Raw genomic sequence first — 141473 nt, forward strand, 5'->3', positions numbered from 1 at the left:
AAGAATTAGTAATCACAAAGAAAAAGGGGTGGTAATGCTCGAACACGTTGGCACCTGTCAGCGGTTGAAGTAACCATAAAAAATAAAACCCCAATTAGAGCATTACTCAAATCAAAATAGTTTGCTAAACGGGTTAGATTAACACGATAAAACTTAATTAGGCCCTTGACCTCCGTGGACAAAATTGTAAAATCATTTAGTTGGAGTGATAGTACACGAATGGTATGATGTAGAAATGGAGGGGTAAATATTGTTAGGTAAAAGTTAGCTCCCGCTTTAAATATAATAATCCAGACGCTCAATTGTCTCACCTTCTCCGATCCGATCGATAGTGAAACAGTTCCCAATTCTCCGATTGACAATCACAGGTACTCTTCTATAGGTTTCTCATCTCATCACTTTGTTCTATATAAGAGATTTAGATATATACATGTTTGCTGGATATTAGGGATTTCATATCTGTTTTTATATATTGAAAGATTCGCAGATCGTTCATATGTTTCTGAGTATAATTTTTATGCAACGATCATGATAATATATTGAATTATGGTAAATCAACCATCGTAGATTATCGTTTCAAGATCAAACATATGTTACTCGGCTTTACCTCTATTCGTTTGAAGAAAAAAGATTTAGTAATTTGACATGGCACTATTTGGATTAAATTTCAAAAGTAGTTACTTTGATTTGAAGAGCAAGATTTGATTTGAACTGCGCATAATTCAATATACAAAGACATTAAAATTATTTGCCGAATGATGTCTTTATGAATGTGAGAAATGGTGAGTGCCACTAATGGACAATAGCTCAGATGGTATGATTTATCCTCCCCAAAGGGGAGGTTGAGTGTTTGTTTTAAAAAATTATTACATAGCCTGGGACTACATGGTCTTGGCCAATCACAACCTAACACACAAGCAAAAATCCGAATAAAGCTGGCACATTTACTTGTGTGTCGAGTTGTGATTGGCCGAGACCATGTAGTTTCAGACCTCAACTTAACTTGACGCCTTCCTTCATATCATCTCCAACCAGTGCCATTTTTTAATTCGCAAGAATGCATCCATAGTATGCCATTTATTCATGTCAACATTTTTATTTGAGTAATGCTAATAGAATGGAAGTGCTCATTTCTCAGTCAAGTTTTTCTTGTAATGCATTTTTCTTAGTTTACGCCTTTGTTCTTTGCTAAAATTAGTTAGAGCCTGCTTGAAGTTGTCTCCTCATATATGACTTGAGCTCGTAGGTGTAATGTTCAACATTGTTGTCTGCTTTAGTTTCTAGCATCATTCAAAATATGGTGTATTTTCAGATGGAAATCGTTGATTTTGTTCTATGCATTATGGTTTGGTACTAGTGTGCTATGCAGTTCAAGGTTCTCGTGTGTTTATCACTGGTGTCAGATATGACCAAAAATTGTGCTGGTGATTTCTGCAGAAAATTTTGTCCGTTCAGTGCGAGAATCTGATCACTGAGGTTAAAACTCTTCCGTGGTAAGAGTAGCTTGTGTGGGGACCAACATGGTAAGGAATGAATCTATATGCAAATTTAACTTTTATTCTTGTTTCTGTTTATCTTGTTTGGACTTGATGGGTACTATTTCAAATTGGGTCACAAAAATGTTTCAGTGCGAACATTGGGTATGGACAAGAGTTTGGATGGTTTAGGTAGTTTAACATGGATACTCTACAGGGAAGTAGTCCTTGGGTAGTTAATAGGAAGGTTTATCTGAAAGCAGGTTTAATTATGAAGTTATTTATGTTGTTATGCTAATTTTCTCTTTCATAAAAAAATCTATAATTTTGCCTTGTGGGGGATGACCAGGATAAATACCATGAACCATTCATATTGTACATGTCATGTTTCATGCATATGATTTCCCTATTGTTGCTTGATGAGAATTTTATAGTATTCTCGCTAATCCCTGCATAAGAAAATATTGTGTGCAAATTTCATTACATTTGCTGGGTTGCCATGTGTTTGAGAAGGAGTCTGGGTCTAAAAAGCTGTTTCTCTAAGTTATTTCTTCTATGACTTCGGTGTGGTAGTATTTTAAAATATTCTTTTTAAAAATCATATTGTTTTAGCTTAGAAACTTCCTCTGTTGGTTGGAGATATAGTTGTTGAGAAGTGGTCTTTATAGATAATTAAATTGTGGAGAAGAACTTGTGTTTTCTTATTATTTTTTATATTTATGACTGCCATGAAATTTTAGGTTAACTTCAACAAATAATGCAATTTTGTGGATGAAGGAAACCAAGCTTTACATGTACTTTTGTTATGCAAACTCTACATGTGTTCCACACATAGATTGACAAAAAAGTCAACTTTGTGCAAATTATTTTACAGCCAGAAATCAGTAGAATAGAAGGCTGATGGTGCGTTATCCATTTCCTTTCATTTTCTTTGAAGTCTTATAGTTTATTTTTTATGGGCTTCCAATATATGCACCCTTCGTCTTCCAGAAATATTTCCCATGAGAAAGGAAACGATTTTGGTTGATTTATACTTTTGCTGCAGCGTACATGAGTTTAGAATTGATCTTGATTGTTGAGCAAGCAGAGATGCTACTGACTTGATGCAATATGAACATTGAAAAGTTGAAACGGTGTACTCGCTATTAGTTCAAACAGTGTCCACACAAACACAGAGTCCTTTTTCTTTTTCTATATATATCCTTTCCTATCTGTACTTTTATTTTTGTGTGTGTGTTTTTTTTTTGGTTTCCGGGGAATTGGGGGGGGGGGGGGGGGGGGGGGGGGGGGGGGTTTGGGGGGGAGGGGGGTTGGTTGTCCATTTTTGCATGCTCTGATTTTTTTTAGTGACTCCACCGTAATCAATGCTGCATTGAAACTTACAGATGGTTATCACTGCAGGTTTACCACTCCAGTTTTGTTGATGATGAAGGAATTACCAAAGCGTGTGGCTGCCCTCTTCTTCCTTTAAAAAGCCATATAAAGGGTCCTGCTCCAGTTTCCGATCAAGGTTAGGCTTAAATTGTTTCATCTACTTTTAGCAAACTATTTCAACAATTCTTCTCTTTGATGGTCGACACTTATATAGATTGAATGCAGAAAGAACGGATATTGTTGATGAAGCAATCACATTCTTTCGCGCCAATGTCTTCTTCAGAAACTTTGATATCAAAAGCTCAGCAGATAAACTACTTATCTATCTGACATTCTATATCAATGTGGCTTTGAAGAGGCTCGAGGGCTGCAGAACTTTGGCTGAAGGTACCAAGGCAATTATTAACTTGGGTCTGGAAAAGGTTCCTGTTCCTGGAGAATCAGGTTTTCCCTTTCCAGGCCTCTTTGTGCCTCCTCAATCGCAGAAAGAAGCAGGTAAAGTTCATTCCCATCTTTGTTCTTATTAGTACTATATGTAATTTATGTATTAGTATCCCCTCACATCTTAGATATGCAGAAAAGTGTTATTTTAAGGAAATAATTTTTTTATTTGCGATGTTCATTTCTTGTTCAAGTTAGTAATTTTGTTCTTTGTACTTCACGACTGTCTTGTTGCCATTTTTAAAAGAGAGTATAAGCTATATAATTGATACTCCAACTACTTCAATGATTATGTGAAAATCCATATGTTGCTTCTCCAATTTTTGGTTTAATAGTTTTAAAGCAGCGATAACCCCTGTCAAGAGTTTATCAAGATCACCTTCTTATTGAGGAAATTTATGGTTTTTGCATTTCCCTTCTTTAACATGGAATAAACTGGGTAATGATCCTTTTATGGTTTTTGCCTTTTGAAAGCCCTTAGGCTAAGTCATGTCCATGTCCAGATGTCCTATTCTTTAAACATTGGATCAAAATCTACAACACAAACCCTTACCTATCTTGTTTTCAGTCAGATGATTTTGTTATTCCGGGGTTTGCTAGGCTAGATTCTGTCTTCTTTTTTTTTTTTTCTTCTCCTTAGCATAAAGTAGATGGTTGTGTGGATCGACTATGGCCTTAAATAGAGCGGAATGGAATCATACAATTCATGTAGCCGACCCCAAGTAGTTGGGCAAAGGGCTTGATTGTTGTTGTTTTTGTATAAAGTAGAGGATGCTCTAAGTTGATGCAACATGCTTGCTTGTGCAAGTCGGACAAAGTTATTATTTTGACACATTACATTATTTGGTGGCAACTTTCTGTATGTGCTGGTCTTGTAATGGTTAGGTGTTCAGTTCCTTGGGAAGACAGCCAATGGGTGGGATAGGATAAGGCTAGTCTTGTAGTTGATAGGTGGGAAAAAGGAAAGATTTTCGTGAAGCATACAATTAATAGCTCCCACTGTCACCGTTTGAGTAAATTTTTGGAAAGATTGAGTAATGGTCTTTTCCAACCTCACATGCAAATGTTTTCAGTGTTTATGTATAAGAGAGCAGGTTTTAAGTCCAGAGAGAGAGTGTGCCATACATTCTCCAGTTGTACAGCCACAGCCTAATAAAATCACCAAATTGCATGGAGTTTTGTTTCTTGGGTTTATTACAATAATTATTGACAACAAGAAAGCAGGGTAGTGATGCATAAATTACATCTGGGCGATGACTATTTGATGATTCAGTGGCTTTTGTCATGCTTTCATGTTGGTAAAGCAACATAGGGCGGAATTCTAATATATAAACGATGATAATACGAAGCTGAAAATGTGTTTGGAATAGCACATTGGTTTCACCTCACTAATTGAGGTGGTGCTATTGCGTACCTTCTGTTGATACTGAGCACACTTCATGTATGTTCGTCCCATATTTCCCTTTTTTTTTTTTTTTTCAAAATTATATTTCACAATATTCCTTGATTTTGTAATTATTTAATGCAGAGTTATTAAGGAATTATCTGAAGCAGATACGGGAGGAAACCAGTGGGAGACTACTGAGCGTTGCATACAGACCCAATGGGACTCCAAATAAATGGTGGTTGGCATTTGCTAAGAGAAAATTTATGAACATCATTGTTCCTTAAACTGTTTATTGTTCCTTAAAAGTTAAAACTGTTTATTATAAAAGTCCGTTCAAAGAAAACACCGTTTTAGCAGCCTGATGGATTTGACTGCTAGTAGCTGTAAACATTTTCTGCCTCAAATAATCTGTAAACTGTAATAACATAGCCTGAAGAGTGAATGAGGAAAGCATTATTGCTTGTTTAGAAGGCCAAAGAAGAGAGGACATTTACTTGTTTGTGTTGATATCTGAACACTGGGCACAACTTTGCCACATGTGAAGTATATTATTTTCAGTTGATTGAACTATAATATAGTACACTAGTCCAATTTACCCCGGAAAGTTAAATAATGCAGTTGAGTTTTATACTGGGCTTAAAGATGATGAGGAAGGCACTTCAAAACTTCCTTTGCACTTCAAAAGATTTTGAGTTACACCTCTGCAGTTAGTGCATCAGATGCAATACACTCGGCCAAATCCAGAATTTCTCTCACGTTGTACTCGTAGGGGCAGAGGCAGCGTATGCCCAGGGGTGGCACCCCTTGGCCCCTCCCACTATACATATAGAATTTTTTTTTTTTATATTTTATATGTATTTATATTAAATTTTTTATATAATGGCCTCCTTCAAATTATTTGGTTTTTAAATTATCTCTTATTTTTCTAGTTTTTTTAACAATATACTCTTCAAATTCTTTTTTAAAAAGTTAAACTAAATTTTAATTTTTTCGTTTTTAAGTTGTTGTTTTTCTTATTTTTTTCCTTCTGGTTATTTTTTTTTTCCCTTCTGCTCCTTTAAATATATATTTATTTTTCTTAACACTGTATCCTCCTAAACTAAAATTCTAACTCCGTCCGTTGGCCAAATTTTTTTTTTTTTGTGTGACAGGTTACAGATTATGTTGCTACTCTAATCTTGACATCCGGAGCTAGAACCATATTCATGCTCCAATCAATTAAAATTTTTACGATACAAAACCCGATCGTGATCAGCTGCTTATGCAACCATTTGGGCATCGGCTAGACACTCATGCCTTTTAGCTTCTCCTGAGTCCTGTTAACCAAAAAGGAAAAGGGACCCTGGTTTTTGTTTTTAAAACAGTGTAGTCCCCCCCCTCAATGAGCCATTTTACCTTGTTTAACATTAAAATGATGAAAAATGACTATATATAATATCTTTATTTTTAATGATATCTTTTCCACCTTTCAAAATATATATATTTTTAAATAAAATAAAAAATTTGAGGATCATATCTTACAGAGACAAAAATAAATAAATAAATTAATAAAGGGTGCGAAAGCTAATTTTTACTTGTAATTGAGTCTATAGATTATATTTTAAATTAGTACTTCTCGAGTAATTAATTAATTTGAGTAAGTTAATTTTCACTTGTAATTGAGTTTGTCTAAAGATTATATTTTAAATTAGTACTTTTTGAGTAATTAATTACTCAAATAAATATTGTACTTATAAAATTGGATTGGTATTTACCTATAATTAATATTGTACAAGATTTGAGTAATTAATGTTCATTTTTTCATCACAAATCTACGAGCTTTATTAGCAACGAAATTCTTGATATGGCAATTGGGGACACAAAAGACCCACGGTGTCGTATTGAATTTATAACAATCAACTAGTTGTTCGACCCTCGTTACGTACGAGTCACGAGATTTGTCTTCTGTTACTTTTATCCTCCAGAAAACAAGGCCACATGTCAATTTATCGCCTTCCCGTTTACCAAACACTCTCTCTTTCTTTCGGGCGCACAATCACTACAACGTCGTTTTTGTGTCTTATCTGATAAAAAACCTAATCATTCTTTCTTTTCTTGTTCTTCTTTCTCTATTTGTCTTCTCATTTGAAAAGCTTACCATCAATCACGCTGTCTCGTGAATTCATATACGATTAGGGTTTAAAGATTCTCTCGATTATTGCGTGTCGAATTCGAGAATTGTTTTCAATTCTCGAAAACTTTTCGATCTGTTTATTTTTTTTACGTGCTTTTCATTAGGTTATGTAAGAGAGTTTTAAGCTGATTCTTGTTGGTCGTTTTGACTTGGAGCTGGATTGAGTTAGTTATTTTAACTCATAATTTCCCCAAATTTTAGTTTATGCTGACACAATGAGTGGAAAATGAATATATTTGCAGAATATAGTCTCAATCTTTCTACCGATTCGGTTTTTCTGGACTTCTTCTCATTTTCGTAGAAGTGGGAGTTGTCTGCAGCAGTATTCTGATCAGGTAAACCTCCACCTACTGTTAATTTGTTTATCTTGAATTGCTAAATTGTGGAAATTTGAATTAGTTATAGAAATAGTTGATTTTTATGTGTATGTGTATGTCTGTGTTTTTAATGCATGAATGAAATCAAATGCATTTTTTATTGGAATCACTGTTGACTGGTACTAATCTGAAATATGAGATTGAATTAAAAAAGAAGAGGTAAAGGTATTTTCTTGAGTGTTATGCGATTGACCTATTGATGGAAGAATATTGCAAGAGTGCCACAATACTGGTGCTTTGTTACCGCAGGATGTGTACTATGGTATTTAGTCAAAAAATTGCATGCACATTAAACAATTGTGGTCAAGTTCATATAGGCTTATATGCTTAAAACTTATGATACAGTTTTAAGTAGCCGTGTTTTGAACAAGATGAGTATGCTTGTTGAGATGATTTACTATTGTGAAACAATTACAGGAGACTGATGCCATTTTGGTTTAAGGGGTTGCAACTTGCAAGGACATGGTAAATGCGATAATGGGCATGCTTTGAGTAAGTGAGAAATAACATGAGAGATCTCAATTTTATTGGAAACATGGCCAAGGGTGAAGGAGCAACATTAATGTACATTGGCGGGGCAACACTGTCCAACTTTGCTTCACAGGATGAGACCAGGAATAACAGATACCCCTAGAACTAAAATAGTCAATTTGATGGAATATTAGGTACAATCAGAAAGTTTCTAGATGGTCAGGTAGTTGAAATATCAAGGACATTAAGGGATGGCTATTGGCAACATTAGCTGGGTAACCATTCTGCCTTGCCCGTGTTGGAAGTTGGAACGGGCTTGGAAATGTCACAGTCAGGTTTGGAATGGTTTAGGCTGGCGTACTCCATTACTTAAAGGTTTAGTTTTATACATAATAATAATAAATGTTCACACAAAATTATACCTATTTAAGGAGGTTGATTGGGCTTTTCACACTGTTGTGCCTACCACCATTAGGATGGTAGAGGAGTGCTTACAATTAAGTTCCAGTGGGCTTGTGAAGAAAACTTTCACTCACAGACAGGTGAGGTGTGTGCTTAGCATGTCAAAACAATATTTTTGCCGTCATTGAGGATGCCAAAACTTTACATCGGTTGTGATTGGATGCTCATAGGTTATGTAGTTTATGGTAGAATTCCATCTTAATTATCTAAGCTATAGTCTATTATCATATCAGATACTTTCCATCACATATTGGTGAAAAAAAAGACTAGATAGTTTTCATTGTTTTGTACCTGTTGATGGCTTGATGCAGACTGCATCTGAACTAGCTACTACCAAGAGTTCTTTAATTTTCATTAATACCGAGTTCTATACTATTTGCTGAGCACTGAAAAAGCTGCACTAGATAAGATTATGAGAAGGGTTTCGTGTGAGCTAAATAGTCACACAAATGCTCTTGATGAACTGAATTTAACAATGATGGCTTTTCTATATTATGAGTCTTAAGGAATAAGCTCAGATATATATTTAATTTGGACTTTGCATGTTTAGTTCTTTGCATGTTCAACAGTCGAAAAGGTGGATTTGGCTGGATTCTTTGATTTGCCATTAATTGTGTAATTCCATTTGGTAATATAGAAGTTATTTTGGTCATTAGTTATTTAACTTTTTTACTTTTAGTTTTGTATACTGTTTACTCTGTGTTCCATTAAGGTGCTGTTGAAAAACAATTTTTCTCCATGCATAGGGGTGCTGGTTGAGTGTTTTCAGAATATGCATCATAGTAATCCTTTTTGTTATTTACAGGAAGCATGATGGGCATTAAGGATTGGGTTGTGTCTCAGTTAGTATCCAAGTCATTGGTTGCAGCAAGACCATTGTCAGGCAGTGATAGTTTTTTTGATGAGGTACCTCTGGATGAAGTGTCTGGTGACTCAGGTATCCTTGTCTATTCCCTTACTTGACGATGATGATTCCCTTACTCGATATGATTGCAAGATGATTCTTAGATACAATGATGCATCGTTATTATTTGAAGATGCACCTTTAAAAAGTTCCAATTTTAACTTTTCAATTTAAATGTGCGTGTAAATTTGGTTCTATGAAGCCTCCCTATATCTCACTGTCTCTGTTCTGCCGGCCTTCATCAATTAAATTTGAGGTGCAAAGATGGTGAGAGGACATCCATTCATTGTTTGGATGCAGTTTATTACAGTATATATTTTTTAAGGGATGCCAGGATAGAGGTTGGAGATTTAGTATTTATACATTGTCATATGCGTGTAACATGATATTATGATTGGGAAGGCTTATCACACTGAAATAGGCTAGATAACAGAAAGGAGATGGATTATATTATAGGTTTGACAATTTCTTGGAAAGGACTTGTCTTCTTGTTGGAAGCTATAAGAAAAGAATTTGTTTTGAAAAGTTTAGTTAATTTTCATTTACTGGTGACAAAAAATTAGAATTGGCTTGAAGAATTTTGAACTACCAAATTGATTTGTGGATTTGATTATAAATTTTTAGGGCCTCTGTTAACTGTTGTAACTGAGGTGCTGTGTTTATAACGAGGTTTTCCTTCTCTGTGTAATTGTTTACAACAAAGCTTAATTGATAGTGCTGGTATGTAGACAAATCTTCTTAACACCATATTTTTCTGTTCATACGATTCACTTAAAAAAAAAAAAACTACATTATTAAAGTTCAGTCATATGTCACTATCACAAGGCTATAGGAGTGTGTTCTATTTCCAGCATCATTCACCATGCTTTATTGGTAGTTGTGGTATGACTCTTTTTGGCAACACTATCAATCAATATTAAATATCATATTCTAAATAGGAATTTGTTTGCGGTAGCTGGGGAGCAGGAAGAGTATTCCTTAATGTCATAAAATGTTCTGAATATATATAAAATAAGCTCTTAATACATTGAAGTCTATTAAGTCATGGCATGGACTAGCTCAGTCAAAATCTGCGATTCGGGAGTCACTGAAACATCAAATTACCCAATTATTATGAGTCAAGTTAACCCCACTGAGTCTCTTATTCAGAATATCTTGGTTTCATAGGTTAAGCTTCTCTGTGCATCATGTTTCATAGTGTCTTTTAAAATACTAACAATTGGCATGCGTACTTGAGCCATAGATATATAACTTATAAAATGTTGCGATTCTATTTGTGAGATTGTCAAAACCTTGCTTCAACATTGGAAGTTAACTTTTATTTTGTCACTTAAACTTTTTCTTATTGATACATTTTTGCTATTAAGACCTTATTGCTTTTTATATTTTAGGATCAGAACAAGCTGCCAGTTTGGTTGCACTGCCAGTAGCTGCTGATACATCTCACTTTAGCAATAGTAATCAAGAAAATCAAGATCATTCCTTACAGCAAGTTGCAGCCGGAAGTTCTTATCAATCTTATTGCAGCACTGATCAAAAGAAGCTAGATCCATTGGCAAAGATCGAGGGTCTTCAAATTAAGTTCTTGCGTCTTGTCCGGAAACTTGGCCAGTCGCAAGACAATCTTTTGGTGGCAAAGGTCTTATATAGGATACACCTGGCAACTTTGATACGAGCAGGGGAATCAGAGTTGAGAAAAGCTAATCTGGGAAGTGATAGAGCTAGAGGAATAGCAGCAGAACAAGAGACATCTGGCCTACCTGAATTGGATTTTTCATTTAGAGTACTTGTGCTGGGGAAAACAGGCGTTGGGAAGAGTGCAACCATAAATTCAATATTTGATCAAACTAAGGCCACAACTGATGCATTTCGACCTTCCACTGATCGCATCAGAGAGGTTGCGGGGACTGTTAATGGAATTAGAATAACGTTTATTGATACCCCTGGTTTGTTGCCCATCTCTACAAGCACTGTTAGGAAAAATAGGGAACTTTTGTGCTCTGTGAAGAGATTCATCAGAAAATCCCCTCCAGACATTGTTTTATATTTTGAACGCCTCGACTTGATCAACACGGGCTATAGTGATTTTCCCCTATTGAAGCTTATAACTGATATATTTGGTTCTGCAATTTGGTTTAACACCATCCTTGTCTTGACTCATTGTTCCTCAGCTCTTCCTGAAGGTCCCAATGGGTATCCTGTGAGCTATGAATCTTATCTGACCCAATGTACTGATCTGGTGCAGCACTACATTCACCAGGCAGTTTTCGACACAAAACTGGAAAACCCTGTACTTTTGGTGGAGAATCATCCTCATTGTAGGACTGATTTTTCTGGTGAGAAAATTCTTCCAAATGGACAGGTATGGAAATCTCAGTTCTTGTTATTATGCATATGCACCAAAGTTTTAGGTGATGTTAATATGCTCTTGGACTTTCGAGACAACATTGAACTGGGGCCATTGAGTAGTACTCGGCTGCCTTCTCTGCCCCATCTCCTTTCGTCTTTTCTTCAGCATCGTGCTGTTGTAAGCCCAACTGGAGCAGATGATGAGATTGAGGTGATGTCTCTTTCAGACATGGAGGAAGAAGATGAATATGATCAATTACCTCCAATTCGAATCCTGACAAAACCTCAGTTTGAGAAATTGACCAACTCCCAAAAACAGAATTACCTTGACGAGCTGGATTATAGGGAGACCCTATATTTGAAGAAACAGTTGAAAGAAGAGTTGCGTAAACGAAGAGAGAGAAAGCGTATGAAAGATGGCTGTATGGCCAGTGATGATAATTCTGATAACCAAGAGGGGCCTCCGGAGCCTGTTCTATTACCTGATATGGCGGTTCCTCCAAGTTTTGACTCAGATTGCCCTGTACATAGATATCGTTGTGTTTTATCAAATGACCAGTGGCTTGCAAGGCCCGTTCTTGATCCCCACGGTTGGGATCATGATGTAGGCTTCGATGGAATAAATTTGGAGACTGCTGTGGAAATGAAAAAAGACATCTTTGCATCCGTGACTGGACAGCTGAGCAAGGACAAACAAGATTTCAGTATTCAATCTGAGTGTGCGGCAGCTTTGATTGACCCCAGGGGACCCACTTATAGTGTTGGCCTAAATGTTCAATCTACCGGTAAAGATTTGATCTGTACCATTCACAGCAACACGAAGCTGAGATACTTGAAGCGCAATATCACTGAATGTGGAGTCTCTGTGACATCTTTCGGGAACAAGTACTACGTTGGTGCAAAGCTTGAAGACAGTATTCTAGTTGGGAAGAGACTAAAGTTTGTGATGAATGCTGGTCAAATGGGGGGTCTTGGACAAGTGGCTTATGGTGGGAGTTTGGAGGCGACTTTAGGAGGGAGAGATTACCCTGTGAGGAATGAAAAAGTCAGCTTGGCAATGACGGTTCTGTCCTATAATAAAGAAATGGTATTGGGTGGACATTTTAAGTCTGGCTTCCGGATAAGCCGAGGCACAAGAATGTCGGTTAATGCAAATCTAAATAGCCGGAAGATGGGTCAGGTTTGTGTAAAGGCAAATAGCTCTGAGCACATGCAAATAGCTCTGATTGCAGTTGTCTCGATTTTTAGGGCCCTGCTACGCAGAAAGGCAACTGATGAACGAAGCAGGGAAGTGCTAGAGATTGGATAGTTCATTTTGGTTTTTGGTGAGAGACATATTTAGTTCAGAGCGAAAGCTTTCACGGCAGAGCAATCTTTAGCTGAATCTAACAATTAAACATTTTTCCCCCACCAGTAAAGGGAAATGGTTTTGGGCCCGTCAAGTTATTCTGGATTTACTAGTAGATGCCATTCTCAGAAGTGTTGAAGAGAAAGTTGCAATGTTCATTCTTACCCTTTGTTTTTTTTTTTTTTTTTGTGCTCGTTACGTAGCCTGTGTTGGTACTAGAGACTAGATAGTGACAATAAGGATCCCGGTCTAGTTGGTGGCTTTAGCCACAGAGATATGTGTTGTAATACACTGCGGTAATTAACCGGTAATTGTATAGTAACTAGGAGATGAGCTTTTTCCCCTCGTGATTCTTTATCAAGTGACATTAAGAATATCTGAGATTCCTTTTTGCAGGATTAATATGTTGAGTTTCATCTTCTTGTATTGGATGGTAATTTAATTATATAGATCTTTTTTTATCTATTCGTCTTTTTTCCTTTTTCCTTTTTCCTTTTTCCACTCTAATTTCAATACTGTTCAACTATGGTTTGAATAATTCGGTCAAGATGGAAATGGAAATTTGTGCTTGTTTTCTGGCAAACATCCATGTTCATGGTGCTTTTAGATGTTAACCCCAGAGTAATCGTTAGAGGCTCAAACCCTTTACCAGTCCTTGTTCAGACAGGCTCTGATGCATGTTTCGTGTGCGTTGGTTGTAAAATTCGAGCTTGTAACCTAGGTATATTCCAATTTGTTCCTAAGCATTTGGTGTGTATTTTCCAATTCCAGACGTTGGCTTCTGCGGTCTAGCCACTATGTTATATTGCAGGAGAGACTACCGATCACTAAAACAGATTATGCTGTGTTGGCGTCAATTCTGGGTAATGCTATTTGCTGGTTCTGATCATCATTTCAGTTAGGCTTTTGATTGAAGAGTTGCATAAGATGATGAAACTATGGTTTATGTATCCAATTTTCAGGTAACATATGACTTTTGCATTTATAACTTCGAAATGTGGAACTGAGAGAAATTACTGATGAATATATGCTGTGAGATGTTCTTGTATTCCTATCTGGAGCACCTACTGAAATAGTAGAAAAACAAATATCGACTTCTGAGTTGCTCTAGTGTCATGTTACTTAGAGGGACAATGTCGTCTTCTTTTGCTGCTGCTTCTTGTTCCTTCTTCGTGAATGGCATGTGAGAAAAAGACCAAAGAAAGAACTTATCCAAACGAAAAAAGAAAAAGCAATCTTCAAACAAGTGAATAAATAGCTTATTCCTGTTAATGCATGCTACACAACAGGGTATCAAACTAAAATGAAAAGACGAGAATAGCTTAGTTTAGGATTCTCTACATGACAACCGACTTTTTGAATAATCACACACTCAATTTGCACTTAATTTCCTCTGCTTCCTGTCTTGAGGTAACCCATCCTAATACCCCACAACTGCTCTCCCACTGACTTCATGTCTGGACGATCGGTACGTGTGGGCGCTGCACATTGGATTGCCAAATCAAACATTTTCATTAATATCTGCTCATCTACCACCTCCTGCATTAGAGGATCCTTCATCCCCGTAACGTTTCCTTCATTGTACTGCTTGAAGGCCTACACAATAATTCGAGGTGAGTTAAAAACAGATTAGCAGTTAGCATAAGTTTGGACTCTTGGAATGTAAGGGACTTCGACATCTGAGGTTGCTGAAAACCATTTGCATTACCCCTGCTAATAGGACCTGCAAATGAACGAGCTCTTCTTGGCCCGTGTTCGTTTATAAGATAAAAGACTATGCTTAGCTTAACCTACTATCTCATTTATAAAATAACTGACTTAAGTAATGATAGGCTCGCTCATGTTGGCTCATGTATACAAGCCTAATCATTTTATTTCTTTTTTTTATTTTAAAAAGTTTCATAACCATCTATTGAAATTGAAAGCAATAAAATATACTAGAAGTAACAAAAGTAATAAAATTTAAAATAATATGTTTCATGAGCTAACTAGTGAGCAAGCCAACTCGCAGATACGAGCTATGCTCGATCTCATTTTACTGAAGTCATCACGAGTTCGGGCCAACCCCGTGCTAAGCCCAGATATGGCTTGTTGGCTTATTTGCAGCCCTATCACTGCAGTGAGGTAGCATGCATCTGTTTTTAGGAAGCCAAAGGCGATCAGATCAAAGAACTATGCATTCATGCTACTAAGTTCACAAGTAAGAAGGGAAGAGATGATACCCATCTAAGCGTCACCCTTTCATTGGCAGGTGTAGTCAACTCCACAGGGCGACGGCCTGTTAGAATTTCTAATAGTAAAATCCCAAATGAGTATACATCGCTCTTAGCTGTGAGTTGACGGGTCCTCATATACTCAGGGTCAAGGTAACCAATAGTCCCTTTCACTTTGGTTGAAACATGTGATTTATCCGAGTCCATTGCACCAAGCCTCGCAAATCCAAAATCAGCTACTTTGGCTCTCATGCTCTCAGTCAGAAGAATATTAGATGACTTCACATCTCGGTGGATAATCTGCTTCTCTGTTGTAAAATCAACAAAATAACAGGCAGCAAATGGCTCAAGAAACACACAGCAGAATTTTCAGTAAAATGAGCTATGATACACGATTGCTTTAACTTTTGCTAAATATGAATTGAACATGACCAACATAATTTTAAAGGTAGAGGCTACATATTGAAGAGACTACCACTGGGCACATGCCAAACAAGTATGTCCAGACACGGAATTAGAAGAATGCTTTAAATTTAAATAAGTTCCCTGCGATCATTTTGAAAACAAAGGCCAAATATTCGGGGTAGCAGTAAGCTATGTCAAAAATTATAAAATGAAGATCATACTGAACGCTTTAATGACCTCTGCTTATCATGTAAATTACAAAGATGATTCAATAGGCCTATGATGTGAATTACAAATATGCTTCTGTTGGCCATTTCTTTCCACTTCCTCGAGCTTTATTTCTCTCTTTCCAGTTACTATTTCTTATTTCCTAAGAGTTAGAAAACCAATTTCTAACTTAATATAATGAGATAATATACAGTTGAAAAGATTTTGAGTTCAAAAAGAATTATTCAGTAATTATGACTGTGTTCACTATCATCTAGCCGCAGCGTAACAATCCAACTTGGCCCCTCTTATTTATGCACCAGGCTAATTACTTTACGAAGATAAAGGATTTTGTCTATAATATAATAAAGCTTACAATCCCACTTGCTCTTTTATTTAAATATTATGAACGTCTTGCACTTGCAGCAGTCAATTTTCAGACTCTAAATAAAAAGCCACTAATCCATTACAGCAGCTTTCATGCTCTGTGATACTGAAGAAAGAGAAGGAAATGTTTATGGGCCCTGGACCTGCTTACAGCTGCTATCAAAGTCAACCTGGACCTGCTAACAGATTCTACAGAAGTCAAACTGGTATCTTCAGTTTTTTGCCTCTGAGAAGTTAATTATCTAAATGATTGTGGCACAAAATGGTAGTTTTCATTACCAAGATATCTTATTTTTTTAATTGTTGCCAGGGATTTTTTGGGTAAACCGCTCCCACGCTGCAAACAGTCAAATCTGAACTGAACCTTGTCACTCCTCTTTCTTTCCTCTTTTTTGAGCAGTTCCCCTCACCCCTTCACTTGAAGACAAAGCTAATCCTTAATTCTACTAAGCACTGGAGTATATTTCCACCATTTCCGGAAAGTGTACGAACAGCCGCCCTTTCCACTTTACACAATGCTCGTTTTGTTTCTCAGGAATGAGCGTCCCATCAAAGTGCTCATGGTCTTTTTAGTTGGGAGCGGGGTGGAAAGATTACAACTCCGAGACACCGAACAAATTTCCTAGGTGAAGGGTTTTGAAGCCGAGTTTCCCCTGCGCCTGCAAAATCTATAGAAAGTCCAGAGCAAGCTATCCAAGAATCAATTAAGCCCAATGACCAAACGTATAGACGTGAACCGAACCCCCCTCGTTACCAACAACATCATGCCACTTTAATTTATTTTTTATTTTTTAAATGCAGGTGAAAGTAAGGGATCCATCACTCCTCCCATCTTTTCTGCTGAACTCTCGTACTTTTGAGTAAGAAATTCCTTGAAGGCAGTTAATGGCCATCGGATAGGACATCATGGATCCTGGGGAGATGGAATTCATGAAAATCAGTCACAAGCAGGGAAGTCTGACCAACACCGACTAGCAGAGTAGTAAATAAACAAATAACTCAACTAGACCTATCAAACTCAACTGGCCTTTCCACAAGTGCTTCTTCTGACTTTGCATACCCAAAAAACCTAAGAAAACTGGGACTGGACCTACTACTACTTAAGGAGGTCTGGAACCCTCGATCTATCCAACCCAATGAGAAAAAGGGTGCCGACAACATGGGTTTGGCTCGCCATACCTTCCTCTTGCCAACTAGAGATGGAATTCCAGAACCTAAACAACTCGAAAGATGACTATCTATAGCCGATAGCTGCAACAGGATTTGAATAAGGAATTGATCGTGATTTTGAACACGTTCTTTCCACAACCCCTCTTAATTGAGCCACAAAGTCCAATGCTTGAAGTAGGAATCAATTTGATTCCATCGTACATATTAGAATCAAGTCATACTTAAAATGTCTTTCCTGGCTTATTTATATCTAATTTATTATTTCCTAGCTTGGCTAGGTGGGATAGCCGAACTATTCCCCTTTATTTATGATAATGGGCCAGGCAAAACCAATAAATAAACAAATCAATTCAACGAGCAAAAGGAGAGAGGACTTCGAACCCTTGATAGTTCTCTATTCAAAACTATACTCATTTTCAGGACCGGAGGTCCTTGTAAGGCGAGTGAAAGGAAGTGAATCGATCAGATAAGCTGTACCACAAGCCATATGTTTGGCAACTATTATGCGCAAAAATAATGTTAATCACCCTAAAAGCTTAATCTACTAGAGAATTGGCCCAATAATGTATATCAAGCTCAACACCATCCCAGACATGCAATCCCATCTTCCACATGGCAACTCAAATAGACCAAATCAAGATTAGAACAAGTGCAAACTTAGACAGTGAATCGAGGAACTAAAGCAGAGAGGGATACTTGAACCCAAGACTTCCTAGAACTAAAGTTGTGATACCATGTTAGAGCTTAAATTATTAGAGGATGGACCCAATAATGTATATCAAACTCAATAGGAAAAAAGTTTTACATGACAATCCCATAAACAATAGAAATTTATTTACAATTAGAAAACAAATAATTAACTAAATGAAAAGTGTTGTCACCTGCATAGAGATGGAGATAAGTCAAGGCATGAGCAATATCAATGGAGATTTCAAGTCGCTGATTAAAATCCAAGACTTTACCCCGCAAACCTGCCAGGAGCAGCAGCAAAAACATGAGCACTAGATTTACTGTCTAGATTAGCATATCAGCCAATCCCCAAAGTTTGACACTCTTACCATCCAAATGATCTCTTAGGGTACCATTCGGCATATATTCCGTAATAATTAGGCGTTCATTTCCTTTATCAACATAACCAAGCAGCTTTACTAGATTTCTATGATCAATCCTTGTCAGAAGTTCAACTTCGCTGCTGAATTCAGTTCTTAGAGCTTCGAAGAGTTCCTGTGCAATACTTTCAGGTTAATACAGGAACATCATAAGATATGTTTAAGGAATAGCATCGAAGAAGGATACTCAAGGAAATCTCGACAGGCGGTTTGTTAGAACTTTCAAGAAACTAGTCACATGGAAAGAAAAACCACCTATTTAGTTAAGCCATTCATAGAACTCAAGATAATGATCTTACAGTCAAATTAACATGACAAGGATTTTATACATATTTAAGATGACATGGGAATTAAAATTCCATTTATTACCTACTTTGTGTTAAAGAGCAACTTTGTTTATATCCACACATGATAGTGGACTAGTGTTACAAGGGGGTCTTGTCCCACATCGGATCCAGATGGGGAAGTGATTGGGTATAAATGGTTGGGTGTTAGCACCACCTAATAGCTTAACCTTTTTGGTCGGATCGCGAAGCACCCAGCCTGTTACAGTTGGTATCAGAGCCAAATCCAGTGCCACGCCAAGCGCCCGGCTCAGAAGCATCCGGGTCTACACCCCGTGTAGGCAGGGTGGCCCGACTGCAACAAGGGCGTTGCGAGTTCGGGTGAGGGAGAATGTTACAAGGGGGTCTTGTCCCACATCGGATCCGGATAGGAAAATGATTGAGTATAACCGTATAAGCACCCAGTCCGTTACAACTAGCACAATTTCCACTCGGAAATTGATTTGTATTCCTAAAGAAAATCTTGATGCATTTAGGCTTTTAACTTGACAATTTGTTTATGATTATCAAATATGATCCTTTTATTGACTTCAATTTCCAATTGCTAAGGGTGATTAATAATGAGAAATTGGAAATCCTAAACCAGGAATTTAAAAAATTCTAAAACAAATTGGCATCGTCTCTGGTGTACACATTAATAGGAATACTAATCCATTCTAATACAGAGAAATTCCTGTATATTTGACTGGAGAATGAAGTTCTATCCAACCAAAAAGACCATCCTACGGTTTGCAAAGTCAACTTTTAAAAAATAATAAACATGGATGGTGATCCTTATAGATTGATATTGCAATTCTCTCTCTAGAAATGCTATCTTCTCAAGGTGGCTACATTATTTGATTGTGAGATAAAAATGTGTCATTACTGTGAAGGGGTTATTGTTGTAAGCTGTTGTGTCAAAGAAGGTCAGTCAAATGCACACATGATTCCACAATAAAATATCATTCCCTTCTTTTATGCATCTCACATTCAATTTGTTATCTATCTTCTTCTAATTCTGTATTCCATGCAAACCTTCTTTTTTTTGTTTTGATAAGTATTCCATGCAAACCTTTTAGGCACCTCTATTTTAAAGATGGATGGAACACACTATAGTTGAATCTTATGCCATGTGCAGAAGAACTGAAACAACAATATGACAGTTCCTACTCAAAGAAAAAGAATAATGGCATTGACTTTCATCACAGGATCGGGAATAACATAGCTGAAGCTATAAATTTTAGGTCATGAGAACACACTGTAGCATACCTTCCTTGCTCGTTTTATGGCAACTATCTGGCCATCTTGTAGCTGGGCCTTGTAGACAGTTCCAAAGCCTCCCTCACCAATCTTCATGGTAGGTGAAAAATTCTTCGTGGCTTTAGCAACCTGACTCATATTGAGATGAACTGATCCAACTCTTTTAAGATCTGGGGACATGGAAAATCTAGGAGTAGGCGGAAGTCTTAGTGGACTGCCTTGAATCTTTTCAAAAGCAGAATTCACTTCCACAGAGGAAACTGAACCCACTGCAAGCACAATAGGATCCATTTATCAGTGAGCATTAAGAACTCAATGGGCCAAATTGTATCATATAGGTAAAAGCTAACCAGTAAAATTTAGATGATGGAGAGAAGCTGCAAAATCAGAAATTTTATCCACACTAGGGGAAGATAAGTGAAAACAATTTCCTACTCCTAGGACACTACACAAAAATTCATCTTATAACTGTTAGTAACTGCATAATATTCTAGTTGCATAACCCCATAATACCCCCCCCCCCCCCCCCCAAAAAAAAAATAATAATAATAATAATTTGTTAACAAACTTCTATATCACAAATATTGACAAGCCTCTGTGTCTCAATATAGTAATTCTTCGAAAAACAAAGGATATTTCGACTCACTTGAACTTGGGTTCTTGGAAAGAACATCGTGGCCTGTTTCTTTCCTCCTCTTATGAAAACATGGGCAAAGAAAACTACAACACAGAACAAAAATTCCTGGTACTGCCATGGCCGTCAACTTTTTTGGGGTTAACAGAGATTTGCATCCACTCGGTTGACTTTTCCGATCAAAATTATGGCTTGCAGATTCTTCTCTAACCACCTTTTGCAAAAACTTACTTCCTGCCTTCAGAGACAACTCACCTGCAAAACAAGATTAAAAGTTCTACTTCATAAGGAAATGCATAATTTTTTCCCTGAAGAAAACGAAGTAGAATGACATTTAACACAGAGAACTCAAAAGGCAATATTTTGTACTAATTCCTTTTTTTCTTTTTTTTTTTTCCCCGATTGAATAAGATGAATGAATATTTTGTACCAATTCTTACCTAAAGAATGCTCCAATCCACAGTAACTTCTGACATTTCCAGTGATGAAGCAATGATTTGCATGATAGGATTTTACGGCATTGCAGAACATATCTTTGTCTACTAATTTCCCATTTATGTAAAACAATTCATGACCAGAGTAACCCAAATGGCTGATGTGATCAGTTCCACAGGCCTCTGACTCTATTAACAATCTGGAGGCAAAGATTCTTGGCAATTGCACCACCAACAACAGAGTGAACACAACCACAGCCATTCTCAACAAAACATTGCACCTAAATTCCATCTTTGAGAATTAAACAAAGCATAGCTGGATTCATTAAGTAGCCATCAAGCAAAACCGACTAACATATAAACCAGTCAGCAGACACCTCACATGTCAAGGAATGTGGTGCATGCCCAGTTCAATGAACTAACAAACCAGTTTAACCAGAATGTAAAAAGGGTTGCAAGTTTAGAATCCCCCTATATATCTCCGCAATCACCGCCAAAGTCAACCAAAGTCTTCAAACCCAGTTCACATATATATATATATATAGACCGATAGATATTGGTAAATAGGTTCACCAAATTGAGAAAGGAGAGAAACCCATATATAAAAAGAGCTGAAAATCCAGACAAGAAAGAACAATTCAGGCAATTCACACTACGTGCCCAATTCACCAAATTGAGAAAGGAAAGAAACCCAAATGCAGAGAGTAAGTTGAGAACCCACCTATATATCAGTTTTAAGGAGGAATTCAATTGCCGCAATCACTGCCACCAAAGACAACCAAAGTCTTCAAAGCCCAGTTAGCCAAATTGACAAAGGAGAGAAACCCAGATCAAAATAAGTGTTTGAAGTAGAAAAGCCTTCTGATTTTTTAGTTCCAGGGTTTGAAAGTGATCAAAAGGGGCACCTTCAATTTCCCAAATTCTATCAAAAGTTCTCCAACCTAGTTAAAGACAAAAATACATCAAACCCAATTGCATTAATAACGAGAAATCTAAACTCAAAGAACTAGCGACAAAAACGTAAACTGAAATTCTAAATACCCAATTCACCAAATCCAGAAATCCGACAAACCCCAAATGAGATTACCTAAAACCCTACTCAAGGATGATATAATAATATCAGAGAAACTGATACTTCTTATGCTCAAATTCGAAGTACCATTCCAAAGCTAAACCAGATATTTTCATGCTCAATTCACCAAAACCAGAGAACAAACGCGGATAAGAAACTTGACCAAAACTCAGGAACCAAGTACTATAAAGGTCGATGTCACGGTTTAAATGATGATAGTTTTCTGAGCCAGATTGTATACACACATAAATACTAGTATAAATGGTCTGACACAATAAATATCAATATGATTGTAGTGAGAGAACCAAAACCGGAAATAAAGGCGGCTAAAGTAGGAAGAGATAAGCTGGAACTATAATTTGTTGGATCATTTTGTCAAAGAAGAATCATACCAGAGCAAGAAACAGCGTCCAACGCGAAAGATGGTGGTCTCTGATGCAATGAGTGACCATGTGTATACGTATATAGACTCTCTATACTTTTCAAAGTATATGGATATTGTTGACTGTTGGAGAGACGTCACACATCTACGCTACCTCCAAACACGCCCTTGGACATATTTTGGTGAACCGTTCACACCTGCGTTTGACTGTATGGCCATGAACTGCTGACTCTTCAATGGGACTGTTGCTGTTATTTTTTACAGTATTTTATTTTATTTGAGGGTTGGGATTTTTTATTATTATTTTTTTTTTGGTGGAAATTTTAAGGGTTGGGTTGTTGCTAATTAATAATTTAAAACACGGCTAATTTTTACACTCATTTAGCGATTTTTTTTTTAAAGTATTATTTTACCTTTCATTTTGAATTGAGAAAATATATCAATAAGTCACATACTTTTGTGGTAGTTACTAGCTTTTGCTGTATAAATAATGTTTATAAAATTTAAAAATATTTGATATTGGCACATTTTTACACTACGTCTAACTTGTTTTTTGTTTTTTTTTTTTTTTTATTTATAATAAAAAAATAGTGAAATTGTTCCTCTGATGTAGGGATGCTACGAGAGTGGGGCTAACCCGAGCCCTACCGAAAAAATTTATAAGGCTAAAATTGAATTGAAATCTTAAATTCCAAATTCATTAGTATAGATTTTGAGTAAATGTTGTGGGTAATACAAGTAATTTGAAATATATATTTTTATAATTTTTAGATTTTTATAATACATGTTATATAAAATAAGGTTAAGGTTGAATGATTTATTCTTAAATAACATAATTTTATTGGTAGTTATTAACCAATAACATGTGACATAATTGTAATAGTTAATTGATTTAAATTTATAAACACGATAATAATAACTATAAAGTGTTGAGTCATTTTCAAAATTTAATACAAAGAATAGTGAATGATTCCGAACTTGATTTTGGGAAGATAGGTCTTGGATCACCTAACTCACTGTCCAAGTGTTACCCTACTACTATAAAGTTCTGTGTTTTGTGTTTTGGAGGAAAATTACTTCATATCATATTATATTATATCATATCATATTATTTTATTTAAAAATAAAATAAAATAAAAATGAAGTGCAAGTGTATAAAATAGTGTAAAATAATGTAAATGCGTAATGCTAGTTCTAAAATCATACTACTCATTCATACGTTCAACCACGAATGTACTTAAAAAATCTGACAAATTTAATTGTAAAAGAAATTATTTTGTAAAGCAAAGTAAAAATATTACTTATTAACATAACATATTGCTGATCAAAATCTAAAACGTTGAGAGCATTTTTTTTTCTCAATTAATTAATATTATTATTTTTGCTTACTACAGAATCATTAATGAGCATGAAGGTCAATGATCAAGAGTTGTACATTAAATATTTGCAGAACCTAAAATTGTAAATCTCTTTCTAGAAATAGAAGATAGAGATCTTTGGTGGGTCTCACGTGAATTTTTTTAAGGTGGAAATGGATCTTTCTCAATCGAACTATAGATATTGACCATTCACTTAATTGATGGAACTTGTGGCCACCAACCATTTATATCGCCCAGTTGCCCATAAAAACCGCGCACTGGGCCAAACAAACGTCTATAGTAACTTTGGGCCTAGAAATGGATACAGAATGGCCCAATTGGTGGTCTAAATCAAACCAAATAATTTTTTTGTTGCCTTTTGTTGGGAAATTTTGTTAAATACCCCCAATCAATCACACTCTCCTATTTATTTTGATAATAGGAAATAGAATGTTGTGATTGGCCGGGTATTTAACAATCGTTATCCTGAGGTACAAAATAATTTCTTGACGTTTTAGATAGACTCTCAATCATTTATTTATTTATTTATTTTTGTTACAAGATTATCTCACTTCTTATTTAACTAAGTATTTTTTAACCCGTATGTTACTTTTTTTCTAAACAATTCGGGGCTAATATAAATGTAAAAACCTCATATAATGTCATGGGTTCTTGTCTTATGTCATATCATCTCTGAATAGAAAGGGTTTTAGACATATAAGGTTGGGTGTTAATATTATTTAATAACTTAAGTTTTTTAGTTGGAACGTGAAGTATTCAAATTGTGATATGGTACCTGAGTAGGCCGAAATTGCTGATTCAGTGTCACATCAAGAGGTGTTTGAATTGGGTGAATAGGATGGCAGGTTAGACTAATCGCAACGAGGGCACTGCTAATTTGAATGAATGAGAATGTCACGTATTCTTGGCCAACATCGAATTGAACATATAAAGCTGAGTGCTAGAATTACCTAAAAATTTAAATTTTTTAGATTGGATCGTGAAACACCCGATGACACTAAGCTTAAGAACATATCATGGAGCCTTGTAAACACTCCCAATGTGCAGGTTTATAGTTTTGGTGCACAATGTGCAGTTCGATACGGATTTTTAGGAGCTCCAATTTGGGCTTTGTTTCTGTTCACCGAAACAGTATGAGGAGAAGCACAAGATCCTTATGCACATGTGGTCTCACACTTCTTTTGAGAAAATCAATTTATAACCCATATTGAGAATTAATTTTAAAAAGTATTGGTAAAGGTTAGGGAAATATTTTAACCATGTTTGGTTGTCTTAAAAATAGGAAAATAAATGTAAGAAAAAATATGCAAATTTTATATTAGGGCTAGGTTTGTTTCGACTTAAAGTTTTTTTTTTTTTAAGGTAAAATATTTTATTAAAGTTTTATTTTTTTGACATTTGACAAAGATTTAAATCGAGATTGAAGACAAGTTCACAGGGCGGGGTGTAAAATAACTTGTCCAAAATTGATAGATAAATTATTTTTGTTAAGTTTTAATTTTTTTTTTTCTTCGTAAATATTTTAGGACAATCAAAATTAGAAAATAAAATAATTATTTTAAAAAATATATTTACATCTAAACAAACTGAACCTACATGTTTTTTTAAAAATAAGGATGAAAATGAAAAAGCAACATAGGTAAATGATTAGAGAATTAACAACTATCAAATAAACTATTTGGTAAAAAAATTTGTTTAGGTTATAAAATAAAACATTTCTGTATTTTTTATTTTATCTCCATTAGTTTTTTGACTTTTAATATTATTCTGTCCTCTAATTTCCTTCTCCATGGTATACAAACAATTTTTTTCTCCCAATCACTTTCCCTTCATTATCACAAGAAGTGGATGTTCTAATATTTTTCTTGCTTGGGGAAGGAAGTGGAATTTCCACAAATTCTATCACCCACAACAACAGGTACGGATGGCAATGGGGCGGGGATCTCATTCCCCATCCCCATCCCTGGTCAAATTTTTTACCCCCGTCCCCGCCCCGATACTCGTTTAAATTTCAATTCCCTCCCCCGTCCCCGCCCCACCCCTCCACATTAGCCCTCGTCTCCGCCCAAAATCAACACAACTATAATATTTTTCAACTTAATAATTTAATAAAACTTCAGCACAATTATAACAATTTAAAACATATCATTTCAACCCGATCAAACTTATAGCAAAACCACATATAACATTTTTTGGAATAGTCTGAAAATTTTTAACATGATCAATCAAAACAAATAACATTATTCTAACGATGACTATGCTGCGAGGGAATAGATCTAGGGTTTCAGAAGTGAATATATTACATATATAGTTATATAATTTAGTAATATTTTGTAACATGTAAGGGTAGTTTTGTAAAAATGCATTATAAATGGGGCGGGGGCGCCCTCCCCCGGCATTGCCGAGGTTTCAAATATAATCTCCATTCCCTTCTCACTTACATAAATGAACCCCCAAATCCGCCATAACAGGGGAGGATGGGGGGGGACCCGCCGGGTACGAGTTTTTGCCACCCTTAGCAACAGGCCACACAACATAGATCTGATCATTGAAACGATCGAGCTTATCGAACCATCCATTATGAGATATCCCTAACAAACGGTCACGATGACCGTACCATACATTGATAGGATAGCTTTGATCGCACGCGAACAATTCCGCTTTCCTTGCTGCTGCTAACTTGTGCCCTTTAACTAACGAGAGGAGAGAAATTTGTATAATTTCTATGTGATCCGGTGATTGTATAATTTGTATACAAAACAACAGTTGATTTATCGATCTCTTACAGAGAGATCTATCAAATTCTCAAGCATTTCATTGAAGCAATTGATATTTGGTGTCTTCATTTCAAGAAACTCCATTGATTGATTGATTGTTTGATCTCTCTTAGGGCATCACTGATTTCAAGCCCAAGCTTCGCGTTCAATGTCTTATTTCCTCAACCTCGCTGAAGGCATGAATCACGAATCTTATCTCTCTATCCATACACACACAGTATTATATGTATGTTTTTTAATTTTTATTTTTGCGCATTTCTGTGTTTGATGTATATGACGTCTGATCTGAAGTGGCGTGTGTTAAAAATGTATGCGAATTTTGTATATTTTTTATTTAAATTATATTTTTCGTGTGGAATATCTGATTTGATAGTGTGGTATGAACATTAAAGGATGGATCTTTGTTAGGAACGACATTTGAGGTGTTTAATCTCGATTAACTTTTAAGGTTATAGCTACATTTGAAAATTTTGTGTTTAGCTGATAATCTGGCAACTAGGTAGTTAATTTTATATGAGCAAATAGAGAATCTAAATGTATTAGCTCACGCGCATAGTCGATGGATTTCAGAATCATGGTTTAAAGTATCAGCTAGATCTGGCTCAGCTTTGTTTTTTGGATGTCATGAGAGTTCTGACACTAAACGTGGGTTGAGATTATTGTGATGTCTCCAAGAACAATGAAGAGGAGGAGGAAGATTAATTTTTGGCTTGTTGGATATTGTGCACTGTCTAAGATTGGTTTCATTTGGTTAACTTTTTTGGATGTAGAAAATGGTTTAAAATCCTGGTCATGCTAACATGTGAATGATTGAGAGCAGCAATGTTGCCTAAAGATGGATTGCTTTGAGACATGAAATGGGAAGGGCACGTACTGTGCCACTTATTTTGAGTGAGACTGTGATATCACCGGGCTTATTTCAGTGTACTTAAATGGGATGTTTGATTCATGATGTGTTTGTTAATGCAAAACTTCTCTTAAAAGCTCAACTTTCTTCTTAGCTAGAAAAAAGGATTCAGATTTTGTCTTAATATCGTTATAGTTCCCCCCTCCACAACAAAATTCAAATGAATGAATAAATAAATAAATAATAATAATGAAAAACATAAAAGAGCTGGAAGAGTTTTCATGTACTACTAGTGTCCTGCATTGTAGGAGTTCACTGCTCAATTGACTAAGTAGTTGTAGAATGGTGCACGGGTCAGATTTGTGGTAATCCCAAGTGAAATACATAAATTGTTGGGATTTCTTTTCTTTATTTTGTCTATACCATCCTTATTGCAAATCAGACCTCATCATATTGTAGACAATCTCAATGTAATTTTAAAGCTTGTCAAATTTGTCTAGTATTCTTCAATTAGCGAAAAGAATGTGCGGGCCAGTTTTGTTGATTTGACACTCCAAGCTTGTCTCAATTCCTCCTATTAAAATTTAAACAGAGGCAAACCTTTTTTATTGCTTTCTACTTTTATATACACAGGCAAAACACTGATAAATTTTTATTGATTATTTTTATTTTTATTTTTTATTTATTTTTTTATTTATTTTTTTAATACAAAAAAAAAAAAGTCTATTCAACCTCTATTAGACATATATTACAATAGAATTTCTGTAAATAACCTACCAAAAAAAAAAAAAATTTAGGTTTGTCTTCAGTCTTCCCCTCTTTGCATCCTGCGTTGGCAGGGCATCACTGGGTTCAGACGTTTTCTTTCAGAATTTCTTTTAACTTCTGTTAGATGGTGACGCTCTTTTGGGCCTTATAATTTGTTGATGCCTTGATGGTAACTGCTGGTGACTAACTACACCATATTACTTCTGTTTTGAATTACTTGTATTTGCATATTTAATGTTGTAGTCATACATAATCTCTCTCTCTCTCTCTCTCTCTAAAAGAAGCATTGAGTTAATATATGTGTAAACATTACTTGTTATGATTAATTAATTAATTTGTATATCTATATACATGCATGCTCATACTCATACACATTCAACTATTTTTGTGTACGCATACTCGTTAAGAACTGAATAGTCTGCAACTGTGTTGCAACAGATTTATTTGAAACTGTAGATCGAAGAGCAAAGAGTGTTGTTGGTGACAAGCCGGATGAGGAGACTAATTTTCTGCCAACAGGTACGAATATCAGTTCTTCAAAAGCTTCATTACAGGCAAATCAATCTAAAAGCAATGCTTTGATATCTGGTTACTGCACCATCTTCGACTATCAGCTAGGACAAAAATGTCATAGGCCGGATATACCAATTACTACATCTTAATGTTATATGCAATATGAGAATATAAATGAATATTAATATGATGTATAAGTTCGACAACGAGGTTAAGGTGATTTGTTAGTATTACCCAGCCATAGACAGTTCTTGTCTGCTTTCCTAAAGATACCAATAACTGGCATATATTGTTAATATTTCTTCTTTTTCTTTTGCCTTTCAATTTAAGCTTCTAATGGGCATGGATCTCAAGAAAAGAGGACAAGGCTAAAGACAAAGGTATTTTCGTTGTTTTCTAGCTTATAAATATTTCTTGAATATATTTTTGTCACAGACAATTTGAATTGTGTGGTTTATCTAACAATTAGGTCATTTGTAGACTCAAAAGAGACTTTCCTCCAACGAAACTCCTAAAACAATCAATGCTGCACGGGATGAAACTACCTTTGAGACAACAAAGTTGGGCCTAGTTTCTGATAAAGATATGACTGCTATGTCAATTGAAACTGATGGGGCTTCTCCAAGTAATTATACTTCTCAAAGTAGAAACGAGGAGCCGAACAATCTTCATAAAGATGGGTCCATATTAGGCTCTCCTTTACCTTTAAATTTCTCGAACGACGGGGTGAAGCATGACGATGATCATGCAAAAGTGCCAGCAACTGTTAGTAATGTGGAAGCCATTACTTCATCGTCAAATGGCAAATCAGTTGATAAGCAAGCTTCGGATGTTCACGAGGAGAGTCATTCTTCACCACTTGCCAAAGGTGATAAGGTTGTTGGTGAAGATCCTGCAGTTGATTCTGGCCAAGTTATCAAGTTGGAAGATGCAAGTGCTCCTGTAAAGATTGATGAAGAGAGATCTCAATCTGTAATTGCTGAAACACCTGGTAATGTTGAGTCAGAACTGAAAGATGCTAATCTCATGGCTGAACCTCTTTCCAATCAAAAGAAGCAATATGAACAAAAAACGGATATTTTTCCAGTGAAAGTACAAGATCAGCTTGATGAGGTAACATATCAGTAGGGTAGAACATCTTGACATACTTTGTCACTTCTGATGTTGAGTATTCCTAAATGCTAGGCATATAAGGTTCTTCATTGACTTCCTTTTGTTGTTTTGCAGGCTCAAGGACTCATTAAAGGTGCAATATCTACTGGTCAGTCAAAAGAGGCAAGGTTGGCTCGGGTAAGAAATTAAGAATCTAGTATAATTCGTACCTTTATCATTATTGCTGATGTAAACTACCAGCAGCATAAAAACTCGTCTTTCATTATAGAATAAGTGGCTTGTTGCCTAAATTAAAGTTTAAGCAATGAATCACATGCAAAATGCAATGCAAGTACAAATGGCTGATAGGACTATATTTAATGATTTAATCTAAAACGCATCTATGTTAATAATCTAAATACCTTATTTTATCAGAAAACTTAGAGACACATAGAAACACACAAGCTAGAGAGTTTGTAAGGAAAATCGAGTGTAGATATATTTTTCTTTAGCATTCTTCAATTACATTGCATTAGATTGCTGAGTGTAGTATATGAGTGCTGACATCTAAACTGCTGCGGAATTGCACTAAAGAGTTGAACACAAACAAACAATCAATCAACCAAGATTGAAGTGGACGTGATGTAGGACAAGGGAGAAGTCTTAAATAGTTAAGAACTAAAGAATTCAGAGGCTGAAAGTCCAAAGATCTAGGGCTGAAATTTGGAGGTTCGATTGTAGAAATAGAAAAACAAAGGAGAAGTGGCTGGAAATTCAAATAAACAGATTGGTAGAGAGAGAGGATTGAAAACAACAAAAACCTATTGGAATCACACCAATAGGGCCTAGGCATCACACCTAGAGAAGGCCTAGGCATCACACCTAGAGAAGGCCTCACACCCTCATAATTTGTGAATCACTCACAAAGAAATCTCAAAGATATTTTTTATTCATTCCTTGATTGAGTAATCAGAATTACATATAATCTTACAAAAGTTGACTCTAGCTTAATAAAGTAACGAATAACTTAATTGATGCAATTTAATCTAATTGATGCAATTTCACCATAATTGATGCAATTACCAAAATAATACAATTTGACCAAACCCCCTAATTATGCAAGACTCCAAGTGGACCCCCCGTCGTCTAGCATGTGCCAAATTAAGGTTTGAGCCTTAGAACCCTCCTTGCCACGCCTTTTATATACTTTAAAAGGTTGCTGCCACTGTTCTCTACTTGCTGCCACCTGTTCTCTACCATTTCTCTCCAGCTTGGCAAAACTCGGCTCCGACGAGTTAAAGGGATGAAATTGCTCATAAGGGTGAAAAGAGTAAGAAAATTTCAGCCTTGTATTCAGCATTTTCCATAATTTGCACCAAAAACAACGCATAAACCTCAGAGCTCGAACAGAAACAATAGTGTTGTGCAACCCATGAAGTCGGACAACTTCTTGAAAAAAAGGTTTGGCATTGTGGATAGCATTGTAGGTCTTAGAACATAGAAGGAAATGTGCCTTTTCCGAAAAACAATCCAAAACAATGATTATAGCATCATGTCCTCGACTAGTTCTAGGCAACCCAAGAACAAAATCAGCATCTGACCCATCACCTCTGATACCAACTCCATGGCCAGTACCATGTCAAAAATCAAGGCTATCCTTCGACGAATGTATTCAAGCAAGAACAGAAAGAGCATCCCAGTTGGTTCCATCTAGGTACTGTACTCCCGAATCGAATAGACAAATGCTGTTTGGATCAAGTTCTAAACATATTTTCTCCTCTGGTTTATAATGCATAATTGCTGCATTAGGACCAACTGAGGAAATAGTAGGAAAACTTAACCCTCTAAAATGCTCTTTTGAGGCGCAAGACCCCTTTAGCTTATCACTTACAGGATTAGTTTCTTCTGGCAGTTGGTTTTTCCAGACCTCGTCTACCAAGTTAGTGGATGTTTGAACCAGCTTCTGTTGCTTCTTGGCACAAGCATGCTCCCATTTCTTTGCAGGTCCCACTAATTTACACCAAGTATCTACTCCAATAGCCACATCTTTTGGCCGATTCAGAGTAGAAGTACTATCTATCCAAGCCACTTTGAATGTTTGTGGATGTGGTTGGATCGAAGGCTCGAGGGACTCAACTGTGGCTGTGGACACAACATTCACGCAACTTCCGCCATCAATAATGAGCTTTCGAGCTTTGTTTCAACTTTCCACGACGAACTTGCATCTGAAAATTAGATGTCTGCTGCCCATCCTTGCCAGCAACTTTAGGGTCTTCAAGGATGCGTGTCACAGTGGAGATGGAGTAAACATTCTCTCCAACATCTTTCACATGATCAGTGTTGCAAGTCTCATCATCAAGCAGGTTTTCATGATCCTTACTAGCCATCATACTCTTTCCTTCAGAATGAGCTATGTTATAGAAAGATGCATTTGATCCACCATTTGGCAGCATGGTGGTTGTCGGTGTGCTGCACGTTTCATCACTTGACTTATTTGGAATATCTCTAGCGGCATCATGTCGTTCATGATGATTCACTTCTAATGGATTTCTTGGAAACTCCAACATGGGAGGTAGTGGTGGATCAGCCTTCAAATTACACCTTTGCTGAGAGTTCAAAGGCTGTTGTTGCTCACGATTTCTGCCATCATTAGTACCAAAGGCAGATCCTTCTTCAAGGGCTACCGATTTGTTAAAAGGCCGCGAAATTCGAGCTCCTATCTGATCGCATTGAGCATTCAGAGGATAATTTGAGGAGGAATCAGGTGGTGGTCAATCGTTGTTCCTTGTGCCTTTGCGATGAGGAGACAGTTGATCACCTTTTGTTACATTGCAACACGGCTAGAGCTTGTTGGGATTTGATGCTTGGTTTGTTTGGGGTTCCTTGGGTTATGCCTTGTTCCTCTAGAGGATTGATTGAGGCTTGGAGAGGTTTCTCAGCTGGGGCTCTCATTCGGGATGCTTGGAGGGCTACGCCTCTCTGTATTTGGTGGTGCATTTGGCTTGAGAGGAATAAAAGATATTTTGACAGAAAGGAGAAGCCTATTGCTATGCCTAAGTTCTCCATTATTTCCACTCTTTTTTGTTGGGTTTCGGGGAGAGATTATAGATCGATTGAGGAGATTGTTCTCTTTTTAGCCTCTTTGAAGGCTTGAGTTGTTTTTTGTTTGGCCTTTTTGTATGTTTGGGATCCGCTCCCCTTTTGAGCGGTTTTTATATATTTGACTTACTTATAAAAAAAAAAGAAGTTGTTCCACTATATGTGACAACAACTCAATCTCTTGATTACTATCCAATCTTTTGTTTCTCGATCCTACTTAGGCTCTGATACCAAAAACTGATGTAGGACAAGGGAGAAGCCTTAAATAGTTAAGAACTAAATAATTCAGAGGCTGAAAGTCCAAGAATTAGGGCTGAAGTTTGGAGGTTCGATTGTAGAAATGTAGAATAACAAAGGAGAAGTGGCTGGAAATTCAAATAAACAGATTGGTAGAGAGAAAGGATTGAAAACAACAAAAACCTATTGAAATCACACCAATAGGGCCTAGGCATCACGCCTAGAGAAGGCCTCACACCCTCATAATTTGTGAATCACTCACAAAGAAATCTCAAAGATATTTTTTATAATTCCTTGATTGAGTAATCGTAATTACACAGTATCCTTTGTATAATAAAAGATGACCCTTGGATTACCCTACAAAGGAGGTAATCAAAAGTTGACTCTAGCTTAATAAAGTAACAAATAACTTAATTGATGCAATTTACCAAAACAATGCAATTTCACCAAACCCCCTAATTATGCAAGACTCCAAGTGGACCCCCCATTGTCTAGCATGTGCCAAATTAAGGTTTGAGCCTTAGAACCCTCCTTGCCATGCCTTTTATATACTTTAAAAGGTTGCTGCCACTGTCCTCTACTTGCTGCCACCTGTTCTCTACCAGGATGACTAGTCTGGAGATCAGAATTATTATTGAAGGAGCATATTCATGAGGAGCGAAGTCTGTCGATGGACCAGACTCTGTGCCTGGAAATTTTGTGCTTGAGTTTGGTGGATCAGTCTGCCAATAGTTAACTAGGAGTTCTAGGGGATGCGAACTTTAAACTAATGTGGAAATATCTTTCTAATACTGGATTTTTGACCTGACTGGATTAGGTTCAGTGGTTTTTTCATTTAGTTTTTCACGTAAAAATCTTGGTATCGATTGTGCCAGCTTATTTTTCTTTAATTTCCTTTTGATTGAATGATTGTTATGAATAGCACGATGGATTGATTGGCACTTTATGCTAGTGTTACATTAAATGTACCACCAATGGGTCTGTTCAGCTTCCTCTAGGTCTAGATCTCAACCTTGCTCTAACCCTCTATCAGAGCCTAGAGTTCCGGTCCTGACCCCATCATGTCTTTTGATTCTTTTCCCTCAGAAGTTTTTCCTGCAAATATCTTCCTATTGAAGGATTTTTGGTGTTAGGAAGTTGCAGTTTTTGTTTTTTCAGCATTCCTGACCTTGATAAAAGCCTTGTAAACATCAACTGAATTGTCAGACCCAAGTACTTGTCTTCTTTCTGACCGATCAACAATATTTCAACTAAACTACCACCTACCTTGTTACATTTAGTTACCTAGGCTATAATATGTGTTGCATTGTTAAGGGTACCATGAGGTATGTCAAAATCAATTTCTGGTGTTACATCTAAACTAATAAATAATTTAAATGGAATAGTAATTATATAGCAGTATAAACATTTGTGCTTAATTATGTTATGATTTTCTGTTACCCACTGTGTATTATTCACGTAAAATGTTTTCATGAGAGTTCATATGGATGTCAGGCTCAATGCCACCGGCATGAGCACCTCACTAATTTTAAAGCCCATGGCATTATTTTTTGTCATGAGAATAATCATTTTTAACATTCCTGGTTTCTTTTGTGCGAGTATGTGTGCAAGAATGGTATTGCCAATTTTACCTCGAATGCAGTTTGTGGATTGTATGCGGAATGCAAAGGGGAACAGGGTACACCACGTACCATTAATTTGTTACAACTGGGTGTGGACTTACTAGTGAGATTGTTGGAATGTGATAAGAGTGATTTAGTCATGAGAGCACGTACCATAAATGTGTTACAATTGGGTGTGGACTCATCCAGTGAGATAGTAGGAATGTAATAGAGTGATTTAGTCATGAGAGTGTTTTTGTTCTAACCTAGAGATAAAAAATTAGAATTAGTGCTGAAAATATATTAGCAGAAACATATGAGATTTGGATAAAACTTGTAAAATCACTGAACTAACCTAGAGATAAAAAGTTAGAATTAGTAATGAAAATATAGTAGCCAAAACATATGATATCTGGTCATTTTTTATTATTCTCCCTTTAAAAGAAAAGCAAGGGAGCAAGGGAGAAATAAGAATTTTTTCGGAGCTAAATTTAGTATTTTGGAATGAGTGTTCCATGTTTGGGAATGTGACTTTTAATACAAGGTTTGCTAGGGTATGGTAACCATCGGATTAGCAGACTAATTAATTTGTGCTTGTGTATATGCATAATTCTCTTGTTGCCCCTCCTTGACAAGATTAAGTTTTCTTTTCTTTGTCCTAGTTTCTTTCTCGATAAAAGAGCTTAAACTTCGTTTTTTTTTTTTCTGAAAATATTTGATATAAACTTTTTGCCTGTTCAACAACATAAACAACATAATATTTATTAGTCCGTAGTTCCATGTCATTTAAAAGTCTGAAAGATGAGTTCAGTTTTTTTTTTCCCCCCCTTTGAAATAAGATTCAGTTTTTCTGCGTTTTGGATGCTTTATTGAGCTTTATGTTAATGATATTCAGGTTTGTGCTGGACTTTCATCCCGTCTACAAGAAGTCAAATCTGAAAATGCACAGTTAGAGGAGCTTCTTGTTGCAGAGGTGAGACTAAAAACACTTGTATCAGGTGTACTGATGAAGAAATGTTATTTCACTTGTTAATTTCATATACCAGAAAGAGCGGAGTACATCACTTGAGGCTCGCATAAAGAAGCTGAGGGAAGATTTATCTGCATCCAAAAGTGAAATGGTAAGAGTGGAGTCAAATATGGCTGAGGCTTTGGCTGCAAAAAACTCTGAAATTGAGGCACTCGTCAGTTCTATGGATGCACTGAAGAAACAGGCTGCTTTATCTGAAGGAAGTCTAGCATCAATGCAGGTTTATTAATGCCCTAGTTCAGTCATCAATGCATGTTCTTTCTATTCCTGTAGTGCAGTCTTTCACACCAAGTAACTTTTTCTACATGACCTGTTCACACTGCACTGCCTGCATCATTAATATTATCTGCATTAGTCTGCAACAGATCATGTGTTGGTTTTATTTAGTTTAAGTATGTCACCTTATTGACAACATAATATGTTAAATGACATTCTACTTTTTAGTTTTATCTCGTCTTATACAGTATGCATTCTTTTTCGTTACTGTTAGAGCACTACCCCACTTTCAGATTTCCCTGATTAGGAGAAAATATTTTGACTTCTTGGTGTATTTTCTATGCAAACTTTATCAGGTATTGCACAAATTGCTGGTTTTGATGCCATTTATTTGTTGTAAAGATCTTATTTTGAGAACTTGTTGGATAAAAAATATAGAGGAAAGGCACATGAGGTAAAAACTGTGTTAAGATGAAGACAGGAAAGCTTTAGGACCTGATGATATTCTATTGAGGCTTGGAGGTGTTTAGGTGATGATGACTTGTCTTGGCTCACAAAATTGATCAATATGATCATAGTAACTAAAAGGATGCTTGACAAGTGGTGCAAAATATTTTAGTATATGTATAAAATAATAAATGGAGTATTCAAAGATGGATGTGTGACAAGCATGGTTGCTAGACGTTGATGCACTGTAACAAACATGGGCTTGTGTCAAGCAAATATAACTGAATTGGTCGCTGCGGTTAACATATTATATATATATATATATATATATATATATATATATTCAAATGCTTACATAAGGCAGAAGATGTATTGATACATATCATTTTTTACTACAGAATCCAATGAATATGTATTATTGCATCTTAAATGAACTTTTGTGATTTTTGTTAAAAAAATTAAAGATAATTTAATACAATTAATGATCTATGCATGAATTTTAAGTCAAGGTTGGTATTAGAGTCTTAGTAATCTATGCTTTTTACTAAATTAATGAGTCAAAGGAGTCATCAACACAAAATAAATGAAATTTATAAATAATCAATTAACACTTTCGTGTAGATTTAAGTTTAAAAAAGAAAACCCAAAAAATAAAAATCAATAAATTAGTTGAAAGTTGTGGTTTGGTCCTAGATTTAACGAGAGAGGGCTGTTAGAGGAAGAGAGAGAATGAGAAAAAAAGGGGCTGAATTGAGTGTGCCAGCTTAAAAGGGTTGACTCAGCCATTATAGCGCCAACTCTGCCAAGTCCCTCAAGAGTTGACTTACGTTGCTTTTAGCCTCCAGCTGACTCCTTAGTGATTTTCATGTTAGTTTGTAACGGGATTCACTTTGGCTGTATCCGTTTTGGCTTGGTCGAGTAACCCCGTAACAGCTTATATTTCAAACTGATGGCAAGAAAAAAAGAGAGGATAAGATCAGAAACTTACACACTCGTGACATGTTTGAAGTAATGCTGTTTTGAGATAAAACAAGTGAGAGTTGATTAAGGTGGTTTTGGCCGTGTTCAGCGAGTGTCAATAACTGCATCGAATTTGAATGATGATTTGGTCGTAATTTAGTGTAATGCTAAGAGAAGGAGAAGGCCAATAGTTAGGAACAATATGACAAGTTTTTTGATTGAGGTTATGGCCCTAGATAGAGCGAAAAAGCTAAACACAATTCATTGTAGCCAACCCCAAACAGTTTGGAACAGACTTGTTGAGTTGAACATAGGCAGGGGCGGAGCCAGGGGTGGGCCAGCAGGGGCCATCCACCCCGCCAACACCACCCCCCCCCCCCCCCCCCCCCGGCGCTCCCCAAAAAAAAAAAAACTTTTCTGAAAACTTTATTTATACCTCAAATATGAATTACTTGGTATGTATTGCCCCTAAAATTCATTACAAATTTCAACCCCCCCCCCCACCCCCCCCCCCCCCCCCCCCCCCAACCCCACATTTTTTCAAAACACTTACATATTGACCCAAAATAAAAATTTTGAAAGTAAATTTCGTTTGTCTCCTTGAAATTTAGTAATTTTTCAACTTGGACTCTTTTAACTATATTTTGAAAAGCTCAAACGTAAGAATATTTACAATTGATGTATAAAAATTTCTAACTTTAATTACATAGTACAAACCCGGCCCCCCCAACCTTAAATTTCTGGCTCCGCCACTGAACATAGGTGTCGAGATTGGAAGAGATTCCTTTTGTGGAAAAAAAAGAGATCGCAATTTGCAAGCGATTTTAATAAACCACTGAAACCCTCATAAATCTTTGAATGGCCTGGATTGAGATTTATATTTTTGGAACCATGCCTTATGATACAGAGGATAGAAATCTTTCCTGAGCTATTGCCATTTCATAAATTGGCAAAATGACAAGGTACTATACATGTAAATGGAATGTGTATGTACAACTAGCATTGTATGTATCATGGTGTCTACTGCAAGATACTGACAATTATGCTGATATAGATGTACAAAATTAAAGCATTCTATCTATACTACCCCTTTTTGAGTCTCATACTTCAAACCTAATGAAATTGGCTTTTGTTTGGTATTTTGTGATTGAGAATTTAGGATAAGTTGAATATTAAGAATAACCATATAAAAACTGGGAATCTGTCCAGGATAGCTGTAATCATGTTTTAATTATTGGTCTAAATTTAAGTAGCAACACAAGTAGAAGATTTACAGTTCATTGGAGGCTTCAGAGGCTTCAAATTTACAAACTGTATGAATTGATGGATGCCGACTTAAATTTTATGCAGAGTTTGATGATGGTGCCTGTCATTACGACAAAACTTAAATCTTTTTTTGTTTGTTTGTTTGTGGTGGGGGTGGGGGCTTTGGGCTAATGAAACAAACTATCTTGGAGCACTTTCTTTTGTTTTACTTTCAGTATGGTCACGTGTTAATTTACTCATACAAGTTTCCCTATCAGTCTTTTCTTGCATTTAACTTAGATTCATCAAATATTGAGGCTCTCCTAATCTATCCGTCACTTCGCTTCAGGCAAACATGGAGTCTATGATGAGACACAGGGAACTGACAGAGACGAGGATGATGCAAGTAAGTTCACTTTTTATGCATGGAACCACTTATTTGGACTCTTGGCATATCCTTGCAGCTAACTTTACTATATTTTATAAATTTTTAAAATTGATAATATAACTTTCCTGTCTCAGGCTCTGCGGGAGGAGCTGGCTTCTGCAGAACGGAGAGCGGAAGAAGAGCGTGCTGCACACAATGCTACCAAGATGGTTTGTATCTACAAAATTAATTTCTGATTCTTTTTCATTTTATCTTTCTTAGTTTGCTTTTCTGGTTTGGTTTTGTTGTTGTGTCATCTTGTCTGTGATAAATCATCTGAATAAACAGGCTACTATGGAAAGGGAAGTAGAATTGGAACAGCGGGCTATTGAGGCATCCACAGCCCTAGCCAGGACCCAGGTATTCTAAGGACCTCTGATCTTTTGGCTTGTTTCTAAAATATTACATGATAATCACACCATAGAAAATAAATGTCATAATTTAGTCTCTATTTTTCTTGAAACTTGAATAAACGTTTTGAATGTGTGAAAATGCTATTCCCTAGTGTGGTTTGTTATTCTCATGCTAAAGCTTGGGCTGTCTAGCATGATTTGAATCAGATAGCAGGCTTCCGTGTGTAAATGCATGCTTATTGAATTTGAGCTACTGTGTGAAAATTGGCACAAATTCTTTATGGACATTTCAGTGTCCTGAATCCATAAGGATTGTATGATTACCATAACTTATACGTCCTAGTGTTAACACTTCTATAGAGTTAACATGTTGCTTAGACTCTGTAGGAAATGATTTTCTGTTAGTGCATCTAATATATTTTCTTTTTCTCTCCAGTAACTTTTATCTCTCTCATCTTCATTAAATTCTGTCATTTGCTTCCTTGTTTAGAGAACAGCAGATGAGAGGACTGCAAAGGCAACAGAGCTTGAGCAGAAGGTGGCCTTGCTTGAGGTAGATTATAATATTGTCTTTTTCTTCCATATGGAGGTTTATTTACCATTCTGGTTACAGAAGTCATTATATGCCATCAGGTTGAATGTGCATCATTAAATCAAGAACTACAAGATATGGAAGCTCGTGCTCGCCGTGTACAAAAGAAGTCTCCCGACGAGGCAAATCAAGTGATTCAGGTGGATATTATAACCCAGACAACATGCCTCTATTTTAACAAATACCAAATGAGTTTCTAAGGATATAATTGGTTTATTTTACCTATAAATTCAATCTTCCACATACAAATACTTGCATTTTTACTAAATATGTACACATATTTAAGATATAATCAAACTACAGGTTACATTGGATTTTTAACAAAAAAAATCTATAGTTTTGAAGACCCATTAAGAGAAAAGCTGAAAGGATCTCTCTCTCTCTCTCGATAATAAACCCAAAACCAAAAACCTCATTAGAAGAAAGTGCATTATGCAAAGAGGACGGATGAGGAATCCCTCGAAGTTCACAGAACAAAGCTAATTACTGAAACGACAGAAAGCATAAAGAAGACGAGTAAGCAGAATGACTACCTTCCTCACCCCTCCCTTGCAAACATTTAGAGATGGTAAAGTGACCCCCATAAAGAGCAGGCAAAGTAGCCTCTTTTTAGAAAAAGATAACATAATTAGAAGGCTCGCTTTTTCTTAAGGTCCTACCCTCAACTTTATGAGTTTCTACCTGCCTAATATTTATTTATTTATTTATTTTTTTTGTCTAGAAAATTTGTCTCTAACAATAAATAGATCATTCTCCCTGTTTTTGTATATCCTCCACTTTTTTCCCTCTGAGCTTGATACCTTGAAGCTAGTTTTTTAATAGTTTAAGGATTCTCAAAAAGTAGGTATAAAATAGGGTATTTACATATGTACAACAATAATTCAGTCCTCTAGCAGTTAGAGTAATACTAAATCACTCTCAATCATCCTAATATTCGTTTAATTGCTTCTGAATATTAAGATGCAGGCATGGCAGGAAGAAGTGGAGCGTGCACGCCAAGGTCAGAGAGATGCCGAGAGCAAGCTTTCTTCTTTGGAGGCAAGGTTCTTTTGCATTTGCCTCCATGTATTTGTAGTTTACTAAGAGTTGAGTCGAAATGTTATCATTCTAGAGAATTTAATGAGATATTGATCCCAAAGTTTCAATGTCAAGAAAATATCTGTAATGTTGTGAAAAATTTGTCAATACCTATTTAAGTATCAGTTGCTATTATCTATTATGTAGGCTGAAGTTCAAAAAATGAGAGTTGAAATGGCTGCCATGAAGAGAGATGCTGAGCATTATTCACGCCAGGTTAGTAGCATCTGCCTTATCCTTTCTTTCTTTGTTTTTTTTTTCATTATTATTATTATTATTATCTGGTGGTATCTTCTGTTCTGGTCATTGCTACGTTTCATATATTAAGGGTGCTAAACTCCTTTAAGGTGTTCTGTATAATGTTTATACATGCACTACATGCTTGCTACGGTTTATTTCAGTGCATGTTAAAGTTTGATGTGTGGAAATTCTGTATGAAGAAAGAATCGACTAAACAACGCCTTAACTGGTGGGAGTGAGAAACAGGGAACTATAGAAAGCCCTTGTTGGGAATTCTGCACTCTGTAGGGCCATATCAATCATCAAGTCACAAGGCACAAGGCACTATATCTTTCTTACAGCCTTGATCAATTTTTTCTTTTGGCCTTTCTTTTGTCCCTGTAGTGCCTTCAGCTGTCTCTTGCATGCAATCATAGGTCTTCTTTCTGCGTAACAAAATCAGCTTAGGGTTACAGGCATACGATATAACTCAAGAATTGTTAGTCTTAACCTATTTTACCACTGATTTTGAACTTAATGTACACTTGACTCCATAGAGCAAAGTGTCTCACAAATGTTATTAGGCAACAATAATCTGTTGCTGACATGCTCCTACAGGAGCTCAGATTATGCAGCTTAACTTATCCTTATTAAGATTTTCAGAATATAGGAATTATGTAATAGATGATTTGGCAGTAGAAACAAACTATTCTACATCCTAAAGCAACAGACATCATTATGATTGTGAATTGGAAAAGCAATTGAGTAAATTGCATATATAACAAAGAATTATTCATCTTTCTGTTTTCTGAATTTATCTTTTTGACCTGTATTGATTTATGGATTGTGAAAATGATCTTGTTTCTTGTATGGCATTTACCGTTGTGTGTCATCTTCTGTTCGTACCAAAATAATCATTACTGTTCATTATCACTATCATTTTAGAGGTTACTACACGAGTTTAATTGAATTTATTCACTTGGTTTCTGCTTTGTGTTTTTCATCTCCTCTCCTGATGATGAACAGGAACATATGGAGCTAGAACAACGGTACCGTGAACTAACTGATCTATTGGTATGTTAAACTCAAAATTTGTTAGCGCCGATTTGGTCATATTGTTAAGCAGTAACATATAGTGACTTATGATATGTGTAACATATATAATTCAGTATTATAAGCAAACGCAACTGGAAACCATGGCTAGTGAAAAAGCTGCTGCAGAGTTTCAAGTGGAGAAAGAGATAAAACGTCTTCAAGAAGCACAGGTATGGTCTTAGTTGTTCTCTGCATATTTGTTAATGTCATTCATCTTTACAAAAGAGTTCCTTCTTCTTATGTGTCTTATAATCTAAATTATCTTAGTACTACACTTACCAATAATAATAATAATAATAATTCTCAGTACTGTTTAATTTAATAGGTAGAAGCAGAAAGAAGCAGAGTTTCTCGTCGTGCATCATCATCATCTTGGGAAGAAGACACTGACATAAAATCCCTCGAGTATATATTCTTTTTTTTTCTTTCTATTTAAATTAGGAATTTTCATATGCTTCCTTTGATATTTTCGGCATATCTTCTAGCATGTTGAGGCACAGTTAATTTTTTAGTTTCTTAAGATGACATTTGACTTGAAACAGCCTGAGTGAGTTGTTGTATAACGTCAAGGTTTTGGAATGTTGCTTATGAAAAAGAAAAAAGCAAAGTGAAGGGGGAAAAAAACTTGGAGTTGTATCTGATGTGCCATCAAGAGAAGCGTTGGAGCTTCTACGTGTTCACACTTCACATCAGAAAGCTCTCTTGGACTCTCAGAAGAAGAACTTTTGCACATATCTAGGTCTTTTAAAATGGTTGAACTTCATTAAATATTCTGAGAAACCAAGATTTGATTGTATCACTGAAACATAGAGAAACATATGGCATGCACAAGGAAATCTTTGATAATCCCCCAAAAATACAACTGAAAAACCCATGCTAGTTCAGTAAGTTGAAGTTGCAGAAGTGTTGGCCAACATAGATTGTCAATAGTTCCTTGTTTTCTAAATCACTTGAGCGCTGCCTTCCTTATAATTTAAATTTACATTATCAGGCAGTTAGGGTAATGAATTCATTTCAGCCTGTGGTTCATACAAGCTACGGATAAATGAGGGGTTCAAGGAGAATTTTTATCTTATTGAAGTATATAAATATAGAATTTGAGTCACTGAATTAAAGATGCTAGAAACCACCAATGCATGTGGCCTAGTGGTATCTCCTCTCCTTTTGAAACAAAAAGTGGAGGGTTCAAGTCTCCCAAGAGGTCTGGGGGTTATTTGCCAAGGAAAAAAATAAAAAGAAAAAGAAAAAGAATAAGAATAAAAAAAGATGTTAGAACGGAATAGCTAAGTTGTAAAAGTAATGCGGATGCTGCTGTAAGAGTCCACTTGGGAACAGGTTCAAAGGTATAAGTTGGAGTCAGTAGTTTCTATTGAATTAATTAACTGTAGTTTCTGATAAAAGTGTGGGTAATAAATTGATCTTAGGCCAACATGGTGTTATAATGTCCTAAAATTATTTCATGAACTTCCATTAATATTATTATATGCGGATCTCCTTTTGGTTGCTAAATAAGTGAAAAGAGGAGTCATTTTGAGAAGCAGATTTAATGTCATACATGAACACTCGTTTCTTTGTATGCATAGCACCAAATAATCTAATTTTGGGTCCATCATCAAGGGTGACATTAGATATCCAATATTTCATTTATTTCTCATGAAGCAGCAATTGCAGGTCTCTCCCCTTGTATCATCGCCATATGGTTGGAGCAAGCATACAGGTATCTCTGCTTTCCTAGTTCACTCTGTTGTTGCCCTCCATTTCTTCTATTCTGATTATGTATTCGAACTTGGCTAATGCAGTTGCAGAAGGCAGCAAAGCTTTTGGATTCTGGGGCTGTCAGGGCCACAAGATTTCTCTGGCGGTATCCTATTGCTCGAGTTCTTCTGCTTTTCTACCTGGTGAGAACAATTGATCAATCATTAAAAATCTAATTGTTAGGATTATCTTTTTGAAAATGTTCGTGTGAAATTTTAAACCAAAGACTTTTAATTGCATTATAACCATGAGAAATTATCTGGCAGGTATTTGTCCATCTCTTCTTGATGTATCTGTTGCATCGCCTTCAGGTATGGATATCTGGCTATCTGCTCAGTTGTGGTAGGAGTTAGATCATTAAGAAGGAATGTAGTAGATAATTAAGAAAAAGCTGTGATGGAAATGAGTCTACTCTGTAACTTGTACGTGCGCGCGCACAGTTTATTTTTATTGTTGTTATTACTACTGTAACCTAGAGGCATTAATATCCACTTTTTACATTTTGCTGACCATGTGTTTGTGCAATGAATAGGAGCAAGCTGATGATTTTGCCTCTAGAGAAGTTGCAGCATCTATGGGACTTGCCAACCGGACCTTGCCATGATATTACAGCTGCTCCAGGCCATTCACAGATTTCTCCTTAGTGGTGGATTGCGGCCGATGGCAACCACAACAGTTATAATATGTAGCAGCGGCAACGATGTATATCTCAGCACATTATAGTAGTGGATGAAGAAAAGGAAATTTAATCCTTTTCTTTTGAGTATATTGATAGTATCATTGTCTGTGTGTTATGACTTTTTCTGATGAATGAAGAGATGCAGCTCTTTGGTGAATCCGTTGAAGGAGCTGAAGAAACCCCGACAATTCAACACTGTTTGATAACAGATCTCTAATCACCTTTTTTTTCTTTTTCTTTTTTTGGTGGCAATACTTGGTATGGTTTTGACAATTGAAAATGCCGGAGAGCTAAATGTAGCGGACACAAGATTTGATGTTGTCAGTGAATATGATTTTGCCCACAGCCACAATTGTTTTCATTTTGGACATGTAGAATTTCATTTATCCAGTTATTCAAATGTAAAGGTGAGTATTAAATCTGAATTGATAGAAAATGTTTTCACTTTATTAGGGTTACAAATTTGTTTGTGGTCTCAGGGTGACAATTGCATAATTAAATTCTTAGAACAACATGTTTCTTACCTAAACTTTGGTGACGACTCAGCGGGAATGTAATAGGAAATATGATACACGCGCGCATTTGTATTTAACAAGTTGTGCTTTTTTTGCCTTTTCATTTAACCATTGGAGTCGGTACATTTTATGACGTCAAATATTCTGTGCTTGTCTCGTTTTTAAAATCCACCAATTGTCAGCCAAATATAAAACCATTTTTAAAATTTAATTATTATATAGAGTTTGTTTATCAAGACAGTTTTATTGTGAATTCAATTTCTCTCACCTAATGCATTAACATCTATTTCATTGTGACTTGTCACTATCACTACTATTATAAAATAAATTATCAAATTTTTGTTCAATTCTAAATTACCTCTTGTCATGAAACACAACGAACTCAAGTTGAATTAAAAATTACGATAGAAAAGTAAACACGTCATGTAAATAACATAAAGATTTATACGTGATTCGGTAATAGTTTATGTTTACGGTTAAGATTCAGCAAAAGCTTTCAATGTGTAAAATTAAAAATTATAAATTATTCCAAATCCTCCTAAGCGTCCTTATATATCGGATTACAAGAGACTAATTAAGATTCACAACCTATATACAAAAAAACAGATCAAAAATTGTACCCATACAAAACTCATCCAATGAGTTGACCCAACATTAAATTCGGACCACAATATCACGTGAAATCCAGTCATTGATTGTCGGTAATGGTAGCACTAGTAGAAAGTTTTATAAAAATGGTCTAATATATATATATATATATTTTTCGATCCTAAGTTGTTTTATTTTATCCGTTACCTATTTAACTTGCATGAATAAATTTCTTTTCTTGGAACCGACAATCTCAAAGGTCACATCCCGCCGTCTAATAAATCCAACTAGAGGGGCATTTACGTACATAACCAATCTCCAATCTGCTCCTATAGGCCCCACACCCTGGAACTATTTTGGCAACAAAACTCTCTCTCTCTTTCTTCTCTCTCTCTCTCTCTCTGTATATACACAAGGCTACAAGCACAAACATGGCTTCTGTATCCCCAGAAGAATCTAAGGCCACAACGAACTCTCCGATTGATGAAATGTTTGATCTAGACATAGCTTTGACAATGGAGGACAATTCAAGTATTCATCATGAGAAGATCAAAGTCCCAAAGTCAAACTCCTTACCATCTCATGATATGCCTACGGTTAGTGCACCTGGAGTTTGTACAATCTGCATGGAAGGGTTTGAATCAGGTAAACAAGTCCCATGTGGCCATCTCTTCCATCCAACTTGTATTGCCAACTGGGTCTCTCTCCCCACCTCCTGTCCTCTCTGCCGCTTCAATGTCTCCGGTGACCGGAATATTTCCTCGGCGGTTTCTCTCTCTAGGTAGGTTGATTGTCGCTAGCTGATCAAACAAGCATTCAAACAAGCATAAATGCATGTTGGGACTTGGGTACGTACTTTGGTTTTATAAATTAATTTAAGATAAGTTTGTGACAGTTCATATTGTAATTTTCACGGCTCTGTCTTTTACTTGATTACTACTTTTGAAGTAGGGGTTAAACTGGTCGTATGCAATATTTGATTAATTTACGGATTAGCATATAATTTTGACAATGATATTCAAATTTTTTTTAGGAGGTTTAGTTAAGTAAACTCACACATACGAACCTTCAAACTTTTTTGAATTGGGTTTGTACCGGTTGGACAATTACCTATTTGATTAAATGATAAGACTCGCTCTATTCTTCTTATTTAGCGAGTCAACCAAAGTTTACTATCCAATACATTAATATTGTTGAAAGTTAAATAAGTTTATTAATTAATTTCAACTTTAAAGGAGTCTGTTTTCTGTCATAACTCCTTCAAAAAAAAAATCAATTTCACTTACCCAAAAACAAAAAAAGGTCGTGCGAGCCGACATGACTCTTTGGTTGTTTTGTAGCCTTATCATAATTAAAGTTGAACGGTATAGGTAGGACCACCAATAAATGCAGTCTACAAGGCCAAACATATATTTTTTTTAAAAGACAAAATCAAAGTAGACATTTATGTGCGTTCACACCAATTTGACAAAATTAAAGTAGACATTTATGTGTTTTCACCAAATTCAGCTGTCATTGTATATAGGAAAATATCTCCCTCTCTTTTCCATCCTACAAGTTGTGACTTTGCAAGAAAAAGATGCTGAGGAAGCTTTGGTTGACACGCCACAACTTGTAGGATGGAAAATATCTCCTCTCTTTTCCATCCTACAACTTCAAGAATGGTGTGGACCATACAATTCTATTTTATGTTCATGCTTAGAACCAATCAACCTCTTAAAAGCTGTTAGAAAGAATATAATTAGTTTTAGGAAAAATATCACTTACTTTCTTCGAGATTAGCTCTTATTACAAACAATATCTTTAAAGTTTTAAAAATTACATTCCCTCAAGATTAGCTCTGTCATAATACTTCGCCCGGTCCAAAATTAACGCCGGTTAATAACTTTTTTGATGACGTCATCCAATTTTAAGAATGAAATGTCACATTTGCCCTTCTTATAGTTGCAAAGACATTTTCACCCATACTTTTGAATTAAAAATTATTCATATACCCCTCAATCACACTTTATTTTCTCTCTAGTCTCTCTGTAATGGAACCCGATCCTCTGCATTACTTTTGGTTCTCTCTCCTAGGTTTCACTATCTAACTATGCCCAGAAACAACCCCAAGCCAAACCTGGTTTCACCGGAGTTTTTGAGAATTTTTTGCCTTGATTTCTTTGTTTTTGCCGCCACCAGACCCAATTGAAAGCTTCGTCACATTGCTCCATCATAAAGATCCTTCCGGTCTTTGGGCTTTGCACAGAATATGAGAAGAACAGATGAACCCATTTCCGATATATACAATTCTAGTGAGCTTGCTTCAAGACCCAACTGATTACTCCATTGTTGCCGGATTGAAGGACCCTAAAATGCGGCTAAAGTACAGAGCTGCACATACACTGTTCCGGTGAGTTTCAGTGACCCAACAAACCAAACAGCTTCAGCGACCCAACCGGCAAAGAGCAAGCTTCAGTGAGATTGCTAAATAATTTTGAGGACCCAATTGGCACAGAGCTTCAAGGTCATGGAGAGACCATTCAAACCGGAAATCCACAGTGACCAAACCGACGTCGAGCTTTAGCAAACAAACCGGTGTGCTTCAGTTCAATTGATATTCTAGAGTTCTCCAGTACCCGGCGAGATCACTAACAGCAGTTCTGGTGACCAGCTACAGCACACAAAACCAATCTTCTAACCTCACCGCTACAAATTGCCGGTGCAATCGATCCTGTCGTTCCTCCACAAACACACGGCATATCGCTGCCGGAATCGATGGACACCATGGTCGTCGGAATCCATGGAGCCCCATAGTCGCGCTGCCTCAAATCACCGCAACGGGGCAGATTGTTGCCGCTGCTACAAATCGATTCCACATCGTCCAATTGAGAAGTTAGTTGGTCTTGAGGTGTTTTCTCTCTTGGTCCAAAACGGTTTCAAAAGGCGGGGCGGGTGGGTGTAAAATGGGCGCGGCTATGACGGGTTTAATATTGAGACAGTGGTAACAACGGAGGCAAGGTGGTTTTGAGGTGAGAGAAACGGAAGAGGGTTAGGGTTGAAACAGTTTAAGGTGTTTGTTGGTGATGGTAGTGCACTGTAAAAAGTCTGGTATTGTGGTAAATTTGACAACTTGCTATATTAATATAATAATAAAGGATATTTTTGTACTTTTATATGAATTTCTCACAAAACCTAACTCCGGTCATATTGTCGGTGTAATATTGAAAACCATAAAGATACAGCCTGTAATTAAGTCTAAACTTAAGAGAGGTAAGTGATATTATCCCTTAGTTTTATTTTAAAATATTGCTTTTATAATTAAGTCACTTCAAAATAAAGTAGGTAAAACATTGTGTGGACTTACATCGTCAGATGCATTTTTTTGAGATCGACATAAATGCATCGAACATATCACAATCATTCAGCTCTAAAATTATTTTCTTTCGTTTAATGCTGAAAAATCATGTCCATATCAAGTTTGAAAAAATGTCACCCATGACATCCCACCCCCAGGTTAATTAGTCCAAAATTCAAATAGGGGGCTTATTTTATCTTATTTAGTTGCTTACTTGCACAAGAATGCAAATTTCGGGAGCTTTGCGGGCCGACTCAAAAGTTTAAGCGGTTAAGTTGAACTATCACCCAGTTTATATATATCCATTTATTTCTCCATCTGAATTCGATATGAGACAAATCCTAACATCAAGCATGAACACAACCCCAAACTGCAATCCAATATAGGTGCATTGCATAGGGAAAAAAAATAATTTTATGACATTAACGGCCTCTAGCCAATTGTGTTCAGGATGGCTAATGCAATGAGCCGTGTGATTATTTCATTTATATACATATGCTTCTTTGAAAGCGAAGAATATCAATTTAAACTAAATTTTCTCTAATTCCAATTCCATGTAACTAAAATAACATTTCTGAAATCATAAAATAAAATGATTCAAATTCCATAGTATTTTCCAAATACCCCAGAAGTGTCTGATGGCTATATATTGTAACTAATAGTTTCATACATTTGCCACTTGATAGAAAAGAAATGCTCAAAACAGTTAAACATAGGGGCATTGTTCCATGTTGTCCGATTTCTGACGCACAAAATGCACTCCAGCCTCCCGGGCCTCTTAAGATTTTTTACTTTTAGATTTTACACTTTTAGCCGTATTCAACACGCCTGCGGAGACCGATGAGGCAGGATTGATGGCCTTTCGTATCTTCAAGACATTCCAAGCAATGCCAGCACAATGCCCCGCAGTGGCAAGCACGTCTTCTGTTGCCTCCCCTGCACTATCCCCGAACCTGTGGCTCATGTATAGCGCATAAATTAGAGATTGAAGAATCACCATAGGACGAAAAATTAGTTTTAGACAAAAGATTGAAATCATACAAGGGAATTAATTGTTTTAGCTAATGAACAAGAGAATTCATTGTAATTGGCAGTGGAAAATTGGAAACAATTCAATGCATAGGAAGAAGAATTGGAGAAGAAGCAAAGAAGACAAATGGCAACAAAACTGAGCAATGATTTTGGTAATAATGTTGATCAATAGCTTTAATAAGAATAGTAGATGATTTACTTTTAAATTTTGACATTGTTAGGAATTGAATGAAGGCAAAATCAGCATACATTTAGGGACTTTAATTACCTTTTGGATACCATTCTCTTAGCAGCACCAGATGTGGCGGAGAGGGCTTGTTTTTCTGCTACTTCAGCGGCGTCGAAAACCTTGTCTGTAGTATCAAGACGAAGAATGTGGTGAACTCGTATCCTCTTCTTTGAAAAACGAAATGGAAATTATGAAGCGTTTTGGTATAAAATTTTCCAAAAGGATGCATAGAATCATGCTTTACTTACTGACAGCATCAAGTGATGCCAAGACGACCTGTCCCGGAACCATGGAAAGGAATGCCTTCCCTGCTTGGGATCGAACCACAGGTTTGATCACTGATCCGGTGGCTATCCCAACACCATTGAGCATGGCTTTACTCATCTTTTCTGTCATCCTCGTCAGCTTTCTCACACTATATGATATATTCCAAGAGTATAGTATAAGAAGCTACAATATACTTACTAATGAAAACACGAAATTTTTGACATACCGCTTTATGCTTTTATTGACTTTGTTGCTGTTCTTTGTTGAACCAGTTCTTTTGTTGCTCTTACTTTCCTTTGCCCAGACACCATTTTTCTCCTCTACTGTTTGAGTTAGAATCATTTCCCCTCCTTTTTGCACCTGTATTTCCTCCACTTTTTAGTACCATTTGAGTAACAATTACAGTGTAAACTATCTTTTGAAAAAAAAAATTACAATGTAAATTATGACATCTAACATTATAAAATTTTCATCATCTAGTAAAGAGGAAGATTTTTTTGAAGACCCCATGTGGTAATAACAACACACGAACTAAATCTGTATTTGATAGAAGATCTAATTTTATCATATCCTATCAACTACAAGAAATTGAGCTATAGTATTAGGTTCCCAAATTGTTTTTGAATTTAACTTGTTTGGTCTTGGTTAAACTGCAAATACTAATTAAAGAAGTAAAATTAGCACAAATTTCGTTTGATTTAGCGTTTGTTTTTTTTTTATATATATAAAAAAACTATCCTGCAACATAAAAATCATTATACAGTTTTTATTGTTTCCAATTTTCAGCATGTTAGTATCGAAAAGCATCAGTTTATATTCTGTTTTTGCAGCAGAAAACACACAGACCTGGTTGGTGTAACCATTGCTACATTTGAAGATCCCCTTAACAATCTGACCAGTCCCTCCTGCAATCGCTCTAGCCAAAACATTGTTATAATCTTCGATCCTTGGCGCGAACTCCTTCCAATTCAAATTCTTATTCTGAGTTGATGATGATGAGCTAGAAAAGCACGAATTTTCTTGCAGGATTGAATCCAACGAGCCCAAACTGCCACCATACTGTTCCGAGAAGGACACTCCATAGCTCAGAGGGTCACCATCTTTTATCGGCAGTGAAAACAGATAGTGCAGAGCATCAAGCTTCACCACAGGCTCATCTTTTGTCAACGGCCACTGAACTTCATCTCCAACTTTAGCAATAGTAGCAAGAGGAATATTTTCATCAGATACGCGAAGAAGCGTGAAATCGCCATTGGCGAGTTCCACTGCCTCTCCCTCCTCCATCAGATGAACTACGCATCCTGGTATGCACAACAAAACTTCATGCTCTACATTTTTTAATTCTTGTGTTGATGATTCAGATTCTTCAGAAGATGAGTTCCTGGTAGGGGAAAGAGTATTGGATTTTTTTTGACTAAAACAGCAGCTCATTTTTGCTTTTGTGAAGTACTTGTCTTTGTTTTGAGAAGTGTTTGTTATGAGGGAAAGAGAATGGTGGGAAAGAGAAGAGTAAAGATGGAAAGGAAATGGTTTACAGAGAAAGTTGTGCTTTGATTGATTCCATGTTTTGGAACTTTATTCTATTCTTCATGCACTAAATATCCTATGATAAGATATTACTTTCGGTGGAAGAAAAACTGACAGCGTGACAATTTTTTGGTGATGGTAAGTCATCACATAAGCTCTCATTCTCTCACAACAGTGTGATCTCAGGGTTTAGGTCCTACATGGTCTGCACGACCAATGCAATGTGACTGTTTTGTTGATTGAAACGATGATGCGTGATTGTAACTCAATCATAGGGTTCATGTCGACACTTAAATTGGCGAGAACGTTAAGAAAATGAAATAAGTAAGGTAGTATGCCGGATTAGACCATTTTTTCCGCTGCTATTGATTTTAGTCTTTCATTTCTTAATTATAATTTAAAATTTTCAACACTTGAAATTCAATTCTTAAAATTAATTTGCAGTATCTAATTTTTAATTTTATCAAATAGCATCTAAGGCTGGAAAATCAAACATTTTGCTGATTTCTACCATGGGAAAAAAACTTATATAGGACAAGTTTAAAAAGGGTTTCATCCACAAAACTTAGACAGGTAACACTCCGAGAGTCCGTTTAGGTGTGCCAGCACTCAAGTAACGGTTGACACCCATTCTGGCATAATTGCGTAATGAACACGTGGAAAGTAGTTTTGTGATGACGTGGCAGCCGTGTCTTTTTTTTTGAGTGCATTGAGTGAAGATAATGTGGATGAAGACGTTAATTAATTTTGGGATATGGATTCATTGTGATAATGATCACTTTATATTCATCACATCTTCAGTTCAAGTATCATCATTTGCTACAAATCATTTCAGAAACTATCATCACCGTTATCTTTATTTTAATTTCATATAAATAAAGTGATTTTTGATTATCTCATTCTGATTTTTTCTATTTCAAGCCGTTTCTCCCTCCAATCCTTACAACAACCATCACTTGACCATGGTGAAAGGATTCATGCTGATGGGTGGGTGGGGCTGCAAGTTTGCCGGCCCAATCCCAACCCAACCTCAATTCAAAATCGGGTTGACATAGAGTAGTCCAAAATCTACTCAAAAATAGATTATGTCCATAATCCAAACCCAAATGTTTTGGATGGGTCGTACGGGTTTCACGGGATTACATTTTCCTCTTTCTTTTTTTTTTTTTCTTTTTTTTTTTTTTCATGTTTGTAAATATCAAAATTTTTAACAAAATTTTAATTTTCAATTCATTAATACTTGTCGTTTTTTTTTAGTAAATACCTACTTTAGATGGCAACGAGGCGGGTGCGTCCTCCCCCATCCCCGCAAGCGTTTCACCACCATCCCTGTCCCCGCCCAAAACCGCAAAAAGGGAAAAACTTTCCACCCCATCTCCGCCCCGGTTTAACATCTTTTCCCCCACAGGTACCTGCCCCGCCCCGTTTAAGACCAAAAATTCTCCACCATTTAAATTTTTTTAATCAACTAAAATTATATAATTATTGAAAAGATTCATTAAAAAAAAAAAAAATGGACAATAAATAGTTTAACATAAAATTCAACATTAAAAACATTATAAATGGTCGGGCAATTTACTTGTTCCAGATTTTCAGATTTTGTTGCAAAACTAGCTATCTCAATATATATACTATTGAAATAAGGGTACTTAATCTAAACGAGGCCAGAGCGACCTCTCCGTCCTCGCATCAAACCCGTGCGGAATTTCAATACATCAAACCATCTTTTACCAAATAAGCTAAATGGTTCCCCAAAACCGCCAAAAACAGGACGGGCATAACGGGGTGGGTATCCGCGGGGGCGGGGCAAATTGCCATCCCTACCTAGAAGTGCAAATGTAGAACATTCATATCACTTAAATCAAGCTCAGATTACCATTTTTCTGTCTATTACAATTGAAATCTTATATAGGCATAATAAGGAATACAAAAAAGCATATTAAAACACTTTTAATGGATAATTTGACACTTCAACTGGTGCTTCAGTTTCTATCCAAAAAAACAAACATTTTGAAACAATTTTAATAGATAAACCCCTATGAGAATGTTTTACGAAACTGAAATTCGAATCAATAATAGTTTCCCAGCAAATTTGGTTGTTTATGTTCATTTCTAAAGATGCAATCAAAAGAAAGAAATTGGGCATTTAACAGTTCCAATAACCCAAATAACCATATGTTAGTGCCCAAGCTCCACAAAATCTTATAAAGAGAAGCATAAAAAACATCACAAGCCAACCCAACACAGACCTATTTGATGCTGAACTGCTTTTTTCAATTGCCAACCATTGACCGAATAGCTAGACCTTCAAAACCATCACCTACAAAATGCAAATTAAAGTACGTTAAAAAAAGTCATTTCATTTCCTTGACTTCCTTGACGTCCTTATTGAAAGAAACATGATCACACATCACTTTCAATTCTCAAAACATATATTTACAATGTTGAATACATAAAATTTAAATTAATATTAAAAGAATTAATATACAATTTTCATTTTAAAAAAAAATTAGGTACAACCGACTCTATACATGGATTGCCACGTATGCAAATGGATGCCTTTGATCTCTAAGACAATGTCATTGAGAAGGTACTGTTTATACAAATGCATGTGTTTTTTACTCTAATGTTATGTTTAATAGTTCCTAATGGATGCCTTGGAATTAGAATTAGAAGAAATTTAGTTCAAAAATTTTAATAATTTTTTTTCCAATTTCAAATTTATTCCTGTAATTTGGTGCGGTAGCATTATATTATACTGTATCAGGATTTTTTCCACAAAGGGCTAGGCCAATGACCTACTCAAAAGCCCAAGAGAAAAAATGACTGGAAAGCCCAACCTCATAACTCATTACATCCAAGCCCAACCCACCACAACACTCCAACTACTATTGTCACAACTGCAATTAAGCAGTGTGTATGCAAGGAAAACATCAAAACTGCGTCAAAATTGCAGATTTCACGATAGGAAATTTTTCATTCCTAAACGGTCATCCTCACTTACTTCCTTACGCTAAAGAAACTATAGTTACTCCATTTGGAATCATTGTTTCAATAAACCAACTCCTCCCTTAGAGGGAAATGGTCTTCTTGTATTTGGTTTTTTGTTTCAACGAAGGTGTGTATATTTTGGGCGAAAAGAAGAGGCTCATAGAAATGGGGAAGTATAGGGATGTGTAACGACTCGAAAAGATACTAAAATAATAATAAAATCTATAAAAATTTCGACATGACTTCCGCAGAAAATGTCCCTCAACAACCTGTAGAAATACAAAAATAAATGTAATGGCCTCACTGGGCCTTAAATCAAACTTATCCTGTCCCAACGCACAATTCAAATATTATACTACATTCCCAAAATAGTTACATACATACAAAAGTCCCGTTCCTCCATCTCATCCAAACATAGAACCCACTTAAGTTACATCAAATTACAATCCATAAAATGTAGCTACAATTAAAAGTCCATAACTAGACATGCAGTGGTGATTGATTTGGCCACTTTTTGAATTTTAACTGCATTCATTTTCTTCATATATTTTTTTTCACAAATTATTATTGGATTTATGAATTTAGTTATATTTCAATTTTGCTTCTTTCTTCTCCACTTCTCCTTTGTATTCGATAAGTAATAATACAAATGTTGTTCGGTCTTTGAGCAACCTAGTTTCATTGAACATCTCTAATGATTTTACGCAATTATGAAGATTTAAAAAAAAAAAAAAAAACAACAACAACAACAACAATGTGGCTCAGTTTGTTTTTATGTAAAATATTTTCTTTTTTTTTTAATATATTTTGGTGTTTTGAGGTTGAGATTTAGTTCATCAAGAGTATAAAATAGTTTGTTGAAAAGTCAAATTTTAATATATTTTTTTCTTCCTAAATATTTAAGGACAATCAAACACCAAAAAATAAAAATAAAATAATAATTTTTAAAAAATATTTTACATCCAAACGAGAACCTAAATGTTGAATATATAAAATTAAAAAAATAATAATTTACAATTTTCATTTAACTTAATTTTCAATATTTAATTTTGGAGTAATGCTATTTAACCCATTTACAAAAAAAAAATCCAGCCTGCTCTATACACGGATTGCCACGTAACAAATATCACAGTTTTCAAATACTGCTTGCTTTCTCCAATGATCATATCACAGTTTTCAAATATTGCTTGCTTTCTCCAACGGTCTGAGTCTTGTGACACAAATGTTCCAATCAGAAGCAGGGTGATCTGTATCACAGATCACCGTCGGAGCTCGCTCGGATGGGGCTTAATGTGACACAAATGTTCCAATCAGAAGCAGGGTGATCTGTATCACAAATCACCATCGGAGCTCGCTCGGATCTTTGAATTTGAATTTTAAGTTTTGGAGTGGTCAAAACTTGTTGGTTTTACATTGTGACATGTTTCAATGGACATACTACTGGTATGTCACTTGCTGTGTTTGTTTGTTGGTTTCAATGAAGACTATTCTCTTGAGCACTAATAACATGAAGCATCAAATATTTTCTCAGTTTTACCTCTACATCTTCCAAAGTTTCGCAAAAGCTAGGCCCAACATAACACTGCCTTCAAGAATCTCTAGTACCAAATTTTGACTATAAACAACAATCTTGAAAGGGTCCTGATTCTCCAACCTCAACACTGTGTGCTCAAGAGAATAGTCTTCATTGAAACCAACAAACAAACACAGCAAGTGACATACCAGTAGTATGTCCATTGAAACATGAAGCATCAAATATTTTCTCAGTTTTACCTCTACATCTTCCAAAGTTTCGCAAAAGCTAGGCCCAGCATAACACTGCCTTCAAGAATCTCTAGTACCAAATTTTGACTATAAACAACAATCTTGAAAGGGTCCTGATTCTCCAACCTCAACACTGTGCACCCCAATAGGTTGCTAGATCTTATTCTCTTGCTTTGATGGTTACCATGATACTATTTTTCCAAGCTCATTATATATGTCAATGGGGTGTTAATACTGAAATGTAGAATTTATTTCCTTTGAAGAATAAAGATGTTGATCGTTATTTTTGTTACCCCTTGGCTGTTAGATTGTTGGGCTGCTACCCAAGGTTCTAATAAGTCCAGAGTCGTAATGAATCTGAGTAATGAATAAGACTTATAGGGAGGATGAAAAGGCCATGTGGATATTAATTTTAAAGTTATTTTAAGGAGTTATGTTGATCTTGATTTGAATTTTGATTTTTATCCATTAATTTTTGGACACTACGAAATGACTTTTTTTTTTTCGTTTCAGGTATTGATATGGGTGATTTTAATCACTTTGGCTTGTTCCCATTCAATCCCATCAAGGTATCTATTTTACCCTTCTATTTAATGGCTTGGCATGAAAATTGTGAGATGTCACTCTCAATGTGAACTGATCAAGTTTGAGTGCATGTTAGATTATAAATATACATTATCCATCTTCTCAACCATTCAGGAAATTTGAAATATAATAAGAAAACATTAAACTGATTATAAGTTTGAATGCATTTTAGATTATAAATATACATTATCCATCCTCTCAACCATTCAGGAAATTTGAAATATAATAAGAAAACATAATGTTCAAAATGTTTTCTAAGTCCTTTTTTCTAGTCTCTGCTGTGCAGATAACCATGCATGAGATAAGCTCAAATTATTTGAGCGGTTGCCCTTTAATGCCATGGTATCAGAGATGTCACTCTCCATGTGTGGTTAAGTTTGAAGGCATGTTAGATTATAACTATACATTATCCATCCTCTCAAACAATCAAGGAAATATGAAAAATAATGAGAAAATATAATGTTCAAAATGTTTGAACATAAATCATAACGGCTGGACTTCTTCTCCAGCCAGTTTTTTAGATAACCATGCATGCGATAAGTTCAGATTATTTAAGCATTTATTCAAATGTTCTACTTGAATTACAGGATGCTAGATCTCTCTTTTATACTTTGGGCGAACAGAGGAGGCTCATAAAATGGGGTAAGTATAAAGATGATAAAATCTATATCCCTCCAAGGCAATATAGAACGAACTACCCAGTTTTTACGACTATTGATGAATACATGGAGTGGCTAAGTACTGCCACGAGTGACAATGAGAAGGATCGGATCTATGGCTATGTTAAATCACATAGAATTTATGTTGTTGAAAGATCTAAACCAGAGAAACTGCTTAAGAGCCCAGTCAAGGATTCTAGCTAGAAAGCTCCTCCATTAGGGTGTGTTAAAATTAATGTTGATGGAGCATTCAGAAAAGTGCAAGTCCAGGGTAAAGATGATGAAGGAAAAGGAGCTTGGGGTGCAGTGTATAGAGATCATGAGGGAAATGTTTTATTGGTACTTTGTGACGCAATAGATAATGCAACCACGGCATACCAATGTGAGGTCCGAGCCTTTTTGGAAGGTCTCAAAGGTGCACATAAATTTGGTTACAAGTCTATTTTTATAGAAAGTGATTGTCAGAATCTCATTGCTGTGCTGGACAAGGAAATCGATAATAAAAGCGAATTTGCAGAGATCTACAGGTATTAAACTTTGTATTATACTTTATTTTTCTGTTTGAACTTAGAATTTTTTTTTGTTAGTTGTGACCAAGACAGTGTACCTTATTTTTCTCTTCGAAATGGTAGTGAGATTAAAACAGAGTACGAGGGCTTCGATTTCAAGGACAAAGGGCACATCTTCAGGGAAGCTAACACATTAGCCCATCGCGTTGCTCAAGGCAGGATTAATGGCGTAATACTTAATCAGGGTGTCATTAAGTACCTTGCAAAACAAGATGTGTCCTTCCGTTTTGCTCCTGTTATTGCCAAGCCCAATTAGTGGAGATTCCAGTTCTTCCTGTATTTCAGTAGTGAAGTTAATTGATCTTAGGCACTTATCCTTTTATTTGATTTCGACACTAAAGAAAGAGATCCCTATTGTTGCCAGTTTTACATTAAGGGGAACAATGTTTGGGCTTTCTTTGCTATTTGTCAATACTTGTTACTATTGGGAAGTTGCAGGATTAATTTTTTAAAAAATGTGTCTTTCTCTCTCTTTTTCTTCTCTTTATTTATGTGGGTTTAGAAAAGTTTTGGTGTAATTAAGTACTCAAGTCAGCAACCAAAAATAAAAAGACAAGGAAACCCAAACTATTGAAGAGAACAAAGAAAAACCAAACATGTTAAGATAATATGATAATTAAAAAAAAAATTAATCCTACAACTTCCCAATAGTAACAAGTATTGACAAATAGCAAAGAAAGCCCAAACATTGTTCCCCTTAATGTAAAACTGGCAACAATAGGGATCTCTTTCTTGAGTGTCGAAATCAAACAAAAGGATAAGTGCCTAAGATCAATTAACTTCACTACTGAAATACAGGAAGAATTGGAATCTCCACTAATTGGGCTTGGCAATAACAGGAGCAAAACGGAAGGACACATCTTGTTTTGCAAGGTACTTAATGACATCCTGATTAAGTATTACGCCATTAATCCTGCCTTGAGCAACGCGATGGGCTAATGTGTTAGCTTCCCTGAAGATGTGCCATTTGTCCTTGAAATCGAAGCCCTCGTACTCTGTTTTAATCTCACTACCATTTCGAAGAGAAAAATAAGGTACACTGTCTTGGTCACAACTAACAAAAAAAAATTATAAGTTCAAACAGAAAAATAAAGTATAATACAAAGTTTAATACCTGTAGATCTCTGCAAATTCGCTTTTATCATCGATTTCCTTGTCCAGCACAGCAATGAGATTCTGACAATCACTTTCTATAAAAATAGACTTGTAACCAAATTTATGTGCACCTTTAAGACCTTCCAAAAAGGCTCGGACCTCACATTGGTATGCCGTGGTTGCATTATCTATTGCGTCACAAAGTACCAATAAAACATTTCCCTCATGATCTCTATACACTGCACCCCAAGCTCCTTTTCCTTCATCATCTTTACCCTGGACTTGCACTTTTCTGAATGCTCCATCAACATTAATTTTAACACACCCTAATGGAGGAGCTTTCCAGCTAGAATCCTTGACTGGGCTCTTAAGCAATTTCTCTGGTTTAGATCTTTCAACAACATAAATTCTATGTGATTTAACATAGCCATAGATCCGATCCTTCTCATTGTCACTCGTGGCAGTACTTAGCCACTCCATGTATTCATCAATAGTCATAAAAACTGGGTAGTTCGTTCTATATTGCCTTGGAGGGGTATAGATTTTATCATCTTTATACTTACCCCATTCTATGAGCCTCCTCTGTTCGCCCAAAGTATAAAAGAGAGATCTAGCATCCTGTAATTCAAGTAGAACATTTGAATAAATGCTTAAATAATCTGAACTTATCGCATGCATGGTTATCTAAAAAACTGGCTGGAGAAGAAGTCCAGCCGTTATGATTTACTTATGTTCAAACATTTTGAACATTATATTTTCTCATTATTTTTCATATTTCCTTGATTGTTTGAGAGGATGGATAATGTATAGTTATAATCTAACATGCCTTCAAACTTAACCACACATGGAGAGTGACATCTCTGATACCATGGCATTAAAGGGCAACCGCTCAAATAATTTGAGCTTATCTCATGCATGGTTATCTGCACAGTAGAGACTAGAAAAAAGGACTTAGAAAACATTTTGAACATTATGTTTTCTTATTATATTTCAAATTTCCTGAATGGTTGAGAGGATGGATAATGTATATTTATAATCTAAAATGCATTCAAACTTATAATCAGTTTAATGTTTTCTTATTATATTTCAAATTTCCTGAATGGTTGAGAAGATGGATAATGTATATTTATAATCTAACATGCACTCAAACTTGATCAGTTCACATTGAGAGTGACATCTCACAATTTTCATGCCAAGCCATTAAATAGAAGGGTAAAATAGATACCTTGATGGGATTGAATGGGAACAAGCCAAAGTGATTAAAATCACCCATATCAATACCTGAAACGAAAAAAAAAAAGTCATTTCGTAGTGTCCAAAAATTAATGGATAAAAATCAAAATTCAAATCAAGATCAACATAACTCCTTAAAATAACTTTAAAATTAATATCCACATGGCCCTTTTCATCCTCCCTATAAGTCTTATTCATTACTCAGATTCATTACGACTCTGGACTTATTAGAACCTTGGGTAGCAGTCCAACAATCTAACAGCCAAGGGGTAACAAAAATAACGATCAACATCTTTATTCTTCAAAGGAAATAAATTCTACATTTCAGTATTAACACCCCATTGACATATATAATGAGCTTGGAAAAATAGTATCATGGTAACCATCAAAGCAAGAGAATAAGATCTAGCAACCTATTGGGGTGCACAGTGTTGAGGTTGGAGAATCAGGACCCTTTCAAGATTGTTGTTTATAGTCAAAATTTGGTACTAGAGATTCTTGAAGGCAGTGTTATGTTGGGCCTAGCTTTTGCGAAACTTTGGAAGATGTAGAGGTAAAACTGAGAAAATATTTGATGCTACATGTTATTAGTGCTCAAGAGAATAGTCTTCATTGAAACCAACAAACAAACACAGCAAGTGACATACCAGTAGTATGTCCATTGAAACATGTCACAATGTAAAACCAACAAGTTTTGACCACTCCAAAACTTAAAATTCAAATTCAAATCAACATAACTACTTAAACTAACTTTAAAATGTACTTATTCAAATGGCCTATTCATCCTCCCTCTAAGTCTTATTAATTACTCAGACTCTCGACTTATTAGAACCTTAAACAGTCAAACAATCTAACAGCTTCCCAAGGGATAACAAAAATAAGGACCAACATCTTTATTCTTCAAAGGAAATTAATTCTACATTTCAGTACTAAAAAAATCAGAGTAGGAAGCCAAGTTAATCAACACTCCATTGACCTATATAACGAGCTTGGAAAAATAGTTTAATGTAAACATCAAAGCAAGAGAATAGATCTAACAAGCTATTGAGGTGCACAGTGTTGAGGTTAGAGAATCAGGACCCTTTCAAGATTGTTCTATACAGTCACGATTTGGTACTGGAGATTTTTTAAGGCAGTGTTGTGTTGGGCCTAGCTTTTGCAAAACTTTGGAAGATCTAGAGGTAAAATTGAGAAAGTATTTGATGCTACATATTATTAGAGAGCTCAAGAGAATAGTCTTCATTGAAACAAAAACACAAACACAAGAAGTGCATCTACGAACATACCAGTAGTAGCTCCATTGAGTTGTCTTATAATGTAAAACCAACAAGTATTGACCACTCCTAAGCCCTGTAAAATGTAAATAACACCAATCACCTTATATATGGTCGTGTATGTGTGTGTGTGTGTGTGTGTGTGTGTGTGTGTGTGTGTGAGAAGTATGGGTTGATCAGGAACAAACCTCGTATGAGCCAGCACCACCATTTCCCTCTTTTGCCTGAGGGAGGAGTTGCTTTATCATGACATTGATTCCAAATAGCAGTCGCTACAGCTTCTCTAAAGAAGGGAAGACGACCCCGGAGAAATGAAAAAATCCCCATCTCTGAAATCTGAAATTCCACTGCTTTCCGACTGCAGTTGTCACAGAGGTTGAAGAGCGGTGGAATGTAGACGGTACTTGAGTTGTGAGATTGGGCTTCTCACTTGGGCTTCGGACTGGTTGGGGAGTTGTGATGGGTTGGTCTTCCATGTACCGAGTAATGAGGTTGGGCTTCCCACTCATTCTCTCTCCTGGGCTTCTGAGTGGGTCATTGGCCCAGCTACTGCACCAAATTGAATTGAAAAAAAAAAAAAAAAATTAGAACAATTTTTTTATTAAATTTCTCTGATTCTTTCAAGGCATCCCATGAGGAACTTTTAAACATAATATTTTCCGAAAAAAAAAAAACTTTTAAACATAACATTAAAGTAAAAAATAGTACCTTCTCAATGACATTGTAGTAGAACGTTGCTGATGATTTCGCTTCTTCACCACACAAGCATAAAATCAGTCGTCAGTCTCTTTATTCCCTTCTCCAAATCTCCACCATTCCATGGAGAATAACAAGAACAAAAAAAAAGATACATATATTGTATATAAATCCTCTATATAAATGCAAAATTAAACCTACATCTATCAACTTTAGACCTTATATACCAAACGAAAAAAAAATTAACGAAAAAAACAAAGCCAAGAGAGACAACTAAGTTACACTGGTACAGATTAACACACACCTTAACACACACCCCAGTGTTTAAGAGGACTAGAGGGGAGAGAGAGGGAAAATAGACAAAGAAAGAGCAACGCTCCGTTGGAGTAGAGAGAGAAAATAGACAAAGAAAGAGCAACGTTTTTTTTATAGAAATAGTGGATCATAGGGATACTGGAAAAGATTCTTCAACTTCAATAGGTAATTTAATGTACTTCTTTATTATTTTTTTTGGGTAACCGGTTTTGGTTATACCAAAAAACTTCTTTCATAGCTGGAAACGCAGATAAGATGTCAATCTCCTAGTTAAGTGTGCCGCTGCACATCTAGGTCAGTTGGTTGATGTATTTAAATTTTTAATATTTTTAAAATATTTTTTTACTTTTACAGTGTACAACAAAGTCTTTAGTCCTATTAAAACTAAAGATATTGGAGACTGTAAAAGATTTCGGATCTAAACTGATCACCCTCGTTTTGAAAACATTTCAGATCTAAATTGATCTACTTCTCTATCTTTCTATCTCCACCTTTCTCAACTCTAATTGATTCAAGATAATAAGATAATACAAATTAAAATAAAAATTCTACACAGAATTGAATATAAAAAATCAAAAAAATTAAAATGAACAATTTCACAGTTACGAAAATGAAATGGATGAGTGAAAATTTATATTCAGCAAGAGCATGAAAAGAAATATTAAGATATTATAGTTCTAAAATCCTAAAAGGATCACAAGAAAACATACTTAGATTCAATTAGGATAAATAAATAATCTCATAATAAAACCAAAAAAATCTGGTAAGAAAAAATAATAGATTATTCAATTGTTAAGATAATACAAATTAAAATTAAAAATTCTACACGAATTAAATATAAAAAATCAGAAAGAAAAATTTAGGTGCAGTGAGAGCTTGAAAAGAAGTATTTAGTAATTATAGTTTTAAAATTCATATTGAAATATTATAGTTATAAAATCCAAGATAAGGATCAGAAAAAAATATATATATTACTTAGTTTAATTAGGGTAAATAAATAATTCCATAATAAACCCAAAAGAAATCTAAGAAAAAACAATAATAATAAATCCAAAAATTAAAATGAATAATTTCACAGTTCTGAAAATAATACGAATGAGAGGAAAAATTTAGGACTAGCGAGATTAAAACCCATATTGAGATATTATAATTTTAAAATTCTTAATATAAGAATTAGAAAAAAAAAAAAAAAAAAACATACCTTATTCAATTAGGGTAGAGAGTGACGGCTATAAAAAGAATGGAGGGAGAGAACATGATTCAATCGAAAAAAAGATGAAAAAAAACCAAGGTAGATCTAAAATGTTTGAAACGAGGGTGACATTCAATTAGGGTAGAGAGTGACGGCGATAACAAGAACGGGGGAAAGAGAGAGAACATGGTTCAATCGGAAAAGAGATGGATAAAAACCAAGTAGATCTAAAATGTTTGAAACGAGGGTCATATGACGGTCTGACAACCAACGCGTACCGCACAAATGATGCAATGTGATACAATAACTCTCAAGTGGACCCACAGGTAATTTAAGTGACCCACACACGTGACGACTCTATAGATTAAAGATTTCTAAAGTATCATGACTCCATTGTACAACTTACATCAAATGACTAAATATACAAAAATAGACCAATTTAATAAATAATATTACATATTTACCCTAGCCAAACCCCCCGCCGCCGATGCCGAGAACATCGCCCCTTTACTCTCTTCTTTCTCTTATTTTGTCTCACCAATCAAATATTCATCCCTCTATAATCTATCAATTATAAATATAAATATCAAATTGAGGGATCAATTATAAATATAAATATCAAATTGAGGGAGATGTGAAGATATGTGATCTATAATATGAAGGTGGGATGCGATTTTGGGGACGACGGAGGCTAAGGAGGAGATTAGAAGGTTGATGTACGGACGACTGTTATCGTCGACGTTGATGATGACCGGATCTCCGCGAAAGATTGCAGCGTGAGGTGATGTTCTGGTCAATCTCTCACACGGCCTCAGGGACAAGTATACGGCGGTGTGGTGGCGGGAAAGGTGGAAAGGCAGTTTGCTGACGAGGTGAAGATCCCAACATGATCCGCCGGAGCCGAAGAGAAGAAAACCCAGAGAACGCCGTCGGATTGCACCACCACAACACTTACGTTGTCGGATTACTCCACCTCTTGCCATCACTACTCATCACCACCACCACCACCACCATCCACAACCACCCCAAATTATGCCTCTTTCCTCTCTTCCACACGTTTATATAGGCGCTCCCACACAACTATAGCCACATCACCCCCAAATTGAACAGAAATTAATAGAACGAGAACGAAGACTAAAACCAATAAATTGTTGGGTCTGTTTCCCAACACAAAACCATTAGCAATCTCCACAAAAAATAAAAAATAAAATAAAAATAAAATCTTTCAATTTCAGTCCTGGCCAATTTCGTGAACCAAGCCTTCGACGCCGCCGTTTTACTTCGACTCTCCTCAGCCGAGTTGGGGTTTGGGTTGATAACTGATGCAAAGCCTGTTTTAATGGTTGGTGGTGGTTGCGGTGGTGAGTGGAAAGAGAGAAGGATTAGGCGATGGTGGGTGGTGTTGTGGTTGAACGAGTGTTGTTGGCAGAGAGAAGCACGGAGCGCCTAAAGAATTTGACCCAACAAAGTGATAAGATGATTGCGTGGGTGGGTGGGATACGCGCTAGCGCTATGCATACGAATTTGATATGTGATTAGATGAAATTTAATATTTTATTGAGGATCGAATTAGACCTCCCGCATTAATTTATGTATTAAACTTTAAATTTCATTGTCATTGTTAAAAAAAAAGAAAAAAAATTCAATCGGCGATCAACTGTAATTATAGGTAAAATTTAAACATGCTAGGTCGCTTTAGATAAACCTAAAACTTGCGAAACACACACTAGTCACAGCAAACACACACTAGTCGCAGCAATTGGTAGTCCGAAACAGGACAAAATATGAAAGAATAATGACATGGGAACCGAACAAAAAGTCCCGAAATTTCATCGAACCTGACCTGGTAAGGACACGTCAGCTTATTTAAGCATTGTTTAAGAGTGAAAATTCAATGTCTTCTCTCACCTCACGTGTAAGCTGTTTGGATGGGTCCTTAACTGTCTTCAACTTCCTGTTGCTTATATCATATTCTTAAGGTTGAATCGGAGCACTCAACGGCGACGAGAGAGATTGTTTTGGCTTCCATTGCAAGAGACGGTCTTATACCCATAAATTACTAACCAAAAACAAAGTCTAGCATTCATATACGTGTTCAAACAAGCATAAATGTGTGAAAAAAAATATATAATTATATTAATATATAACTAAAAATAAACATTACAGTTTTAATAAAATTCTAGGTTTCATAATTCTAACCTCATACAGATCAAACACAACATAATTATTATATAAATATATAGATAGAGAGAGGAGGAGATCTGATGAAAAATCTTAATTATAGATTTGGAAGCTTTGCATCATCAAGTAACCAAGAGCTCCACCATTTCAAATCAATTCCTTTTAAATCGCTATAATTTTTCTGTTCTAAGCTTCCCAAAAAAAACTCAACAACAATTAGTCTCTATTGTATGTTTTTTTTTTTTTTTCAACATCCAACTTTATTAATAGATTGTGAATTAAGATTCGATTTATTTTATTAGTATATTCAAACGGCAAAATCAGCAGCGATACGCCTGGAAAGGGATTATTTGGGCTTCCATAGCAACAGACTGCGCTTCAACGTCTGGCAAGAGACTACTCTTCGAAGGCGTCCATTGCAAGATGGATTATTTGGGCTTCCATAGCAAGAGACTGCGCTTCAACATCTGGTAAGAGACTGCGCTGAGAAGGCTTCCATTGCAAGTGACTGTGTTTTCACCGGAACAACATCTTCTCGGGCTCCTCGCGGTTGAGTGCTGCCATTGGATCTTAGAAAATTTGATAACAATTTGTGAGGTTGAAGACAACCTATTGAAGATGAACGATAGATGACCCACCCAAGCCCACGTGAGGTGATAAAGGATACACTTAAAAATTATGCCGTAGCCACGTCTGATTCGGTGAATTTTCGTGAAAAATCGTTCGGTTGCTCCATCATTACTTAATATGAAATCACTTGCGATAATAAATATAAGCTACGATAATTAACACTGATTTTTAGGGATTACGGCTAATCTCTCTTAAGGCTCAGTTTGGATTGAGTGTTTGGATAATGAATGGATAGAGAAGAAAAGATAGAGAGATTTGGAGAGATAAAGCGCTATCCTTCCAAAAATAAAAAGATTTGAAAAGAAATAATATTGAGTAAATAGTATTTTTATAATTATTTTCAAAGAAGAAGATTATTCTCTTTACTAAACATATGTGAATCCAATCACGATCTTATAATAAGATCAAAAGATCTTTCTTGATCAATCCCCTTGCCCCTCATTCTTTGAGAACTCAAAAGATCCTTTTCAAGTTTGAATTTGTTGGTTTAGAATCTGGGTTCTTCTACTTCATTTTTATTTATTTATTTTTCCCTCTTCTTTTTTATTCCCTTCCATCATCCCCAAGCCTATGTTTCTGTGGCAGGGGTCGAACCCCAATCCAGCTAATCAGCTCATGCTAAACCTCCGACTCACATACCTGCTGCTAAGCTAAAGAAGGAAGAACTGGTTCGAGTGGGTGCACCGTAAACCAGACCAAGAGGGGGAAGAACACAAGCATAAGGGAAAGCTTGAACTCCTGGGCCTCATAAAAGGCAGCAAAACAGACGAGGGATGACTCAATGGGAAATACTGAGAATAAGTCCCATAGGTTTGATCACGTAGAATTTGACCCATTTTCTCATTGAGTGAGGGGTAAAAAATAAATCAGATTGATTTTTCTTCGGTTTTTCCTCTTCCTCTATCCCTATGCCATAGGTATAGTGTTTGAATCAATAGAGAACCTTTTCTTCTGTATGAATTTTTTCTTCTGTATGAATCAATATTCTTTATTACATTCCAATTCCTTCCCGCTACCTCCCAAGAAAAATCTCGAATTGGATCCCAAATTGACGGATTGTTGAATCTATGAGTCTCTACTTATATTTTCTTGTTCCATTTTATTACAGTGTTTTTGTGTGATCTTTGCCCCCTTATTTTTAATTTTTTTTTTTTGCCAAATTTTTGCACCATAAAGTAAAATAGAAAGGGAGAAAAACAATGATTAATTTGACAATTAAGTTAGAAAAATTAAAAATGGGATAACCATAACCCCTAAGTGAAAATAAAGAAAACAAGAGGATGAGGAATAACAAACTCTAGAATGAGAAATTATATAATCTGGACTAATTACTATTTGACACATAAAAATAAATAAAAAATTAAACATAGTAATTATTTGCATATCAATCATTAATGGACCGAACCAATCCTTCCGGTAATAATATATCATCTATCATCCTTCCCTTCCATAGTGAGTGGGAGGATGATAAAAGTATAAATAGTATGGTTTAATTTGGAGAAATTATTAAATAGTTCTCAACCATGTGAATCAACACAGTCAAGGTTAAGTATTTTGTCTTACTTTTTCAGTATAATTAGGTTTCTATTTTATGCATAAGTATTGGACTACAATAATTTGAGTTTATGACTATGTAAATAGATGCATGGACAGGAATGAGACTCATGAGATTGTGAAAAATATAATATAATGCGGCAATTATATGTAGGGGTAATTTAGGACTATACTTATGTTGTATTTGATACGTAGAAATTGAATGGAATGAAATGTTCATTTTAATCATTCCTTATTTGGTATGCAATTTAATGTGAAAATGGTCATTTCATTAGAATAAAATCTATTTCACAACTAAACATATACAATTGCCATTCCATTCCCAAGTTATTTAAAATTTAAAAAATAAAAAAAATTAATTTCTTAAAAAATCCTCATGTTCCAAGTTAAAAAATCACAACTATTTTCCATCACAATCACCTTCGCTTTTCACCACCACCGACTTTCATCATTGCCCGCCGCTTTCCACCACCGCCACCACCTTTCACCACTAACACCACCTTCTTTTGTTGCAACCACCATGTCATCGCATTTTACCACCTTCCACCTCCACCATCGCCACAGCCTTTCACCACGGCCACCACCTTTCACCACCACTATCTTCCACCACGGCCACCAGGGACAGAGCTAGTGTATGCCCAGGGGGTAAGTGCGCCCTGCCCCCGCTTGCTATAAAATATATACTCCTACTAAATTTATGTACTTTTATAATTATATATGAAAAAATTCATATAATGCCCCCCTAAAATTTTTATTTTTAAAAATTATTAATTAAATTTTGTATTTATTCTCTTTTTTACTCTTTGAATTTCTTTAATTTCCTTTAAAAAAGTCAAATTTTCCTTTTTGAATCAAACTCTAATTTTTTCCCCTTTCAAAACTCTCTCATTTTTTTTTTTCCTTTCTATTTATTTATTTTTTATTTTTAACTATGCATCATTCTTAAACTACTCATTGATTGACATATTATTTTGAGGTAAGTTTTCTTCTTTTTCTCTTAATTTATAGAATCTATATTTATTGGCGTGATTATTGAATTTTTATTTTTTATTTTTACACTGTGCCCCCCTAAATTTAATTCCTAGCTCTACCCTAACCGCCACTGCCTTTCTCCACTATAATCACCTTACACCACCGCTACTGCCTTCCACTGCCACCACCTCCATCACCACCACCGCCGCCACCGCCGCCGCCTTTTATCGCCCTCACCTTCCACCACTGTCACCACCACCACCACAGTCACCTTCATTGGTTTCCACCAACTCCACACTACTACCACCGCCTTCCACCAACACCACTACCGCCTTCGACCGCTACCTTCCAACACCACCACATACACAACTATCATTTTCCACCTCTACCACCATTATCGCTACCATCCACCACCGCCACTGCCACCATTTATTTTTAGAAAATTATATAAGAATGTCATTTTGTTAATTTAATATATTTGTTGTACCTGAACCGGTGGCTCACTTTTTCTAAGTAATGGGGAAGAGGACCGAAACATGCCACTGAAAGACTCTACTGAGACAAAGATGGGCTGTCAAGAACGTAGAGGAGGTAGGATGGGCAGTTGGTCAGATCTAGTATAGATGATATTTTGGAGAATTCAATTTGAAATTTATTACATTCTAAATTTTAAATTAGTCTAATCAAACACTAAAATGGTTATTATCATTACATTCATACACGTTTCATATCTATAATCAAACGTAGCATTAGGTCCTTACCGGCCATTCTTATTAATAACAAGAATAATATTGGTAAGTGTACCCATCATTTTTTAATTTGGTAATTAAAGATATATCATTGTAATATAAACTCACTCCACCACATAATATGATATTGTTCGCTTTTAGACGAAGCCGCACGGTTTTTGATTTTTTGGATTTTATCTCAAAATACCTCGTGCCATTTAGAGATAGTATCATCACATATAAGCATTTCACATTTCCTTTACCCAGGCAATGTGGGACTATGCATCTGTAACTCGCCCGATGTGGTAGTCTGTCAGTCTTTCTTACACCTACCCATGGCACACCAGCTTACGTGGTTGCCACAATCACCTTCTTAAGACGCCAATGTCCTCATTGGCAGCACTTTCGGTTGGGTTAGACTCTGATACCATTTGTAACAACTCACTCCACCACATGGTAAGATATTGTCTACTTTGGACTCGAACCCGTACGGTTTTGGTCTTGAATTTTACCTCCAAAAGAGGCCTCATACTAATTAGAGTGTATAAATCCTACATATATAACACTTCCCTTTCCACACCCGGGTGAAGTGGGATTGTGTACTTGTAGCTCGCCCAGTGTGGTAACCTGCTAGTGCCTCTTGCACCCGCCCACATAGGTCGCCACCTCATGGGAAGTCTTTTGAAGAGCCAAAATTAAGTGGACAATATTATGTCGGGTAGGGGGAGGGCCATTACAGATGGTATCAAAAATTGACCCAACCGGAAGTATGATGATGGGGATATCGAGCCTCCTAGGGAATGGATTGTGGCAACCTATGTAGGTGGGTGCAAGAGGCACGGGTAGGCTACCATATTGGGCGAGCTACATGTGCATAATCTCACATCACCTGAGTGTGGAAATGAGAAGTGTTATATACATAATATTTGTACACTACAATTAGTATGAGGCCTTTTGGGATAAATTTCAAGAACAAAATCGTGCGAGCTTGGGCAAAAAACGAACAATGTTATACCACGTGATAGAGTGGGTCGTTATATATACTCATCATTTGTGATTTGGTAATTAAAGAGAACGTGTTCATTTATTATTTGTTCACATCAGTTGTGAGAATGGAGTACATCCTCGCATGTGAGGAATTAAGTATTATCCGGTAATTTATGAGTAAGTAGAAAGGGAGTATGGGTTGAGACTTGTGAGATTGACAACTATGTAGCCTAATAAGAGAGTTGTTAAGTAGAGGTAATTTGTGAGGGGATAGAAAGGGAGTACGAGTTAAGACTTTGAGAGATACGTGGCCTCATAAAAGAGTTGATAGGTAGATGTAATTTGTAAGTGGAGAGAACATCGATGACAAGAAAGAAGTCTTGTGAATTGATAGACAATGAAGAACTATAGAGTAAGAGTTTGTGTACACGATGTTGGGTTTTCTTTACCGTGTAATATCTCTACTAGTGGAATCTTCTCTCATCCTTACACATAAGCCAACCACGTTGAATCTTATGTTTGTTGTGTGACTATTTATTCTTTTTATTAAATCTCCATGTTTATGTTTTGTTGTCCCAACCATGGCTGACCCTATGATTCCCAAATTTTTGATAGGCTTTATATGAACTTTCAAATGCGAGGCCCTTAAAATTTTAAATTGGAGGCCCATGTCCAATTTGAGGCCCTTTCAAATTGGAGGGCCTAAGCGATCATCTTGGTCGCTGCCCTGGTCCCAACAAAGTGGCATTAGAATCTAAGGTTCCTTTTGGAAAGTTAGATCTTAAATTGGAGGCCCATGTCCAATTTGAGGCCTTTTCAAATTGAAGAGCCTAAGGGATCGTCTTGGTCGCTTCCCTAGTCCCAACAAAGTAGCATTAGAGTCTTAAGGTTCGTTTTTTTTAAGTTAGATCTTTATTTCAAAGATACTCAAAAAATACCAAGAATCTTGACAGGTATCGTAACAAATTTCAGTTGCAGGTAGAGTATAATTTGCTTATTTGGTCACAACGATTAGTACATCATGATGGATTACACGACATGCTCAAAGGTGGTCAAAGTAATTCATCTGGACAATTTTACACGTAAGTAATAAAGACAAATTTCAAGAATGGTCAAAATATTTCACACTTGTTATTTCTATTAGTTTCCCTTAATTATCCAATTTAGGATAATGTTAATAATAAAATTTTTTTATGGACGACAATAGTCCCCATAGTCATGGATAACGTGGATTAAAAGCAAATCGATACATTTTCTTTAAGTATAAAATAAAAAGTCAAAAATAATATCAATAAGTGTGTAGTTCATTACTTTCGATTTAAAAATTAAAGATAATGTGTCTATTTATTATTGATATATATCAGACTAAAATATTGTCTTTTTTTTTTATTTTTTTATAGAGTATCTTTTTTTCTCTCTCTCTCTCTCTCTCTTCGTTAGGCCTTGTTCAAACAATTTTAAATTGGTAGAGACATAATAATAATAATAAGGGTAAAGTACAAAGAGACCCCCTGAGGTTTGAGGAAAGGACAGACAGATGAAAGTTGGCTTGTTTTTGGACAAACACACCCCCTTGTGAAATTTGCCCTCCAAACAGAGCCTTAAATCAAGTGAAAAGTCCATTTTACCCTTCACTATTTTATTAATTTTAATTATAAAATATTTAAAACTTAAATGGCCAAAATACCCTTTTCATATATACTTATATATATATACACACACACACACACACACACACACACACACCAACAACCAGTCACCACCGCCCCCAATCTCCACCAACCCCCAACCTCCATAATCACCACCCACTAAAGAAGACGCCAAAAAGGAGCTCTACCACTGCCACCTCCTCGACCTCGCCGGAGCTCAGCCTCGGTTCGGGCGGCGAACTCGGCCTTGGACAAGCCGGGTTTGACCGGGATTGACAGAGACGTTCCCCACGCCGGCGTCTTTCATTCTTGACAGCGGTAGAGAGTTGATGTTTGAGCCTGCAGGGAAGATTTGAGGATGAGATCGGTGCTGCCGCCGCCACCACCCTCTTCCCCTCTCTCATACACACGCACACACATACACACATATATATCACCCCCTCATCTGTGCACATCACCATCCCCAATTCTCACCTTCGCACGGAAAAGGACTCTAATTGGACTCAAAACGGACGGCAGAAGCGATGCCCACTTCAGCCTCCTCGGCCTTACAGGTGACGGTCGCCGGACTGTGCTTATCTGAACCTTGTCGTCATCAGAGCTTGGTCCTCGCCGGATTGTTTTTGCTCGTCGATCTCTTGTTGATCGGTTTCTAAACTTCGCCACACTATTCAGTCTGTGGCCGCATCGTCATCGGAGCTTGGTCCTCGCCGGCAATTTCAGGGTTTCGCCGATGCTTCTGGGTTTTGCCGCCACTGTCACAGTCATCGCCGCCGCCGCCACTGTCACAGTCATTGCCGATGCTTCTTCCTCTCTCTCCTCTTCACCTCATCTCTTCAACTATGGCCGCCCCTCTCTTCCCCCTCTCTCTACACCCACCACCGCGGCCACAACCACCATCCATCTGATCTCCCTTCTCTCTCCTCTGGTGAACTGTATAATATACGCAGGCGGGTTCGGGTTCGGGTTTGGTTTCGGGTTTGGGTTTAATCAAAGGGTATTTAAGTCAATTAAAATATTAATTTTATTTGAAAGGGTAATAAGGTCAATTCACCATCTTCAGGGTCTCTTTGTCCATTTTTCAAACTTGAAGGGGTGTCATTGTCCAAAAACATGCTAACTTTCTTCTGCTTGTCCTTTCCCCAAACCTCGAGGGGTGTCAATGTACTTTACCCTAATAATAATATATAAACAAGATTCCTACACTGTAAGGGCTTCTTATTTTTTACAGTATTTTTCCGCCAGTATTGTTGACTGGGAATGAAAGACCTTTGTGAGAGGAACTGCCATGTTCGAAGTGGTACAAAAGCTTAAAGAGATTAAGCACCCTTTGAGAACAGCATGCAGGGAAAGCTTCTCCGATTTAGCTACACGAATCCTTAAAGTCAAGGATGAACTCGACCGTTGCCTCCTCTCCGAGAATAGATACCACTGGACCAAAAAATTTATTGGTGAAACAAGATAATGCCACCCACAAAAGATTATAATAATTATTATTTTTCTCAACGAAAGATTAGCTTTTTACAAGTTGAGATGAGAACTCATCCGCAACAAGATGGTGAAGAAAGCTATTGCCTAGTGTTGATCTCACTCATAGTATTGTGATATAAACTAGCTTATGAGCTTTTACCATTGCATCAACTAAGATGATGAATAGTGTATGAAAGTTATTTGATGGTTTTCTTTATAAAATTCACCGTTCTGAAACTCTTTACAGCGCAATAAGGAATTTAAGTCAGTGGGGGCAAATATTAATAATAATATAAAAAGAAACTTTGAACAAAAATAATAAATAGAAAATGATTTTTTATTTATTTTTTTCTTAAAAATTTTTCAGGACCAACTAGAGCAGAAAAGACACCATCACATCTTTTTTGAATTTTGAAAATTTTGTTAGGGCAAATGAGTTAGAAAATGAGGGATATTTTTTAATTTTTTGAAGTTTTTTTTCTTATAATTATCAAAATTCGTATAAAAAAATAATGACAAAAAATTCAATAACAAAAGAGGTGTCTTTTCTAAATTTTTATTTTAAAACATGGATCTTTACTGAATTTTGAAAATCGTATTGAACAAATGAGTAAAAAAAAAAAAAAATGAGCCGTCCTTTGAACTTTTGCAATTTTTATTAAAGTATTTTGTGTTTAGAATTATCAAAACATATGTATAAAAAATAGAAAATAAAAGAAAATTCCAGCGGAGGCAATTGCCCATTGTCCCAACCTAGCTCCCCAGCCTAGAAAAAGTCTGCTCCATGTTCGATAAGTGGAGAAAGAAGGGTAATGAATTATCGATTCACACTAAAATTCAACTAATTGAAAATACAACAATCTAAGATCATAAATGATCACAATTCCAGAGTAATAAATTTTATGATATACAAATTTCACAGGCCTTCCCTGAACAATATAACTGGTGCTGATTCTCTGAAAGTTTTTTTATTATTAAAAACTAATGCCATTTTTTTTTTTTGGATAAATACTAATGCCATGTCTTTTTTTTTTTGCCTGATATTTTAGGAGACATCAGAATTAAGTTCTTACTCACTTAAACCAACCTCTGAGATTAATATTGATGCCATGTTCAATGACATTAGACTGTAAAGTGAAGAAAAAAAAAATTAAGCCAAGGAAAAAGAAAAATTGCGTCACTACCTAAAGTGGAGGCTTAACTAGATTTTATCTTTGATATGGGTAGAGTTCAAAAGAGTATCACTTGAAAAAATAATGGCACTACCGCATTATAAACTTAAGAACATCAACCACTTTATTTATATTTAAGCTTCGTTTGGTATGTGTTTTATTTATGCTTTTTTTATTTTTGAACTGCTACAATGTTAATTTTGGTAACAAAAATATGTTTGGTGCGAGCTTGTTTTATTTTACGTAGTGTTAAAACAAAAATACCAAAAAATTATTTTTTCTTATTTTGACAACTGTTCATGACCTAAAACCATAACAGTAGCATAACATGGGCAAAAAACAAAACTTGCTTTCGATTTTATTTCAAAACATTCCTACTGCAAAAATATTATTTCTATTTTAGTCAAAAATAAAATGTCAAAAACAAAACGCATACCAAACAGACTCTTATCTATAAAATGAGTATGTATTTATTGTCACAAATAAAAATAAAAAAGCTATTAAGCTACCGTATTAGGAATTAAAATAGATAAAAATTATATAACAATATATGCTTTAATTAAGATAGTAACCTTATATAAAATTAACATTTTAAAACAATTGAAGAGTTAAATTAACATTATATGATACAATTTTAGAATTCAGAATACGTCACCTCAATTAATTAAATTTTATTTGGATTTCTTAGAAATAAAATAGAACTTCTGCGGTACATTCTAAACTATACTATGAAGCATCTTAAAAAAAGAAAAAGAAAATTTCTCTAATCGCCTTTCCATCTTCATTCCCTTTCCCATTTCCCATTTGCCCTTTGCCCTTTGCCCTTTGCCCTTTGCCCTTTCCATCCACTTAACGAAAGAACGGTAAAATACACTTTTTCCCCTTTCCTCTCTTCCAAATTTCATCGTAAGCATTGCAGTCAGATAAGTTAATTTTTTTTTGGATTTTTCTCTCTATCCGAAGTCTCTCCTATTTGGATCTCTTTTGGCACATTTACAGTCGAGATATGTAGGGCTTTACAATTCCAATCTATTCAAATTCGTATAAAATGAGAGATACAATATTTAGAGTACCCAAATCGAAGTAAAGGTAGGTTTTTTGGATTTGATATACTACATTGTTTTTGGTCTGACCACTGATTGGTCGATCTCTGAATGGACTCACGAGATTCGTCGTCGTCGTCGTCTTCAACACCTGCGAACAGAGAAGCGTCGGCGGCGGACGATGACGGAGCTTTATCTGTCACTGCAGCACTCGCGAAGGACGCCGGCTTGTCGTTCCAGTCGGGGAAATTCGCCGAATGCATCGATGTGTTGAAACAACTCTTGCAGAAGAAAGAAGACGATCCCAAGGTGATTCTTTCAAAATCTTTTCGATTGTACTTTTTTAGTTGAGTAGCAAGGTTCATTGAATCGGTTTTTATCATCTTCCTTTTGGAAGAATGAGTTTTTTACATATGGTTGAGCAAATGTAGTCGATGGAACAAAAGTTGAATCCTTGATTTTGGCTGGCTGGTTTTAAATTTAGTAGTTTTTAGTTCAAAATGAAAGCTTGATTAATTTTGGTTACCAGAATAGCATTTCACATTGCATCAATTATTTACATTATTAAATTATCGTTTTTCCGCTGTACATTTTGATATATTTAGTGTGTGCCAAAATAGTTTTTTTTAATCAAGTAATTAGTTTCAATCACTCCCTCGGAGTTCCTAAGATTTTGAGGGCTTTTAGTAAGAAAAAGTTAAGAGATTGGTTAAAGTATCAATATCATGAATTTGTTTGTTGGATTGATGCAATGTTTGAGATAGAAAAGCCGTGATTAGGAATGCAAATTATGATGGTTTAAATTTGTGGACTGATGTCATGTGAGGGCATTTCTGATTAGATCAGCTTAGATTGAGATGGTGGCTTTTAAATGGGCAAACATGAAATGCCGGTCGTGTTGGGTGGTATATATTGCAGCTTTGTGGTTTGGTTTGCTGTGATGCAATGTTGAGGTAATATGTGAAATTCATGTGCATGTAAAATCAAGCCGATTGGGATGGTTTAGAATTTTTAGATCGGCTGTATGTGATGGGCCTGATGGTATCGAGGATAGATTTTCTTACTTTGGTGGTCTTTTAATGGGAAAATACGGAATGGTGGAGGAGTTATCTGGAAGATTTTTTTATTATTGCAAGATTTTGCATAGTTCACATCTAATTTTCACGTAGTTTTTGGATAGGAAAAACTAAAACTATGCTTCTTGCTAGATTGATTCAACAAAGTCAGTCGGCCTAGTGCAGTCATGGACTATCAAGAGTGAAAGATGTGTGAACTATAACTCTCATTACTGAAAATCTGAATAAATGTTGGAACTTTTAGAATATATTCTGATTTAGGTTAGTACTAATCTAGATGTAGATATGCTACTTCGAAACCCTGCATGTATGTCCAGATAAATAAAAAAGTAACTGTTTGTCAGCATTGTATATGCATTTGGATTACACATACAGCTATTTAAATGATAACTGAATAAAATTTATGAAATATCTATGAAGTTGAATGCTAATAGCCTCATTATATCGCATCTGATATGAAGTATTAAATCATATGGTTTTACTTTTCAGATCCGACACAATATTGCTATCACAGAGTACTTTCAGGATGGTTGTTTGTATCCAAAGAAGTTGCTTGAAGTCCTTAATAATGTTAAGGTATGTTTCAGGACAGCGATTTATGCCTTTTGGTGTTGGAATATGGTAATTAATTTTTTCTTTCTTTACTCAATTTATCTGAATTTATTGTGGTGCAACATCTTTGCAAGTATTATCCTTGAAACTATGGCTAAGAATCATATTCATTGAAAAGGGCTAGCCAAGTGAATGAGGCTTCGGCCACTGCAGGGTTTAGGGAGGGTCAGATTTACACAACCTCTGCATGGGGGGAGGGCAGAGAGACTGTTTTTGATTTCGAACCCGTGACCTCCAGTTCACAATAGAGCAACCTTACCGTTGCACCAAGGCTCTTCCTCAAGAATCATATTCACTAAATATAGAAATTAATAAGGCAGGAGAAAAATCTTGGAATTGAGATGACAAAGTATAAACTTTGGTTTGCAAGAAAAGACAATTACAGGGTCTGGTTAAGGATTATTGTAGTTAATGGTAAAAAATCCTTGAAGTTAAAGAGAAGCAGACAGAATAACATGTATGAGGTTATTGACAGGAGAAGTTACCATTAGTATAATTAGGGAATAAGCATTGCAAGTAGGGAAGGCGGTTATCAAATGAGAACTTTGGTGGGACATGAATGAAATTGTGAATAACATGTATGAAGAATTTTTTTTGGTTTTTTTTTTTTCCTTGTGCGCAGAAAAACCTCATTCCAACCTGCTTGAACTCTTCACCTTCTCTCCTAGGGTGCAGTAGGGGAGACCACTTAAGCTAATCACTAGTTGTCATGGGAGGAAGTTAAATGGCCACACAGTAAAAGATGTTGAATAAGACGAGATAGTACAAAAAAAGCCTGTCCTGAAGCTTTACATGCACTCAGAATAACAAGAGCTTTAAAAGGTATAAGTTAGCTTATAAGGATGCTAAAAAGGTAGTGAGCTACTAAACAATGGGCGCTCAAGCCTAGAAATTGCGTCTTTCTTGAAAGTTTGGGGTAGTCGAGTGAAGGAAGATATGGAATAGTTGAACATAGAGAAGTGATAGGATTTTGAAAAAAAATTCTATTGAGACTTGCTTATAAGTGTTTCGATTTTTAGGGAGTATTTTGGATGTTAAATTTGTTCAACTAGATTTAACTTTTAAGATACAAATACAATTTTTATTTTTTGTTTTTATACATTCTAATAAGATGCTCAACGGAAGGAGGAAAGGCTTGGATCCAAGGTCAAATGTGGTATTTAAAGTTGAACCAAGATTCATGGTATTACACTTGCAAGATTTTTTTTTTTTTTTTTTCCCCCTTTTTTTCTCCCGGGGGGTGGTGGGCAACTTAGAAGAAATATTACGAAAGTTCAGGAGACAGTACCTTGAGTAAAAATTGAGACATGAAATGGTATTATGTGAGAATTTGTTTGGTCTCATGTTAGGTATATAAACATCAAAGCTATTAGATGATAAATGGAAGAGTCTAGCTGGAAAAAAAAATCTCTACGTGGTATTTATTGGTTTAGAAAAAGCATAAATAGGGCACATAAATTAATATGTGGAGCAAGCGATCCAATTAATCAATGTGATTAAGGACATGTACTATGGGCATCAACTATAGTGAAAATAATGGGAGGAGAAGCATGTGAATCTCCAGGAACAATACGCTTATATCTATGGATGCTGCTGAGTTCTTTATAATTTTTCATTATTATGGATGAACTTAGTAGGCTTAAGTAATCTCTCATGGTGTATGTTATCGACTGACAAATATTGTTTTCTTCTTTTGGGATAAATAAGAGCAACTTCATTGAGGAGTGTTAAAAATGCTGCATGACCCTGATATACATGCTGTACACAAGAGTCTCACAGTCTTACCATTAGTCAAACTTCCTTTTTGGAAGGAATATGTTTCTGCTATTGATAAAGAGTGGATAAGTAGGTTTCTTTGAGTTTTAACATAAATTGGGATGTCAATAGGCTAAAGACATTCAAATAAACAGATTGTTAAAGAAAGTATTGATTGAGTTGTCTTAATGCTATGGAACAACAAGAATCACACTTCAGTCTCACTCAAAAAATAATAATAATAAATAAATAAATAGAGATATAAAGAAATAAGGAAAAAACACACACAAGGCATATACCCTTCTTGAATTTATTTCGTATCTTGAAGTTGTAATTTGCATAATTATTAGGGCGGTTACACAACCATGGTTGGTATTGGAGCCGCTGGCAACCTCAGTATGCCACAGCTTAGATCTGAAAAGAAAGCTTATATTTTATTCTTCTAGCCTTCTGTTTAGTAGATTTAGCCTCCAATCACTGGATTTAGCATTCAAATAAGTTGAGCAGGCAAAACGTGTGATCTTTGAACACTGAGTGGAGAGAACAAAGAGTAGAAATGGGGATGAAATGAAATCTGCATTCCTTTGTCTGAGTTCTGTTTAAGGCTAATGCTTAGGTTCTCATGCTATATAGCTTTGTTGAGTAAACTATAAATTGTCTTTTATTCTATCTATTATGTCGTCAATAACTGGTTTCAAATATATTGTTTTTCCTCTGCAATTCTGAAACTTTTTGCCTTACAAGCAAGATGAACTTGTGAGGTCATCAGCATACATGTACATTTTTTACTCTTTACTCTCTATTCAATGCTGGTGCCTACATGGGCTTTGAAAGAGGAATAGCAGAAACAAACCTAATTTGATATTGTTTTGCATGAAATGGCTACTTTTTTTAATCTAAATCTCGCTTTTTTGTCCAAACTTTTACCAATGTACCAAGCAATGGTCCCTATATTCTTGGCTCTCTAGTGGCTTAAATTCTTTGGTGCTGCAGTGTGTTTTTGTAATCCTTTTTTTTTTTTTTTTGGTTTTGGTTCTCACATTTTGGTTTATATAAATCTTTGTTTTGGTTTAGGAAAGAAGTGATGAGCTTGCCTGTGCATCTGGAGAACATGTAGAGGCTGTTAGCAACCTTGGAAACAAAGCTATATTAGGATCTAAAGGGACTAATAGTACGGCACATCAATTACCTACAGCAAATAGTTCCCCTATGGTTTACGCCGATGAATTAGATTATTCTGTGACTATGTTAAACATAGTATGTTCACTTGATGCTAGGCATACTTAATTTATTAAAAAGCATTTAGGTAGTTTGTTTTATGAGTTTCTTTTTCGTTGGACTAATTTATTGATCTTTTTTCCAATTTTTTATTACACAGGCAGTTATCTGGTTCCATCTTCATGAATATTCAAAGGCATTTTCAGTTCTTGAGTCATTATATCAGAAAATTGAACCAATAGATGAGGTATGAGAAATACTAGATTTAATTATGATACGATGTTTGGGTTCCTCTGCTAAGTGTTTCTTTAACTGTTTATATGCAGGCAACGGCTCTTCATATTTGCCTTTTGTTTCTGGATGTTGCATTAGCTTCCCACAATCCGTGGAAGTTTGTTGTAAGTTTATTTTCAAGGCCTTTGACTAGTATTTCTTCATTTGAACTTTTACATGATGTCACCGTATTTTTGTATTTTGTATGGATGTCACCACATTTTTTATTTTGTATGAAAGACCGTGCTTCCTTAATAGTCTAATTGTCCAGTAGTTCGATTTAGATTTTGTAGATGTTACATGTTTCAATATAGCAATATGAGTTTTATATTTGACACTCTTACAGTATATCTTGGATGGTGAGGGAATTGAAAAGCATGCTGCTTATGTGTTTAAAGCAAGATACATGTAATGCAAGGAGTTGTTTTGGAGTGTTGGTATGGCCGGCTTGCGGAAATGTCCTCTAGGTGGTAGTATCAGAGACCTCAGATCAAATCCTGCGATCTTCGTTTCGGGTTTTTAACTGGAATTGTTGCCCTCATTGTGTTACTTCAGCGTCTAACCGAAAAAACAGAAATGAAATAGAACAAAAGATTCTTTTGGAGCACTTTTGTGATGAGACTTGCTTATCAAATTAAAGAAATGAATAAGCAGACAAGAATCATGTTCAAAAAGTAGGGATAGGTAGAATGAGGATGTCAGGAGAATGTGTGGAAAAGAATACCGGATGGATGAGTTTTTGACAAATTAGAGATATGATTGATCGATGACCAATGGGAGAAAGTTGTTGATGCTGTTCAACATTTACTGTAATGCCAAGGAGTGAGGACGCATGGAAGGACTTGTTGACCTTTAAGGCTGTAATTTAATGGAAAGTATTTTAATTTATAAAGAAAAATAATGAAAATTTTGTATAAAATACCAAATTGTTGGGTTAAAGAAAAGAGTATGTTTAACCAATTTTCTTAAGGAAGAAGTTATTGGCCCTTGGAAGGTCAATAATGCGAAGTGCTGTCCATGAATATTCATACTTCCATCTAATGGTTCAATTTTCTGATCCAATGTCCAACATTCATACATAGTAATTCATATATTTTCTTTTCTAAAGGCAGAATTTGTATTACACAGGCAGTTACTGCTTCCATCTTCATGAATATTCGAAGGCATTTACAGTTATTGACCCATGGAAGGTCAATAATGCGAAGTGCTCTCCATGTTTGTGTGTTATTCTGATGGGGTGATTAATTTATTGATCACCTATTCTTTTGCATTGTCTTGTGATTCATTCATTGTTGCAAAAGATGTTTTACTTGGCTGAGATTAGTTGCTGCCCTTCATGTCACGCATCTCTTCCTGTATGTGCTTTTTCCAGTCTTAGCAAGGGAAAAGGAGAAGTGTCATGGCAGTGCATTCCTTATATATGAGATCTGTTTCAGACAACTCTTTATATGGGTGTCTGCGTGCGTGCGTGTGTATTTATATTAAGAGCTTGGAGCAAATTTGCTCTCTCTTATACAGTTTTGGTCCTTTTGGATACCTTGTGTTCACATGGGTTTGCAATTTCCATTTTCTGAATGCATTTCTTATTATTATTAATTTGTGAAATAACTTGAAAGTCCACTGTTATGTTGGTTTGTATAATATCCATTCCATTCAGGGTAAAGTGGGAAAAACACCCCTATTGTTTACATTTTGGGCAAATAACACCCCTATCCTTTATGTTGTGTATATAAGCTTGTTAAGTTTGAAAAAATGATCAAAAAAGGGCTTATGTTGTGTACACAAGTCCGTTAAGTTTAAAAAATGAGCAAAGAAGGGCTTGAAGTCACTGTTAAGATATAAAATTCCGAAAATGCCCTTATATATAAATTACCCTTATATATATATATAATATATATATACACTAAACCGACGCTGCGCATATCAAGTTGTCGCTGCTGTTCTTATCGGCGGCAGTGATGAAGATGAAGAAACCCAAAAAAAGAAAAGAAAAGAGGGACAGTTTAGTCATTTCACATTTAATTAGTTTTTTACCTATTTTTTTAATTCAGTTGTAGAGGGACACTCTAGTCTTGTTTGCTCCAATATTGAATGTTAGGGACTTTTTAGAACGTATAGGGGGTTATACACTCTATATGCATATGCCATAGGGGTGTTTTTTGCTTGCGACCCTTCCATTTATATGAAAGCAAGTGTAATTGAGTTTCGTGTCATGATTATGGTTTATTTCTTTCAGCTTCTCCTTCCCCCCCCCCCCCCCCCCCCCCACACACACACACACACTTTTTGGTGTTAAATTTTATGGCATGTTAATGTTTATGCAGCATGTTTTAAATAATACTTTTTTTGACAGCATTTATGTGAAATGTTTTGCATTTTTTTCAATCTATATGTTTTAGTTATGTCTTTTTACTAAAATGGTCCATCGTGATTCCTTCTGTCCAGGATATAATAAACTATTTGGAGAAAGCTTTTTGGGTCAATAACTTGATTAGTCAGGGTGACAATGGAAGCTCTGCACAGCAACAATCTTTAAACCTAGTGGCAAAACCTTCTTCACTTCCAAGCAATTCAACTGCCACTGATGCTTTTAATTCTGATTCAATTTCTAATGCAAGTGCCTCAGAAAATCCTTTATCTAGAACTTTGTCAGAGGAGACTCTTGAATATGTAACCTTTTTATCAACACTGGACAACAGTGGACAGAATCGAGCAAGACCATCTGGCCTCCACTCTTCAAATGATCTTTCAAGAACCCCAGCTGATCAGTCCATCTCAGCCATTGATCTGAGGCTCAAGTTGCATCTCTACAAAGTTCGATTTCTGCTTCTTACTAAGAATCTCAAGGCAGCTAAGCGTGAAGTTAAGATGGCTATGAACATGGCACGTGGGAAAGATTCTTCCATTGCTCTCCTTTTGAAGTCCCAGCTTGAATATGCTCGTGGAAACTACCGTAAAGCCGTTAAGGTTTTGATGGCATCAAGTAATCGGACTGAAGTGGGGATTTCAAGCATTTACAACAACAATCTTGGGTGCATCTTTTATCGACTTGGGAAATTTCACACGTCGGCTGTGTTCTTTTCCAAAGCTCTTAGTAATAGTTCATCTCTACGGAAGGAAAAGCCTTTAAAGCTCTCAAATTTCTCACAGGATAAATCTCTCCACATAATATATAACTGTGGCGTGCAGTACTTGGCTTGTGGGAAACCAATATTTGCTGCTCGTTGTTTCCACAAGGCTAGTGTAATTTTCTACAATAGACCTCTCTTGTGGCTTCGAATTGCTGAATGCTGTCTAATGGCCCTAGAGAAGGGACTTCTGAAATCCAGTGTGGCGCAATCCGATCGATCAGAAGTTAAAGTTCATGTTATTGGAAAAGGAAAATGGAGACATCTTGTAACGGAAAATGGGATTTCTAGAAATGGGCAGGTGGATTTTGTTGGAAGGGATAATTTGCTTTTGTGTGATGATAGACAGCCTAATCTCTCGGTGTCCCTTGCGCATCAATGTCTTTTTAATGCCTTGCACTTGTTGAACTGTTCTGAATCAAATTATCAAGAGTCGGATACGTCTTCTAGTCCCGCCCTAGAAGAAAATGAATCAAGAGAAGCAGCGTCATCCAAGATTTCTAACTACATAAGTGTATCTGGTGAGTCCAAGGCAATTAATTTAACTGTTCAGGTTAGTGCAAATGGGGATGTGAAAGAACAAAAGGGTGGCATTTGTCTAAATGCTACCTTAAAGAACTCTATCTTGGATTATGAAAATAGTTGTAGAAGAGATAACCAGATGATCAAACAAGCTCTTCTTGCTGACTTGGCATATGTTGAGTTGGAATTGGGAAATCCTCTGAAGGCCCTATCAACTGCAAGCTCTCTCTTGAAACTTCAAGAATGTTCCAGAATATATGTGTTTCTTGGCCATGTTTATGCAGCTGAGTCTCTCTGCCTGCTAAACCGGCCAAAAGAAGCTGCCGAGCACTTGTTGATCTATTTATCTGGTGGGGACAACATTGAACTTCCCTACAGCGAAGACGACTCCAAACAAGTGCTTCTTGAGAAAGCTTTGGATTGTGAGGAGTTGAATGTTGGGGCAATGACGGCCAAGAACTCTTCTCTTGATGAATCACAAGGTGTTGCACTTCTCAAACCTGAAGAGGCACGAGGAATTCTTTATGCAAACCTAGCCACCATGTTTGCCATCCAGGGAGATCTTGAGCAGGCTCAGCGGTTTGTAATGCAAGCTCTATCCATAATCCCCAACAGTCCCGAAGCCATTCTTACTGCAATTTACGTGGATCTCATGCTTGGGAAGACAAAAGAAGCTCTTGAAAAGTTCAGACAGTGTAGTCATATTAGGTTCCTCCCTGCCAGCTCAAAATTAAGTAGCTCTTGTTGATGGTCATATTGGTGCCTTTTAATTGGTCGTGTCCGTCACACCCCACCGTGAGTTAGCTGGGAGATCGAGATCGACAATCCTTTTGAAGAGGATTTGTAACATATATATAGTTCAGTCCAGTGAATAATTTTTATTTTATTTTATTTTTCTCTTTTTATAATCTTTTCATTTGTAGGGTTCGGTGAGTGGGTGGTGTGGCTGAGATTGTTTTTGTTGTCGCAAATGGCCCAACTGTAAGATTTGAGATGTAGTTCTGATTCAGAATATTTTGTTTAGTGGCTAATTCAGCTTTTATTCAAGAATAGTGAGAGATCATGTAGTGTTGTTGAGGATGAATTTGTAAGATTTTGATCCAATGTAGGAGTGAAATGCGTGGGTGGGTTAATTTGTTACAGCATGCCGACTGAACTTTGTAATGTGGCCTGCGGACCGGGCAAACTTTGGCCCAGGCTTAATGGCCGAGGATGTTAGGAGAGCCTGTTTCCTGTGCTCAGTAATCGATTGTATAGGCCATAAAATGCAAGGAATATAATGTGTTAAATATATTTGTATGTATTATATACACTTGTGTAACTATATGCATGAGGTCTACATTCCTACTTTAAAGGAACTCTATAGTGATAACGGGTCAATCGTGAAAAGAAAAAAGAAAAAAGAAAAAAGAAAAAAAAAATAGTTCAAAACAAAAAAGAAAAAAAAAATTAATAGTGGAAAAAAAAAAAAGATATGAAAGGGGTCAATCCGTTTCATTTTCCTTATTTATTGTTTTTTTAATTTTATATTTGTGTATTTGTAATTGCACTGCATCACAAATTTGAAACTGGAATTTAGCATCAAATTAGAAAAATCAATAGCAGCACGGCAGTTGGCGAGTGAAATCAACTTATAAAATTCAGTAAAATTTGTAAAAATTTATGAATGTGTTTAAATAGTAAAATTATTTGCTCCTAATTTAATTTTTTAATTCATTGTTGGTATGGTCAGGAGGAAAATACAAAGTAAGTAACACTTCAAAATTATCTAAAAAATTTCGGGAATTCAAAATTATTTAACGAAACACATTTGTCTGCATTGAACTTCAAAATTATCCTTAAAAAATAATAATAATAAACCGCCGTCCCATCTAAGCCGGCCGTTCCGGTTCATAGTTAGGTAGCAATGGGCCCACAGCTAAATGAAAATTTTTACGAAACCAGAGATTATTCCACGTGTCATGTCCTTGGACCACAAAAATGATCGTCCCAAGTATTTCCCGCTAATTAGGAACGTTGTCGTATTGTCTGATCTCCACATTCCGTCTCTCCATAAATACTCTTCATCTACTTGTTTCAGACCCGAAACTTCGCCAAAAATAGCTGACTTTCCTCCAAAAGTAGTGCTGAAACCCTAAATTATCGTTGGCAGCCAAACAATGAATCTCGCAGCTATTTCACAGATCAGATTATTTAGTGCTTCTTTTGTGAAAAAATTAGCTGTTATTTGATCATGTACTGAGCTAGAGAGACAGAAAAACATATATAATATATATATATATATATATATATATATATATATATAATATAGAGAGAAAAGAAGGAATGACGATCTTGTATTCGCTGGTGGCAAGAGGATCGGTGGTGCTGGCGGAGTTCACCACCGCGACAACGAATGCGAACGCCACGGCTCGCCAGATACTGGAGAAGATACCACAAGGGAACAATGACAGCAATGTGTCGTACTCTCAAGATCGCTATATTTTTCATGTGAAGAAGACCGATGGCCTCACCGCTCTTTGTATGGCCGATGACACGGCCGGAAGTAAGAATTTCAATTCTCATTTTTGTTATTGTTGTATCCTTAATTTGATTGTGGTGAATCATTCCTGTGATTCATGAGTTATGAAAACCCTAGTTTTGATTACAAGTACAAGCGATTATGATTTTATATGACCGATGAAATTGTATTTGTAATTTGTGCAATACAGTCAGTGATGATTTTCGTTGAAAATTTGTGTCTGACTAATTGTTTGAAGTCTGCACTTGTCAATTTCTGTTCAATGTTTTTTTATTATTTCACAAAATTTGAGAATGATTGTATTTCAAGAAAAAGTATCTGTTTTTGGCTGATGCCTTGCAGCTGGGATTTAGAGTTTGTTGAGGGGGATTGACTTTGTACTCTAGTGAAACCATGGAGGATTCGCACTTTGGTGGACATTTATTATTGTCTCTACTCTTCGTCACCAGCACTGCAACTTTCACTATCACGTAGCAATGCAAGTGTAGCTATAGAAAAATTATGGATAAATAAATAAATCCATTCCATAAATCCGTTAAATATTAATCGATAAACAAATAAGTCCATTATATTATCTATTTACAAGCTAAACTCCCAGATTCCCAGTAAACAGTTATGACAATCAAAATTACAGATTCCCGGTTATGACAATCAAAATAAAATATATTCTAGCGGTTGTATAAATGGACACATTATTTTGGCAAGTACCCGATTGAAGTGGTTTTCAAATTTTTTGGATAGAAATACAGTTTTTCTATTCGCCTCACAAGGGTGAACTACACATAGGATATATGCTTCTAACTAGTGCATAAGCTCTGCCATGTTCTTGACATTTAGTTAAAGACTGTTTCATTACTGTCTGCTTGCGTTTGTAATTTTTTTTGTCTCGTCTCTCTGTTTGATTAAATTTTGTTATTGTTGTATCCTTAATTTCATTGTGGTGAATTATTTTTGTGATCCATGAGTTATGAAAACCCTAATTTTGATTACAAGTACAAGCAATTATGATTCAATTGAATTCTCAATAGTTTAAGAGCTTTATATGAGTGATGAAATTGTGTTTTGTAATTTGAGCATTGCCTCTGTGTTTTGGAATGGGATTATGGTCAGTGATGCATTTTTGTTGAAAGATTGTATCTGATTAATTGGTTGAAGCTTTCATTTTGAGATTCTGTTGGACATTCTTGATTAATTTCAGAAATTTGTAGAATGATTGTATTTGCAAGTGAAGTATCTGTTTTCAGCTGATGCCATGCAGCTGGGATTAAAAGTTTGTTGAGGTGAGTTGACCATGTACTTGAGTGAAACCATGGGAGATTCAAACTTGGGTGGACATTGATTAATGTCCCACTCTCTGCAGCCACCACTGCAACTTTCACTGTCACGTAGCAATGCAAATGTAGCTATAGAAAAATTATCGACAAACAAATAAATCCATTATAGAACCTATTTACAAGCGTCGTTAGACCTTGTTATAGAATTTTTTTGAATGTAATGGAGAATGCAAATGTAGCTTATAAATCCCCAAGAAAATTTAAAACTATAAAATAGCAACAAACCCCTAGTAAACGATTTTGACAATCAAAATAAAAAATCTTCTAGCGGCTGTGTAAATGGACCCATTAAGCACCCTATTGAGGAGGTTTTCAGTTTTTGGGGGTGGAAATACGGTTTTCCCATTCGTCTCAGAAGGGTGAACTATACATGGATATATGCTTCTAACTTGTGCAGAAGCTCTGCCATGTTCTTATCATTACGACTGGAAGCATGTTGTCACTTTCCTTTTTCCCTATATAGTTACTGTTTCATTACTGTCCGCTGGCGTTAGAATTTTTTTATATTATTTATTTACTTATTATTATTATTATTATTTGATGAGTGGCGTTGGTAGTTTTTTTCTTTGTTGACTTTGTAAGATTATTCATGTTGTCAGTGCCTCTTAGAGGATGACATGCAATGCATTGAAAATTTGTGCAGGGAGAATCCCTTTTGCATTTCTTGAAGATGTACATCAAAGATTTGTAAGGACATATGGTCGGGCTATTCATTCAGCTGCTGCCTATGCAATGAACGAAGAATTTTCAAGAGTCTTGAGCCAACAGATGGACCATTACACAAATGACCCAAATGCAGATAGGATAAACCGGTTGAAAGGTGAAATGAGTCAGGTTAGATATGGATATATATGCTGGCTCATTACTTTATGATCTACAGTTCGTTTATTTTTTGTTCATTCAAGTGGTCTTTAAGTTTTTTGATTCCTCTTTATTTTCAGTGTTTGATTGACTGGTTTATTTTTTCAGTCCACGCTGGCTTATTTGGAATGCTCATGTTGCGTAGTTTACTATGGATGACAGTCAGCTGGATAAACCTTATTAATACTGAATGAACTTTATTATGCTCAAACTAGATAATCTTTTGATAAGCAACCATGCTACTTTCAACATAATGTCAAAGCTCAATTTGTCTGTAAATTTATTTAGAGCAGAATGCTACAATGATTCCTATCTTTCTCTAATTTTTCCATCTGATGACTAACTTTTCATTATGTGCTGCGGTGATGATAGGTGCGGAATGTCATGATAGAGAATATTGATAAAGTTCTAGACAGGGGTGACCGCTTGGAGATACTAGTTGATAAAACTTCCGGATTTCAAGGAAATGCATTTCACTTCAAAAAGCAATCTCGTCGTTTCAGAAGCACAATGTGGTGGAGAAATGTCAAGCTCACGTACGTAAGCGAACATAAACTGCTTATGCATATCATGGGCATGCTTAAAAAATATTGCATGGCCAGAGACCTAGACTAGGTTGATTACATATTGGGTTTCATTTGATCTTTGGATCCCTTGGATTTCTTGTTCTTTTGAACCATATTTACTCCTGCAGAAGTAACTTGCACTAAAGCTGCAGAGGAGGGCTTCCTCCCGTCCGCTGGATACAACTGATAAACTTCCTATTTAAGAAGTTGCATGTGAACCTTCTGAATTTACTTTTTCAATCCTCCTTTTTACTTGGAAAACAAAATGGATGATGATATTAACAAAGAAGATAAATTTACTAACAGAAATTATTAATGCTGCCCCATTCTGAATTTCCATCATATAATTGGAAGTCTTGTAATACATATACTCTTATCCCCATAAATTTCAATTTCTCAATCCTGATACTCAATTATTTTCTAAGAAAATTCTTTACATATTTTAACATGCGTGTAAAGATACACTGGCTGTTCCCTTTCCAGCTCTTGATGAGAAGCCATTACCAACTAAAGGTGATCTCTGGATGGATGAAATTTAGTTGATTACTTTCTTCCATTCTTTTATGATCCTCCTAAATTGCCATTCCACGCACCATGTTTAAAATATTTTCAACTTGACTTATCTGGAATGCCCACTTTTGCCTTTCTGTATTGTGTATAGAGATGAGAATGCTATCCTGTCATGAATTCTCTTTTATTCTCCTCGTATTTTTTTATGCCAAAATCGGAACAATAGAACATGAGCTCAACTTAATAAAGTTAGTTTCTCTTATTATAGTATTTAAAAGAACACTAGATTTATCTTGAGTTTCGGTCTTGCAGGGTCATATTGGTTATCCTTCTCTTGATTATCACCTACGTTGTACTCGCATTTGTTTGCCATGGCCCCTTGCTGCCATCCTGCCTGAAGTAAACACAGCATTTGTTGTTAATTGGTGTTACATCTCTTGTTGGCGGATTATAGTTTGAAGTTCCCAAGTAACTTTTTGTGTCAAGATCTCAGTGATATTTTCAAGGGTTCTTAAATTATTGTCTATGCGTCAGCTGATTCTGTATTTTTTCAGAAATACAACATTTAATTGTTATGCAATGGTTGGTGGAGAAAAAAAGAAGAAAAATAAAAAAGAATATATGTTGTATAAGGTGAACTGAACTTTACTACTTGAGATTTGAGTGTTATAACAGAATATGTGGTGGTATGCATTTATTGCATGAATGAAGTTATGCCATATGAACACAATTCCATTGAAAAGAGAATACAGCTGCTTGTGCTAGCCCTGTAAGCAAAATTCTCAGATTTCTCATCTTTTTCTCCAATTCTCAATCTAATGGCTAGTTGCCTTTTCATTTTGTGATTAATGTACCCTCTGTTTTCAGCAAGGTTTTGTCGAAACCTTTTGGTAATATATAATCCCTAAAGTCGTGATTTCTGTCGTTCATTGGGTATCTAATCGTCACAAATATAAATCACAATGAACATTGCATTCATATGGTATGCGCTCTCAAACTACACAAGTGAGGTTTAGTATTGATAGCATGATAGCATTACTTGCCATGAGAGAGCTCTTGCGATGTACTGTAAAATGAGTCAAAATAGGTTTTCAAACACTGGATACACAATTTCCATCGGAATAAATGCAATGGTTTCTTAGAATGCTGGAAAATTGAATTAAATGTAAATAAATAAATTTCAGGTTCCAGAATACAAATGCAAAGTAGAGTGACTACCACTAACACAGAGAGTAAAAATGTGAACTTCAAACTTTGATTTTCTAAACAAAGTTTGAAATTATATGAAACAATGAACTAAAACAGAACCAGAGACCAAATCCATACAATGACAATAGGAGATTTTATACTGGGAACTTGTCTCGATTGAGTATTTCAAACGCTTATTTTCAAACGTTGGAATAAGAAAACCAAACCACATAAGTGGAAGGTAAAAAAGAGGGTGGGGGGGTCGGGGAATAAAACAAGTAGAACCTTTACATAAATTAGGCATTTCAAACAGCTGCCTAACCCCTAAAAATCGACGTCATCAACAGTAAGCCAGTCATTTGACTCCTCACCTTCCGAATCTTTTGCTTGGGAAGTTGATTGACCAGACTTCTGCCGGTCACCCCGAGTTTCAGAATTTTTATCGAGTTGAATCCATTCATTGGATCCACTAGGTGAAGACGGCTGATTAGTCCGTGCTGGCCTAAACCCGGATGGTCTACCCGAGAGATCATTGTCATCATCCTCCAGATCACTGAATGAGACATCATCCTCAGTATCAGGCTGTTTTTGGGCATGTACAGAAGAAGTGCATGTGTTAACATCTTGCTCGTTTAACCATTGTTCCAGATTCTCATGATCATCACTTTTGGTATTCTTTTGATTGTCCTTTTCCATCCCCTGTGGTGTATTTACAGCTCCAGACGAAACCTCCTTTCCCTGTACCGGGCTCTTACCACCCTGTTGAGATGATACAACAGTCTCAAGGTCCTCAGAAGTCTCCACTGATGCATTCTTCTTGTTTTGCAGCTTCTGCAGAAGTATCTCCCTTGCATAAGTAATCTGCAAAGAAGTGAGATTTTCCTAAATAAGATGCATTAATTTACAATAAATTAAATGATAAAATTAAAAAAAAAAAAAAATCAACTATTTGAGAAAAAAAAGGATCTTGTATAAAATAAAAAAAATGGAAATAAATTTTATTACAACTTTTTTTTTTTTTTTTCCTAGTTAAATTTGATTACAACTTCTTTAACTTTCATATATAAATTTTGTTTTGTAATATCATTAGTTTGATCACTGCCTAGAAAGATGCAATAAGAGAGAATATAACCAAGAAGATATTTAATAGTGTCATTGAAACATTAGATTAATATATATCATTCATACCATAAAACAAATCCATTCACTTGACTGAAACAACATTAAACTACCCTTTTCGCTAATAAGCCTGAGAGAAATTTAATTCCAATTTAAGAAACAGCGTATTTTGGCTTAAATTGAGTTTCCACTCCTAAGAGTCAGACAAAAAGTCTACAACATCTAATACCCACTCTTATTTTTGGCACATGCGCCACTGTATTGTAAAAATGCAGTTACAAATAATCCAGCCTATAGTACATTAGTAAGGGACTGAATTAGTTACGAAAGCCTAACAGATTCGGGAAACCCGACCGGGAAGACCGTACCATGAACATAAAGTAATGTCTTGTACCTGCAGCAAGTTGAGCTTCTCCATAATCCAATGATCAGCGTAGCAAAGGTTCTCACTGATAACGTTGCTAACTATTTTATTCAACAATAAGACAGATCAGGCTTCCGGGTTTCACAATGTCAGAATAATATTCACCAACTTCAGAAGTCTCATGGTTACAACTTACATTGACTACTAAGCAATGCAGATTTTCACTCAGCTATTTACACAGAAGATTAGCCATGATAGTGATGGGAAGAGACTACTTCCAACCAACAACCCACACCCCCCAAACCACCAACCACCCACACCAAACACCAAAAAAAGAAGCCCCAAAGGTGGGGAAAAGGGCAACTTTAGCGGGGTGATGCACATCATGAAGCCCATTTTTTTGGGCTCTCACATTCATTATAGGCTACAAGGTAGATGTCGTAGGAACTTCAAAATGATGGTTCAACCAAGTAGACAAATGCATAAATACAATCAAAACCTAAACTCCTTTATAAATGCACAGAACAACAATTTTTACAATATATATGATTTAGTACTCAAGCGAACAGACAGCCGTATCTTGTATTCCCTAATATATTGGCTTTAATTCACTAAAACAACTGATGCTTTTTACACAATCTGATTACTTGGTCCGAGGGTTATGAGGTTTACTTGAAAGGTGTCACACTGAAGCATTTTGCAGATTATGCATATAAAGAACAAGAAGAAATAGTAATAATAATAAAGACAACGACAATAATAATAATTCTGACCATACAGCATTGAGGATTCGAATTTATCAGTTACACTATAGCCACAAAGAGTATATTTTCTCAGATAAATATAAAGTCAGATAATTCTGTAACAAACAGAGAACAAAATTTCAAAGCAAGGTAAAGTAAGACATAATATGACACTGAATTATCAGGTAATGGCCATTATTTCAAACAGAACTAAAAATGTATAAAGTTATAAGCAAGTAACTCTTATCCATCTTTGTCTTTCAGAATTTTTCCAAGCAAAGAAGTGGTTGGCAAATTAAGAGTTCAATTTTGAACTCGATATCAGATTATGGACTGCAATGCTGAATAACATAGCACTCATAAAGTTTATTCAACATTTAATAATAACATCGACACCTAACGCTATTTGAAACTATTGTCTCCCTTGAGCTCCTTGTGTTTTTCATTGGATGTCATTTTGAAGCTCAAGGTTTCAATTAGTTATGTTCTTAGTTCCTCAAGCTGATTTTGGGTTCACAAAAGTTTTAAATTGATCACCAACCCAGTCAAACAAGATGATTTTTGGTCTATTTGATGGAAGCTAAAACTCAATTCAACAATTTTTCTTATTCTTTTAATTATCTCCGTTTTTATTATTTACTTTTTATTTTGTTTTAATCAGGTGGAAATGGCACTTACTACGCATTTAGAAAATTATGAGTTAGTCTATACTTTTTACTTTTTAAAGCCACTGCAATATCATTTCTATAGCGTGACAGTTCAAACTGTAAATGGAAGACCAGTCGAGCAAGGGTTATTACATGAGAGGGAGGAAAAGAAAAAACTAACAAAAACTTTTAAGAAATATGAAGACAATCTTGCCTCAGGAGTTGATAGAAGCTTGAAATCATGCTCGCTCAATCTTGGAAGCAGCAAAATAAAATATATCATCCAGAACTGTTCATCGCTCAAGTTACTGAGAACTTTTTGCCTCGAAGCCGCTAGACTTGGGACCAAATGTTCAACAATTGAAGCATGTTCTCTCTGCATATCAGACATAACAAAATCTGCAATAAAAAATGCAGAGGTTCATAACCCAGCTGTTGTAACTTTATAATTCATATATATTTATTCATTCTAATGCCCAAAAAACAGAAGAAAAAGAAGACGACGACGACGACCAGCAAAAGACGTGAACCAATTATCAAAAGAGATCATATAGATGAGGTAAACAAATTCCATCTATCACCTATGTTGTGGAAAATGGTATTTTAAATACAAATAAAGGAAGCCACTTTCTTGAAGTACCATTCTTCCATGAACACAACACCTATGGTAGCATTCAAATACTAATAACGAAAATAAACACCCCTCTCCAATTAAAATAGTGTATATTCTGTACTAATTTTCATATGTATCCGTATTTTGAAAACAAGTTCGTTATTGTGAACACATATCCGAATTCTCATATAATCCTGGACACCGGACTCCTGGACACATGTTAATTCATCTTGAACTCTAAAAATACGACATATCTAATATAATTTCATAATTTAATTGTTAGGAGAAATGTAACTGGAGAAGTTGTCAGAATAGCGGGATGCTCGCCCTTGTGTATTATCCATATTTTGAAATTAAGTTTGTTATTGTGAACACATCTGAATTCTCATACACTCCTAGTCACATGTTTAATCATAGTTGTTAAAGCCTCAAGGCGCACTAAGGCGCCAAAGGCCTACTGAAGCCTAAGCGCAAGGCGCAGTATAAGGCGCGAGCCTGATTGAAACAAGGCGCGTGTATATAATATTGCATATTTAAACATATATTATTATTATATATTCATAATCAAGCAGTAATTGCAATTAATGTAAGTAATAAACTATAAATTTATGAATTTTGTCAAATATTTCATAAGATTAAAAAATACGACATATGATGTAGGATTTTTTAATTTAGTAGTCATCAAGTAAAAAATAAAATGATATGGATAAATGATTAAAAAATACAAGTCACGCCTTTTTTGAGCCTGGAGCCAACTAAAAAGCGTGAGCCCGTGGGCTTTATGTGAGCCTGATTGAAGGGGCCTGGCTTGTAGTAGGTTGAGGCGATCTAGCTGAGCCTTGATGAGCCTGGGGCTTTTTTGGAGCCTAGACGCGCCTTTAACAACTATGTGTTTAATTCATCCTGAACTCTAAAATAGCAAGGGGAAAAGCTTCTACGACAGCTTCCCCCTCATGTAGTCGTCAGCCTTCCCCAGCCAGCCAGCCCCAACGACCCTTCGTCGCTTCTGGCTAAGCATCTTTCCTAGACACATGTTTAATTCATCTTGAACTCTAAAATACAACATGACATATCTAGTATAACTTCATAATATAATTATTAGAAGAAGTGTAGCTGGAGAAGTTGTCGGTATAGTGGGCTCCCCGCCCTAGTGTAGTTCTTTGGGATGCACTCCCCTTTTGAGGGCCTTTTATAAAATCATTACCTATCAAAAAAAAAATGTAGCTGGACAGCCTTGAGTGTAGGTAAGACCTCAAGGATGAAAATGTTTCAGCTCCTTATGCTTCCAAATACCATATTGTGCAGGCAGGCAGTCAGATTAAAGAACCCCATAATCTCTTCCAGAAGTAAACAGAATTGCCCCAGCTAATAAATACTTATACCAACAATCATAAAGCCAATTACCATAATTCAGACTCTTATTAATATTAAATTACAGAAATGATAACAATAAAAGCATTCTATATTTCAATCTGAAGAGCATAAAAAGACAGTATAGTATGTATAGTTTCTAATGAACATTACTCAAACAAACAAATTGCACAACCCTATCATCAAAAGTATAAAAAGCTAACAATAATTGCAATCAATTGATAAAAACAACAACATTATAAAATGATCACAGAAACACACACACAAGCAAATTAAAATTACCATTGTCTAGTGAGGATGGAAAATCAGTCCATAGCTCCGGCCGCAACGAAATTTCCTGAACGAAGTCCAGAACTTCCTCCGTAACACCGGCCACTCCGGAATCTTCATCGTCCTCATCTTCTTCAACCTCATCGCCTTGATTTTGGAACTGTAACAAATTGGAAGCAAACCTAGAAATCCCACTCACCGCGTTGTTCGGAGACAGAATCGACAGACCAGACTTGAAGCTCCCGCCGATCTCGACAAGATCGTTCTTTATACCAACAAACGCTTGCGAAGATGAGTCTTCTTCCTCGGCTGCGGCGGAATGCGATGGCGGCGGCTGCGTAGTAGGAGACGTCGGAGGAGGGGCAAGGAAAGCGGCGACGCCAAGGAGTTGGCGACCGATGGTTTGGCCGAGCACTGATAGGTCTTCCTTGACGCCGCCGCCGGAGGGGCAGTGATCGCCGTCGTCGTCGTCGTTGTTGGAGGGTTTGGTGGTGGTTTGTGGTGGAGGTGAGGAGGATTGTGATTCGTCTGATTTGAAGGGGTTGGGTAGAGAGAGTGAGAGCCAAGAAGACATTGTTGAGTTTTGGCTTCGTTTAGTTTAGGGGAGAGAGAGCATTGGGATGAATACTTTGGTTGCACTTCTTCTCACCTACGGTTCGAGGTTTCTTTACTTTTTAGTTTTGGATTTTCTATCATAGCTCAAACTCCTCTCTTGTGATTTATATATATACGCGTCTAATATATGTATATTATATATATGGATTGGTTATATAGATGATGGTGAAATTTCAGTGTTGTCGTTGCTGGTTAAATTAGTAGTCTAGGACCCTTCTAATAAACTTTGATCTGGCACAAATGAATCATGTCCCTCATTTATCGAATCAGTTATTTTATTTTATTTATTACTTTGAACTTTACCAATTCACATTTTTAATGGTAAAATTTTAAAGGAAATATAGTTTAATTGAATAATGAAATACAGTCAAAAATAAAGTAGATGATAACATTAGTTAAAAGAAAAAAGAAATAAAATGAAATAAGAAAAAAAATGTTAATTGATTAAGGGTAAAGTACATTAACACCCCCTGAGGTTTGATAAAAGGACACTCAGATGAAAATTAGGCTATTTTGGGACAAAGACACCCCCTTATCAAATTTACAATCCAAACAGAGCTTAAAATTCCGTGAAAAGTCAATTTTACCCTTCACTATTTAATTAATTATAATTATAAATTATCAAAATAATTAAATGACTAAATTACCCTTGCCCCCTCTCTCTAAAATACAGCGTTTCTCTCTCTCTAAAATACATTGTCTTTCTCTCTCTATACACAGCCACAAAGAATAGGCACACTCTCTCTCTATACACAGTCGCAAAGAAAAAAATAGACCAAGAAAGAACAACACAACAAATTTCTTCAGTGTATATATATGAAACGAGTGGTATATATATATATAAACACAGAAAAAGAAAATTGGGTATGGCTTTTGGGTGTTAATTTTCAGGTGGGATGGTGTTGAAACGAGTGGTGGTCGGTGGTGGTGGCCCGGTGATGATGCTGGTATATAGGGGTGTGGGAGCGAAGCCAATTGTGTGGCGGTAGTGGTGGTGGTGGGTGTTGTGGCGGCGGCGGCTGCAGTGGGTATTGAAGGAAGAAGAGGATTGTAAGCGCGTGAAGTCCACGCGATTTGCAGATCTGAAAACCACCGTCAGCGCCTTTGTTGCAACCACCGTCGCCGCCTCTGTTACAACCACCGTCGCCGCCTCTGTTACAACCACCGTCGACACCTCTGCCACCGACGACATCATCATCATCTAATTCACCAGTGTTATTCTCCTTGACGACAGCTCGTTGCCGCCCGTCGCCGCCCGTCGCCGCCTTGTATGTGTGGATATATATATGTTTGTATCTGTATACACACACACACATATATGTGTGTGGATATATATGTGTATATGTGTGGATATATATATGTGTGTATGTGTCTATATGTGTGTCTATATATATGTGTGTGTGTGTCTATATGTGTGTATATATATGTGTGTGTGTGTCTATATGTGTGTTGGTGTTGCAGGAGGAGAGAACCGAGAGAGAAGAGAAAAGGAAAGAAATAGATTAGTAAGGTTAGAAAGGTCATTTTAACATTTAAATTAGTCAATTTAAAAGTTAAAGGGCAAAAATGTCAATTCATTACCATTGGGGGGTGTCTTTGGTAAGTGAATCAAACTTGAGGGGGTATCTTTGTCCCAAAATAGGCTAAGTTTCATTTGTCTGTCCTTTTAGCAAACCTCAAGGGGGTGTTAATGTACTTTACCCATTGATTAATAAATGAAATGATATTAATTATATTTGAGGAAAGAAATAAAAGATAATTATTATAATGAATTTACAATTATATTCTCTTTCATAAGGTCTTTCGTTTATAAAAATAAGTGCAAATTTAATAATAACAAAATTTTATTAAAAATATTAGCATTTCATTTCCTTTCCTTTCAATTCTTTCATTTTTTAAAGATAACAAAATGTACTATTCATGTTTTTATTCTATCCCTTCCAATCCTTCATTTTCCCTTTATTTCCATCCAAAATATCTTACCAAACACATTTTTTTTTTTTTTTTTCCCTTCCATTTCCATTATTTTCTTTTCCCTTCATTTCCATTCTACCGAACTGGCCCTAGGTGCAGGGGAGAGAATTTTGATCCAAGAGTCTGATTGCATTTGGTGAAAATTGATCCAGCTCATCACATCTACAATTTTGGAATTGGATGTCAGAAATTCAAATAATACAATTTCTAACTAAATAAAAGCCAGCTCATTACTGAAAATTAAGAAAAGGGGATTTTCAAAACTTTGGCTAAAATGCCAATAATCTGAAATATTTTAGTTTTGAATTGAATATTCTTTAAATCAGTATTTGAAAAAGAAAATATATTTTCAAAGTGTAAATTTTGATTCCAAAAACTTAACCTAGCATGTAGTGTGTTTTAAATGCAATTTGCCAAGTATAAAATTTTAACCAATATGCAACACACTCATTTGTGAACTCTAGAGAGATAGTCCATTGACAATACCCTCACATCCTACATCCTACATCCTACTTTGAAAGTTGAGGGTTCTAATTTTCTTGGAGCATTTAATTTATAGTTAACTCTGCTTTGCATTTGTGGGATAAAAGATTGGATTGTCCTAGATGGCGACCATAGAATACTATAAGTGGCTTGGCACCATCATATTAATTAAATAAATATAAAAATAAGTGTTATAATTTAATGGTACCATTTTTTACTTTTTAAAATGAATTATGGGAGTTCAATTTGTTAGAAAAACAAATGAGAATAAGTAATTATTAGCATATTGAAACAAGAAATGCTTTAATAGTGAGAATATGTAGGAAGAAAATATTTTACTTCGTGTTTACACAATTTGGAGCCCTTAGGGTTCGCGGGCGTATCAGAATCCTTGTTCGCCCAAACTTGGGACGTGCTCAACATATTACACATGGAAAAACAAGAAGGAAAGAAAAAGCAAATGGGCAATGCTGTTTTACAATTTTGGGTAATGGAAGTAAAATATTTTCCTCCTCCAGATTAAGTCTTCTGATGTACTCTGAAAAATAAATTAAGACCGCCTTATATTTGATTGGTTTGTTAGCATGATCTATTTATATAGGACATATTAGGACTAACAAATGCATCTGATCATTGAAGGTTGATCTTCTACCCTCTTGGAAGCAATAGCATCCAAGGTTCACTTAAAAGGGAGGTTTGCTTTCAGGGAAATATATATAGCAAATTAGCAAGTTAGTGAAGGAAAGGACAGCATTTGTGATACAGTGTTGTTACCTATGATGTCTCAATTTTTTGGGCAGAATGGGAATTAAGGATGTGTTAAACCCTTGTGAGCTTGCTCTCTCATGGTACAAATTGAAAAGAAGACGCACCAATAAATAAATAAATAAGAGTATTGCTTACTATTATAAATTGTGTCATTATACAGTATAGCAATTTTTTTTTTTTTTTTTTCTTGGCAAAAATGTTAGTGGTTAGATGAGAGGGGACGGTACAAGGCTTGAACACTGGCTCCTGAACGTAGAGAGTAACCCAATCACTTAAGCAACACGGTTACACTGCACTTACATACAAAGAATGTTGTATTTTCAGACCACATATTACAAAGAATCACAATCAAACATTATAATCCAGAATATAAAGCTGAGAAAATAACAAATCACAAAGATTACATATTGTTCCACTGTATCTTAATTAACCAAATTAATTTGAAAAAATAATAAATAAATAAATAACAAGAAATGAGATTCCTTCCCGAGAATCTGAAACAACCAAGCCGGTTAACTAAATTGATCAACTGGTCCCAAAATCATTGTTACCAATCCAGCCTAATTATTAAACCCAAAATAAAAAATGAAAAATGAAAATCTCATCCTAGCTCCTGTATTTGCACAAAATATGGTACAATTCTGTCTACCTTTCAGATCTTGCCAATCTTGAAATCAAAAACTAAATATAACCCCATGTTTTTCCTCTTCATGTTTTCAGCAAAAGAGGTTCTCTTTGAGTGTTGTCTAAATGAGCCCTGTATTTTGATTGTGGGCTTGAACAGGCATACCTGAGCCATAGGGGTGGACATTGCCTTCACACGGATTGCCGAAAGGATTTAAAGGCTGTTGTTGTTGACCCATCATCATCATCATCTGCTGCTGATTGGCCATGGCTGCCAATCTAATAGAAGGTGGAGCAGCCACACTGGAGGCAAAGAATGGATTATGTGGTGTTTGTGCCTGTGGCATCACGACACTGGCCATCGGGACTGGCTCCCATGGGTTGTAGCTCACATTCTGGTTGCTTCTTCTGATTGCATCATCGTATAGGCTGTCTAATGTGAGTTTGTCTAGCCCTCCCGCCTTATTTTGTTTTAAACAGGTAGAAAGGCATCAGCATAAAGTATAACTAATTAATAAAATTCTCTCTTAACAAAATGATGCATGCATGAGCATGAGAGTAGTGATAAGAATACTGGAATATATACATGATACATGCACTAGTTTTTCATTATTTGGTGATGGGGAGGCGGTGGTTATTTTGGTGAGTACAATGACATCCTTAAGATCCAAGAAATTGATCATGGTAAAAAAAAAATGTAAAGACAAGAATGTACAAGGAAAAATAATGCAGACAGTATATATACCAGTTTACTAGCAACAACTGTGCTTTCATTTGAGCTGGGGGCAGTAACAAGTGCCAATTCCCAGCTTGTAGTTCCATTTGCAGGAGCGGGACAGACAGAATTTGGCTGGTCAGCTACAAGTACCATCATCATAAAAAAATAAAAAATAAAAAATGATGAACATGGTATGGTGAAATATATTATTAGATTCTTAAAGAAAACTTACCAACTGGTACTATAGCCAAAGCCAAAGCATTCTTCTCATCTAATTCTGAAGCCCCTGGGATAGGATCATTCAAACCCTGGATGGAAGAAATGGTGTTAATAAGACTCCATGGATTTTGTTAAACAAGAATTCCCAGTAAAATAATATACTTCATAAAAGAAATGAGAAAGATGGTAGTAATTACCAGAAAATCTGGTAGTTCAACAGGAGCTTCCACCTTATAAACTAGTTATGGTTCGGGTAAAGTCGGGGACGGTGGGTGTGACCTTTTATCATCATCTACCTCCTTTGTTGAAAATATAAAGGAATGAAGAAGACTCTGGTTAGATTTAAGTAGTTAACCCCAACACTAAACAAAAAGCATATATAAAAGTCCAAACAATATAAAAAAAATTATATTACATAGAAAAATTAAGGTCCCACAGTCATCACAAAGAAGTTATATCTACATAGTAAAGGTAAAATGAAAATTTTCCTCAATGAATGATTACACATACTAGAGAGAAACAATGGGAAACTTTACACATTGCAAACATTCAAACTTCTAAATTCACTTTAGTTGTCTTGCACACTGTCATCAAAATAAAATGGTCTCAACATCGGATTTGAGATACCTTTTGTGGTTGCATCCTAAGCTAAATTTGAAAAATGCTTTATGGCTTATTACAACAATCAGTGATACTGAAGTTATTTTGCTTTCCTTTTGTGATAACAAAAATAATAGCGGCACCTATAACTGTACTTACATTACATTTCCGAAAAAATAAGTTTAACACAGAGAGAGAGAGAGAGAGTCCATACTCGATCTTTGCGAACAGTTGAAGATTGTGGAATTTCTCTAACATACTCTTCCATGGCTTCAATAAATGATGCAGGGGGCTTCATTATCAATTGATATATGATTACATCAAAATATAGTCAAGAGCAAAAGGGAAAATTATAAAAATAAAAATTAATAATAAAAAATAAAAATAAAAATAAATAAACTTAAAAGAATCCTAAGAGAAAATCCAAAACCTGCTCGATTATAATGAACTTTTCTCCACGTCCAATGGGAAGGCTTTTACATATTTCATAGAAATCTGAGAGTCTCTCTGCCTGAAAATAGAGTCACAATTTTAAGACACCCATGAGATCAGAAATCCTCTTCCCCCGCACTAGACAGTCTAAATGGTTATTAGGAGAGGCATTGCCGCATTTCCACAAGCAGTTAGAGACTATTTTTATGAGAGGTATTCAAAGTAGAATATTACCTGCTGCATGGTATATATCCAAAGCTCTTGGAGCATCATGGTGTTGCATCTCAAAGAACTGTCATTATCAGGTTGTCATATGTAGATGATTTGCTAAAGAACCAAACTAATCCTTCAAAAAATCAAAATCCCAGTTTACCTTGTCAACCAAATTAACCGTTCCATCACTTATAGAATTGTAAATTTTGATGCTTTCAGAAGCAACCTGTTTAATAAAGACGATCACCTCAACAGAATGAAATCTGAAAGTTATTTCACCAAAGTTGTGGACAGAAAACATTTAGAAACTTCACATACCATCGAAAGTTCCAACTGAATCACAAAATTATCAACTGCTGCTCCTTGAGGCTGCATTAAAATTTCACAATTAGGCCCCAATTTGAATGTTAAATAATTAAGACTGCGTGGCATTATGTTTGATATAACCCAACTTGATTTGGTTGTGATCATAAAATTACCAGGCAACCAAGAACATGAAATAGAAGCTGCTGCAAAGCTAGTAACTGCTCGAGCAATTCAGGAGTTTCTAGATCTTTAGTTCTCTGCATGACAAGTACATCTAAGAATTTTCCTGATATAAATGTTTTAACAATATTGGTGAGCTAGAATTTCAATTTATACGGCAAAGGTATACAGAGAGATAAGACGATAAGAAATTAATTCCAACAGGGTACTTCATTTAAAGTAAGCAAGGTCCCAAGGCGGGGGCTGTGCTACTGCAGCCGAGACCGTGATTTAATAAAGTAAAATGTTAGAAAGTCTTGAGGATAATGTAATGTGCGGAAATTAACCTAGAACCAGCACACTAGTATCACTGACTGATATCAAGAAATATGACAACTCATTAGAAACTCCACCACCAAATAGTTCCTTAAAATTTAATCTGATACTAAATTTGACTGTTCTAGTCCATCAAAACATGTGTTCAAAGTCCAGTTTTGTATGCTGCAACAGAAACCAGAACCCTCTGAGCAAATTAAAGTTAAATGGAACTGTAAAGAAGCCATTTTTTAGTGGAATAATGAAGAGTATCAAATAATAATTGCCAAACCGAAATAAAAATAAAGTCCACAGCAAAAAGGAATTATTGGTAAAAGATCATTTTCTTACAGGATGATCTCTCTCAACATCGTAGTTCAAGACTCGAAAACATTCCAGCCTTTCCTCCAAAAATAAGGCATAAGAGCGGACCCAGGCAGAATAATCCCATGCTGAGCAGGGTCATTAACAAAGAAGTTGCCTTCCACAAATTCAAATGAAATCACAGATATTTAAAACAAAATATAGGATACCATTTGGAGTGGAATCATCTTTGAAATGAGCCAAGTTCAGCATATGGTTTCTGCTCCTATGATTTACAAACTCTTAAAATTTGAATAAATATCACTCTTAAAATTTCTTTTTGGTATATAAATTTGTCAAGTTTAAAAAAAATGATCAAACGATTTGAGTTCGATTACAAATTTAGTCATGACATTTTAAAGTATAAATTTTTTAAAATATTTCATTTTCTTTTAATAATGTCTTTATATAAGAAAAAAATAATAATAATAAAATACTTTAATTATTTCACATTTAATTATTTTTTTATTTAATTATAAAAAAACACTTTAATCTTTATAACATTAAGATATTTATTTCTTCAAAAAAATAAAGGTCAGAAAATTTTCACAGCGTCCTTTGCTTATGGAGTACTTAAATTGTTACTCGACAAATAAAACTCTGACAAGTACAAACAAAGATCTGAATCTAAGATATTTTTTCTAATTTACGCGTGAGGCTCAAATCTAAGATATTTTTAGGTTAATTTACATTTACAATGACACCTCGCAAGTTTAAATTTAGGGTTAAGCGCAGAAAACCCTCCTCTACTATTGATATAGTGCATATCAGTCCCTGTGTAGTAAAAAAAAACCCCTATACTATCAATTTGGTGCGATTGGGTCTCTAGTGGTGTAAAATGACGATAATACCCTCACTTCGGTTGAATAAATGAATGATTATAATACATGCCATGTAAAATGACCCTTTTGTCCAAATTTGTATAAAATAGGGTTTGTTTGGCAGAAGGATAATATAAACCTCAAATTGTTTTAAATATGGGATAACTTAAACCTGAATATAATTAACTCTAAAACCAAACATGTCCCAACTATATAAAACACACTTAACCATTTTCAACCCTAAGTCTGCATTGTATACGAGAGAGGCCGACTCTAAATTCCTTAGTGTTCTGAAACCCTAACCCGTTTTCATGTGTATTTGTTGTCTAAATCGATTGAATCTCTGTATTTATTTGTTGATTGGTTGAAGATAACTTGCAAGAGTTGTAAAGTCGGTGAAAGATCGATTGTGTTGTTGTGCTGTGGCGCTGTGAAGACTCCTTCGTGTCGTAAGTGTTCTTAAATCAAAATTTTGTTCTTAAATCGTGTTATTTGTTTTAGATTTGTGTAAAATTTTACATTGTGAAGAGTTGTAAACTCACTGAATGTTTTGTCTGATTATGTGGTTCAATTTTGTTTCAACATTTGTTAGGATTTTCTGATTCGTCTCGTAAATTGTTAAATGTTCTCTGATTTTGTTCTTAAATCGTGTAGTATGCATGCATGGTTGATTTTGTTTCAACATTTGTTAGGGTTTTTTGATTTTTTTTTTGTATTTCTTTCCTAACAGTTAGGGTTTTTGTAAACAATAGTGGGTTTATCATTTTTTCTTATATTCTCTTGCAATTTTGGCCTTTATATATTTTTGTGTCATGTATGTATGATTCAGTGGTGTTAAGGGTTTGTCAGTAGGTTGGTCCATTTGTACTTTTTGCTTATGGATTCAGTATATATATGTTTGTGTGACCCAATGCATGATTGTGACCCATATATGACAAATATGATGATCTGGTTTCCATTTAAATTGGGGTTTTATACTATAAAGTTTGGATTTTTATATGCACATATGTTTTGTTCAATGCAATATTGTGGGTTGATTGACTTTATTAATTTATTGTTAGGGTTTTGTAAACAATAGTGGTCGCTTGCTTTTATGCTCTGCCCAATGTATTATTGTGGGTTGATTGACCTTATTTATTGCGAGGGTTTTGTAAACTATAATGGTCCCATGTGTATAGAAAATGCTAAGCTTTATGTTGGATCCAAGTGCTACAAACAGTACCTCAGAATAATTGTGTTTTGTTTGTTTATACTTTTGATGGAATGTTTCTATATGTGATGTTGGGTCCATGTCTTTAATATTTATATTATTTATACACTAACATTATTTTTTAGTGCATGACATGCATATTGCATAACGGATCCATAGATCCCGCTCTGATATGCATGCATGCTTGTGACAAAAGCTTATATAGTTATGGCTTGTGAAGGTTTATATTTTATTATTTATACACTAATATTATTTTTTAGTGCATGACATGCATATTGCATGACGGGTCCATAGATCCCGCTCTAATATGCATGCATGCTTGTGACAAAAGCTTATATAGTTGTGGCTTGTGACGGTTTATATTTTATTATTTATACACTAACATTGTTTTTTAGTGCATGACAGATCCATAGATCCTGCTCTGATATGCATGCATGCTTGTGACAAAAGCTTATATAATTGGGGCTTGTGACGGTTTATATTTTATTATTTATACACTAACATTGTATGGTTGTTTAGTAAATGGGGAAGACATACATACTTCAGTTCCATAATTCGGGAAAGTTGAATCAATGCAACAGCTATGTTGGTGGTAGCATAGAGTTAGTTGACAATGTGGACCCTAACATGATGTCTTACTTTGAATTAGAAGACATGGTGGATATGCTGCAGTTGGGTGAGAGTAAAATGTTCTACAGAAAATCTATTGGTGGGCACTTGATGCAGATAATTAATGATGGGAGTGTTATGCAGATGTTTATGGCCTACAACAGCTCATCTTTGATTAAGATTTATGTCACTAATACTGAGAATGAGGATTATAGGTTTAGTGTACAAGTTCAGCATCGATTGCCAGAATATTTAACCCAATCAATGGATGACAGTGACCATTTGCAGCCTAGCAGTGACCATGTGTAGCCTGCAAGTGTTGAAGAGAATGTGTATAATGATGCCTCAGTTGATGAAGAGGATGAAATATATGATGGGGAAGATAGTGAAGAGTTAGATGATGTCTCAGTTTATGCACCAAGTGATGAGCTATGGAGTATCCATAGTGACTCAGATGATGAGATACATATTCCTTGCAAAAAATCAGATTTCATTGCTAGGAGAGAAATGGGAGAGAAGGAAAAAAAATTAATGGTGGGAATGGAGTTTGCTACATTTGCAGAATTCAAAGATGTGTTGAGAGACCATGCTATCAAGAACAAATATGACATCAAGTTTGTTAAAAATGATGGAAAAAGGGTTACATGTATATGTAAAAATGAGTGTGGGTGGAGGATACATGCTTCAAAGAGAAAATCAAATGGTGCTATTGTGATTAGTACATTCAATGATGAACATAACTGCTCTGAAGTTCAAACAAGCAGACTAGCAACATCTTCTTATCTTGCAAAGAAGTATGTGCATAAGTTTAGGAGGGACCCTGAGTGAAAAAAATCTGGTTTTATGGGTCAGATTATTGATGATTTGAACCTGGTAGTTAACAGGTTCAAAATTTATAGGGCAAAAAGGAAATGTCAGCTGATGATTGATGGCACACATAAAGATCAATTCTAAAAAATCAGAGAGTATTGTCAGTTGGTATTGGAGACAAATCTTGGAAGTGTTGCTAAGGTTGATGCATTCTTAGAGCCAGATGGGAAGTCTACAAGGTTTGAGAGACTGTTTTTCCCATTGAATGCAATGTGGAGAGGCTTTAAAGAGGGTTGTAGGCCATTCATTGGCTTAGATGGCTGCTTTCTAAAAACTCATTACAATCAACATTTACTAAGTGCTATTGGTAGAGATGGGGACAATAGCTTCTATCCTGTTGCAATTGGTATTGTGGAAGCAGAGACAAAGGAGACTTGGGATTGGTTTCTGGATAACCTCATGGAAAAATTATGCCCCCACAAAGAAATAACATTCATTTCAGACAGACAAAAGGTATGTTAGAAAATTCTTTTACAGACTTTCAGTTTAAAACTGCATTTACTGATAGTATAAATGCATTTATTGATACTTTAAAATACATTTTCAGATAGTTTAAAATTTCATTTACTGATATTATGATTTTATTATAAGGTTTGGTTGACACACTTGAGAAGCTTGGGGCAGATCACAGATTCTGTGTAAGGCACATGTATGACAACTTCAAAAAGAAGTTCCCAGGCTTAGAGTTGAAGCAAGAGTTATGGGATGTAGCAAATTCTTTCACAATGGTAGACTTTCAGGGACACATGCAGAGAATCAGGGAAATTAACACAAATGCATATGATTGGTTGGCCAAGATACCCCCTCACCTGTGGGCTAAGTGTAAGTACTCAGAATGGTCAAAGTGTGACCTTAACAGCAATAATATGTGTGAATCATGGAATTCACACATACTAAAGGCCAGAGATAAGCCCATCATCACCATGCTTGAAATGATCAGAAAGTCCTTGTTGAGGAGGTATCAAGAGAAAAAAGAGTACATGGAGGGGAAAATGGGGTTGTTGTGTCCAGCTCCAGCAGCTCAGCTAAAACTGAACAAGAGAAACTCAATGAGTTGTCATGCTCACCTCTCTGGAAAAGCCATTTATGAGGTTGAAGATGGAGGAGTGAATGAGACTGTTGACTTACATAAAAAAAAGCTGTACTTGTAGGGCATGGGATGTCACAGGTATCCCATACAAGCATGCATGTGCAGCTATACAAAAGAGAAGAGGGGCAGTTCTTGAAGACTTTGTTGACCCATACTTTTATAAAGAAACATTCTTGAAGTTATATGCAGGGATGGTATATCCAATGACATTGAGAAATATGAGAGAAGTAACTGAGGTGGTTCCAATTATTCTTCCTATAGATAGGAAACCCCCAGGCAGACCAAAGAAATTGAGGAAGAAAGCTTGTGATGAAGGTACATCAAGTGGAAAACGTGTGTACAAACAAAGGGCTCACCTTATTTGTGGAAAATGTCAATTAACTAGTCACAACTCAAGGACTTGCAAAAATGAACAACTGCAGAGAAGACCACCTAAAAGCAAATGAGGTAGACCCAAAAACCCTCAACTTGGAGTATTGCATGTTCAAAAGGCTATTGAAACTATTCTTAATTGTAGTGGTGGTGTTGGAAGTAACAATGCTATGGGCAGTACTTCAGTGAGAGTCAGTACTTCAGTGAGAGTGAGAGGCAGTGGTGTTGGGAGTAGGAATGGAATTGGTAGAAGTCTTGGGAGTAACAATGTGTTGAGAAGTACTTCACTGAGTGGTGGTGTTGCTACTAACAATGCTATGGGAAGTAGAGGTGCTGTGAGAGGCAGGGGTGGTAGAGGTGCTGTGAGAGGCAGGGGTGGTGGCAGTCATATGGCTGTAAATGTTGATATTGGTGCCGGCAACTTGACTGATGTCCCAGTGATGGCTAGTGGGATCAATATCAAGGTATATGCATTGATTTATATTATTATTTTTTTTATTTTTTATTTTACAAGTGTTGTCAACTCAACTTTAACTTTAACTTTAACTTTACCATCTTTATAGGTTATCAATGTTTCTCAGTCTCAGATTGTTGACATGCCACATACATTAGGGAATGGTACCCAAGAAAGCCAAGATTGATGGTTCTAGGTAAATGAATTTTTAATTTTACTTCTTTTCCGTTCAAAACACATACTTGCTTAGGGCATTTTAATTATCTTGTACCATTTATTTGTTACAGATTCCACTATCTAAAATGTTGCCTTTGTTTCATCCAAGTTTCAATTTACTTCAGTCCAAAGTGTTGCCTTTTGCTAGTGGACAATTTGCGACTTGTATGGTTCTGAAGTAATCTTTTGTGTATTTGATTCATGGATTAACAAATGGACAACTATTGTTTTTGTTTTTAACATCTGTTTGACTAGCTGCAATATTTATGTATGTATGGAGCTGCAATATGTATGTATGTATGTGCTGTGTTGTTGGGGAACTATGGAGCTGTAATATATATGTATGTTTTTAATATATGTATGTATGTGTCTTTACGTGGAGCAATATCTATGTATGTTGTTTGGGAACTATGGAGCAAATTATGTATGTGTAAATTATGTATGTCTATGTTGTTGGTGGTTGTGATTATTTAACTTATTGAATGTTGTCATTGAATGGGTGGTGCAGGCTATAGTTGGTCATTTATTGAATGGTTGGTCACCATTGAATGGGTGGTGCAATAGGTCTGTGTATATAAGTGTTGTTGTGTACAATGTTTATGTATGTGAGTAGTGTTGGGTACAATATGGTGCAGGTTGTAGTTGTATTTAAAAAATAAAAATCAAACAGGTTGTAGTTGCTTTCAAACAGGTTAGACTTGCATTCAAACATGTTAGGCTTGCATTCGAACATGTAACACAAGTAAAGAACCATAAAATATGTTTTTGTTTACAATGTTTCACATTAGTAACTTGAACAATACAACACAAGTAAAGAACCCCAAAAGAAAATTGAGAATGGAAAACTGAGGTAAGCATCTTCTTTTAGGTTGGGCATATCCTGTGTGCTTCATCTCTCTTAATTCTGCTATCATGTTTTCCATCTCCAAAAGCCTGTCATCATTCACATTCATGGTTCGAGCTTGACCAATTAATGGAGAATCAGCTCTTTGCAAGTCCCGCAGCTCTCGTATCTCTATCATAAGATCCCAAATCAATTTGCGGTAATAATCAGGCAATTCTTCATCCTCCCACCTCAAAAAACCACATGAACCAGTCCTGTAGTTGGCGCACCCGTAAAACCTTCTACCAGGATTTCGTTGGGTAGATGACACCTTCAAAGGACTTTTAACTCCACATTTACAATAATATTCTTTCACTAACCTCCCATATGGGTAACAATAGCTTCTTGAGCTTGAAGATGATGGCATGTTTTGGAGTAAATGAAAAAAATTTCTGAGATAATTAATAACATAAATAGTGTGCAGTTATGGATAAAGAAAAAAAATGAAGAAATAGAGAACTAAAAAAATAAACAAAGGAAACAAGAATTGAAGCAGACATGCATGGAGAGAGAGAGAGGGAAAGAGAACAGTGATCATGTAGAGAGAGAGAGAAACGAATTGGTATAAGGTGCTGGGGGCCTTTTATGCACAAATGCTGAGGGGCTTTTTTGCACAAATTGTGAGGGGCAAAATGGGAAAGAAAAGGGTAAAATGGGGTTTTAAGTTTTACTTTTCGTAAAAAGTTGTCAGAAGGACCTATTATGCACCTTTTTTGAATTTTTAGACTTGCATGCACTTTTTCAAAAAGTAGGGACTTGTTCTGCACAAAGTCTATATATCAGGGGGGTTTTCTGCACTTAACCCTTAAATTTATTACATATAGTTACAACTTAATCTCCATGTTTTTAGATCTTAGCATAAATTAGTAGGGGTGAGTAAATAATCCGTCAATTCGGTCCAAATCAATTCAATCTGTGTGCTTCAGTTCAGTTTTCAGATCTCATGGTTTAGTGATGGTTTAAAAAATCTGCAATTCGGTATTCGCAATTCGGGTAATGGATTGGACCCTAAAAAATCCAATCCAAACCGTTAAACGATTTGAACCAAACTGTTGCTAATCCAAACCGAACTCAACCGTTACTGAATAATATATTAATATATTATATATATATACACAATATACCGTATTTCTTTTTTTCTTTTTTTTTTTTCTTTTTTCTTTATTCTTTTAATGTTAATCTAACCCTAACTCAGCCTCGCTTCTTCATTACTCACTTTACTCCAATCTCATTTTAGCCGCGCCTCCCTCACTACGACACTAACTCAGCCTCTTCTCTTCACCCACTTTGGTCTTCTCCTCTCCCCGCTGTCTTCCTCTCGCCTCCCAATCTCTTGTCTCTCAATCCAACACCTCTCAACCATCGTTCACCAGATTCGAAGCAACGGCGACCTCTGTGTATCGAAGCAACGGCGACTTCTTCGACTGGATCTACTTCTTTTCCGGTGAGTTCACAAGATTTTTGCTTGGATCTTCTTATTCTCCTCTTCTCTGAACATGTTTTGCATGGATCTTCTTATTATACTCTTCTCTGAACATTTTTTGCATGGATCTTATTCTCCTCTTCTCTGAACCAAATTTTTTGTATAGTTTTATATATTTATATATATATATTAACTTAGTTTTCTCCAATTGTTGACTTTTCCGTTGAACTCCTTACCGGGGTTAATATTTTCAGTAAAATTGTCAAAAATATCATATCACAAGGTAGATCTAAATGGGGTTTGGTTCGAATTGAATGCCCCCACGGATCGGTTAAGTTTCAGTTTTAACCAATCCGTGGGGACCGGTTCGGCTTGGGATTTATCCCCTCCCCGAACCGATCCGTGATCAGGCCTATAAATTAGTGTACGAAATGTCTGATTTGGCCCCCACATACCCACCTTATCACTTTGTCAACCACATACCTACGTTATCACCTTGTTGGGTCTAGAATTCCCTAGGTGATCTCTCTGTTTCTCCTTAGCTGCAACAACCCGGTCAACCATAATACCAGCACCGCCCAACCCTTCTCTCTCTTTCCACTCACCACCACAACCTGATCCAACTCGGCTGAGGAGAGCATATCATGGATTCTTAGGGGTTCTCGAAGGGAAACGGGGGCGTTGAAGGATTGGTTCACGAAATTGGCAAACTTGAAATTGCATTTATTTATTTATTTATTTTTATGGAAATTGCAAATGAATTTGTATTGGGAAACAGACCCAACAATTTGTTGGTTTTAGTCTTTGGTCTCATTCTTTTAATTTCTGTTCAATTTGGGGGTGATGTGACTATGGTTTTGGTTTTAGTGTGATGATTTTATTTCAATTTTATATTTTGTTTTGTGTGTGTAAGAGAGGGAAGAGGCATAATTTGGGGTGGATGTGGACGGTGGTGGTGGTAAAAGGTGGAGCAATCCGAAGACGTCAGTATTTTCTGGGTGCAATCCGAAGGCGTTTTCTGGGTTTGCTTCGCGACTCGTTGGGAGCTGCACCTCGCCTGCAAACCACTTTCCACCTTTCCTGCCACCACACCGCCGAATACTTGGCCCAGAGTTCTTGTGAGAGATTGACCAGAACATCACCTCCCGCCAGGGGCGGAGCCAAGAATTTGGTTCAGGGGGGGCATGTTAACATTGACAAAATAATTTTTTTTCAAGTATGTCGAAAATATAATAGTGTAACAACAGTGCATTAAAATAAGTAAATAAAAAATGAATAAGATGATAAAAAAATAAAAAGAAGGGTTATTGCACATAAATTATGCATGAGTGTAAGAAAAAATAAAATTTTAAGAAGAAAAATGAATTTTTTAAGAAGAAAATGAAATAAAAAGAAAAAAAATATGAGAGAATTTAAAGGAAAAAATAGATTTTAATTGTAGAAAGAGAATGCAAAAGTTTTTGAAGATGACAAAAAGAAATTTGAAGAATAAGAAGGAAAAGAAATATAGAATTCAAGACGTTTTTAGAAATAGATAATTTTGTTGGGATAATTTATAAATTTTATGAGGGTATTTCATAAATATTTACAAATTATACGCATAAAATAAAATAAAATTTAGTAGATTGAGGGACAAAATGACCATTTTAAAGATTTCAGGTGGGCATTTTATTAATTTTTACAAATATATATATATATAAAATAAAAAATTATAATAGGGCAGCATGGGCAGGGGGGGCAGCTGCCCCCCTTGGGCACATGCTGCCTCCACCACTGCCTCCCGCTGCAATCTTCCTGGGAGTCCCGATCATCATCAACGTCACCGGACACAAAGTCAGTACGATCAACCTTCACATCTCCTCCCCAACCTCTCTCTCGTCCCCAAAATCGCTTCCCACCTTCATATTATAGATCACAGATCTTCACCTCTCTCAATTGATATTTATATGTATAATTGGAGAGAGACAAAATAGGAGAGAAGGAAGAGAGTAAAGAAGAGGCGGCAGCGGGTTATGTGGTGGGTTTTGTAGTTACGTATGTAGTATATACGTGTGTAGGGGAGAGAAATAGGTCCGGGTTAAATTTGTAATTTCATTTTCTGGTCTTGGTCCACTTTATATTTGTATGCGTCATCTTTCTGATCTCTTCCCCAGCTGAACTAGATGGGAACTAGTTGATCTTTTTGTGTACTCTTGGCTCTATTTGTGCTAATTGAACCCAGGTATGTTTTAATTCTCGATCTTTTGTAGCACTCTAATTTCTCAATACTTCTCTCACGATCTCTCTGCCCCTAAATTTTTTTTCTCCAGAATTGCGAAATTACTCCTTTTAATATTCTGATTTCTCAGCATAAAATTTCTTTTTAGTGTTTATTTTGGGTTATTATTATTATTATTATCATTTGGTAAGATGATCTTAAATGCTTGTTTTTTATATTTTTTTCAATGATTTCTCAATAAAATAACTATAAATTTTATTTATTTTTAAAATAAAAATATTCTCTTTTACAATTTTCAAAAAATAAATTTACAATTTTTAAAAAATATACCTTATAATTTTCAATAAAAAATAATGCACTATACTTCCTATAAAAAGGAAAAAATTATTGAGATATTTTTATTTAGTCTTCCTTTAGCAGAAACATTAACTAAAAAGTTAAAAAATTTGAAAATAGGAATATTACCTATTCAATTCCTTTACAATTTCCAAAATATCGGTCACACACTCCAAATTTTTTTTACCAATTTCAAAATTTTTGAAAATAGGAAATTGTTGTGCTTTATAATTTCCAAAAAAATCTTTTACAGTCTCCAAAAAGTAAAAATGTTGCCGTAGGTTTTTCCTATAAATAGGAATACTCCACGCATCGTTCTAAAAAACTAGGTAGATTTGAATTTCGTGCACTGTTTATTAGGTTTGTGCTAGGTATATCCAATTGTAATTTGGCTAGTATTAGTATTTTTTTTAGTTCAACTATTTTAGACATTATAGTCCAATTTATTTTTCAATTATTTTAGACATTATAGTCCAATTTCTTTTTTAGTTTTGGTTACATTCATTTGCTGGAGTTTCAAAAAGCTGGAGTTGTAATACATCTCATTTAGTTGTAAATACAACTCCAGCTTAAAGGTATTATTGTGGTATTATTGTCTGTTGTCTTTATTGCCCGCTGGTTTTTATAGCTAGTCTTTATTATCCGCGCCAAGAATGACGCTTACATCTCTTTTTCGGCAGACATCTACAAGACTCAATCGCTTCAATGCCACCTGAAAGCAAGTACTTCAAAAATCCTCTCCCTCCTCCAAAGAAGAAATTATTGTGACTGTAAAACGCTATGGATATGGTTAAATTTCTTAATTACTTTGAATTTAAGTGGGCCTCTATACAATATTGTCTTTGTAAAATTGTCACTTAGTCCCCTCAATTTAGGGATGGCAATGGGGCGGAGTTGGGGTGGAGTTGGCTAAACCCTACTCCGCCCCGTTAAAAAATCCATCGTACCAATTCCGCTCCAACTCCTGGATGAGTTTATAATTAGTATACCATCCCCACACCTCCTCCGGTAGACAAAATAACGACTCCACCCCGCATATTCCGTTTAATTGGGGTAAAATTGAAACTATTGAATTAATTCCTTAACTTTGAATAGAATATATTTTAGTAAGTAGTGATTCTAGCGAATATTTAATCAAAATATATTAATGGACACTTAAATTAAATATATATATATATATATATAGGGGGCGGGGCGGGGCGGGGGCATCACTAAATCCGCCCCCACCCCAAACCCGTTGCCATCCCTACCTCAATTCAAACCACCTCACAGTTTTAACTTTATGTAAATATTATATTATTATTAATAAGATCAAAATATTAGGAGTAAATTAGTGAAGATTTACCAATCTATCAATTCTGTAGGATCCTACCCCCATCTAATCTTTGGCTTCCGTTGAATCTATGAATATTTGGTCGTTTTGAAGGTTGTTCATTGCTCGATTAGCAACATGATCTGCTAGAGTATTGGATTCCCTATAGCAGAATTCTCTTTGTTTGGAGCCAAAGGTCTTATATAAATTAGCAGAAAAATCAAAATTTTTACAAAGGTTCATAGAAGATAATTGAAAGCATAAAAATACCTTAGACGAGCTGCATATGGACTGCTGGGTTTTATATCACCCTTCAGATCACTGTCAAGAGTATAAATCCATATCTTCTTACAACAATTTTTGCAAACAAAATATTGTAAAAGGTCAATTAAGTTTCTACTAAGTCGCCGCATGACACACAGGCCATCAAGAGGTCAATTACCATATGACAAAAGGTAAAAATCAGTCCTATGGAAAAAAGTGAAAACCACCTACTTCTTGTCACGGGTAGTGGCTTGCACAATTCTGTAGGATCCTACCCCCATCTTTTACAATATTTTGTTTGCAAAAATTGTTGCAGGAAGATATGGATTTGGTCTGTGTGTTGACTCTTGTGGCACCCATTGGTGGTTTGTTTTAACTGTACAGCAAACCAACTTCTGTTAAGTGGATGCATTTCGTACTTTATATAACCAGATGCTTTATATAAACAGTTTTTTTTTGTTTTTGTTTTTGGGTATATTGTAGTTGGGTACATATCATTGGAAACAGTAGAGCATAATACAGTAATTAAATTGGTTTATTACCTGAAGAGTACAACATTTAATTTCTTGGGATCTTGTTACAAAACAAAGAGGGAGTTTTCTCTAAAGCTTTATGAGACATCAGAAAAGCTGTTTTAAGTCCACCAACAAAAGCGGAACTCTAAGTAGATGACATCATATGCGCACTTCACTCCTACTGTCCCCTAATATCTGCGATCGGGGCTATCAGCTAAGCCGTTGTTCGGTGTCTCTCTGATCGTGAAATCCCCTAGCGTTCTTTCTGAGCCAGGAGAAATCTCAAAGATGATAGATTGGTCCCTGTAGTGGTGAATCGGACCGGGCAAACACAAGCCAAGTGATAGGAATTGAATTAGCCAAGTGAGTCATTTGACTGCTATAGCCGACTGCACTTTGTCAATTGGATCTCACTCACTAGAGGGAAACCAAGGTAAGGGTGGATTTTCATGTATACGAGACTCAACTGCGAACCCTTAGGCAAAGGCTCGGGAGTCACTTCGACTCAGCTTCCAGGGCAAAAGGACCACCAGTTCTTCGAGTTGCTCAAGAAGAATTACTTTAGCATCTGGGCCAAGGCTCAGCCATGTTGAAAAATGTCGAAAGCACCTCTGTTTGGGGTTCTAAAAGGAAATAATAGATGCATTGAAAGCGGTTATGAAATAAGGAACTCAGCCTACGAATTGACGTGAGATTGCGCGTTGTTTGAGAAGAGGCAGATATGAAGATGAAGGGATGTAGAATCTTGCCAAGAAAGGACACATCCCGTTAAGATTCTTTATCAAGTATGCTCAGCATTACTTTCTACCAAAGAAGATGGAAGGACATAATTCTTTTACAAAGAATTTTTACCGTATATTATTGGCCAAGCCATCTCAAATATTAGTAGTAGGACTCTGTACTTCCATTAATACGTGCATTAGATAAAGAACGAAGTAGACGAACATTTTAACTATTGCCTGCAAATATCATTACTCATGATTTTAAACTAAAGCTGCATTAAAATGTGAAGAACGTGGATTTTCTTTGGTGGTACGCATTCTAACAGAAAGCACCAAGTGTAGGGGGAGAGAATTTTGATCCAAGAGTCTGATTGCATTTGGGGAAAATTGATCCAGCTCATCACATCTATAAATTTGGAATTGGATGTCAGAAATTCAAATAATACAAAATTTTACTAAATAAAAGCCAGCTCATTACTGAAAATCAAGAAAAGGGGATTTTCTAAAATTTGGCTAAAATGCCAATAATCTGAAATATTTTAGTTTTGAATTGAATATTCTTTAAATCACTATTTGAAAAAGAAAATATATTTTCAAAGTGAAAATTTTGATTTCAAAAACTTAACCTAGCATGTAGTGTGTTTTAAATGAAATTTGACAAGTATAAAATTTTAACGAATATGCAACACACTCATTTGTGAACTCCATAGAGATAGTCCAATAACAATACCTCACATTTTACTTTGAAAGTTGAGGGTTCTAATTTTCTTGGAGCATTTAATTTTTGGTTAACTCTCATTTGCATTTGTGTGATATTGTTCGATTTGGGTCTAAATTTGCACGGTTTTGCTCTTTCCTTTATTAAGGGGATGTCGCACCAGTCCACGACATACACTCATCAGGTCACCATAATCACCCTCTTTGGGACCCATCCACAAGGTTGCAACAATCACCTCTCTTTGGGATCCAACGTTTTCGTTGGCCCCGCTTCCGGTTAGGTCAAGTTCTAATACATTTATAACGACCCACTCCACCACATGGTATGATATTGTCTACTTTAGACCTGAACGCGCACGATTTTACTCTTACATTTTATCCCAAAATGCCTCAATTAATTGGAGATAATACCACCACATATAAGCACTTCACATTTCCCTTACCTAGACGATGTGAGATTGTGCACTCATAACCCGCTCAGCGTGCTCAGTTTAAGTTGTTACAAAAACAATTGAGAATAAATACTACGTAATTATTAGCATACTGAAAGGCATTAATAGTGAGAATTTGTAGAACGAAAATATTTTACTTCGTGTTTGCACAATTTGGCGCCCTTTGGGGTCTGCGGACGTGCCAGAATCCTTGTTCGCCCAAATTTGGGATGCGCTCAACATATTACACATGGAAAATTAAGAAGGAAAGAAAAAGCAAATGGGCAATGCTGTATTACAATTTTGGGTAATGGAAGTAAAATATTTTCCTCTTACAGATTAAATCTTCAGATCAATACTCTGAGAAATAAATTATGACCACCTTATATTTGATTGGTTTGTTAGCGTGATCTATTTATGTAGGACACATTGGGACTAACAAGTGTATCTTATCATTGAAGGCTGATCTTCTACGCATCCAAGGTTCACTTAAAAAGGGAGGTTTGCTTTCAGGAAAATATAAATAACAAGTTAGTGAAGGAAAGGACGGCATGAGTGATACAGTGTTGTTACCTATGATGTCTCAATTTTTTTGGGCAGAATGGGAATTAAGGATGTGTTAAACCCTTATGAGCATGCTCTCTCATGGAACAAAGTGAAAAGAAGACGCACAATATATAAATAAATAAGAGTATTGCTTTCTATTATAAATTCTGTCATTATACAGTATATCAATTTTTTTATTATTTTTTTCATGACAAAAATGTTAGTGGTTAGATGAGAGGCGGAGAGTGTAAGGCTCAAACACAGGCTCCCGAACATAAAGAGCAACCCAACCACTCAAGCAACACGATTACACTGCACATGCATACAAAGAATGTTGTATTTTCAGACCAAGTATGACAAAGAATCACAATCAAACATTATAATCCAGAATATGAAGCTGAGAAAGCAACAAATCACAAAGATTGCATATTGTTCCACTGTATCTTAATTAACCAAATTTGATTTGAAAAAAAAAAAAAAAAAAAAGACAGAAAATTAACAAGAAATGAGATTCCTGCCCGAGAATCTGAAACGACCAAGCAAGTTAACTAAATTCAAGTGGTCCCAAAATCATTGTTACCAACACTGCAGCCTAATTATTAAACCCAAAATAAAAAATGAAAAATAAAAAACTCATCCTAGCTCCTGTATTTGCACAAAATATGGTACAATTCTGTCTACCCTTCAGATTTTGCCAATCTTGAAATCAAAAACTAAATATAACCCCATGTTTTTACTCTTCCTGTTTTCAGCAAAAGAGGTTCTCTTTGAGTGTTGTCTAAATGAGCCCTGTATTTTGATTGTGGGCTTGAACAGGCATACCTGAGCCATAGGGGTGGATATTGGCTTCATACGGATTTCCGAAAGGATTTAAAGGCTGTTGTTCTTGACTCATCATCATCATCTGCTGCTGCTGCTGCAGCTGCAGCTGCTGAAACATGAAAGCCTGCTGCTGATTGGCCATGGCTGCCAATCCAATAGAAGGTGGAGCAGCCACACTGGAGGCAAAGAATGGATTATGTGGTGTTTGTGCCTGTGGCATCACGACACTGGCCATCGGGACTGGCTCCCATGGGTTGTAGCTCACATTTTGGTTGCTTCTTCTGATTGCATCATCGTATAAGCTGTCTAGTGTGACTTTGTCTAGCCCTCCCGCCTTATTTTTCAAACAAGTAGAAAGGCATCAGTATGAAGTGTAGCTGTATAACTAATTGACAAAATTCTCTCTTAACAAAACGATGCATGCGTAAGTATGGGAGTAGCGATAAACATACTGGAATATATACTTGATACATGCACGAGTTTTTCATTATTTGGGGGTGGGGAGGGGGTGGATATTTTGGTGAGTACACTGACGTCGATAAGATCCAAGAAATTGATCATGGTAAAAAAATCTAAAGACGAGAATGTATAAGCAAAAATAAAAAGAGACAGAATATAATACCAGTTTACTAGCAACAGCTGCGCTTTCATTTGAGCTGGGGGCAGTAACAAGTGCCAATTCCCAGCTTGTAGTTCCATTTGCAGTAGCCGGACCAACAGAATTTGGTTGGTCAACTACAACTACCATCATCATAAAAAACATGGTGAACACGGTATAGTGAAATATATTATTATATTTATTGAAGATTTTCCTCCATTGATTTCTCCTCTTCGATAATATTCTTAAAGAAAACTTACCAACTGGTACTATAGACAAAGCCAAAGCATTCTTCTCATCTAATTCTGAAGCCCCTGGGATAGGATCATTCAAACCCTGGATGGAAGAAATGGTGTTAATAAGACTCCATGGATTTTGTTAAACAAGAATTCCCAGTAAAATAATATACTTCATAAAAGAAATGAGAAAGATAGTAGTAATTACCAGAAGATCTGGTAGTTTAACAGGAGCTTCCACCTTATAAACTAGTTCTGGTTCGGGTAAAGGCGGGGACGGTGGGCGTGATAAGATTGTCTTGAGAGTATTTTTATCATCATCTACCTCCTTTGTTGAAAATATAAACGAATGATGAAGACTGGTTAGATTTAAGTAGTTAACCCCAACACTAAACAAAAAACATCTATAAAAGTCCAAACAATATAAAAAAATTATATTACATAGAAAAATTATGGTCCCACAGTCATCACAAAGAAGTTAAATCTACATAGTAAAGGTAAAATGAAAATTCTCCTCAATGAATGATTACACATATTAAAGAGAAACAATGGGAAACTTTACACATTGCAAACATTCAAACTTCTAAATTCACTTAGTTGTCTAATTTGCACACCGTCATCAAAATAAAATGGTCTCAACATCGGGTGGGTCATACACATGAGCATTACTATATTTAATGGACTATTTAGGGAGTTGGTAATTACTTCAATCTGACCTGTGCATGAATTCTTGAGATAATTCACCCGTGTGAATAATCAGATTTGACATACCTTTTGTGGTTGCATCCTAAAGCTAAATTTGAAAAATGTTTTATGGCTTATTACAACAATCAGTGACACTGAAGTTATTTTGCTTTCCTTTAGTGATAACAAAAATAATAGTGGCACATGTAACTGTACTTACATTATATTTCTGAAAAAATAAGTTTAACAGAGAGAGAGAGTGAGTCCATACTTGATCTTTGCGAACAGTTGAAGATTGTGGAATTTCTCTGACATACTCTTCCATGGCTTCAATAAATGATGCAGGGGGCTTCATTATCAATTGATATTTGATTACATCAAAATATAGTCAAGAGCAAAAAGGAAAACCATTAAAAAAAAAAAAAAACAAAAAATCCTAAGAGGAAATCCAAAACCTGCTCGATCATAATGAACTTTTCTCCAAGTCCAATGTCAAGGCTTTTACATATTTGATAGAAATCTGAGAGTCTCTCTGCCTGAAAATAGTCAGAATTTTAAGACACAGCCATGAGATCAGAAATCCTCTTCCCCCACACTAGACAGTCTAAATGGTTACTAGGAGAGGCATTGCCGCATTTCCACAAGCAGTCGAGACTTTTTTTATGAGAGGTATTCAAAGTAGAATATTACCTGCTGCACTGCCCTCTGGTATATACCCAAAGCTCTTACAGAATCATGGTGTTGCATCTCAAAGAACTGTCATTATCAGGTTGTCATATGTAAATGATTTGCTAAAGAACCAAACTACTCCTTCGAAAAATCAAAATCCCAGTTTACCTTGTCAACCAAATTAACCGTTCCATCACTTATAGAATTGTAAATTTTGATGCTTTCAGAAGCAACCTGTTTAATAAAGACGATCACCTCAACAGAATGAAATCTGAAAGTTATTTCACCAAAGTTATGGACAGAAAACATTTAGAAACTTCACATACCATCGAAAGTGCCAACTGAATCACAAAATTATCAACTGCTGCTCCTTGAGGCTGCATTAAAATTTCACAATTAGGCCCCAATTTGAATGTTAAATAATTAAGACTGTGTGGCATTATGTTTGATATAACCCAACTTGATTTGGTCGTGATCATAAAATTACCAGGCAACCAAGAACACGAAATAGAAGCTGCTGCAAAGCTAGTAACTGCTCGAGCAATTCAGGAGTTTCCAGATCTTTAGTTGTCTGCATGACAAGTACATCTAAGAATTTTAATAAGATGTTAGAAAGTCTTGGGGACAATGTAATGTGCGGCAATTAACCAAGAACCGTAGCACACTAGTATCACTGACTGATATCAAGAAATATGACAACTCATTAGGAACTCAACCACCAAATAGTTCCCTAAAATTTAATCTGATACTAAATTTGACTGTTCTAGTCCATCAAAACATGTGTTCAAAGTCCAGTTTTATATGCTGCAACAGAAACCAGAACCCTCTAAGCATATTAAAGTAAAATGGAACTGTAAAGAAGCCATTTTTTAGTGGAATAATGAAGAGTATCAAATAATAATTGCCGAAGCAAAATAAAAATAAAGTCCACAGCGAAAAGGAATTATTGGTAAAAGATAATTTTCTTACAGGATGATCTCTCTCAACATCATAATTCAAGACTCGAAAACATTCCAGCCTTTCCTCCAAAAATAAGGCATAACAGCGGACCCAGGCAGAATAATCCCATGCTGAGGAGCAGAGTCATTAACAAAGAAGTTGCCTTCCACAAATTCAAATGAAATCACAAATATTTAAAACAAAATAGAGCACACCATTTGGACTGGAATCGTCTTTGAAATGAGCCAAGTTCAGCGTATGGTTTCTGCTCCTATGATTTACAAACTCTTCATGGAATGTGGAATCTACTTCCCTCAAAGCACGATGGATAACAATTAGAGTTTTCAAGGCAACCTAGACAATTAAAAAAAAAAGATTAGTCACCAAAAATCTTATGAATCTATTACTGATTATTCATGATCAATAAGCAAGCAACCAGTCAACAACAGGTTTAACCAATATGGCATAATATTATCACAGTAATCGCGATCTGACGTACCACCCAATTATGTGTTTTAGATAATCGCCTAGCAAGAGCATGTATGCAGTATGCAACATCAGCACGGGACCTTGTAGCTGAAATAGCACCAAAAATAGCTGCAAAGAAGAACAAAAAATCTTTGTGAGACATCTAGTATAGACACCTGAAAAAAATGATGAGTGCCAAGTGGATGATATTAAGCAACAGTAGACATGCCAATACTAAAACATTCCATTTCCTTCCATAAAAATACCCACCTTTTATGTGCTTTTCTTTTGCTGGGCGCTCAACATGATCTGTAGACTTAACGATGGCGATGTCCAATTCCTGCATAACTCATAAATCATAATCCATAAGAAGTTCAGAGACATCTACTATTACAAGATTAATCAGAGAATCCCGAAATGCCATACCTTGTAATCACTATTTACTTTAGCCAAATTGACAGTGGTAGTATCCTTAATAGCTCCAAGTGCTTTCCTTAAACTCGTCGTCTGAGTACCCCCTCCCGACATTCTCTCTCTCAATCAAACAATTCTACACAAGGCTCGACGGATTAATAATGATAGCCTTGTTAAATGGATCTCAATTCACCACTTTGAAATATAAAAAATTAAAATAGAAAAAAGTTCAAGCTGATGTTAACAAAATTGATTTAAAAATAGTTATCATTACCCAGGAGCTGACCTAGAATTATCATCAACAATAAATAAAAAAAAATGTAAATTTGATATATACCTGTTTATGCATGCATATATATGTAATAATCACAAGTCCTGAATTTCACCAGATAAGAAACTTTTCTGCACAAAAATTGTCTTATATATTAAACCATAACAGCATGAAAATTACTAAATCAGCAAGAATATAAATATTAGACCATAAAATTATTCACAACAACCACCATTATACTTGTAGGAACTAGGAACACATAAACCAACATCAGTATCAAGCCGAACATCAATATTAAATTAAACAAAACAATATAAATTCATAACCAAAGAACTAACCAAATATAACACAAACCTCATAAATCACAGTTAGCTATGCATGTACATTATTAGCCGTTTAAACTCATATGTAATATAACATGGAACCACAGAAATCAGAGAGCCATAGAAGACATCGACTCACCAGAACTAGAGAGAGAGTAGAGAGAGAAACAGAGAAGAGAAGCTAATTGCAGAGAAGACAAAGAGAGTCGGTCGAGTGTGCTCTAAGACGAACAAAAGTCGCCAAAAACAAATTTCTTTGTTTGCCGTCGTCCGGCGTCGTTGGCTTTGTTTTTAGGGATTATTAGGGGTTAATGATTCAAATTCTCTTAGTGTCACTACGTTGACCAAAAATACTGACGTGCATATGAAAATCAAAATAACTTGGACATAAAAAAATATATATTATTTATTTGTCAAAAAGGTGTAAATACACAGAAAATATTTTATTTTGTACATAGTGTATCACTTTTGTGCACATAAATACCACCTTTGGTGTTAGGTGCACAAAAAGTGGTAGCAAATAAATAGTGTTTTTTTATATCCACGTATTTTGGTCAATTTTATTTTTTAAAATTTATGGGGCTTTAATTCCGTCAAATAATAAAAATGAGTTGTTAATACCATTTATATGTAATAATTTTTTTATATTACTTTTAATATACATACATACGTATAGAAATATGTCCCTTTTTTTAATTTTTATTTATTTATTTTTTAACCTTCGAAAGTTGTATACTTTTTCGGAACTCGAATAAAGGATTATTCAAAAACGACAATTTTCAATATTGTTCTTTTTAAAAATTAGAAGGTAAAGATTAGAAAAGAAAGAGGGAATAGATTTGGACGGGACATACAGAGAGACCTACATATGGGTCAATATCATGAAAATGATTAATTTTTATAAAAAGTACGAGAGGGTCTAAAATGCGATGAAGTTATTAAAACTTATTTAAGAAAATATAATGAAGGATGACGTGTAATAAATTGAATTAAAAACTAGAATTCGCATTATCTATCCCACCCATCACAACTACGTATATTTTTATTAATATATAATACATATATCTATTTACCCTTTAAAAGTGTGTTCTATTTTTAATTTTTATATACACTCTTTTTCAATATTTTATAAGTATCGTCTCGATTTTTACACTTTTTATTTTTAATTTTTAATGCGTTCGTTTCCATTTTCACACTTTCTATTTTAATTTTTAAAGTGTTATCTCTATTTTATTTTTAACTTTTATATATACACTTTTTTTAATATTTTATAAACATCATATACACAGTTTTCGGTTACACAGTTTTTCTCACATTACATACTAGACATGGAGTCTATCTCTATTTTCCATGACTTCTTATTTAACAAAAATTCTTCTTGGACATGATATTACTTTACTACTGATATTTATTCTTGTAACTCATGTAAGATTAAAGAGTTAGACTCTTATCCAAAATACTCTTTAAATATTTAATTGACATCTTCTTTTTATAACATGTCTCTCTACTCCAGTTGTATTATTTGTTTTCACTTTCCTTAACTCTAAACTAATAAATCTTTAAAAGTTATCTTCTAATGGATAATCGTGATTTTTTTTTTGTAAAATACTTATCATTTACTAATTACTTAATTTTAAATTAAAAAAGAATGTTCCTAACAGTTGCAACTTGTACCCAACAATGTGCCATTTGGAAAGACGATGTACTCATTTGCTGGTTGCGAAGAAGTTTGTGCCCTTAAAAAAATTGTAAATGGTAATACAATTATTTAGAAAAAATATATATTAAAGATAAATATATTTATTTTATACCATCAGTTTTAAATTTAGAATTTTAAAAAACAAAACAGTTTTCCTTTACACTTTTTGGTAATAATAATAATATATACTTGATTTCAACATTTTATAAGCATTATTTCCATTTTAAAAAACCTATATGTTGTTTTTGGTTTTCACAGTTTTCTCCGTACATACGTTGCTTAAGACATTCTTTAAAAAAATAATAATAATAAATATTCCTTTTTTTCAATTGTTCAAACCGACACGTCTTCTTCTTTCATGTTTACTCGGCAGCTTTTTTTTTTTTTTGATCCCCTTCTTCTTTGAAAAAAATTCCCATTGTTTCGAAATAATATCAATCAAACCGACACGTCTTCTTCTTTCATGTCTACTCGGTTGTTGATTTATGAAGAACCTTATATATAATCAGCGGATTGGATCTTGCCTCTGTCATTCTACCTTTCTCACTTCTTTTACCCCTCTTGCTTCTTCTACCCATCTCTTCTTTCAACATTTTCTATCTAACTCTACTTCAAAAGTCAGTATTTCGTTGAAGCACATAACTCAAGGCCTATTTTGGCTTAAGGTATGTTATTTATATTTTTGTTTTTGAGGATACAATGTTTGAATTTTATTTTCCTATTATGTTTCTTAATTATGTGAAGTTTGTTGACCATAATTCAGAATTATTCATAATGTTCTCATTCTTTTGGTTCATGTACATCGGATTATAACTCAAAATCCTTAAATTTTTTTTTTTTTAAAGGTATGTTTAAATTTGAATTAAAGAACAATTTATATATTTTATCTTTCTATCTAAATGATCACGTGCCGACAGCTGCTTAACCCTACTATTTTTTTATTTTTTATTTATTTTTCCTGAGACTAAATGAATTTCAAAACGTTATGTTTTGTATTCCTTGAATTCTTCCACTGTTTTTGTTGGGCACATTTTTGACACTAGAAAGGTGTGCATTCATGGTTAGTTATTAGCTTTGTGAAATTTGTGGCACTAATAGTACTGTCATGATGCTGTCACTGACATTTGTCGTACATTGAAGTGCATTTTATATGTGATGCGTAAGTTACCCAACAAAGATGTTCCTGGGTTGGAAATTCATTTTCAGAGGAATAATATTTCATGCAAAGTTAATGTTCAATGGATTTTGAGAGCAAACTACAAATCTTATAGTTTGCATCTTGTCTAAACTACATTTTGATTCATCCTTTTCACATTGGTTCACTCACCACCATCCTGGCCACCACGTAACCATTGTGCTGCCACCAATATTCTTTTGTTGCAATTGCCGCCACAATCACCTTCCCCCATAGTCTCCGCCTGTAAGAGTTGCTGCTTCCAGTAACACAAAGTTTTCACCAATGCCAATACTATCAACACTGCCATGTTACCGACATGTCTTCTTCTTTCATGTTTACTCAGTATTTTATTTTATTTTATTTTTTTTGATCTCCTTCTTTGAAAAAAAATTAAAAAAATTCCTTTTTTTTCCATTGTTTCGAAACAATATCAATCAAACCGACACGTCTTCTTCTTTCATGTCTACTCGGTTGTTGGTGTCTGAAAAACCTTATATATAATCGGCGGATTGGATCTTGCCTCTCTTATTCTACCTTTCTCGCTTCTTCTACCCCTCTTGCTACTTCTACCTATCTCTTCTTTCAACATTTACTATCTAACTCTACTTCAAAAGTCAGTATTTGGTTGAAGCGCATAACTCAAAGCCAATTTTGGCTTAAGGTATGTTTCGATCTGTATTTTGTGTTATTTATTTTTTTGTTTTTGAGGATACAATGTTTGAATTTTATTTTCCTATTATGCTTCTTAATTATGTGAAGTTTGTTGACCATAATTCAGAATTATTCATGATGTTCTCATTCTTTTGGTTCATCTACATCAGATTACAACTCAAAACCCTTAAAAAAAAAAAATTTAAAGGTATGTTTATATTTGAATTAAAGAACAATTTATATATTTTATCTTTCTATCTAATCATATATATATATATATATATATATATATATATATATATATATATATTGTTTCATACATAATTATTACATGAGGAGTTATTATATTTTATAAAAAAAAAAAACTCTTTCATGTTACGTTCTTCTCTACAAAAACTTTTTCTCCAACATTGTAAATGCACTACAAATAAATAAGTGCATCTTATACCTTTTATAAATTTAGAAACACTTTTAATAGCAAACACTTTTACAGAAACGAGACGGTTGATAGTTATAGATTCTATGTACGAATAAATAGTAATACTTACTCCATATAATATCTTTCATTTATTTTTAACCTTTCATTTATCTTTCATATATTCTTTCTTTTTACATAAATCTACTACCCTCTTACATACGTACTCTCGATGAATTTTAATGGTTTGAAAAATAAATTTCAACTTTGTTTGAACAACTTTATAGGTCTCTATATACATAATATGTTATCATGTATATTGTATTCTATTCAGTCATATATTAAAAAAAACAAAATAGATATACGACATATAGGTATACTTATTAAATTTTTATTGCAAGTAATGTTTGGTCATGATGTAGTGTTTATAACGTTATTGTTATATTCTAATACATCATATGATTTTATATAATAAATTTCTTATAGAGTTGATTCAATAGTTTTTTTTATTACTTTGCGAAATAAAATTATATTCTTTAATTGTTCGATAATAAATGCCGCAAGAATATTGGGGTTTCCATAAAATTTTGTATAAAGAGATTTTGAAGATGATGAAAAAGTATGAAGAGAATTGAATTAGTGAGTTTTAAATCCTTATTTATCTTTGAGATTAATAATCACATATTACTCGAACGAATGATTGAATGATAACTTAAAATTTTGAATAAACCAAATTAATTTACTACTTCTATTCAATTATTTTAATTTCATTATAAATTTTTCTACTATTTTACTATATCTCAAAATATGATTAAGTTATAATCACGTGTATCGCACGTTATATCTCAAAATATGATTAAATTATAATCACGTGTATCGCACGTGGTTCTATCTAGTATATATATATATATATATTCACAAACATAGTACTACGTACTATACATTAACATTCAAATATATACACGGGGATGGTAAGATATATGATGATATAGTATTTCGTAGAATTAGAGTAAATCGGACAAAATTGAAAAAGATTAGTGAGATTTTGCAAATTAAAAAAAAAATAACAAATAGATTATTATTATTTGTCTTTAAAATGTAATGACAATTGTGCTTTTGATTGTATTTGATTTTTTTCATTTTTTATCTTTCTTTCTAGTGGTACCTCAATGGGTTTGTTGCCAAGGTAATTTTTATTTTTTCCTCCTTAAAACAGTAAATGACGTTTGAAACTACTTTGTTAAAAGCTACAAATGACAATTGGGCCCCACAATGCACATTTTATCAATCTGAACGGTAAAGTTGGTCCTTTGACTTATCAAAAGAAAAAAATAATAACAATAAATTAAATTAAATTAAATTAATTTGGCCCTTCAATTTTAACACATTCACTCGTTCTTTGGTGAAGTTTTTTCCCATTTGAATGCTTTTTTAGTAGGTAAAATTCAAGCAGTCACAGTAATTGACAAGTAAAAAAGTGGTGTGTGCTCATGAATTTTGTAAAGTATTTCTTGTTCACATCACTTGCAATTTGATATTGACTTAAGTGATCCATTATTATCATAAATGAAACTGCTAATACCGATTGAATCTTATTACAACTTATGTGGAAATTAAACAAATAAATAACAGAGTAATAGGTTCTTCAACAAAACTTTGTTAATCAATCGTCACCTTCAGTAAAAAGCCATACATCAGCAAATTTTATGAATACAGTCTGAAAAAAAAAAAAAACAAAACAAAAAAACTTACGATTATTCTTTTCTAATAAAAATGTACATATTCATAAAATAATAAATATTAAAATTATTAAAATAAAAATAAAATTAACGAAATAAAAAGAATGAATAATGTTACAAAGGCTATAAGGCACGACTCAGATGCATATCAAAATTGGTGGGCGATCATATGTGACTAGTACCTCAAGATCTCTTCACAACAGCTGTAGCAAAGTAAGGATGGTGGCTAAATTCAAAGAAGACCTTTAGTGATGAATCAAGTGTCCCTAAACGAGATATGAGATTTAGGGCAACACCGTTGTGTTCTGCCACCTGCTCTATCCGTCGAAGTTCTGCCATTTTTTGTGGGTCACTCGAAAAACTACTTCTCAACTCCTTGGCAATCCTCAGAGCATCTTTAAAGCAACTATACACAGTTAATGTCTGTGCAAGGGAGTGACTGGTCAATGCATATAGGAGGGGATTGTGAAAGATCAAATACAGTAATTTAATGCCACAGAGATTACTCACAGATAAGCGAACATGGCCAGTACATTCTTTGAATGAGTGGTATGAGATGTGATCGGGAAGGCAAGCTTTCTGTAGGAGCTCGAAGTGCTGAATGAATCTCTGAGAAGGAAAAAGGTAGGAGATTTGTTGAAGACATAAATGATGATGTTTTTGTTTACAACACAAAAATGCCTTCACAATCACTTTTGGCAGATTAACCCGAACTATCAATTTGGCTAAAAAGAAACTCAAACTATAGAAAAAATTTACAAACAGTCTCCTCACCTCTGTTTGCATTAAGATTCCATAGACAATTTAGCAAAAGTACTGGACTGTCATTGAATGGGCAATGGAGAAGGGGGCAAAATACAGAAAACCTGAACTATTACTTTTTGACAGATTATCCCTTAACTATCAATTTGACGAAACCTCCTTGAACATGCAAAAAATTTGCAATCATCCCTCTCACCTCTGTTTGCCATTAAAAGAAAATTATAGGTAACTCTAATTTCCACACACACACATGCATATTTGAATACTTAACATGCAAAAAATTTGCAATCATCCCTCTCCCCTCTGTTTGCCATTAAAAGAAAATTATAGCTAACTCTAATTTCCATACACACAAACACACACACACACACATGCATATTTGAATACTTAACATGCATCAGTCGGCTGATTAACAAAAAACAACTTCCATGCTACTCAGAGTAATAAGAGTTTAAATGTGTGGTAGATGAAAAAGGAAAATAAAGATACCTCATGCTCGGTATTAAAAGGACCCAAATTCTCAAAGACCTTCTGTTCATTCTTCAAAGCAGCGAGCATCTGGAAAAACTGACTTCATTAGTAAAGCATCAGAGTCTACAACAGTAATATTACACACACTAAAAATGGTTGAAATATCTAAATACAAAAAGAACTCCCCCAAGAGACCTGCCAAATATGGTTCATATCTACTTATGATAGACCCAAGCATCATTGGTGGAAGGGAACAAAATCTTCCCACATTCATATCCTCAAATAGTTTCCTAACAAGGTCAAACACGGAACTAACAATTTCCAAGCAAAAGAAGCATATTCACCATCATGAGCCCTTCAGCAAGATATATATGGCACTGCAGCAGCAAGATCTTGGGTGAAATTTGATAATCCCTTGCCACATCCTTTAGGGAGTCCCTTTTCTTCTTCCCCTTCCGTTTGTCTGGTAAAAAATACAAAACAGTTCAAAAGGATTTCACGAGGAAAAGTGAAATTCTCCAATGGGGCAACTATCACATGCAGGCTAAGAAAGAACCTATAATAAAGCATCTGCTTGCAGGCGAAAAGAGTCATACCACCATTCAGGTACCCTACCTATGACTCCATCTTTCACCCAAAGATGCCTGAGCAGATAATTATAATTAACCAATCTAAAGGCTCTCTAGACAAATTGTTAATTCTATGGGAACCCATAAAAATGAAAGAACTCAAATGTTCAAAATTACCCCATACAGGTCTTTGTCAACTTCATTTATCTTTTGGGTTCAAATTATATTCAATGTGACAACCATGAAGTGGTGATCCAGCTCATTGCATCCATGCACAACTCAAACGGCCAAGTAAGGATGCAACTTAGGCTGGTTGGGTGGGTTGAGGGGTCAACATAGGCTGAACTTGAGGTATAAAACCTGCAACCTAATCCAACCTTCAACCACAGCTCTCCAACATACCCTCAATATTTTGAGCTCAGGTTGGAAAAAATGGGCTGAAAATTGGGTAGATATTGGGTTGGGCTTCTCCTGCGTATTTTTATTTTAAAAAAAATACTCTAAAAACTAAATAGAAATATAAAAAATATTATAACCAAACTCAAATTCAAAGAATTCATATACGAGATATCAAAATTTAAATAAAAAGGAAGCAAAAAAAAAAGGTAGATCATGATTATAAATATATAAAAAAATAGATTATATATAGAGTGGGGCAGCGTTGAAATTAAGCTCCAGTTTGCCCAATTTGGTTTTGGTTTGTGTGGCCCAACACCCCACCTTGACCCAACTTGACTCAAGTTAGGGTTGGAAATTTTCAACCGAGTCCGACCCTAATCGCAAAAATGGTTATCCAAGCTTATGAAATTTTGGGTCGGGCTTAGGTTGGATTGGGTTGGCTCGTCCAACTTGTACCCCTACTAGCAAAACAAAGGACAGTCAACTACAGACTCACCAGTTGCATTGCTTGCCATCATCTTAACATGTGTTTTTTCCGCCAGCTTGATCAAAACAACATAAATATACCAGTACACCATGCAATATTCACTGGGAGAATATAGCTCAAGCTCAAAGCCCAACACGAGAAAACGAGAAGCTATCCAGTATGTCTGCTCCTCCACCCAAACGAGGATGTTTTTGGTTATCATCATGCATGCATCCTGCAGAAACAATTAAATAGATAAATCATACATCGAATCAGTATAGTCCATTTTTTTCTCGATATTTCCACTTCCTTTACAGTATGTCCTTTGTTTACCAATGGGGACGACAATAGTAACAATAAAGTCGTAATGAAGATCATAGTGATGGCTGCAATTGTGACCACTGACCACAGAAACTCTCTCCCTCCCCTCTCTCCATGTCCGCGTGCAAAGGACATTTTTAAAAAGTAAGTCCAACTGTTAATATTGTATTGATTGCTGGCACTGGCGCTGGCGATTTTGTTTACAATAAATATCTACAGAAAAAAGTCTATCTAAAAATATGTGTTTCTTGCATTGCAAGACCTGAAATCCTTTGAGAGGAAAACCTAGATCAGATGGTCTTCTATTAAGTTGTAGGTATTTTTTCTGGGTTTGAAACACTGGCCTAAGGTGTTCTCTAGACACACTTGATAAGGATCAACCTGGTAGTTGAACCTTCTATGGAATCCAAAGGTTAAAATGAGTAGTGAATCCAAGTTATGATATCTGCAAAATGCCAATGAGTTCATATGATCAAAATTTTCATTCCAACACCTTTCCCCAGGGAACTTGTCAAAAATTTCTTATCATCTGTTCTAACCATCATTCCAACACCATTTTTCCCAGGGAACTTGTCAAAAATTTCTAATCACCTGTTCTACTCGACAGATACCTTTTTCTATTTTTGCTAATACGAATGGGAGTGATATATTTTTTATTGAGAAGGAAGAAGAAACTTCACAAAGAAGTTATAGATAAGATGTGGGAAGTGGAACTAGGGTGGCAAAAGCAGTTTCGACAAACAATTGTAGCATCAAAACTCTCCATTCAGCTGAAAAATCAAGTTTTGAGTTGGATGCTTTAGTAATCAGCAACAAAGCAACATGCATGTGTCGGGCTAAATTAGCGGTCTCATTAAGTACATGAGATACTCTCAACACAACTCTAGCTTATTCATCATTCAACTAATAGTATTAGGATTTGCTTTTCACATATGAAAGTATTAATTGCCTTGACAATAAAGAGGTCTCCCCATCATTCAGGGATGATGTAAAACACATTAGCTTCTCCAATTTTCTACACAGACCCCAACCCCACCACCTTTTGTATGTCATATATTTTTTATGGATGATCATAAACCCTCACTAATCTGAGGTTTCTCGTAAGAACACCCATCAAAGTTTACTTCCAAATTACCATAGAAGGGGAAGAGATATACATCCTCAATATCAAATCTCCAATCATAAAGAGACCAACACCACTATGGATTCTTCCATGACCAAAGCCCCCCAGGAGGCTAAAACTATTCCCCTCCTTCAGCGTCAAATTAACTGTCTAGCAAGAGCCTTTGCCCGGAACCTTCCTGTCCATCCCCAAACCCAGAAATATTTACAGACCATAGTAATTTGGAAGACCATGCCCCTAGGCAAAACCCATTCCACCAGACCATAGAAAAGAAGAATGATGGGATGACAGGAAAGGGCATGGAGAGAAAGGGCATTTTGCTGATTTGCCATTATTCATGCACATTATCGAAGTTCTCAATAACAACAACCCCTGTAATATCTCCATAGGTCACAGTGTTTACTTCTCTTAGGGCCATAGCCTGGGCATGGATTCCAGCAGCTGACAGTACTTTTGGCTGGCCAGTGATTTAAAGGTAAAGGAATAAGTAATGTTAATGAAGGAGTACCAACGGGCCAGTGGCCTAGCGGTATCAGACCCTTACTTCTCAAAGAGAGGTTAAGGGTTCAAGCCTCAGTAGAGGCATGTGTGTGTGAGTACCAACTATGAAAAAAAAAATGTTAATGAAGGAGCACTCCAGATCAAAAGGTTGCTAAGGATATTTTGAGACAACAAACTATAAGATTTAAAGGTACAATAAGTAAGGTGGCTGAAGAAGCATTCCTAATGAAAAGCTATGCTAAGGATATTTGAGAAAGCAGATCACTGGATTCAAGTCCCCACAGTCAAAATTAGGGGGAAGATGAGGGCATATAGGAAAGCAAAATAAAATAATAAGCACCACTAGTATCCTGCCTCTTCGGCATTAAACTAAGGAAGTTATTAAACAGATTGCAAAAAATTAATTTCACCATAACAGTGATCTTTTCGTGCAAAGGATATGTTGATGGGTCTTATATGATACAGGTAAAATGCAGTAGTGATATACTGAGAGAAGAAAAACATACCTCATCACTCAAAGTGCTTGAGATTTCCCGAAACTCCTTCCTAAAAGCCAGCTCTAGCTGTTAAACACCAGTTATAACAACCAAATCTTAAATCAGTCCTAAGGATGGGTTGCTTCTTTACCAAGAGGAAAAGTTCATCACTAAGTTTACATGAACATAAAAGCACATCATTTATGTAATTTGTAAAATAAAGAAGAGAACAATAGTCTAATATAATTAACACTTAATAATGTTCTAGGAACTATATCATTCGATGGTCCATAACTGATGATCTCTAATATGATTTCCTAATAACATTTACAGAATGGTTCTTTACATCATTATGTGTCTCTAATTTAAATCATTATGTGTCTGTAAACAACTATATGTATCCATACACACATAAATTCTATTATCACCATATCTCCTTCTCATAAAATAAATTCACCGTTTGGGGTAAGAGCATATTTTTTTTCAGGGAATTTGTTTTACTATATTCTGTTGCTGGATATGAAAGACAGATTGATGTTTTTCCTTTTCACTTTAGCTGATAGTCAATGTATCCTAATTACGAATCTCATTGTAAAAAAGAAAAATATTATATATTTCCATATAGAAATATATGAGGCCTTTACCGAGCTTTAACTTAAGTGATATCTCCTCCTCCTCCAACATGAGAGGTTGAGGATTCAAGCCCCTTTGGGGATAATAGTGGGTTTGTGTGTGGGGATCGAGTGTTATAGGCCTTAAACTCAAGTGATATCTCCTTCTCCTCCTCCAACATAGGAAGTTGAGGGTTCTCATCGCTTTGGAGGCAATTGTGGGTTTGTGTGTGTGTACCTTGCCTCCACATAGAGAGAGAGAGAGATGTAATTTTTCAAAATAGAATTTCAAAAGCTCTTTTGCTCAAGAGATGTTGAGCGTGCAAAATTTTGGGTTAACGTGTTGGTATAAAATACTATCTTGTAATTAATTTAATACATAAATCAAGATCTGGGTTTTATTTTTTTTTTAATTTATTTTATTTTTTTTTTTTTAAGAATTACATAACAAATATGAACAAGTGGTATTTGCAATGAAAAATATGACCCAAGTGTTTTGTTGAATTATATTTTATGACCAAGTGTTTTGTTGAATTATATTTCTTGGAGAACAAAAAATATAACTACAGATATTTACATTTGTTGATGCATTAATTTTTGAGTCATTAACAAATATCTGATTAAAAATCATGAAATTTAGAAAAGGGATGAGGCTCTAGAAGTAGCTTTTCCTAGGGGAGCATTGGTGGCTGGCTACTATAAAGAGTGGATTGGTATAGGATATTACATGTTAGAGCTCAGTGCATGATTGGAAAATAGGGTGTCAAGAAGCTGCTTGGAAGGTAGAGGGTGTCAAGAAGCTGTTGAAATTAATGTATTCCTAGATTTTGATACGTTCTGTAAGCAGCATAAAAAAGGCCAAAAACTTCTCCACAAATAACCTTTTTGCGAAAAAATACCCAAACTGAATCTAACGAGAGGAAAAACTGAGGAAGAAAATGTATGATGAATTTAAATAAAAAAAACAGTAACAACCCAGCAAAAGAAATTTGAACTCCCACCTTACAGATAAGCCTAAAATAAAGGGGAAATGAGGGCAAGAGATGTGCTTTAAAAAGTTCTTACTGTCAAATGCTTTGTTTCAACAAATCATTTCATCTTTCTTATTAATAGGTAAAGAATATCTATAAACAATTTAAATCCCTGATAAAGACTAGAATTTAGTATTTTCCGGCCAAGAAAAGAATTATACAACCAGTCAGACTTTGATCAATTTATTTATGGTCTAAATAGTAAGGCTTTTGCCAAGAGATGCATGAATTTCAGCGCAGTAAGTTGATAACATTATAAAACATAATTGGTGGGTCTAAGAAGGACAAATCAATAAGAAGTCATGAAATTTGAAGAAACCAACAAGAAATAAATTATTAATTGAACTGTTAGAATGAAGTTGGATACAATAGGGCAAACCTGCACAAAGATGACACGCCAATCTTGTAAAATTTTTCCAAGTTTACGCCTTTGCCATGCAACATTTGTACAAATAATTTTAAGCAAACTGACCACTAACTGCATTATTTAAACACAAATTATAGATATCAGACAAACAACTGGTGAAAGTATACAAAAAAAAAAAAAAAAAAAAAAAAGGACATAAAAATGAGTCTTGTTCCATCCCCGCTCTCTTTATTTTTTCCTTCCCAACAAGCCAAAAAAACATGAGAACAAAACACTGACTGCTGCACAGATACTCAACATAGGATGCATTCTGACAAAGGACATCATCGGAGCAAAAAATTAATCTACCTAGACAATAACAAAAGAATAATAGAGTTCCGCGAGGATTGTTTAAAACATGTAACTAAAGCAGAAGGAAATATCATGATGTTCACCTGCCCTAGTTGTACAACAGTTTCGTTCTTTTGCAAATCATGGTTCTTTAAAAATTCAGGTAATGCTGCAGCTTTGGATATCACAGCAAAGATAGGATCTCGTCCATAGAGTTTTCCGTCTTGAACCAGTAGACACTGTTCATTAGTTTTCAAGGTGAGGGTCCAACAAAATAATTATAGAGAAGTAGTAATGAAAACTTGTAAGATATATAAGGAAACGACAATGGACCAACAAGAACAAATTCACAAAATATATCATAATGAAAAATCTTTGAAGTGTCTACAACATCCAAAGCATTGTGAACTTTTCATGTTCATTTTCAACATTAATAGTTAAAGATGACCAGCGCATGTCCCCTTTTTTTCTTGAAATATATATATTACAAAACAAGGCAAATGAATTTTATTTTCCTGTGTACCATCATGCATGGCAGCTAGCAAGTAAATCATCATATCCCCAGCCAGCACTCAACAAAAATATATTGAAACATATATAACAATACTCCCATTACAAACCAACCTACACAGAACACTTATAAACATGTTTTGAATTCTCCGCTCTGGTAGAAATTTTGCTTTTCTCCTTGAAAATGAAATGAATAGATAACAGAGGGTATTAAGATTTGCAGTTAAAATATGATTTTTTTTTTTTTTTTTTTTATTTCCACAAACTGTGGATGGAAAGATTGGTTTGCCAAACATAAAATATGATTTTTATTCGTGTCCCCTACTGGTGCTACCTCTCAATTCTCCCCGATGCAACAATCCTTAACTTATACTCTCTATCTTGCTACCACTCTTCTTCATACCCTCACTTAAATGGCACTCATTTTGGGTACATGTTTCTTGACCACCCAATATTGTGCAACAAAAAGCGTTGCTGGTCTTGCTGTTGTCCTACAAAAACACACATAAGCATACGTACAAAAGATCAATACAACACATAGGTAAACATGTTAGAAAGCCTGACAAAAAGAATAAATGAACTTTTTCAACACATGGATTCTTGATACTTTCAAGAGTGTACAAATGGAGATTAAATGAATTCTGAGGTACCCCAAGATCAAGCGTATGTTTGCCCAAGTTGGCAGCATCTTTAATGGCCTCTGTTAGGTACTTTAGTTTTCTCCTCCATTTGTGCAGGTGGTTCATGTTTGGCTTTTTTCTTTTTTTAACTTTAAGGATATCTCATCCTTCACCTTTTCTCTTGTTTCACTATTATCTTTAATAATACCTTGGTCTCTTGTTTCTTTGATATATATATAAAACACACACACACACACACACACACACATGAAAAGGACATGGTAGTCAGAGAAATCAAGTAACACAAGAAATAAGGAACCCATTCACACTCATAAAATAACAAATAAGAAAAAGAGAACTAAGCTAAAGCCACTATTTCCAAAGAAAGAATATGGTAGAAAGCAACCTGAAGATGAGCTCTTGCAACCAAATCAGGTTGAAGCTTTTGGAACTCAACCACAAAGCGTAAAAGACCTTCTAGCGATGGGTCCAAAGAGTACGAACACATAACATCCAGATCATGAAGAAGCTTTTGGAAATATTCAACAGCCTGGTAAAACAAAATACCAATATTATATCATTTATCAAAGAAATTTAACAAATATAACAATACTAATTTTCCAAGTGCTCACCTTTTTCCAGTCAAAAATTTTAATTGCACGAGGTGGAGTAGGAGCAGATAATCTACTGTTTAAACTAGCATCGAACCCAATAGGTTGCCGACCAGAAGCTGTTGTTCTGTCTTCTATTCCATCTCCACAAGTTTCACATGCATGGTTGGACCTAAGGAATTCCGATGATTTAAGAATGCAATGTAGCTCTGACAAGCAGGAAGCTATATGTTTTCTCGCTAACTCTAGACCTTTGCCTTGAGATCGCCTCATACATGTAAGAACGTGGTAAAAGTGCTGAACATGAAGGAAAATAAAACGTAAAAACTACTAAAACTTTCATCATTTTTTCATGATAAAGAATGAGGATGATGCATAGAGAACAGGACAAAATGTAGGCAGTGCATAAAAAACCTGATTATACTTCCACATAAAACTAATTTAATTGCTGAGTGTGAATGCAAGACGAATGAACCAAATGTTTAATTTTTGTTCGGAGCAGACAAAATATGTAAGTTAGAAACACAATGTACTTTTTATAAGGGAGGCAAAAGCAGTATTCTTGAGGAGTGAAGATTTTTGGCATTTTCTGAACATATTTGAGACACAACATGGACTCGTTCTGGAGCAAAATTTACCCAAAAAGGAATGCCACATTTGGCATGGTGGAATGGAATGGAATGAATTGCTGA

The 141473-nt window shown here is 35.4% G+C and overlaps 13 protein-coding genes, 1 long non-coding RNA gene and 1 pseudogene across 22 annotated transcripts in view; 8 read left to right on the top strand and 7 right to left on the bottom strand.

The window, feature by feature from the left end:
* Positions 1-226: 226 nt before the first annotated feature.
* LOC132279843 (actin-related protein 2/3 complex subunit 3) lies at positions 227-5250 on the top strand. Its single transcript, XM_059781890.1, has 5 exons — positions 227-368; positions 1438-1523; positions 2877-2985; positions 3075-3344; positions 4819-5250. The coding sequence occupies exons 2-5, from the start codon at positions 1521-1523 to the stop codon at positions 4959-4961; spliced, it is 525 nt and encodes a 174-aa protein (XP_059637873.1). The 5' UTR covers positions 227-368; positions 1438-1520; the 3' UTR covers positions 4962-5250.
* Positions 5251-6627: 1377 nt separating this feature from the next.
* On the top strand, positions 6628-13226 carry LOC132279844 (translocase of chloroplast 90, chloroplastic). The gene is made up of 3 exons (XM_059781891.1): positions 6628-7185; positions 8966-9097; positions 10456-13226. Exons 2-3 carry the CDS (start codon positions 8971-8973, stop codon positions 12720-12722), a joined length of 2394 nt encoding a protein of 797 aa, XP_059637874.1. The 5' UTR covers positions 6628-7185; positions 8966-8970; the 3' UTR covers positions 12723-13226.
* A 772-nt stretch (positions 13227-13998) lies between these two features.
* LOC132279845 (calmodulin-binding receptor-like cytoplasmic kinase 3) lies at positions 13999-22516 on the bottom strand. 3 transcript variants are annotated; one of them, XM_059781895.1, is made up of 9 exons: positions 22368-22516; positions 21625-21844; positions 20910-21184; positions 20482-20724; positions 19845-20104; positions 18202-18367; positions 18025-18114; positions 14984-15282; positions 13999-14357 (listed from the first exon to the last, which is right to left on the bottom strand). In XM_059781895.1, the coding sequence occupies exons 3-9, from the start codon at positions 21163-21165 to the stop codon at positions 14145-14147; spliced, it is 1527 nt and encodes a 508-aa protein (XP_059637878.1). In that variant the 5' UTR covers positions 21166-21184; positions 21625-21844; positions 22368-22516; the 3' UTR covers positions 13999-14144. The 3 variants fall into 3 exon arrangements, with proteins under 3 accessions (XP_059637878.1, XP_059637876.1, XP_059637877.1); XM_059781893.1 differs by having other exon boundaries at positions 20910-21514; XM_059781894.1 differs by lacking the exon at positions 22368-22516 and adding an exon at positions 21991-22353 and having other exon boundaries at positions 20910-21514.
* A 3812-nt stretch (positions 22517-26328) lies between these two features.
* LOC132279846 (golgin candidate 1) lies at positions 26329-45227 on the top strand. 4 transcript variants are annotated; one of them, XM_059781897.1, is made up of 21 exons: positions 26329-26689; positions 28567-28647; positions 28972-29021; positions 29122-29754; positions 29869-29931; positions 35566-35643; positions 35717-35920; positions 38918-38974; positions 39091-39165; positions 39284-39355; positions 39839-39901; positions 39982-40080; positions 40907-40978; positions 41165-41233; positions 42263-42310; positions 42406-42501; positions 42657-42736; positions 43994-44048; positions 44131-44229; positions 44353-44397; positions 44619-45227. In XM_059781897.1, the coding sequence occupies exons 1-21, from the start codon at positions 26662-26664 to the stop codon at positions 44688-44690; spliced, it is 2139 nt and encodes a 712-aa protein (XP_059637880.1). In that variant the 5' UTR covers positions 26329-26661; the 3' UTR covers positions 44691-45227. The 4 variants fall into 4 exon arrangements, with proteins under 4 accessions (XP_059637880.1, XP_059637879.1, XP_059637881.1 ...); XM_059781896.1 differs by having other exon boundaries at positions 26332-26689; positions 40901-40978; XM_059781898.1 differs by having other exon boundaries at positions 26334-26689; positions 40901-40978; positions 44003-44048.
* Positions 45228-46299: 1072 nt separating this feature from the next.
* On the top strand, positions 46300-46653 carry LOC132278088 (uncharacterized). Its single transcript, XM_059779914.1, has one exon. The coding sequence runs from the start codon at positions 46300-46302 to the stop codon at positions 46651-46653; it is 354 nt and encodes a 117-aa protein (XP_059635897.1).
* Positions 46654-49728: 3075 nt separating this feature from the next.
* LOC132279847 (senescence/dehydration-associated protein At4g35985, chloroplastic-like) lies at positions 49729-52317 on the bottom strand. The gene is made up of 5 exons (XM_059781900.1): positions 51580-52317; positions 50960-51093; positions 50715-50881; positions 50506-50590; positions 49729-50158 (listed from the first exon to the last, which is right to left on the bottom strand). Exons 1-5 carry the CDS (start codon positions 52162-52164, stop codon positions 49984-49986), a joined length of 1146 nt encoding a protein of 381 aa, XP_059637883.1. The 5' UTR covers positions 52165-52317; the 3' UTR covers positions 49729-49983.
* A 4756-nt stretch (positions 52318-57073) lies between these two features.
* Positions 57074-59300, top strand: LOC132279850 (uncharacterized). Its single transcript, XR_009471409.1, has 3 exons — positions 57074-57584; positions 58188-58786; positions 58892-59300. It is a non-coding gene; the product is annotated as an uncharacterized LOC132279850 (long non-coding RNA).
* A 112-nt stretch (positions 59301-59412) lies between these two features.
* On the bottom strand, positions 59413-66139 carry LOC132279848 (uncharacterized). The gene is made up of 6 exons (XM_059781901.1): positions 63139-66139; positions 62619-62979; positions 62443-62506; positions 61149-61204; positions 59943-60541; positions 59413-59837 (listed from the first exon to the last, which is right to left on the bottom strand). Exons 2-6 carry the CDS (start codon positions 62676-62678, stop codon positions 59645-59647), a joined length of 972 nt encoding a protein of 323 aa, XP_059637884.1. The 5' UTR covers positions 62679-62979; positions 63139-66139; the 3' UTR covers positions 59413-59644.
* Positions 66140-76681: 10542 nt separating this feature from the next.
* On the top strand, positions 76682-86687 carry LOC132279852 (uncharacterized). Of its 2 annotated transcripts, XM_059781903.1 has the most exons (6): positions 76682-77328; positions 78585-78671; positions 81537-81719; positions 81841-81927; positions 82007-82078; positions 84399-86687. In XM_059781903.1, exons 1-6 carry the CDS (start codon positions 77131-77133, stop codon positions 86349-86351), a joined length of 2580 nt encoding a protein of 859 aa, XP_059637886.1. In that variant the 5' UTR covers positions 76682-77130; the 3' UTR covers positions 86352-86687. The 2 variants fall into 2 exon arrangements, with proteins under 2 accessions (XP_059637886.1, XP_059637888.1); XM_059781905.1 differs by lacking the exon at positions 81537-81719 and having other exon boundaries at positions 76684-77328.
* A 979-nt stretch (positions 86688-87666) lies between these two features.
* Positions 87667-92244, top strand: LOC132279853 (vesicle-associated membrane protein 711-like). 2 transcript variants are annotated; one of them, XM_059781906.1, is made up of 4 exons: positions 87667-88148; positions 90102-90292; positions 90692-90859; positions 91708-92244. In XM_059781906.1, the coding sequence occupies exons 1-4, from the start codon at positions 87929-87931 to the stop codon at positions 91852-91854; spliced, it is 726 nt and encodes a 241-aa protein (XP_059637889.1). In that variant the 5' UTR covers positions 87667-87928; the 3' UTR covers positions 91855-92244. The 2 variants fall into 2 exon arrangements, with proteins under 2 accessions (XP_059637889.1, XP_059637890.1); XM_059781907.1 differs by having other exon boundaries at positions 87671-88148; positions 90692-90855.
* A 295-nt stretch (positions 92245-92539) lies between these two features.
* On the bottom strand, positions 92540-98428 carry LOC132279855 (uncharacterized). Its single transcript, XM_059781909.1, has 3 exons — positions 97723-98428; positions 95671-95855; positions 92540-93444 (listed from the first exon to the last, which is right to left on the bottom strand). The coding sequence occupies exons 1-3, from the start codon at positions 98282-98284 to the stop codon at positions 92908-92910; spliced, it is 1284 nt and encodes a 427-aa protein (XP_059637892.1). The 5' UTR covers positions 98285-98428; the 3' UTR covers positions 92540-92907.
* Positions 98429-101772: 3344 nt separating this feature from the next.
* On the bottom strand, positions 101773-106633 carry LOC132278089 (putative clathrin assembly protein At5g35200; annotated as a pseudogene).
* A 1419-nt stretch (positions 106634-108052) lies between these two features.
* LOC132278090 (uncharacterized) lies at positions 108053-110160 on the top strand. Its single transcript, XM_059779915.1, has 4 exons — positions 108053-108367; positions 108449-108933; positions 109102-109466; positions 109601-110160. The coding sequence occupies exons 1-4, from the start codon at positions 108053-108055 to the stop codon at positions 110158-110160; spliced, it is 1725 nt and encodes a 574-aa protein (XP_059635898.1).
* A 10753-nt stretch (positions 110161-120913) lies between these two features.
* LOC132279854 (putative clathrin assembly protein At5g35200) lies at positions 120914-126222 on the bottom strand. Its single transcript, XM_059781908.1, has 17 exons — positions 126072-126222; positions 125676-125740; positions 125351-125474; positions 125195-125264; positions 124956-125053; positions 124672-124810; positions 124487-124587; positions 124005-124088; positions 123844-123894; positions 123686-123751; positions 123539-123604; positions 123304-123384; positions 123120-123197; positions 122373-122492; positions 122189-122264; positions 121953-122071; positions 120914-121664 (listed from the first exon to the last, which is right to left on the bottom strand). The coding sequence occupies exons 3-17, from the start codon at positions 125450-125452 to the stop codon at positions 121287-121289; spliced, it is 1629 nt and encodes a 542-aa protein (XP_059637891.1). The 5' UTR covers positions 125453-125474; positions 125676-125740; positions 126072-126222; the 3' UTR covers positions 120914-121286.
* Positions 126223-131513: 5291 nt separating this feature from the next.
* LOC132279856 (uncharacterized) overlaps positions 131514-141473 on the bottom strand; it is a 19363-nt gene continuing 9403 nt past the window's right edge. The window contains exons 7-16 of one of the 2 annotated variants that reach the window (XM_059781910.1): positions 140803-141078; positions 140577-140720; positions 139145-139279; positions 138723-138821; positions 136732-136788; positions 134311-134515; positions 133191-133309; positions 132865-132933; positions 132124-132222; positions 131514-132036 (exon numbers count right to left, since the gene is read on the bottom strand). In XM_059781910.1, coding sequence (XP_059637893.1) covers positions 131797-132036; positions 132124-132222; positions 132865-132933; positions 133191-133309; positions 134311-134515; positions 136732-136788; positions 138723-138821; positions 139145-139279; positions 140577-140720; positions 140803-141078 — 1443 coding nt within the window. In that variant the 3' untranslated portion in view covers positions 131514-131796. The remainder of the gene's footprint in view (positions 132037-132123; positions 132223-132864; positions 132934-133190; positions 133310-134310; positions 134516-136731; positions 136789-138722; positions 138822-139144; positions 139280-140576; positions 140721-140802; positions 141079-141473) is intronic. The other variant, XM_059781911.1, reaches the window with a different exon arrangement.

This window comes from Cornus florida, unplaced genomic scaffold (assembly GCF_030987335.1).
Source record: "Cornus florida cultivar Cherokee Brave unplaced genomic scaffold, ASM3098733v1 CherokeeBrave_3.0.0_Hap2_Chr10, whole genome shotgun sequence".
In the NCBI taxonomy this organism is placed as follows: domain Eukaryota; kingdom Viridiplantae; phylum Streptophyta; class Magnoliopsida; order Cornales; family Cornaceae; genus Cornus; species Cornus florida.

Excerpts from the sequence above, each read along its gene's own strand:
- LOC132279843 (XM_059781890.1), top strand. Across the intron at positions 2,986-3,074 it reads TGCTCCAGTTTCCGATCAAG|AAAGAACGGATATTGTTGAT; the intron begins GTTAGGCTTAAA and ends GATTGAATGCAG. Across the intron at positions 3,345-4,818 it reads TCAATCGCAGAAAGAAGCAG|AGTTATTAAGGAATTATCTG; the intron begins GTAAAGTTCATT and ends TATTTAATGCAG.
- LOC132279844 (XM_059781891.1), top strand. The coding sequence starts at position 8,971 with ATGATGGGCATTAAGGATTGGGTTGTGTCTCAGTTAGTATCCAAGTCA. Across the intron at positions 9,098-10,455 it reads TGAAGTGTCTGGTGACTCAG|GATCAGAACAAGCTGCCAGT; the intron begins GTATCCTTGTCT and ends TTTATATTTTAG.
- LOC132279845 (XM_059781893.1), bottom strand. The coding sequence starts at position 21,195 with ATGGAATTTAGGTGCAATGTTTTGTTGAGAATGGCTGTGGTTGTGTTC. Across the intron at positions 15,283-18,024 it reads TTATCTCCATCTCTATGCAG|AGAAGCAGATTATCCACCGA; the intron begins GTGACAACACTT and ends ATTTTACAACAG. Across the intron at positions 14,358-14,983 it reads AAAGGGTGACGCTTAGATGG|GCCTTCAAGCAGTACAATGA; the intron begins GTATCATCTCTT and ends ATTATTGTGTAG.
- LOC132279846 (XM_059781896.1), top strand. The coding sequence starts at position 26,662 with ATGTCTTATTTCCTCAACCTCGCTGAAG. Across the intron at positions 28,648-28,971 it reads GACTAATTTTCTGCCAACAG|CTTCTAATGGGCATGGATCT; the intron begins GTACGAATATCA and ends TTTCAATTTAAG. Across the intron at positions 41,234-42,262 it reads CTGAGCATTATTCACGCCAG|GAACATATGGAGCTAGAACA; the intron begins GTTAGTAGCATC and ends GATGATGAACAG.
- LOC132278088 (XM_059779914.1), top strand. The coding sequence starts at position 46,300 with ATGGCTTCTGTATCCCCAGAAGAATCTAAGGCCACAACGAACTCTCCG.
- LOC132279847 (XM_059781900.1), bottom strand. The coding sequence starts at position 52,164 with ATGAGCTGCTGTTTTAGTCAAAAAAAATCCAATACTCTTTCCCCTACC. Across the intron at positions 50,882-50,959 it reads GTCAATAAAAGCATAAAGCG|TGTGAGAAAGCTGACGAGGA; the intron begins GTATGTCAAAAA and ends TATATCATATAG. Across the intron at positions 50,591-50,714 it reads GGCATCACTTGATGCTGTCA|ACAAGGTTTTCGACGCCGCT; the intron begins GTAAGTAAAGCA and ends TTGATACTACAG.
- LOC132279848 (XM_059781901.1), bottom strand. The coding sequence starts at position 62,678 with ATGATAAAGCAACTCCTCCCTCAGGCAAAAGAGGGAAATGGTGGTGCT. Across the intron at positions 61,205-62,442 it reads ACTCAATGGAGCTACTACTG|GTATTGATATGGGTGATTTT; the intron begins GTATGTTCGTAG and ends TTTTCGTTTCAG. Across the intron at positions 60,542-61,148 it reads TCCCATTCAATCCCATCAAG|GATGCTAGATCTCTCTTTTA; the intron begins GTATCTATTTTA and ends CTTGAATTACAG.
- LOC132279852 (XM_059781903.1), top strand. The coding sequence starts at position 77,131 with ATGGACTCACGAGATTCGTCGTCGTCGTCGTCTTCAACACCTGCGAAC. Across the intron at positions 81,928-82,006 it reads AAATTGAACCAATAGATGAG|GCAACGGCTCTTCATATTTG; the intron begins GTATGAGAAATA and ends GTTTATATGCAG. Across the intron at positions 82,079-84,398 it reads ACAATCCGTGGAAGTTTGTT|GATATAATAAACTATTTGGA; the intron begins GTAAGTTTATTT and ends CCTTCTGTCCAG.
- LOC132279853 (XM_059781906.1), top strand. The coding sequence starts at position 87,929 with ATGACGATCTTGTATTCGCTGGTGGCAAGAGGATCGGTGGTGCTGGCG. Across the intron at positions 90,293-90,691 it reads TGAAAGGTGAAATGAGTCAG|GTGCGGAATGTCATGATAGA; the intron begins GTTAGATATGGA and ends CGGTGATGATAG. Across the intron at positions 90,860-91,707 it reads GAAATGTCAAGCTCACGTAC|GGTCATATTGGTTATCCTTC; the intron begins GTAAGCGAACAT and ends TCGGTCTTGCAG.
- LOC132279855 (XM_059781909.1), bottom strand. The coding sequence starts at position 98,284 with ATGTCTTCTTGGCTCTCACTCTCTCTACCCAACCCCTTCAAATCAGAC. Across the intron at positions 95,856-97,722 it reads TCCATCCTCACTAGACAATG|ATTTTGTTATGTCTGATATG; the intron begins GTAATTTTAATT and ends TTTTTATTGCAG. Across the intron at positions 93,445-95,670 it reads AGCTTCTATCAACTCCTGAG|ATTACTTATGCAAGGGAGAT; the intron begins GCAAGATTGTCT and ends ACTTCTTTGCAG.
- LOC132278090 (XM_059779915.1), top strand. The coding sequence starts at position 108,053 with ATGGGGAAGACATACATACTTCAGTTCCATAATTCGGGAAAGTTGAAT. Across the intron at positions 108,934-109,101 it reads TCTTCTTATCTTGCAAAGAA|AGAGTATTGTCAGTTGGTAT; the intron begins GTATGTGCATAA and ends CTAAAAAATCAG. Across the intron at positions 109,467-109,600 it reads TTCAGACAGACAAAAGGTAT|GTTTGGTTGACACACTTGAG; the intron begins GTTAGAAAATTC and ends TTTTATTATAAG.
- LOC132279854 (XM_059781908.1), bottom strand. The coding sequence starts at position 125,452 with ATGTCGGGAGGGGGTACTCAGACGACGAGTTTAAGGAAAGCACTTGGA. Across the intron at positions 124,588-124,671 it reads AGACGATTCCAGTCCAAATG|CATGGGATTATTCTGCCTGG; the intron begins GTGTGCTCTATT and ends TCTGCTCCTCAG. Across the intron at positions 122,072-122,188 it reads TTTGTCTATAGTACCAGTTG|TTGTAGTTGACCAACCAAAT; the intron begins GTAAGTTTTCTT and ends TGATGATGGTAG.